We start from the raw sequence: 119,766 nt of genomic DNA, 5'->3' as shown, positions 1-119,766 counted from the left end.
AAGGTCTACAACTTACTAACCACACTCAGCCACACCCTTCTAACTGTCACCAACTGCCAACCTGTATAGCAAGGGGTCTTTTATGAAGAAATCTTATTATTCTTTTGTCTCTTAAATAGAAAAAAAGAGACATTAATAAAAAACTTTTTTTAACATATCTCCCTCCTGAGATCTGTTTGGAGACCCATCTCCCCAGTGGCTCTTTCAAATAAAACTATTCTGTACTCTATATTATAAACAATGAGAAGTAAAGAAAGTAAAAAAGCAAAACAATTTTTGCAATATGCAACTCTCAGATAATATACAATTCCAAATATTTACAGCTACAGAAATTATAATCACAAAATTCATACTGTACTCTACATAAATAAAAACTATTCTTATTATACTTTACAGAAATAAGAACCTAAAGATATTAATTCAAATAGACCTTATAATTACTACACACACAAAAATAAGCAAGAATCTTATATACATATTATATACCTGCAATATCTATACATCTAATATATCCCCCTGAATCATAACTGAGTCAACAGTTATAACACTTTACCATTTACTTATCATTTAGTGAATTTTAACTTTTTCTATAAAAGTATATATCTATAACTTTTTAATTCTATAAAAGTATTATTATAATTATTTCTACTCAGAACTAATAAATCCTATAACATAATATATAATAAATAACATAATAAAACATCATAATATAAATTATGCTTTCCCATTACATTCCATTTCAAACCTTTATGTACAAGAAACCTTTATTTACCCACAAAATTCAGTATCCTTAAAATAATGTTCATTTGTAGTGTTCTTGTAAATATTGTCCAATTGTCCATTTGTAGTCTTCTTCTTGTATTTCAATGTCCTTAAAAACAGTGTCCATTTGTAGCTATAGTCTTGTCCAATGTATGCAGCTAATAATTTTCGATGGCAGATACCTTTTTCACATATGAACAATGTATCCATGCTGCTTTTTTTCTCCTATCTTGATGGTTGTTGGTGTTGTCAAAAGTATCTGAAATGGGCCTTCCCAGGCTGGTTGAGTTGATCCTGTTTGTTGAAAATTCTTTATATAAACAGTATCTCTGGGATTCAAATCATGTAATAAAAAGTCTATAGGTGCAGCTTGTAGTATTGCTCCTAATTCTTGTAATTCCTTGATCTTAATCTGCAAATTCCTAATATATTCTGCAATTGTCATGTCACCAGCTAACACTGAGGCATAACAGGGCTAAATGCCTTTGCTTGCATGGGCGGATGTCCAAATAGTGTTTTGAATGGTGGTATGTGCAAATATCCTCTTGGTCTAGTTCTGATGTAAAATAAAGCTAATGGCAAGATATCAGATCATTTTAAGTGTGTTTCTGTATGTAATTTACCAATCATTGCTTTTAGTTCTTTATTCATTCTCTCCATTTGTCCTGAACTCTGTGGGTGGTACAGTACATTAAATTTAGGTTAAACACCTAGGGATGAATATATTTGTTGTAACATTGAATCTTCAAAGTGTTCCTCTATATGAATCTATTCTTGATGGTAATCCAAATCTGGGAAATCTCTCTCTCAATAATAGCTACAAATTTTGCTGTGTTCTTATTTGATGGGAATGCTTTAGTCACCTTGTTAATTGGCCCACTATTACCAAACAGAATTTGTATTGTCCAAGCTTTTGGCATAAATATGAGATCTATTTGTAAATGTTCAAATGGAGTGCAAGTCAATGGTCTTCTGCCAAATGCCTTCCCTATAAAAACAAGTTGGTTGTAGGCTTGGCATGTCGCACAAGATTCACATTTAGATTATATATTTGTAATTCCAGGGGCAATCCAGATTTTCTTTCAGAATCAACTATGCTTTGTGTACCAAAATGACCATTCTTATATATTGCTTGACATATTTGATTGTAAAATGTTTTTGACAATATTGGTTTTCCTTTTGATGCTATCCACCCTCCATTTAGTAATTTGGCTTTAAAATTCTGCTTCTATTTCTTTATTTCTTTCTCATTACAAGCAAGTGACAAATCTACTTCATTTATAATTGTCAAAATTTAAAATTAATGGCAGTGAGTTTTGCAGCAACATGGGCCTGGTGGTTTCCCTTTGAAACAAAGTCTATTCCACTGGTGTGGGCAGAACAATGTACAACTGCCAGGGATTCAGGTAGTTGTAAAGCTGAAAAACTTCAATTATGATTTTTGCATTGGCAATAGTTTTGCCAGATGATGTTAAGAATCCCCTTTGAAACTAAAGAATACCCAACACATGATATATACCAAAGGCATATTTGGAATCAGTATAGATAGTTGCTTTTTTATTCCTTGATATTAGACAGGCTTGCTTTAATGCTAAATTCTGCTGCTTGTGTACTTAGATTGAATTGGAGTGATGTGGACCATATCGTTTCAAACTCTGTTACTACTGCTTGCTCCCATATACCTTATTTCATCTCTCATAAATGATGACCCATCATAAATAAAACAATATTGGAATTTTCTAAAGGTGTATCTACTAAATCTTTCCTCAGTTTCTCTGACATTGAAACTAAGGATTCACAATTATGTAGTGGTTTACCATTGGTTGGCAAATCAGGTAGCAGAATGGCAGGATTAAGTGTTGTACAGCATTTCAGTGTTACATTTTCATTTTCCAGCAAAAGAATCTCGTATCTAGCAAGCCTTTGATATGAGAATGCCTGTGTTCTGTGTCTTAAAATCAAAGCTTCCACCTCATGTGGGCATATAATAGTGAGCATCCCAACATCAGCAGTCTTTGTAACTAGCAGAGCTGTTGCAGTGACACCTCTCAGATATGAAGGTGCATGTGCAGCTATGGGGTCTAATTGTGCTGAGTAATATGCAATAGGATGCCGGACTGGACCTAATGCTTGTGGTAGAACTCCAGAAGCTACAACTTTTCTTTCATGCACATGTAATGTAAAAGGTTTGTTATATTCAGGCATGCCTAAAGTTGTAGCTGACAATATTGCTTGCTTTAACTTATTTAGAGCTGCCAAATGCTCTGCACTTAGTTTCAGTGGTTCCATGACTATATTTTTTGTTAATTCTGTGAGGAGCTTTGTAATCTTTTCATAACATGGAATCCACTGTCTATAAAACCCAGTTGTTCCCAATACCGATTTAAGTTGTTTCTTAGTTTTAGGGGCACTCAGTTTTTGGATGTCTACAATTCGTTTCTGAGATGTAACGTGAACCTTCAGCCAACACAAATCCTAGATACTCCATTTTTATGAGAAACCACTGTACTTTAGATTTAGAAATCTTATGTCCTCTCTTGCATAATTCTAGGAGAAGATTCTATCTTCCTGACATGTTTCAGCAGTGGGCAATGCTAAAAGCAAGTTATCTATAACATGGATTAATCTGCTCTCCTTAAATTCAATATTTGCCAAATCTTGGGTCAAAATTTGGGAAAATAACATAGGACTTTCTACATAACCCTGAGGCAGACAGCACTATGTATATTAAGTCCCTTTCCATGTGAAAGTAAAATTCTTTTGGGAATCTTTGTGTATGAGAGTTGAAAAAAAATGCAGACCAGAGATCAACCAGTGTGAAATGCTTTGCATTGCTTGGGATAGAGGAAATTATAGTAGAGGGATTCAGCACTATGGAATGTCTTTCAATTATTTATTTATTTATTTGATTATTGCTTATGTCAATTGCTCTCAAATCTTGGACAAAATGATATACTGGCTTTCCATTTTTATCTAATTTTGGTTTCTTGATTGGCAAGGGATAATTATCTATGGTTTTAGCAACTGAGGTAATTCCTTCTATGGCTTCTTTTGACAATGAATATTGTTGTATTGACGGAGCAGGACCACCTCTGGTTGTAATCTGGACAGTGACTGCTGATTTTAGGAAGTCCACATAAGTGGAAGATGTTGCCCACAGAGCTTCTGGTATATCTGTAGGAATTTTGGAGTTTTTTCCATTTCTTGATTTTCTAAAAATAATACTGGGAACAGATTCAATGATTCTCCAGGCAATTCCATATAAATATCACCCTCCTGAGTACATAATATTGTGGCTCTTAATTTACATAATAGATCTCTCCCCAATAAGTTCATTGAGGAATTAGGCATTAGTAGGAATGAAATGTTCCATGGATAAAGGTCCAACAGGCACCATTCATGGTGAAAGCTTTTGGACTTCCAAAGGTGTTCCAGACATACCCACAACACTAATAGAGCCAATAGTATTATAATTTGAATCAGGTTTACTAATTAGCAGAGGTCTTGATGCCCCAGTATCGAGAAGACAATCATATAATGTATTCCCTACTGTCAATGTTACATGCAGTTCATTGCTATCTAGGGAAGAATGGGCTAGGGTAAATGGTGAAATTATATCTGGGTCTGGAAAATCAAATGTTTCACTATTTGATTCCAGAGTCCTTTCTCCCCTGGAAAACCTTCATAAAGGACCATGTGCACTTCTCTGAGATTCCTCTCAATGAGTAGTTACATTTTGGTTATTATATGGATGTGCCCCATTATGGTTATATTGTAACAAGTTAATTTGCCTTTTTGTTTACTGTTTCTACCATTCCCATAATTTCCAAAATTGCCATTTCAGAAATTGTTTGTTATTGTTATTTCTAGAATAGTTATTGTTTCTAAAATAGTTATTCCTAAAGTTCCCACCATTATTTCTAAGATTGCTGAATATTTCATTCCAGCATCTTATCATCACGTGTCCACTTTTTTTGCACAAGTAGCACATTGGCCTCAGGTTTATATATTCTTTTTGGGTTGTATATTCTCACACAGGAGCAATAGCTCCCAATATTAGTATCACCTTTTTTAAGCCTTTCAATTTTCCCCATTAGTGCTTTTATATCCTTAATGCATCCTCTAAACCACTATCATCAGCATCTTTCATTTCATGCCCATTATAAACATAAACTGCCACTCTCCTTAATTCATCAAGGTCCATATTAATCCACTTAGGGCAACTGGTTTTGAAATTGTCCTTAACTACTTTGCAACAGTTTTTTACAAACTGTCTTCTCAATTGGCTACTGTCTCTTTCTTTTGTTAAATCAGCATCTATTTATCTTGCTCCCAGTTTTATACATTTGTCCACGAACTGTGAAGGATTTTCTCCTATCTCTTGTTTTAAATTTTCAAATTTGTCCAAGTACCAGGTCTATCTGAACATCCTCTTCTTAGCTTGGCACAATCTTCCATAGTTTGTTTCATCATTAACATCCCAATGAGGGTCATTCTCAGGCTAGTGAACTGTACCTTCCTCATTGGTAAGCTTGGCAACTTTATCCTTTTCCCTTTTAGTTAGTAACTCATCTAGAAGATATACAAAATCAATCCAGGTTGAATCAAATTTCTGGCATATTTACTCTAGCTTTTTATTACAGCTATTGGTTCCTCTTCAAAAGAAGGAATGGTGCACTTAAATCCCTCCATATCCGGAGTTGTAAATGGTTTGTGGTGCCTAATAGTTACTAACTTGTTCTTCTTTGGGTTAAGGGTGGTACTTCTCAAAGGGAATAGGCTAGGGTTAGTATCTTCTTTCTTTTGGCTTTTCATTTCAGGTGCCTTGGTGGGAGAATTAGAAACAGTAGGAGAGGCAGGTTTAGTAAACTGAGCAAAAATTTCATTATTTGGAGATAGTTACACTGTGATGCATTATAATTTTAGTTATCTGAGAGATATTATCTTCAAGTTGAGCAACTTTAGAGATAGTTTCATTTTGTTGCTTTACAGGTTCAGTCATTTGAGAGATACTATCTTCAGCTTTGGAGATAGTTTCAATTTAGTGGACAATAGTTTGTCAATTGCGAGACACAATCCTCAAGATATACAACTCTAGTCATCATCAATCTCTCTTTCAGTTCTTTCCTTTTCTTAGTAAGGATTAAACTAAATACTTGATACAGTTGGTATCTTAGAAACAATCCAAACAGAACACATACTCCCATAAGCAGTATTAACTGGAGACAATCCAAAACTATGAGATGCAAAATCTCAGTGAATGTCCCAGGCATTGGGAACTGTCTGAGGTAAAAAGGCACTACCTCCTTCACTATTCATGCCATGATATCAAGCAACATGGTTACACTCTCCTTTTCCTAATATTGTAAAGAACAAAACATCAATAGATTAATCAAATTCCTACTTGGCTTGCCAGGCTGTGAAATGTTAAATTTTTGGGGTAGGAGTTTAAACAAAAGTCAGGAGAGCAGTTTTGTAAACACAAAACACTTAGTTTATTATTAGGAAAATATGGATAGGAAATAGGAAGGAGGAAAGTGAAAGTAATCTTATAATAGCTTATAACTAAGCCTCAGATCCCAATCCTAACTAAATTTCTCTAAAAAACCCTATGTCTATCTGCCTCAGAGGGCAGTATCTTCTGCTAGGCTGAAGCCCTTGCCTACTCTCACTATCTAATCATATAACCACTATCTACCTAAGTTGTTAATAATCAATAAGGCTTTTAAGGACCTAATTCCATTCTCCATCTCCAATCAGAGAGAGTGCTAGCAGCATAACCTCTCCCCAGGAGACTCAGAGACTAAAAGCCCTTTCCAAAGCTCTACAACTTACTAACCACATTCAGACACACCCTTCTGACACCATCTGCCTTCTTATTACTCCTTTGCTTCTTAAATAGAAAAAAGGAGAAATTAATAAAAATACTCCAAACACTATTCAACTCTAGGGTCCTTGAGAACAAGATATCTTTTTTTTTGAGGGGGAGGAGCAAAGGTCTTTCTTTGAATCTCCAGTGCTTAGAACAGTGCCTGGCACATGCTAGGCCTTGAATAAATATTTGTTGACTTAACATGGGAACAATAGTGCAATTTAGATTTGAAGGTTCATTCAAGGTCAAGAATGTGTTAGGATGAAGTTAAGGAATACTAAATTTGTGATTTACTTTATTTACAAGGTTAAGGTTTGAGAAGCAGGAAGGTTCAGGGATTAGAATAATAAGTTAAATTTACAGAGTACTTTAAGATTTAAAAAGCCGAATTTAGCATTTTACAGACTAGGAAACTAAGAGTTTAAATACTTGGCTAAATTAGTGTCAGAGCCAGAACTCAAAATCAAATGTTCTGACTCCAAGATTTATGGTCTGGTTAGGTAAAGGGAGAGTTAAGAGAGACAGTTTAGCCTTGGAAGGATGAGGGGAGAAGTAACAGGAAATATGGGCAAGGCAAATATTTTTCTTAAAAGACAATTAAAAAGCTGATAAAATATAAAAGATATAAGGAATTTCAGGTCATCCAAAGGACTTAATTAGTGAAAATTTAATAGGAGTAACAGAAGTTCATAGTTTCACATACCATCCACTTTTTTTGTTCTTTGAACATTGACACATTTGTGTTGGTTGATAATTAAGTTCATAATTAAAAAAAAAAAAAAGGAAAAATAAGTCAAGAAAGCAATGCTTATTCTTTCATGAACATCCATTCTCTGTTCCTTTTCAGTCTCCTTTTTCAGTCCCAACCACTAATTCTGGGATTACCCTAAAGCTCTGTCCTTGACCCTCAAATCTTTCCCCTCTGTGCTATCTTGATTAGTGAATTAGCTCCCAGAGTTAATTTTCACTTATATACAATTATATACTCATATAATCCCCATAGCATTATGCCTGGCTCTATTCTCTTCCTTAGCTCATCCCATATCATCAGATTTGGACATCTCAAACTGGATGTCCCATTGGCATCTCTAACTTGGTGTGCCCCAAATAGAAATTATCTTTTCCCCACAAACTTTCTGTTTCCCATTTTTGAGGGCATCATTTTACTAGACACCCAGTCTCACAACCAGTGTCATCCTCAATTCTTCAGTCATACTCACCCCACATTTCCAATTTGTTGTCAGATTTTGTCATTTTTACCTTCATGACTCTTATACTTCCCCTTCTATTTCTACTGACACTTTTGTGTAAGTCCTCATTACCTCTGGCCTAAGCAATTGCAACAGTCACCTTTCCCATCTCTCTTCTCCCCTTCCACCCTATCTGAATATTGGTTCCAAGGCAGAAGAATGGTAAAGGCTAGGCAATTATGGCTGTGACTGGCACAGGGTCACACAGCTAGGAAGTCTCTGAGGTCAGATTTGAGCCCAGGACTCTCCATCTACAGATCCAACTCTATCCTCAGAGCCACCTACTTGCCTCACAATAGTTTTCTAATTTGTCTTCCTGTCAAGTTCCTTCCAATTCATATTTTACTCAGTTTCCAGTGATTTTCCCAAGAAGTAGGCCTGACCTTGTCACTAATTCTAATGGTTTTATATTAGCCCCAGGATGAAATATAAACCTTTGTAGTCTTATACTCCATTTTTCTCCACTGGCTATAATCCAGTGACATTGGACTACTTATTGTTCCTTATACAGAACACTGAAGTTGTCATTTGTTATCCTTTATATAGTATGTGTGTGTGTGTGTGTGTGATCCTTTGCTCTTTCCATTGGCTGCCCCCTCTGCCTGGAACATTCTTCCTCTTACTTATAATTTCTATTTTCTTTGATATTTTTTTCAACTTGGCTCCAATCCAAACCCTTTCCATCTAAGTTTACTTTCCATTTACACTGTCTTATCTTATATCTCTTATTTGAATGTTGCCTCCCTATTTGAATCTGAGTTACTTGAGAGGAAGGCCCATGTTTTTGTCCTTTTTGTATTTCCCCAAACTGGCACAGTGCCTGGCACATAGCAAACAATTATTTGATGATTGAAGAACTATTTCAAGGCTTCTACCATGGACATTCTGTAAGAATTGGCTTAATCAATGTCTCTAGATTGTGGGCTACAGTACAATATTTTCCAATGGAAAAGTCCTACATCTCTTGCCCGTGCAGATATCTCTGCAATGCGAACTCTCTTTGTAGGGAGAGATTCTGCAAAAGAAAATGAGGAATATTATAGGGAAAGATAATTCTTGTGAGGAGTGTGGGAGAATGATGGGAGATAAGACAAAGAGGGGAGGGATGAGAAATATTGGAAATGATTTTCAAATGAGTCAAACTAATACATACTAAAGAAATATGATTCTGACAGAGGTAGGCACCAAACCAATAGGCAATGAATTTTAAAAGTGAAAATCTTTTAATTGAAATAAGTTGCATAAAGCAATTTTTAAAAGTTACAGTTCACATTTGTATAGTACTTTGAGGTTTATGAAATACTTTGCTCAATAAAAATCTGTGGATAGGATTATTATCCATATTTCACTGGTGAGGAAATTGAGGCTTGAATTTTTAAGTCACTTGCTTTAAGGCACACAGTTTGTAAATGCTGACATTTTTGCCAAAGTCTGCCTTAACTAAGATATGAAATCATGGGTTCTGATTAGAACCTAGAGTTCTTTCTATCTTCCTACCTTTGCAAACTGCCTTTAATTTTAAATCTTAGCTCATGTCACTAGAATGTGCATCATCTCCCTAAAATGAGTAATTTATTCAGTTAATTTCCCATCTATACTAAATCACTATTCCCTATCTTTTTAAAAATTTATTTATTTTTAAGTATTTTTCCATGGTTACATGATTCATGTTCTTTCCTTCCCCTTTCCCCTCCAGAGCCAACAAGCAATTCCACTGTATTAGATTATTAGTACTCCCTATATTCTCAGATAACATTTTTACTTCTGAGAACCATAAAAATGAAAGTTACTTTCCTCATTATGTCGTCACTAGATTCCTCCTGATACTTACTGCTTATCCTATATTGACCCTTTTTACTACCTTTATCTTAACTCAGTTTCTGCTTGATTTAGAATAGGTATCGGGCTCAAGGCAACTAGGTGGCAAGATGGATACATTGCCTGGCCTAAAATCAGCAAGACTCATCTTTCTGAGTTTCTTTGGCCCCAGGCACTTAGTTTTGGGTCCCTGGGCAAGTCACTTAACCCTGTCTCAATTTCCTCATCTATAAAAGGAGCTGGAGAATGAAATTCTCTGTTATCTCTGCTAAGAAATGGGGTCACGAACAGTACTGAAAATGCCTGAGCATCATCATCAGCGAGTTCAAGCTTGTATTACAGAAAGAAAAGGGAGTGAGGAAGCCAAGATGAACTTCCAGTTAAGATGTCAATATAAGTGGCCTGAGAGGCTAGCTAAGACTATTAAAGATACAACTGATTCTTCATTATTGAGATATGACAATTTCTGAATAGAAGGAATATCAGTGGCAGTCTAGTCCAAACTATATCAAAAAACATTTTTTTATCTAACACATACCTCATACAAGTGATCCACCAGCTTTCCCTAAAGACCTCAAGTCATGGACAGTCACTTTAGGAAAGCTGTAATTGTCAAAACTTTTCCCTCCGACCTAAATTTGGCACTTATACTGATTTCTTCAGGATCAGCCCTCTCTGTCTAAGAGTCTAATCCCTTTTCTTTAAAAAAACAAAAACAAGACACACACACACACACAAAAAACTTCCTAAAAAACCTCTTTCCTTCCATCTTCCAAGGCAGGAGCATTAAAAGCTAGACAATTGGGGTTAAGCTTGAAGAGCTTGAGAGCTTTTGTTTCCTTTCTAAAGTTATTGTTTATCAGTTCTATGCTGTGTCCTCTTTTCCTTTAAACAATAATAAAATGCCCTCAAGTCTCCTCATCATCCAGGTGGCTCTTCTCTGGCTGTACTTCAGTTTATCAATGACCATCCGGAAATGCAATGCCCCAAAATGCACATGCCATAGTTGGTCTCAGGACATTCAGCTTATTCATGAAGCCTCTGCCTCTTTATCATGCATGCAGCTATTGACTTCTTTGGGTTGCCAAGTCAGACTGCTAACTCTTTCTGAGCTGGTTGCTCAGTATCCAATGGATATTTCTAGGCTTTCAGCTTCTATCCTGGTCATTTATTTGTACTTCTTAGAAGTAGAGATGAGAGTAGGGAAGAGTTGAAGAATGCTGTTTTGTGTTTCATTAGAATTTCTGACATCATAAAGAAGTTGGATATTATGACTAAAGTAATTTTTCATATTCTCCCTGCCTGCCCTGATTATCAGCGTAATTTCCCTCTTCATGGATGAGAACTAGCAGTCATTCTGAAGTTGTGACAATCAGAAAGTTGTTCTCTTTAACAGACAAATCTATGGGGAAAAGCCAATTAGCCTGGAACAATACTGACCCCCTAAACACCATACACACTTTGTATATTTTATTACTGTAGCTAAAAAGTACAGAGGCAATACAAGAGTCAAACTTGATGCCAGGTTGACATGGGTTCAAGACTTGCCTCTGTCACTAACTATGACTGTAACACTTAACATCTCAGTGTTCTAGTCAACTTAAATGCAACTTAAATATTATTTGATATTTTAAAAGAAAAGCAAACAGTATATAATAGATTTGCAGTTAACATGTAAAATCTTTTCTCTGATCTGTTATGTATAAAGAAATGCTTACTTTATTTGGTATTTGTAAAATTCAGAATTAAAAAAGGATTAGTTTCAGAGAAGGTACAAAGTCAGCTTACATTGGCAAGTTTCCTAACTGGGAGTTCTCTGTATCAAGAAAATCACAGTCCCTATGCCCAGTTCCTGTTTATAAAAGCAATTAAATTTATTTTTCCCATCTAATATAGATAGAAAAGCAAGTTTAAATTGTATATATTAATGTAAAACTTTACAGTGATGGCAATGAAGAATATGGACGCAAATAGCCTTATATGGGACAAAGAATGAGCTGGTTATAGTATTTAGCACAGTACCTGGCATACAGTAAATGATTAATAAATGCTTGCTGTCCTGTTGGCTTAATGTAATCATTTAGAAATCTCTAAGAGGATAATGAGCTAGTCTAAATTTAGACTAAGGCTTTTGTAAAGTGCATCTCTACTGAGTACAGATGACTCACTTGGAAGATTCTAATTGACTGTTGTCTCCTTTGTGATATCAAGATAAACTTCAAGTTCCATTTTTGAGTATATGGCTATTTTTTGTTGCAGACAAAATTTGACTAAGATCAAATGGGAAATACCAAACAGCCCAGTTGAAACTGAGGTCTCACATTGGTAAATTATGCACAATTTTGTCCTTTGTGATAAATAGACTAAGTTATGTTTACTTTAAATAATATAATTCTAATACATAAATTAAAATATTAGGAAGCTTGATATATTAATGATAGTTAGCAAGTTTGATAGTGTAAAATTATCAGTCTCTATCAAAAGAAATGTTGCAAATATATTTGGTACTACATGTTCCATATGGTCCTGTGGCCCAAACATCAAGTTAGATCTTGGAGACCTTAAAACTTGAGGCTGAAAGATATTTCCAGGTTTGCCTCATCCAGGTCTGGAGTCAGGGAAAAATAGGTACGAATAGAATCTGATTGTGTATTACTCTTGAGTTTTATGTTTTCTTCTCATTTTCTGGCTTCAAAAAATGAAAATGTAACTCTTAAAATTTGTAGGTAAGTTCTATGCTTTTGGGGTCAGACAAAATCCTTGACAGGATCTTCTCTGGAATGATACCAAAGCATTTGCTTTTCAATCTGTATAAAAATTGATTTACTTTACCATTTATCTTCTTTATCTATCTTAATGCTGAAATCAAATGTTAGGCCATAACATTCAGGTTCAAGGAATCACACCTTAGAAAATGCTTCATGGAAGAAGGGAATGTGCTTGGGCTAGTTTCAAACAAGATGTGGATTCAAGTGACTAATAACAAAACAGGGAGGGAGAGATGTCGCTAGAGACTTAACATGGGAAATACTCCAGTATTTACATTGTATTTGTTATATTATTCTGTCAGGAAGCATCAAAGGATAAAAAAAAAACAAGCCCCCCAAAACAAAGATGTGGTTGTCCTGTTGCAAAGCCCAACCAAGTCACTCCTGACCGCCTGTTAATTTGTGGAAGAGATCTTCATCAAGTGTTTCATTTTGGTCTTTTGAGCGAGTAGATAAGAAGATATAGCCACCAATATATTCATGTACGATCTTGCAATCTGCACTTAGGCAGGTGAAAGCAATAGACACATTTTGGTCAAACTCTATGGTAACCTGGAAAAAAAAATTCAGAGCACAATTAAGAAAAAAATTTATGTACACAGATAGGCAATCATATATTACAATTCAACATGGTCTTAATGATATAGAGACTCTAGTTTCTTGTGAAGTAGTCTACAATTCAAAAACTAATTTAGTTTTTAAAAAAGGGACAAAGAAATTGCTTATTTGGTGCCCTCTTGTGGCAGCAACTTTTATAGAAATATATCCTGAAAGTTAGCTGAAATAGAATAATTCTAAAGTTGACTTTTAATCAACATTTGCTGATTAAATGATACTAGCTGTAATATTACAGGGCAACCCATGAATGAAGGACCATCTCTTCACAGGGGAGAAATTTATTTCATAATAAAAAAGAGCAAGAGATATTTTCAAAATTTTAACAATGATAGAGGAGGATATTTAAGAGACTATTTAGTATAAGTTTATTGTTTCTGTAGCTATTTTTATGGAGATCTGGAGAAATTATGTGGCTTGCCTGACACATAAGTGCTTAATAAATATTTTTTGATTGAACTGTCCAAGGTTACATAGCAACATAATGGGGATTCAGTTCTCCTATCAAATCAGGCTCACAGATTTCTGTTGGAAGAATGAAATGGTTTTTTAACAAAGTTATTCAAGGACACAGGTAGATCAGAATATGAAATCTTGGTCAGTTATGGTATTTAAAAAAAATCACTATCACCAATCAAAGGCAAAGGCTTGAAAAGAAAAAAACAACAACAATGTCTATTTGAAAGGTGGAGAGCTGTTAAGAAGAAGTTGTTGGGGGGCAGTTAGGTGGCTCAGAGGACTGAGAGCTAGGCCTAGAGATAGGAAGTCCTGTGACCTCAGACACTTCCTGCCTGTAGGACCTTGGGTAATTTACTTAACCCACATTGCCTAGCCCTTATTGCATTTCTACCTTGGAACCAATACAGATGATTGATTATAAGACAGAAAGTAAGGTTTTAAAATAAAAAAAAAGAAGATGGTGTCATGAGAATGGAATTTGGATTTCTAGATTCAAGTTTTAAATATTGTAATGATAAACTGTCAATGAATAGAACGAATGTATTTCTATGTATTGTCTTCAAACTATAATATTCATTGCTCTGAAGAACAAATCCCAGAATGCTTATGTGTGTGTTGAAATTAATGTATTATTCTCAATGTATTAGTTAATATAGCAATAAAAGCAGAACAATATCCCTGGAAATTTTCCCCTATAGGGGAAACTAGGAGCCCTTCAAGAAAGAAATTGAGGGTCTGGCATGGAGCCATGGAGGACCTTTTGGCTAAAATGGGAAAAAGACTATCCATTCCAATGGAGCATTAGTTTACAGCTTAGCTCTCTCCCCCTTTTTAGTAACATTAATATCCTCAAATGAAGTACCTTTATAAGTCTAGTAATGAGAAAAGGTAGATCCCCTTGGAAGGGGAATAATGATTCCTCTAAATAAGGGGAAGAGAGACCCTCTTTCAAAGTGCTTAGAAATAAACCCCTGTAGTTTTGAAGTCTGAACTATTCACCCATGGATAGATACGATCTCATTTTAAGTAGCCTGCTAGCCTTCCCCTTTTCCCCTCCTTCAACTGCACCTCTTGAAATAAAAATACTTTTCCCCCTCTTTTTTGTCACTAATTACAAGCTTTAGTTTGGCTGAAAATGCCTCAACTGCCACCCCCTCTTTTTGGAGACATGACCCTGATTCTTCTTGAGTAAAGAATAATTCCCTATCTCCTTTATCTGACTGATACCAGAACATGTCACAAATTGTCCTGGATTGAAGTACTTTGTAGAAGAAATGTTCGGACCCTGAACTTTAACTGTTCCTAAATTGTTAAGTTAAAGGATGTTCCCCAGGAAGCCAGGATGTGAGGCAGGATGATTGTCTCAAAGTAAGAGTAAACATTTTGTAATGATGTTATATGTACTGTATTGGCTCTTCCCTACAAATTGGAATAGATTCTCTCTGAGAAGTGCCATAGCTTGTTCTTCTTTTCCCTTCCTCTGCACCTCTTACACCTTTTCTCCTTGTTGCCTCTCCAATAAAGGCAGCAATTCTGTCTGCATCCTATCATGACTCCTGTCTGCTCATTAGAGTGATTCTGGGGGCTCATATCCCCAAGAGCTCACTCCACACATTAGTCAGTTTTCAAAACTTGATTATATAATTAATTAAAAGGACTTTAAGTTAAGGAAGGGAGTAGGAGAAAAGTGATTGATGTATATCTGCTGTCCTGGATATCATTTTGCTATGCTATGGAAGTAAAAATAGTAGCTGAGATGCCCAGAAAAAAGAAAATTTAACAAAAAATAAATAATAAAGCCCATGGCTTCAAATATCTATATCTTAAATAGATCTATCTATCTATCTATCTATCTATCTATCTATCTATCTATCTACATAGATGCAAAAATCTAGATATCAAACAGATATGAGCTATAGTGATTAATGTAAAGAGACACATATGAACTCTCAAGCATGAGTAGTGAGACACATGATAGAATAAGGCTTTGAAGAGGTATACCTTAATTGTAAGGAACAGGACAGGTAGCACTATATATTATACATATGTGTTTCTAAAAGGAAATCAATGATCAAAAAGATCCTTAGTGAAAAAGAGTTGGAGAAACAGCCACTGGGGTAAAATTAGAACTAATGTTGTCACATGCCATGGACAATCTGAAAAGAAAAGGGAAATAATAGAGAAGTATTTGGAAAGTGAGACACAAGTCTGGTCCAGCCACATGACACAGATGTAAAAGGAAATTCAAAGTATTTGTTCTGTTGCTCAAGCTCTGTCAAAATTACAAACAGCTAATAACAGATAAGAATTATAGTGCTTAGAATTCTAAAGGGGAGAGTTAGCCTGAGAGGGCTAAGAAGTTCTCAAACTTAGCCAAGATGGTGGCTTAGTAGCAGTGAAAGCTGGAACCACTCTAAGAATCCTCTCAAACCAACCATAAAATAGTACCTCAAAATGACTGAAATCACAGAACCAATAAGGAGTAGAGTAAGGTGATTCTCCTGCTGAAAACAACTTAAAAGGTTGGCAGAAAGAGCCCATTTTCATGGGATAATGAGGAGCTAGAAATAAAACTACAGAGGAATTCAGGCCACCCAGGTTTTAAATCTCAACACAAGACAACTTTGAGACCCCAGGACCCTGCCTAAGCTAATAGCTGAGCACCCTACACACCCATCCAAAGTCCTAAGCCCTGGCACCAGCAAGGCCCCTAAGTCCCCTAAAGCTTGGTCATTTCAAGTATGTGATGGAGCCTCTAGTCCTATAGCAAAATGGTGCACAGTGCTCTAAGTCCTGCAAGTCATCAGCAGAGAATATTGAATCAGCAATTTTCAGAACTTCTAGCTCACAGGTAAAAAAAAAAAAGGCTAGGAAAATAAGCAAACAGAAAAATAACCATTGAAAATGTCTATGAAGACAAAGACACAGACTCAGGAGGAAACAGTGAAAGGAAAGCAACCACATACAAAACTTCAAAGAAAAATGGTAATTGGTCTCTGGCTTTGGAAGAGCTGAAAAAGGAATTCAAAAATCAAGTTAAGAGATATGGAAGAAAAATGAGAAAAAGAAATGAAATGAAAGTAATGTAAAAAGAAAATAATAGCATAAAAATGAAAAATTCATCATGTAGAAAAAGAGGCATAGAAATACAATAAAAAAGAATTACTTTAAAAACAGAATTGATCTATTAGAAAAAGAGGTAAAAAAATTCCAATGAAGAAAAGAGTTTCATGAAAAGTAGAATGACCAAGTGGAAAAGGAGGATCAAAAGGTCACAGAAAAAGATGATAATTTAAAAATTAGAATTGACCAAATAGAAGCTAATGACTTTATGAGACATCAAGAAACAATAAAACAAAAGCAAAAGAATGAAAAAATAGAAGAAAATATGAGATCGGTCATTGAAAAAAAAAAAACAAAAGACCTGGAAAATAGATGCAGGAGAGATAATCTAAGAATTATCGGACTACTTGAAAATCATGATAAGAAAGGCTAGACAGCATATTACAAGAAATTATCAAGTAAAACTTCTCTGATATCCAAAAACAGAAGGTAAAATAGAAATTGAAAGAATCCACAGATCACCTCCTACAATAAATCCCCAAATGACAACTCCCAGGAATATTATAGCCAAGTTTAAGAGCTCCTAGGCCACAGAGAAAATACATTGAGTTCCAGTTCGGATTACATAGCATCTATCAGCTTCTAAACTGAAGGATGGGAAGTATTGAAATATGATATTCTGGAAGGCAAGGGAACTAGCTTTACAATCAAGAATCACCTACTCATGAAAACTGACTATATTCTTTCAGAGGGAAAAAATGGTCATTTAATAAAATAGATGATTTCCAAGCATTCCTGAAAAAAAAGACCAGACCAAAGCAGGAAATTTGATGTCTAAATACAAAATGCAAGAGAAGCATAAAAAAGGTGAAAAATAACGTGAAAAAATTTTAGACAGAAGATATGGTAGTAAGCTGTTTAGGATGATATGCAAAAAAAAATAATCAAGGGGTGAAAAAGAAGTTTGCATGGAAAGGAAAGGAAAGAGAGAGATAAAATAGGTAAAGTACATTAAATAAAGATGAGCAGGGAAAAGAGAACTATTACAGAGGAGGGAAGGATAAGGATGGTGATGGGTAATACTTATACCTTATCGTATAGAATTCTATCTTACTCTATATGGAAGTAGAAGGGGAATAAGAAAGAGGGTGGTGGTGAGGGGAGTAATTATAAGGGAGGGGCATGGGGGAACTGATTAAAAGCAAAACACTTGTCTGGAGGAACAGAGTAAAAGGAGAAAGGGCAGGATTAAAGGGGAAAATAAGATAGAGGGGAATACGTGGAAGGTAATAAAAACTGAATGTAAATGGGATAAACTACAGCATAGTGGATTAAAAACCAGAATTCTACAATTTGTTGTTTGTAAGAAACATTTAAGGTAAGGAGGCACACAAAGTAAAGGTAAGGGGATAAAGTGGAATCTTTGGGCTTCAACTGAGATAAAAAAAAAGCAGGAGAAGCAATCATGATCTCAGACAAAGCTAAAGCAAAAACAGATCTGATAAGAGATAAGGGAGGCAATTACATCTTGATAAAAAGTAATATAGACAATGAAGTAATATCAGTACTTAACATATATGCAACCAAGTGGTATAATCTCCAAACTTTAAAGGAGAAACTAAAGGAGCTTAAGGACAGTAAAACTATAGTCATGGGGGACTTCAACCTTCCCTTATCAGAACTAGGTAAACCTAATAAAAAAATAAACAATAAGTAAGGGTAGTAAATGAAATTTTAGAAAAGTTGGATTTAATAAATATCCAGAAAAAAATTAAATGAGGATAAAAAGGAATATACCTTCTTTTCAGTAACACATAGTACATATAGAAAAATGGACCATGTACTAGGGCATAAAAACTTCACATCCAAATGCAGAAAAGCAGAAATAATAAATGCAACCTTTTCAGGTCATAATGCAATAAAATTTAAAATCAATAATGGTTCTTGGAAAGGTAAATTAAAAATTAATTGGATACTAAATAATCTATTCTTCAAAAGGAGTAGGAAAAAGAACAATTATAGAAACAATCATTGATTTCATTAAAGAGAATGTCAATGAAGAGACGTTTCAAAATTTATGGGATACAATCAAAGTAGCACTGAGGGAAAAATTTACATCTCTGAATACTTATATCAATAAAATGGAGAAAAAGCAGAGCAATGAATTAGGCATGAAACTAAACTAGAAAAAGAACAAATTTAAAACCCCTAATTAAAGACTAAATTGAAAGTCCTAAAAATCAAAAGGTGAAATTAATCAAATTGAAAGTAAAAGAACTTTTGAACTAATAAATAAGATGAGTTGGTTCTATGAAAAAACAAGAGTATTGGTTAATTTGATTAAAAAAAAGGGAAGAAAAGAATCAAACTACTAGTATTAATAAAGTAAAGGGTGAAGTCACCTCCAATGAAGAGGAAATTAAAATAATCATTAGGAGCTATTCTGTCCTATTATATGATGATAAATCTGACAATTTAGGTGAAATAGATGACTATTTAACAAAAATATGATTTCCCCAGGTTAACAAAAGAGGAAATAGAGTACTTAAATAATCCCATCTAAGAAAAATAAATTGATCAAACCATCAATGAACTCTCCAGGAAAAAATCCCCAGGGCCAGATGGATTCACAAGTGAATTATATCAAACATTAAAAACAAAACAAAACAAAACAAAACAAAAAAACCCTTAAGGAGAAATTATTCTGAAAGGGAGGAAAAAAAGGGATCAGAGTTATAAAGTAGAAATGGAATGTGGAAGTCCAGGAAACTCCATTAATTAACTTAAAATTTTTAAAAAAGACATACAGAAAATGGAAACAGGGAGACACAGGAAGTCCACCTTTTCACTGTTATTTAAAGTACATGAGAAAGGTTAAGTTAAAAATGCATTCCCTTCTGGGGCATCTGGGTAGCTAAGTGGATTGAGAGCCATGTCTGGAGACAGGAGGTTCTAGTTTCAAATCTGGATCAGACATTTCCTAGCTGTGTGACCTTGGGCAAGTCACTTAATTCCTATTGCCTAGCCCTTACTGCTCTTCTGCCTTACAACCATCATCCAAGTATTGATTCTAAGGTGGAAGGTAAGGATTTTAAAAAATGCATTCCCTTAAATTGAATACTTCTTTTCATGCTCGTACCCAAGAATAGATAATGTGAAATACCATTACCCTCAAATCTCTAAATAAACACTCATATTAAGGTAAGCTAGATGGTGTAATGGATAAAATGCCTGACTTGGGAATCATGATGAGTCGAGTATGAATTTTGCCTCAGATACATACTAGTTGTGTGACCCTGGGAAAGTAAAGTCTTTCCTCATCTGTAAAATGAGAATAATAGCACCTGCCTCACAGGTGCTTGTGTGGAATGAATGAGATAATAAATGTAAAGACTGAAAATATTGTAGAGCTATATACATACATAGAGCTAAAGGAAAGATGGGCAGTGGAAACTTAAGTTCATAGCAAGAAGAAATTACATTAAGTGAATCTGAAGCCTAGGCTTTTCCCTATGTTATATACCAAAAGGTTTTTTATTTTTAAAATCTCATGTTTTTGCATACTAAAATTTCTAGGATATTGACTGCATCACCAGGAAGAATACAAAGGTGTTGCATTATGCTATAAAGTGATATAAAAAAAGAGCTAAGACTAGCAAAGAAAGCAAAAGACAACAAAGATTTTTGTTTTTTTTTTTTTAGTTAGTTGGTGAAAAAAGGAAAATAAAGAAAAGGAATAACCAAGATTATTCTGGGTAGAGGAGATGGTGACAATTTATAAAAAAGAGAAGGCTGAATTCCTCATTTTTTCTATTTTCTTGACCAAGAAGAATGTTTTTAAAAACTGAACAAAAATGGCCCCAGAGGGCATAACCAGGAATAATGGGTGGAGAATGTAAAGATGATTTAAGGCTTGATGACAGAGATAAATCCTAACAAATTGCATTATTCTAACTGTATTGGGTAGACTCTAGAGCTAGTGGGGTTTCTCTGCTTGTAGATCTTCAAGAAGAGGTTGGAAGGTCATTTATCTGGTAAGTTACAGTGGGGTTTTCTCAGGGTATGGATTGGTCTAGATGACTGTTTAGGGCCTTTCCAACTAAAATCCTTTGATTCTTTAAATGTAACCCAACATACTTAGGGAGCTGCCCTTAATGAATTCAGTGAATGAAAAAGCATTTATTAAGCACTTTACTATATGCCAAACACTGTGCTAAGTGTTAAAGATTCAAGTCACCAAGTCCAGAAGAACTGGGATATGGAAGGAACTGGAGAATATCATTCTAAGCAACTGTTATTGATCTATGAAAGACTAAGGGTAATGACAAAGTACCATAGTGATTTTTTTTCTCTGCCAAGGAGAATAATTTTTGAACTGAAAAATACTGAACAAAAATGTCCCCAGTGTATAGAATCAGGAATAATAGAAAAACTAATATTCCAATTTTCAAAGAAAGAAAAGAGTCTTTGATGTGTACCCTATTAAAGGAGTAATTCGTAGTTCGTGCCATCAAGAGAGGGAAGCAGTAATCCCAGAGGAAGAATAACTTCAAAAAGATGTCATTCTGAACTAATTTCCTTTTTTTTTTAATCATAGGTAAACAGTGATAGGTCACGTGAATGCTGTAGGTATACTTTACCTAGGCTTTAGCAATGTCTTTGACAAAGTCTTTCACACTATTCTCATGAAAAAGGAGAGAATTAGGATATATGATGGTGGATTTAGAACTGGCTAAATAGTTAGACTCAGAGAGTAATGATTTAATGAAAAGAGACAGTGAAGCACTCTAGTGATTTGTGATTGATTCTATTTAACATTTTATCACTGACTTGGATAAAAGTACAATAAAGATATGCTTTAAGGAAATGTTTGTAGGTGATAGAAATCTGGGAAATAGAGCTAACACACTGGATGACAGAGCCAGGATTCAAAAAAATCTTGATGGGATAGTAAGTTGTTCTAAATCTGGGATAAATTTAAATTTAATTAATAACATAAAATTTTATTCTTGGTTTCAAAAAATCTAATTCACAAGTATAAATAGGGGAATTATATCTAGAGAAAAGTTCATTTGAATAAGATTTGGGGATTTTAGAGGACTGCATGCTCAATATGAGTCAATAATGTGACATGGTATCCAATAAAGCTATTTTGAACTTTAGAATACACTAAAAAGGCAAGGTGTTCAGGAATATGGAGGTGAGAGTCCCAATATCTTCTTCCCTGATCACACCATATTTGGAGTATTCTGTTTAATTCTAGGCTCCACATTTGATTAAAAGGATATTGATAAGCCAGAAAGTATCTCGGAGGAAGGCAAACAAGATGGTGAAGAATTTCCAAGTTTATATTACATGGGGATTGTAGTATGTAGTAGATTGTAGTATGGAGAAGAGTATGGAGAAGTATGGAGAAGAGAAGACTCAGGAGGAATGTAATAACTGCAATCAGATATCTAATGGTTATCATGGGCACAGCAGATTTTTTCTGCTTTGCTCTGAAGGGAGAACAAGAAGTGGAAGCCAGAGAGAGAGGCAAATTTAGGTGTAAAGAATAGAAATAAAGCTTTGCCTAACATTTAAAGTTGCTTCAAAGTAATAGGTCTTCAGAAGTAGTAAGTTTCCCTGTACTGGAGGTCTCCATATGATGGATGGATGACCACTTGAATGTGTTGTAAATAGATTCATGGTCTCCCTTCCAATTGTCAGATTTTGTAATTCCTTTCTGAAACATGCTAATTTTGTATTAAGGCCTAAAGATTATGGGTTCTTACTATCAACAGGCTATCTTTTCCATTCTGTGCAAATGAGTGTTTTAACTGATTCTTTTATAAGTAAAATTATTTTAAAGTAGGCAAGTTAGGTTTAAGGCTGAAGACAAAATAGTCTATTTTAGACAGCTAATTCATGAATGTGTGCTCTAAGGTTCATTTCTATATCAGTTACCCACATTATTATGATGAAACTAAACTTTCTCATAATATTATTTCAAATAAATTAAAACTAAATAAAATATCATGTAAAGCTCAGTAATTTTAGAAAGCTGGAGATTCTATATGTTCAAAATATGAATTAAACAATTTTTGCCATGTTGGTTTATTTATTTTTTAGTCTTTATCTAAAAATTGTCCAGAATTAAATGTAATTATATACACTTGCAAAACCTTTGTTGTTTTGTTAGCTTTCAAGTCAAAAGTTCCTCCTTTTAGAATTAGAACCACCTATGGTTCTCTGGAATGACACACTCATTGGACCTACACCTGTTTATGAGAAGACAAAAAATGGATTTTTACCTTTCGGATTTCCCAGTTTACATTCCACTGTTTCATATTTGCAAATCTCCATGTTGTAATTGGATCCCCTGTTGCCATATCTATCCTAATTAATCTATTATATGAGACTCCAAGAAGATCATCTTTCTTGCTTCCTTTAAACCTGGAAAATAATGATTGTAATCATTAAGAGAGCAAGGTCCAGTTGGAAACCATTTTATAACAGGGCACTTAAAATAAATAGTTCTTACTCAAGCTTCTTTTCTTTGTAAGAGTCAAATGAGATACACACATTTCTAAACCATTCCACTGGGATTACAAAAGGCTGAGAGACAGTCAGCTCATCTACAAGTCCCGGTGAAGTATGCCTTTTTTTTATGGCATAATCAATATTAGAAAGAATGACACTGAATTAAAAATTTACTCCTTGATGGCACCCAAGAACAGATGTTATACTTTTACCTCCAAATCTCTAAATAAAAGAGAAAAGATGAGAGGTGGAAATTCAAGTGCAGATAAGAAAACATAGTAATCTGTAAACTTAACTCCACTTCTTATGCTATATGCCACAATATTTCTTCAGTTTCACCCTTTTGTACCTCTCCTTTTCAAGGACATACACAGTTTCACTCTCCTAAGCTTCTACTTTCCTTTTGTTGTTATATAGGGTGGACTTCTCATTTGCTCATCTTTAGGTCTGCATGGCCTTCTTGTGTCTGAATACCATGGTGTGTGTAAGCATGAGAAAGCCCCTGGTTCACATATTTTGGGAAGCTTAATAATTATAAACCCTTAAGAGTCTTGTGTGGATTCATTATTATGAATCACCAAAACAGGAGCAGATAAAATGTAGAAGGAAAAAGGGTAATATATGGGCAAGAAAGGCAAACAAAAAAAAAAGAGGGAAACAGTTTAGTGAGAAGAGATTAACTGGGGAAACAGAAAATCATGGGAAACTTTCTTTGGGCTAGTAGGATACTCTGTCTCAGGAGGATTAGCTCTAAAGGAACATGGACAGAATAACACAGAACAGCTGTAGGCTTACTGGTACTTTATTGGGCTGAGTCAAGAATGGATTATTTCTTTCCAACTGTAACTTGCAGGGTGGTATAAGGGAAAAGAAGATAAGAAGTAAATATTAGATCAGTCTTTCAGGAAACAGGACAGGTATTGATTCCCTCCATACCTAGGAGGAGTTGTAACAAATAAAGCAAAGGATACAGTCAAGTTGCTGAGAAGAGCCACAAATATGTGGGCAGCAAGGTGGCACAGTGGATAGAACACTGGGCTTGGAATCAGGAATATTCATCTTCCTGAGTTTAGATCCTGCCTCAGACACTTCCTAGTTGTGTGATTCCCAGGTAAATTGTTTAACTGTTTTAAGTTGTTGATCTGCAAAATGAACTAGAAAAGGAAACTACTCTGGTATCTCTGCCAAGAAAACCCCAAATGCAGTCACAAAAAGTAGGATACAACTGGAATAAGAACAACTAACCAAACATGTTAAGACTATGCTTCATGTGAAATGAAGATCTTTATGTCCAGATTTATTAATAAATAATAGGATTTTGGACCCGAAGTGGACATTATTGACAATCTAGCCAAATTTATGTAAGAAAAACTCAATTGTAAAAAGATAGACTGATTTCCTCAAGATGACATAAAAAGTTAGTGGTAAGAGACACTAGATGGCTCATTGAATAGAGAGTGGGTCTGGAGATGAGATGTCCCTACTTTAAATCTGGCTCCAGACACTTCCTAGCTGTGTGACTGTGGGCAAGTCACTTCATCCTCATTGCCTAGCCCTTACTGCTCTTCAAAATACATAGTATAGATTCTAAGACAGTGAGGGTTTAAAAAAAGCTAATGTTAGAGTAAGGACTAGAATCTAGGTTCTCCTAAATTCCAATCTAGTGCTTTTTCTACTAAATGACATAAAAGATAAATGATAGGACAACTACTTGCTTATAGTAGTAATCATAAGCTTTCTTTAAATTTAGGATTCAAGTTTCAAAAGGTTTTATTACCACATACCTTTTCAGCAACATAAAATTAGGTATTACTACAGGATCTAGTTGTTTTTTTCCACCCCTCAAACTTAAGGAGATGATATTAGTGAAATGCAAAGAATAGTAAACTGGAAGTTGAGATTTAGGTTCTGTTTTAATCTCACTTATGCTACTATTTGTGTGACTTTTGCCAAATAATTTAGTAACTCCGGGCTTTAATTCTATCTTTTAGAGAAGAGGACTGGATGCATTTGGAACCAGGGTGAAAAAGATGTAAGCCTGAGAAGGTTAGGGGTTGGGGAAGCTAAGATTATCTCTTATCTTATCTAAGAATGTATGCTTAGAAGAGAGGACATCTGGACATGATTTGACATAAAGCTTACATTATGTCAAAGCAAAATTTAGAGTTCAGAGGAAGTCTAGTATCCCATGGACAAAATTATACAGAGGAAGTCAGCCCAACATAGATGGAAGACTTGAGAATAAAATTCTGATGATGCCAAAACAAACAATTCCAATGAGGAGGAAACATAGGAGACCAGTTTTTTTAAAACCCTAACTTTCTGCCCTCTAATACAGAAGGGCAATGGATAAGCAAATAGGGTTAGATGATTTGCTGAGTCATACAACTAGGAAGTGTCTGAGGTCAAATTTGAATCCAGATTCTCCTGACTCTACACTTGTCCTCTATCCACTGTGCCACCTGGCTGTCCCCCAAATTAGTTTTAAAATAAGGAAAAGGACAGAAGATGGAAGTAGGTTCATTTAATAGAGGGTCAGTATAAGAAACACAGTGTGCTGAAGCTATAAAGTCATTGTTAGAGAAAAAGGAGGATCAAAGATGGGAAAAGACTTTTGCTGGGGGCAGGGTCAGATGATAATAACTGGCAAAAGAGAGAAGGCAGAATTGTTTTACTTTCATTTTACTATTATCTCTGCCAAGGAGAATGACTTTTTCATTGGAAATGAGAGGACAACAATGGCTAGCAGGAAGTTGATAAACAAGATAAGTAATGAGTTAGGAAGAGAACACATAGTTCTTAATGAATATAAGTTGCTCTGGCTCAAATGTACTAAGTCATCCTTGAAGAACTGGCAGATATGACTGTTGAAATTCTGTTGGGAAAAACTGAAAGATGAGGGAAAATGGGAAAAGTACCATTAGATTCAAAATGAGCATGTGTTGTTATTTTCAAACTAGGGAAGAGAACAAAGTCTGCCATATATACAGTCCAGTAAGTTCAACTTCAATGTCTTGAAACATTCTAGAATAGATCATGAAAGAGATGGTCTGTGAATATCTAGAAAAGGAAGCAATGATTACAAGGAGTCAGTATGGCTTCATGAAGAACAGTTCACACCAGATTAACCTTACTTCCTTTTTTGACAGGGTTATCAGACTGGTGGATGAAGGGAATGCTACAGATATAATTTATTTGGATTTTAGAAAACATTTCACAAAGTACTATATACTATTTTTTTGAAAAAGATAAAAAGTATGGACTAAGTGATTATATAATTTGATAGATGGCTAGATGACCGAACCTGATGAGGAGGTATTAAGTAGTACCCTAAAAGATCTGAGTGAGGTTCTATGCTGGTTATGATTTTTATTGATCAATTGAATAATGACATAGATGGCTTTCTCATCAAACTTGCTGGTGATAAAATCCTAAAAGATTTTTGACAGGTTATATAGAATCCAATAAACCAAAATTAAATAGTCTTAAATGTAAAGTCTTACAAAAACTGACTTTACAAGTACAGGATGGAAGGTATCATTAGACAGCAGTTCATTTGAAAACAACAAACAATATTTTAGTGAATTGCTAGTTCAATGTGCTAGTTCAATGTGAGTTGGTAGTGTAATGTGGCCAACAAAAACAAGACAAACAAAAAAAATCTAATAAAATTCTGAGCTACTAAGAGAAGTATAGCTTCAAGAAATAAGGTGATCAATCCTACTGTACTGTGCCTTCATTAGATCTCATGTCTCTTCAATTCAAGGTATCAGTTAAGAAGGACAATCAATTTAAGATAGTGTCCACAGTAGTCAACTAGAGTGGTGAAGGGTTTAGAATCCATAGAATATGAAGACCCATTAAAGGAACTGGGACCATTTAGTTTTTAAAAGATTGGGGAAGGGCAGATTAAAACTCATTTTCAAAATATTTTAAGGGCAGTCATATGGAAGATGGATTAAGCTTGTTCTATTTGGTACAAAAAGTCAGAAATAAGAGCAAAAGGTGGAAATTGCAAAATGGCAAGTTTAGACAATGTCTGGAAAAACTTCCTAACAATTAGAGCTGTCCAACAGTATAATAAATTTCCTCGAAAGCTAGTGGTTTCTTCCTCTTTGGAGTTCTATCAAGCAGAGGGTGGAAAGAATCTTTGCTTAAGTTCTAGTGGGAGTTCCTTATAAGTATGGATTAGGAGGTCTTTATTTTTTGTGTCATAGACCCTTTTAAGTGAAAGTCTACAGACTCCTCAGAATAATGATTTTAGAAGCATAAAATAAAATACATAGGATTGCAAAGGAATCAATTATATTGAAATACAATGACCAAAATATTAACCATCTCCCCCCAACATTTCATGGATCCCAGATTAAGAAATGTTGGTCTAGTTCCCCCGGGGCCCCTTTCAACTTTCAAATTCTGTTACTCTGTAATTACATAATCCCTTTAGGCTCCAAAGCTCATTCCTAATAAGCATTATATTGTTCTGTCTGGCTTTAAAAAAGTAATACTGTGACCTCTTGACTATATGTTACAAGGAAGGACTTTTCTTTGGAGGGAGAAGGTAAGTTCATGGATAATGATGAATTAGACAAAAAAAAAGCATCAATAGAACATTTTTAAAGGCAGAGAAAAAACAAAAGTAGTACTTAATTCAATGATTTTGTTACTTAAAAAAAACCCCCTTATCTTCCATCTATAGGTGTTTCCCTAGGCTCTGTCCTAGTTCCTTTTCTCTCTTTTCTCTATACTATTTCACTTAGTAATCTCATATGTTTACATGGATTCAATTATTATTATTATTAATTTTTAAAGCCTGACCTTCTATCTTAGAAACAGTGCTATGTATTGATTCTAAGGCAGAAGAGTGGTAAGGAATAGGCAAGTTCTTCGCCCTTGGCTTGCCCAGGGTCACACAAGTAGGTAGTAAGTGTCTGAGGCTAAATTTGAAACCAGGACTTCCCATCTCTAAGTCTGGCTCTCTAGCCACCGAGACATCTATTTGTCCCATTTTGTTACTATCATGTTAAATAATACACAGGCAAGTTTCTTAAAAAGCAAATCACATAAAATAGTTTAGTCACAACTGATGCTTTTTGTACATTGAAATTTTCAATGATTGATAAGCTTACAATAAAAAATATTCAAAAAGCATTTTTTTTTACTGATACTCTACATGGCCACAATGTAAATAAAATTCCTAGAATACTATATATAAAATCATATCATGAAATATGGATTCCCTGTATAGATAATGTGTTCTCTGACACTGTGAGCATCCAGTTCAATTCCACAAGCAATTAGTCAGATACTGAAGAGCTACCATTTGCTTTTAGGAAACTAAAGGGTTAGATTCTCTTTTTACATTGAAGCTTATTTTTTATATTGAGTTTCCTTAAAAAAATTAGACCATTTCTAACTTTTAACTGTATCTCAAGGTTCTCATACTTAGGGTGCATTATTTTATCACACAAAAGCATTCTGTGAATTGCCAAAATGTTTTGACTCAGCGAAATGGTAGAATGGAAATTTAGTACAATGGATAATAAACCGAGTTCCCATTAAGTCATTTAAAATTAAAGTGCATAAGGAAGAAAGAAAATACACAATATCATTACCTTACAATGTAGTATGTGAGCCCAAATTCTGGTAAGGATTGCCATGCTTGGATAAAACGGAGCTTAGCTTCAACTAGAGACATTTGTGCCACATTCTGGTGGGCTTCCAGAATTCGAGCTGCCAACTAGGAACAATAAGAATGGTTTGACAAGTCTTTTAAGAAAAAATTAATAGAATTTATTTCCAGGTATCTTAGCTCCTCACTCCCCTTTCCACACCATGGAAGGCATCATCCAGCATCTGACAAGTCTTGAAGGATAATCAACTGTTGCTATTATCATCACTAGTTCTAGGATACTCTTCAAAGAAGATTACAAGAATTCCAGGAATGAACCTAAAATAATGTGTTCATTTTTTATTATTTTAAGACATAGCACTGCTGCATTTGTACCCCAAAGAGATTTTAAGGAAAAAAGACTTGTACAAGAATATTTATAGCCACATTATTTGTGGTGGCCAAAAATTGGAAAATGAGGGGATGCCCTCCAATTGGGGAATGGCTGAACAAATTGTGGTATCTGTTGGTGACTGAATACTATTGTGCTCAAAGGAATAATAACCTACAGGAATTCCATGTGAACTGAACAACCTCTAGGAATTGGTGCAGAGTGAAAGGAGTAGAACCAGGAGAACATTGTACACAGACTGATACACTGTGGTACAATCAAAGGTAATGGACTTCTCTATTAGCAGCAATGCAATGATCCAGGACAATTCCGAGGGACTTATGAGAAAGAACACTATCCACATTCAGAGGAAGAACTGTGGGAATAGAAACACTGAAGAAAAACAACTGCTCGATCACATGTGTCAATGGGGATATGATTGGGGATGTAGACTCTAAATGATCACCCTAGTGCAAATATCAATAATATGGAAATAGGTCTTGATGAAAGACACATGTAAAACCCAGTGGAATTGTGAATTGGATATGGGAGGAGGTTGAGGGGAGGGGAGGGAAAGAACTTGATTTTTATAATCCTGGAAAAATGCTCTAAATTAATCAACTAAATAAAATAAAAAAAAAGACATTCAAATCAGAGGACAAATTGAAGTTCTCAGTTGACACAAATATTATCAGATAGGGTCTAGTGACCATATAGGTAGGCTCCTCATGATATCTCACTATGGGTTTTCAATGCCTATTCCTTTCCTTTCCTTTGTAGAGCTGCTGATCTGCTTGGATGAAATGGCTGTTTGAAAAGCCATTTATTTAGCCACATTCTCTTGTGCATTCTGGAAGAGTTCTGTGGTATACTGAAAAGAGCCTTGGACTTGGGAGTTGGAATTATTTGGGTTCTAGTCTTAAGCATGCAATCTGCTAGTTGCATAGGGATATGATTCTGGGATTTGGAGTTCACAGAACAGATGTGATCTACCAGCTGGAGCAAAGAAACACACCTTGGACGGCAGCCAGAAGTCCTTGAAAGGATTTTAAAATATTGAAAGTATAGAAAGGATTGTGGAAATTGCTATCTTTTCCCAATCTTGAAAATATTTCATGTAGTTTGTGGATTAGAAGATAAATTCCTTGAGGGTCCTTCATTTTCGAGGTATTTCATTTTTGTTTTTGAATCCCCAACGTCTTGCATGCAGCAGGTGCTTCAATAAATACTTGCTAGATTGAGTTACTAATTATGTGACCTTTGCCAAGTAAGCCAGGTGCACCACAATATCCTCTCTGCCATACAAGGATACTTGTCCTGCTTACCTTATAAGAGTTGTTTTGAGGCTGAAATGTATGTGAAAGTGTTTTGAAAACTGTAAATTCCTACAGAAATATCACTTATTTTTCTCGTGCCAAGAATGTAGAGGTTGCATATGGAAAGATAATTTCCTGTGAAACATCAAGAGTTTTACCAAGAGGTCTAATCAGTAACACACAATTCAATAACTAGCACTCAACATCTGACCTCAAAGGAATGAGAATTCAATAGTGAAAAACTGAAGGAGAGTCTGGAGCAGTTGAGGAAAAGCATTCCAGACAAGCAGGCACAAGCAAGAAGACAGAAAAGGGAAGGATAAATTTGGAGAATGGAGAATATTCTTATTGGCAGTCACATAACATGTGACAGTGTTGTGAAGTAAGAAAAACATGATATGCTGGGGTCAGGCTTTGGAATATTAGGCTGATGAGTTTGGACTTTGTCCAGAAGTGATATAATTCAGAAGAAATATAATATAAAACAATAACAAATACTTCAAATCAAATAAGGGGCAAGGGTAGAATGACTGATAAGAAGGGAATCTTTGGAATCTATTTCTTAATAAAAATCTATTTCTTAATAGAAAGATCTCTAGAAGTTAATCAAAGACTTGTTTACTAATTGGTGGGGGTGATCTGAGTCTTTTGTTTCCATTTAGGGGCCTTCGCTCATTTTATTTACAATGCTTGTAATTAAGTTTCTTCATTTAAGGTCTGACTCAGGCACTAATTTTCCATAAGGCTTTCCCTGATCTTATCCTCTCCTTTTCCCATTCCATCTCCTTTCTCCAGGGGCTCATAACCTTTTATTTAGATCATGGACTCCTTTGGCAGCCTGTCAATCCCTTCTCAGAATGTTTCTAAGTGCATAAAATAAAAAAAAAAAAACAGAGACTGCAAAGATATCCAAGTTTGTGGATCCAGGTTAAGAACTCCTGACTTACACACTCTAAGTGATCTCTCTGTCCTTAGATCTCTCTCAGGCTTCTGGAGGCTGATGAGTTTGGACTTTATTCAGAAGTAATATAAAATGTGCAAGTTTGGGCTCCAAGTGAAATAGGAGCAAGGGTGGAATTAAAATAAGAGTATCTAACGTAGGTATTTCTATATAGTAGGCCTTTACAAATATATTTTAAACATTGAATCTAAGAATATCAAAGTAGCCTGTGGTTACTGGATATGCCAAGACTGTTTTTCAGAAGGCTACAGACTTTGTTTCCTGATGCTACTTCCCCAGACTTTTCAGGTCCAACAAAAAAGGATGCTGACAAAAATGAAATAGACTTTGTCCTCAAAAAGCTTACATCCTACATCATGTGGGCCAAGGAGGAAGATCTGACATGCAAACAGATAAGTTAAAAAAAAAAAAGCAGGATTTCAAGAGGAGAGAACTAACAGCTGATGAAATCATGGACAACTTCATACAAAAGAGGGCCTCAGAGCTTTGCTTTGAATATTTGCTCCAATTCTTCTTCTAGCCAATGTCAACTTACTATTTTGGTTCCCTGTACATCACATTTTATTTGGTATTTGCTTTGTTTTAGTAAGTGAAACTTAAATATTTAAACTGTGCATATTCAGTCTATGTAGTCAAGGATGGTAGATGACACAGTGGATACAGCACTGAAACTAGAATCAGGGAAACCTGAGTTCAAATTCTAGCCACTGCAGCTCTTCTGCTTTGGAATCAATTCACAGTATTGATTCTAAGATGGAAGGTAAGGGTTAAAAAAAAATTTATACTAAGACAGAAGAAAAGGGTTTTAAAAAGCTTTTAGTTTTCTCAGTTGTAAAATAGGGATAATAACATTTACCTGTTATTGTGGTATGAGGATAAAATGAGATATTTACGAAATGCTTTGTAAACCTTAAAGCACTATATAGATACTAGTTATTATTATTGCTATTGTTTTTATTGTTATCATCAGCATATATCTTTTTCATTTCTATTGTCTAGAACGGTAGGGCTTATAAAAGCAGTTGCTCAGTAAGTTTTCATTATTAATTATCTTAATTTGTAATTATAAATTCCCTCCTTTTCTTTTTTGATTCCATATCTTGGTTTAAGAATTAGTATGAACCATGATAATCATCAGAACCATAACTCATTACTTCAATACCACTATCCACTGTTGCGAGCAAGTAACCGGATAAAAAAAGTGCAAAAGAGGACTTCAAACAAACTTTGTAATTCAAAATATGTAAATGATATTATAATTAAGACAAATTCATTTTTATGGGGAATAAAATAAGTTACTATGGTGGCTTAGGAGATTGGATTTCAGAGCTGAAAGGTACCTGGGAGGTCATATAGTCTAACCTACAGGGTTTGAAGTCCCATGCCTCTCAGCAAAGGAGTTACACTCACTTGGGGGAAAGGTGTTACTGCTTATGGAAAGAGGTCAAGAGAGAAGCTGGTTTTCCTGGAATAAAAAAAAGGGAAAGGGAAGTCCTAGGGAGTGGTATATCAGAGGGGAAAACTTCTTCAAGGATGTGGGGAGAAAAAGAGGAAGTGAATAGCCTCTTCATTTGACCACAAATTCCTTTTATTCTTCTTGGCCAATATCTGAGTTCAAGTTCCTTCACTTCTTTTTTCCTTTCAGAAAGCAGTTGTTAAATTCTGGACTCCTCTTTTTCTGGGGTGAAGCTCTGCCAACCAAATTATACTAATGCAAATGTTATATTTACCTGTTTAGGCTTGTGTTTTTTGGCACACCGAGGTGATACAAAACATTCTGGTTTCATATCCATGCATTCAGGGTCAGAAGGTGCCTGTGAACTTGTATTTCTGTTTTTCATCTTCAGAAATGAAAGAATGTTGTTCACTTCAGGCCAGTAGGAGCTATCTGCCATAGTTTTGCCCTTTGAGGCTAAAATACAGGCAGCCATCCATCTGGCATACTGATTCTCCTGTAATACAAACATGAAAAGACCTTAAAATACTATGATATTTTAAAACCTTCTTTTTTTGCCATTGTGTTCATTTTATCCAAACAGTATCTCCTCATCAGTGATTCTACTTTCTACATATCATAAAGTTATACCAGTACTGCCTATACTTTGGCTCCTACTGTAGGTAATCATTACCTTGACACAACAAAAAGATGATAAAAGTAGGTTATAAGAGATTATTATTAAAAAGTGCCAGTCAGTCCTGGAGTCAACAAGACCTGGGATTGATAATATATTGCCTCTGACACCTAGTGACTATGTGACAGAGAAGTCACTTAACTTCTTGGTGATCCAGGCAACTTTGTAAGACGGCAAGATGTAGAGCAGATACTCACCTGTAGTGGCAGAGATTGTTTCCTCTTTAGAATCTCCCTACATATCAACAAAATCATGGATGGGATTTCCCCTCTACCCCCACCAAATTGAGCTATATTATTTATATATATATTATTTATATTTATTTATAGTTCATATATTATATATAAATAATATTATTTATATTTCATATATTTACATATATCTTATATGTTTAAAGCCACTTATGTGTAATAATTTCCTTATCAATCATTATATATACTATATATAAATATCTAATCACTTCCTTAGGTTACTAACCATTAAATTACCACTAAAATTCTATAATGCCTACAGAATTTTAAAATTGATAAGTTGCTAGGGCACAAATAGCTTTGCAATATTCTCTGTTACCTAGTTTCATATTTTGGATATTGCTGGCGCTAAAACAAATTAAGGTCTGAGTATGGATACGGAAAAATAACAGATGTTTGAATGTATCACTCAATATGTTTCCTTCTCTTTCCTTATCCTGCTTGTTCCTTTAAGGAAAAAATAAGTAAAACTGATTTTGATATTTATTTTGATATTTGTTTCCTTCTAATTGGGGCAGGAAGGTGGTGCAGTGGATCAAGTGACAGGAGTTAAGTCAAGAAGACTCAGCTTCTTGATTCAAATTTGACCTCAGATAACTTACTAGCTGTGTGTCTCTGAATAAGTCACTTCATCCTGTTTGCTTCAGTTCCTCATCTAAAAAATGAGCAGGAGGAGAAAATAGCAAACCTACTCCAGTATCTTTGCCAAGAAAACACCAAATGGTTTGCAAAGAGTCAGACACAACTGAAATGACTGGACAACAAAAAAACTCTAGCTCCACAGTCTACTCTCTTTCCTGGAACTTACCATAGGGGTAGGCAATCAATGGCATAGGGATAGTGAAAAAGAAATCATTGGTGGACTCTACTGCTTCTCTATTTTCTCTCTGACCTATGCTTTGAAGGGGCAGGGATGAGAGAAGTGGTGATTAAAGGGCCAGAGAGACCTAAACCAAGAATCTCTCAAAACTTTAGCATTATATAGGTGAGAAAATTCCTTATTTGCTATGACACACTGGTCCTTATGTTAGACAACTAAGCATTCATTCAATTTCCCCTTTTTTTACTCACATTGTCACACCTCAAATATACTTCATTCATACCATCAGCAACAGGAATTAGCAACTTGATTCCAAACTTTCTCCCTGATACGTTTACATCTGGTACAACTTCACAGCCTAATGAGAAAGGGTAGGGAAAGCAATTTATTTCTAAGGATTTGCTTTTATACATTGAGAAAAGGGCATGGATCATTAATTTTGAAGTTGTTCATCAGCTTAGTCATGCCTTAGAACCTAATGTCACCCGAAATTTACTTTACCTCATAAATCCTCTGTGACTGTAATCTATTGGTCTTGAAATCACCCTACCCTTTTACTTCTCCCATACCTGCTGTTTTCCAACATGGTGAACTCTCTTGGAAGAAATCATGAAATGCTGACTAAGCTAACTACAATTTTTATTTAATTTTGACTGGGCCCTCACTGTACTTTAGTTCATTCACCAATTCTTTGTCTCTTTCCCAATAATATCAGGTCCAACAAATCCCTAAATTGTTCTCCTGGCAAGTGACCCCCATTAAACTGCCATGACATCAATGATTTGTTCTCAAGTCCACTCTAAATATGTGTTCTCACTCATGGTCTCCTCCATCTATTATACCTCAGAGGAAATGATGGCCTTTTTCCTCCCTTAAGCTTTGTGAACTATAAAATATTTGGAAATGCAAATTATCATTATTATGATAATCTTTGATGTCTTCTTTTTTCTCCATTGACTCCTTTTCTTCAACAAATGTATCTAGGTCTCTTTAAATAAATTAATACATTTCCCTGATCTTTCTACTTGATCCAACATGTTTTTCCTCTTCCTATTCATTGCCAGACTTACTGTAAAAAGAGAAGCCTATGTGCACTATCTCTATTTCCTCCTCATCTCCTTTCAACCTGGCTTTCATCGACATCATCCTACTGAAATGAATTTCTTTGAGAGCATGAATGAATATTAAATATAATTCCCCTTCTCTGATTCAATGCCTTTATCTTCCCTGATATTCTATAGCAGTTGATACTATGGATGATCTTTTTTCTTGGTACTCTCTCCTCCCTTGGCTCCCATGACACTGTACTCTCATGGCTAACTTACTTCTCTGATCATTCTCTTTAGGATCCTTGACCCTCTCCTCCTTCTTAACCTCTGACTTCATGCACTCCTTGGGCTTCATTTATTCTCTCCATTCCAAATTTAAATTGGCTCTTTCCTATTCTCAATTGCTCTAGTTTGATATCTTCCTGCTGAAATAACTCCAATTGGATATACCACTAACATGTCAAAATAAGTCCAAATAGAGCTTATCACTGTTTCCTTAAAATCTGTTACTTATTATTCTATTTATGTGGTGGTTATCCTCCCAATTACTCAGGCTTATAATCTTGAATTTTTCTTTACCTTTTTTCTTTCCCTTATCCCACAAATCCAATTAGTTGCTAGGTCCCATTGATTTTAATTCTGTGATATTCCTTGTACCTCTCCACTCACATTCTAGTTGCCTTAAGTTTAAGTTCCCATCTTTACTCACCTAGACTTTATAAATAGCCTCCAATCCATTCTGCCTTTCTTTAGTTTAATTCCTCTCTAGTCTACACCTAATACTTCTGCTGGAATAATCTGCCCTATTTACCACTCTGATCAGATCATCCTTTATTAAAAAACCAGCACTAGCTCTCTATTTCCTTCTCATTAAAACATAAAACATTTCTGATTCTGACCTTCAAGATCAGTCAATAAACTAAATTAAGCGCCTACTCTGCACACCAAGCACTGTTATAAGCACCAAAAACACAAAAAGTGGCAAAAGACAGGTCCTCCACAATCTTACTCCAACTTAAGTGTTTATTCTTAGATCATGACTTATTTCAGCCAAATTGTATTATTTATTCTCTATTCTTGACTTTCCCTTTGCTCCTGCTGTTTTTCTCTATGCTAAGAATGGATTTCCCCATCTCTTTTAAAATCCTTCCTTTCCTTCAAGGATCAAATCAAGTGACACCTCCTTCCTGAATCTCTCTCTCTGACCCCTTCATAACTTGTATCTGAACTCTACCTTATAAATTTCTCTTGATGCCATAACTTTTTATTTTCCTCATTTAGAATCAATTATTTTACTTTTAGAAAAATCCTCTAATTATATTAAGCTTTTAAAGATAAGGGCTTGCATTTCAGTTATTTTTATATCCATAATAACTAGGCACAGTATTTGGCACATAGGAAGTACTTAGTGTTTGTTGAAATAAAATATCAAATATTTCCTCAGGTTTTTCTCTTGAAACAAAGAACAGAGAAAACAGATTTTTAAAGCTTTGATCAGGAATCAGTAGCTAAGACTGACAAAGCAAAACTATGTATTGCCCCCCCCACCATCTTTTACTTCAGATATAATAATAATTTTTAGTTGGAAATTGTTGACCTTAAATTACAAACACTATTAAAAATACAAACTCTAAAATAAATTGAGCATAATTTACTTACAAAGGCATGGCAAGGAAATGGAGTCTTATGGTTTGGTTCCCAATTATTATTCATTCATTCATTCAACATTTATTAAGAATTTAATGCCTATAGAGTATGAGGAAAGTATAATATATGCCATACATGAATTACTCATTTTCAAAAAGATTTGCAATAGAGTCAAAACAATGCTAAAGCTATCCTGAATTAAATATAATCTAAATGTACTTAGAAGCTACTTCAGCATCATTGTTAGGAACACTGATTATTTTTCTCTGGATGTACAGAAATAATGACTAATAAGAGTGCTTTTAAAATAAAGTATATGCTAGATTACAGAGTTTATAGTACCATAATACAGGCGTATTCTACATATAGGATGGGAACTTGAAGCAGATTATAATGGAGGTAGGAGTCAGGTTTGTGGGGAGGAACAAATTCCTCCAACTTATGCAAAATGATGCTATCATTGAACTAAATCACCTAGTTTTCCAAGACCCTTTTACCTTTAACTTGTTAAATTAATCACAATAATCCAATTCACCATTGGGCATTCTTACCTCTAAGATGTAGTCTTTCAACTGGTTCCCCTTGTTCGAGGTCCTTATTTTTAAAGTAGGCTATTGAAGTGTCTTTAAAGACAAACCAATATAGTTTGAAAGTTTTTAATGTTAATTTTTTGGCCCTGAAAATGAAAGAATAATATCTTAATGGTTCTAAGAAAAACAAAGGCACATATAATTTTAACAGGTTACTAAAAAAAGTTACTTTCCTCTAGTGCCCATTTCTTACAAATTGATAATGTATTAAATTATTTTAAAATTTGAGGCTTATAAAATTAAAGGAAGGAGACCAGTTAGTCTAACATCATCATTTTTATGGATGATGACATTGAGGGCTAGAGAGGTTACATGACTTGCTCAAAGTCACATAGGCAGCTAATATAAGGCCTGGGACTGAGGATTTGAATTAAAATCCTCTGATTCTGGATGTAGTTCTTTTTCAACTAATTCTACCTGCCTACTAATTTAATTTTTAATACATTTTTAATAAATGAGTTGAAATGACTATAGGCCTCACACTCTAGCCACTGCTCCACTTAGCAGTCCCTCCAATTAATTTATTTCTAAAAGCTTGAAATTAGGGTTTTATATGAAAATACACATTCCTGGTTGCTTCTAGAACAGTTCTTAGAAACTAATATTCATACGAACAGTACAAAACTTTGACAATCATCACAAAAATGAGGGATTCTGCTGGTTTCTGCTGGACATATTTGAGAGAAACTATCAAAAGCTTTTTGGTCAACATCAAAAATTACATTAGCTTTTCAATTAGTAATTTATTTTTAGAAGGTAGCATTATCCAAGATTTTAAAACTTTAATAAAATAAATATTTATTTTGAAAAGTCATTAAGCAAAGTCCAGTAGCTCTCTGATCCCTGAGGATCACCAATCAATGCCAGTAGGTGCCATTAGCTGGAGAAAAAGAAAGAAATAGATGAACAAAAGAAAACTGGAAAAGAAGTTGTAGAAAAGAAAAATGTGAAAAAGATAATATGAACTGTATGTATACAATGTCATATATTAGAATACTACTGATGGTTGCCATAGGGGTCTTTCATTGTATTGGAGAAGGAAAATGTTCCAATTTTCCAAAAGATTTTATGAGAATAGAATCATTCAAGTATGGGTCAGTTACCTGGATATTTTGCTCCTAGAAAAATCCTAAAATATATTTTTAGAGAGATATTTAATGAATATTTAGAAAAGGCTATGGTGGTGATCATGAAGAGGTAGCATTGCTTTATTATGTTGGTCAAACCAAATTTTATTTATTATACTGTAAGGGAAATGTTGTGGATGGCAACATAGTACAGTGGAAAATGGGTTATATTTGGAGTCAGAGGTCCCGAGTTAAAATCTTAGTTCTGCCACTTATCAGCTATATGACCTCAGGCTAGTCCAAGGGTAACCTCTCTAGGCATTAACTTGTCAAATTAAAGGTTTAGCCTCACTGTTCCTTCAAGTTCTAAATCTGTGATCGTGAGATAGCATTTGAAAAAGTCTTTTATTTTTGTGGAGGATATGGAGAGAAATAGGACTGATGATTGTATGGCTGGAGCCAAAGGATAGTCATTAATGATTCAATGTATATTTGGGATGAAGTCTCCAGCAGAGTATCCTAGGGATCTGTGTCTGATCCTGTACTGTGTAATATGTTTACTAATGACTTGGATAAAGGCATAATTGACATCTAATCAAATATGCAGATAACATAAGGCTAGAAAGAACCATTAAACCATAGATTAACAGAGTCAAGATTCAAAAGGAGCTTGACAAGGTAGAATGTTTTGAATCTAAAAAGATTAAGTTTCTCTAATAATGGTATGATATATGTTATATAGGAAACTAAAAACAAATATATAAGAACAAGAGCATTCCCCAAAAGATAATTGTCATTATGTTCAGACAGTTCACAAGATAAGAAAGACAAGCTAATAACTGTATGAAAAAAAGTCACTACCAATAATATGTATGTAGAATACGTAGAATAAAATAACCCTAAGGTTTACACCAGAGACGTCATCAGATTGGCAAAGATGACAAAAATGGAAAATGTCAATTTTTGGTGGAGTTATGATAGGATAAGTTCTTTTGGTGGATTTGTAAATTGAGCCAACCTTCCAAAAAAACAATTTAGTATTCTAGCTGAAAAGATCTCTTAAGAGTCTACAGCTGCTGACCTATCAGTATTATTATTAAATTTAAAACACCAAGAGGGAAATAACAATGTAAATATTACTGTATACACATTTATAATATGCATATATTGTGTATCCATGTACACAAAAGAATTTATAATAGAAATTTCCGTTATAGTCAAAAGACAATGCATGTATACATACAAGATGACAACTATAAATAAAGTGGGTATTCATAATTACCCACTTTAATAAATAAATAAATATATATAAATGATAAATAAATAAATAAAAATAATAAATAAATAAATAAATAAATTTCATCATTGGGAAATGATTGAACATGGCATATGTTATTAACAAAATATTTTTTAAAGAAAAGAATATTTAGAGAAACCTGAGAAAACTTTTATGTATTGCTGTGGAATCAAATGAGCAGAAAAAGAACAATTTATACAATGACTACAATATTATAAAAGAAAACAACCATACAAGACTTAAAATTGTGTTCAATGCAATGACTATTCATGACTAGACAACATTGATGATGCTCTGTACATCTTGCCACACAGATGGACCCATTTCCCATTAGCATCAGAGGATCATAGATTTAGAAGAAGGATTAGACTTATTCTGCATAGCACTAAAGGGCAGAAGGACCAGTCTGGTAGACCTGGAGTCAGACTCAAATTCATGAGTTTAAATCTAGCCTCAAACTCTTGCTAGCTGTGTGACTCTGGGCAAGGCACTTAACCCTGCTTATCTCAGTTTCCTCATTTGTAAAAAGAGTTAGAGAAGAAAATGGCAAACCATTCCAGTACCTCTGTTAAGAAAACCCCAAATGGGGTCACAGAGTTAGACATGACAGAAAAACGACTGAAAAACAATATAGTGTTCTGCCAATAGAATCTGAACTCTCTGAGGGCAGGAATGATTTGTGTGTGTGCGTGCACCTAGCAAAGAACTGTATATGAAGTAGGTGCTTAATAAATATTTGTTAAATTGAAGTTAAAATGAAGCAAATTTAGATTTATCGTAAGGAGAAACTTCCCAATAGTTCCAACCAAAAAGGTTTTGAGAGTTAAATAGTCCCACCTTCACTGGAAGTCTTCAAGAAAATACAGAATGGATGTTCCTGGGAAGATTCTTGGTCAAGTATGGGACAGACTTCTGGCTTATAAGACTATTTTGAAATTTTTTGATATTAATTTTTCTTTTTTAAGTGTGGACACATGATTTTCTCAATATAGGAAACTTAGGCTTAGAAATTTTTCTTTACTGACATAGATCAGCACCTGCCTTCTCTAATTGGTCCTCCTCTGGAGCCTAACTCTAACTTTGAAACATTATCTAATAATTCTGTAATTATCTATAAAATAATAGACAAACATTTTGGTTTATGACAATCTAAACATGCAATATGGTATAGCAAATTAATTTTTAGAGAACTGAACTTCCAATAACTTTTGTTTTTCAGCATATTCATGAAAAAAGGGCAAATTTAGGACTATACTTACATAAATCTATGGCAAGAACCCCAAAACATTGTCTCTAAATGATTCAGAATCAGGAATATAATCTAAAAAAAAGTCCTTTGAACACTTATGATACATTTATATGTTATCATTCATTGAACATTTCTCAAAAGTCTTTCCTTTGCCCTTTGACTTGGTTATAAACAAACATGCCAGAGTGGTGATTTTTTTTTGAAGTTAAGCGCTCTAAATCTGTTTGCTGAGAAAAATCAACAAATCATTTTATGGTGTAAGTAACTGATAGAACTTCAAAGAAGCCTTGTTTCTTTCATCTTAACACACCTTTAGTGCTATCACAACTTTGAAAATCTTTTTTTTTTAACAGGAAAAACTCCCTTAAAACAAATCTTAGGGTTATAATAAACTCTATCTGAATTCAGAGACAGATAAACTCTCTGGAGTTCAACAGTCAACCCCTTCCAATGGAGCTTTTGTTTGTCAAAATTTGACCATTTAATCACTATAGTAGGACTATGATTATTAAATATTACTTTGATTGTGTCAAGGTAACAAATACCTAAAAGAATAACATGAAAGCTCAAAGCACTACAGTGTTTTGATCTTCAAATTGTGGTATATAACCCCTACTTTCCATTGAGGGTCTTGAATGGTGTTCAGGGGAAGATAGGGATGATGATTCACCTTTGTTAAATACATGGCTGGGTTTAGAGATTAAATATCAAAGAATTATTTATTCATAAGCTTTGATGATCAGTGATTTCTTGGGTCTTCTCTGTAACCTTTTTAGTTACTCACCTAAATAATCTGAGATAATCTGCAAGCTTCGGTATGTCTGTAATGTCCTCCTATGGAGAAGAGTACAGCTTTTTACCAACAGTAATTTAAGTGCCAGAATTTTTCACATTAATTAAATTAATTAAAAAGTAAATTCTAGAAATATTTTTTTAAATGACTCAATAATTGCTGAAACATCATCTGGAAAAACAATCTGATTGCCTATAGTAGCTATTTTTAAAATTCTGTTTTTAAATGATCTTTACATTATACAGGAAATTAAAATCAATGGTTCAGATAAAGATCTCAGAACAAAATTTCACAATACAGGTTAATACATCCTTAAAACTCAAAAGTCTATTGTTTAAATTCATAGAAAAACATCCAAAGGCAAGTTACTCAAAAAGCACTACCATCTCATATTATCCTTCTAATGAAGGCAATATGTGGAAAGTCAATGCTAGTCATGGGACCATAGATTCAAAATTTTAGGGTCAAACATGAAGTTTTTCTGACATTAAAAGTTTTCCTTAGCTTTCTCCTTTCTACCTTTGCAGTATTCTTAAACATTACTATCTTCCACACACTTATGGTCCAGTTAGCTGCAAAGGCTTACTTAATCTTCTTTATACATGATGCTCAATCTCCCATTTCTGTGACTTTTCATTGGTATCCCCCATGCATGAAATATACTCTCTCTTCACTTCCATCTCTTGGAATCCCTGATTTCCTTCAAGTCTCAAATCAGGAAGACACTTTATATATCAGTTATTAACTTATTTTATTTTGCTTTTTCAAATAGCATTGATTTTGTGGTTATTTTAAAAAATGTAATGATAGTATATGTCATACACAAAAAAGGTTATTATACATGTACAAGAAGCAGAATCCCAAATTCAATCCCACTTCTTCCCTGTGTGGCCATGGTCAATTCACTTAACCTTCCTGATCCTTAGTTTCCTCATTTGTAAAATGAGAGGGTTGAACTAGATAGTTCCTGTGGCTTCTTTTAAGTCTACATCTATGATCTATGATAAATGTTTCATAGAATGTGAGCTCCTTAAGGGTGGTTTGTTTCACTTGTATTTTTCGAATCCATAGCACCTAGTATAATTAAACACATTATAAATTAATTGATTGAAGGGGAAATTGGATTATGTTGTAGCGCAATCTCTTCATTTCATAAGACATTTGAGGCCAAGGGGTGAAGGTGGGGAGGAAGGTTCTGGTGACTTGTCAAGGTCACATAGGTAGTAAATATTGGAGGGCAGGATTTAAACCCAGGTCCTCTGATTGAAAAACTAATCCTCCTTCTTCCTTAGCATGTAGTATGATTTAAGTTGAATATAGAATGCCATACTATTTCATGGGCATCATTTATTTCAAATAAAATAAAATCCCATTTACCTATTCAATGTGGCATTAGTGTCAATCTCTTTGTATTCAATTCTTTTTTAAATTAAAAAAAATTTATATTTGACAGCTACCACCATCAAAAAAAAAAAAAGCTAAACACTTATATAAAAATTTATGTGCAGGGGGCAGCTGGGTAGCTCAGTGGATCGAGAGTCAGGCTTAGAGACAGGAGGTCCTAGGTTCAAATCTGGCCTCAGATACTTCCCAGCTGTGTGACCCTGGGCAAGTCACTTGACCCCCATTGCCTAGCCCTAGGTTTGAACTTCTATTTCTTTTAGTTTATTTTCTTTCTACTTCAAATGAATAGTAATAAATAATAAAATTATTTTTATTAAAAAATAAATTAAAAAAGTAATAAAACTTTATAAAACTATAATACTTGAAGTGATTGGATATTAATTTAAATTTTACAGTGGTAAGTAATATAACTTCCCTTAGCCCATTTCCTCATTGTAAAATGGTGTAACAGTCCTTAACTTTTGAAGTTCTTTTGAAGATTCTTTTGAAGTTCAAGTGATATATAATGTGTGTAAAAAGGTGCTTTGCAAACTTTAAAACAGTTACAAAAATGCCAGTTATTACTCTCATTTGTTTTGCAGATAGTAGCTACTTAATAAATGCTTGTTGAACTGAAATCCCCATGAAAATTTTTTGATTAAGAAAGCACACACACTAAATGTAGAAATCTATATTACTTTAAAATCGTGAGTTTTTTCTTTTTCCTTCTCACTAGGCTCACTTCCTCATTGTATATCAATACCATGAAGGTCATAATTATTTCTAAGATAAAGAAGGCAAATAAAGGACTGAATCAAATAGGAGTGGCGATTCCATTGTTGGCTTCAGTATGGCTACATTTCTCCATAGATGAACCATCCATTAAAAAACAAAAACAACCCACCACCAAATGGAATGAAGTTCTGCTAGAGATTTTTTTGTTTGTTCTATATGTTTTGAACTTTGACTTTTTCCATTTCAAAATGGGTTTGAAACATTTTGTAATACTCCAATCCATTATTTCACTTAATCCTTATTGCAAGTCATTGCAAATGTTACCACATTAGGTAAAGTCCACAAACATAATTAGTTACAAAGCCACATGTCCTGACTCCAGGTCCAATGCTCTTCCTATTCACCATGTTAATTTGTCCTTAGAGGCAGGTGGCACAGTGGATAGAGTACTAGACCTGGAGGCAGGAGTTCACATCCTCTCTCAGGTAGTATCTGTGTGGCCCTGTGCAAGTCACTTAACATCTGTCTGCCTCCATTTCCTTGTCTGTAAAATGGGGGTAAATAGTAACTACTTCATAGTTTTGTTGTGAAAATCAAATGACACAATATTTATAAAGATTGAGCACAATGCCTGGCATATAGTGGGAGCTTAAAAAGGCTTTACTTTTACTTTGAGAATTCTGCAACAAATAGTGGCTAGAGCGCCAGACATGGACTTGAGAGGACCAGGGTTCAAACCCAGCTTCAGTTATTTCCTAGCTGCGAGTTCCTGGGAGAGTTACTTAACCCTGTTTGCCTAGCGCTTGCCCTTCTGTCTTAGAGTTGTTACTAGGGCAGAGCGTATGGGTTTAAAAAAAATTATTTGCTAAGTTGTTATCAATTCTATCTCCACAGCATCTCTCATCCCTACCACTGTCTAGTTCTAGGTCCAAGGCTCTAATTCAGGCCCTTATTACATCTCCCTTAGATTACTGATAGCCTAATAATTTGGTCTTCCTGTTCCATGTCTCTTTTCTCCAATCAATTCCCATTAAGCTGTCAAAATGTTCTTCCAAATGGACATATCTAAGCATATCTCTCTCTTGTTCAAGACTTCCAAGGTTTTCCTATCGCCTCTAGGAAAAGATATAAAGTCTTCCGACTGGCATTTAAGGCCTTCCAAATCTGATTACCTTTAAAAACAGTAATTCAAATTGACAGAGTAATTTCATGTTGACAGAGAGTTATTCTGACAACCAAGCACCCTATGAAGTACATGAGGGAAAGGCCGTGAACTGTATTTGGCAGATAAAGAAATGGAGGCTGTGAGAAGTTAAGCCACTTGCTCTTTTCATATAACTCCTAAGTTTGAGGCAAGATTTGTATTCAGGTTCCCAGATTCCAACTCTGGCACTTTTTGAATTACCCGATGCTGCTTTTTTATTATGTCCCTTCTGAACTGTAAGATCAAGCCACCCTAAACTATCGAGTGATCCCCTGATACAATATTCTCCTCGCATGTGTGTCTTTGAACAAGTTATTATCTTATCCCTTGAATCCACTCTTTGCCTAGTATAATCCTTTTAGGTTCTGCTCAAATGCTACTTCTTTCATGAAAACTTCTTCTGAGCCCCTCTGTCCCTCTTCAAATTAACTTAGATTTATCTCTGCATATGTTGTATTCTTCCCCCAATTCCCAGCTCTTTCACAGTAGAGAAACTTCTGGAGATTTCATTTTTTGGTCTTTTTATCCCCAGTGCTAGAAATTCTTCCTTGCACATAGTTTAGGGTCTGTTGTTGCTACTCATTCTCTAAAAGTATATAGCTAATGCCTAAAAAGGTTCATTTATGTCTTAGGGATAGGTTTATACTTAAAATTGAGAACTTTTTTCTTTTGAGAAATTAGATTAAGTGCCCTAAAATAAAATGGAAAAATTGATTTCTTTTTACAGGTATAAAAACCTTTTCATTGTTTTGAGATAATTTCACATGAGGGTAACTCATACCAAAATATTGTCTGTTTTTCCACCTTCTAATGTGACTTCCAGATTGGACAGGGCAGCTTCAACTTCATCAACTTCAGATTCATTTGTGAAATCCAGAGTTTCTGCTGACAATGACAATTTGCTTATATGGTACTAAAAAAGAAAGTAGTAAATTCCATAAACAAAAAATTATTTTAGCATCCAATATTTTATTGCTAATTCCTGCCTCATCTCCATATCAAAAGGTCACCAACAGCAAACATTCTTTGAAATATGCTGGGAGCTTAACATAATCCTTTTATTTAGGACATTTTGAAGTTATTTGGAAGTTAGTACATAAAAGCTATTATCATAACTGGCCTCCCTAATTGATTTTCCTATTGTCATGAGGAAAATTTCTTTTGATTCTAGAATAGAAAGAATAATGCACCATATACATATGATAATACTTCATCCCTATTCTGATATTTCATCATGATAAGCAGGTGACCATGGGTTCTGAAAAGGCTTAAAACAAGCTCTTTTAGGCTCTACCAAATTACAATAATTTCGTCAATGGGCCCATTGATGAACCATATGTTCATTTTCTAAAAGACAATCTTAGCTTATTTTGGAGAGACTCACCGACTATTAATACATTTTTTAGTCAGAACAATTTTTGAAGACTGTTTATAAAGTTGTAATCTTCATAAATGAAAGGAATACCCACAGACGCTTGAAATATATATGTATGTGTGTATAGGTATGTATATACATATAGTATTTTTTATTATACATACACTTGTATATACATGTATTAGTTTTTGTATTATGTTTATCATTAAAATTTTTTTAAACTATCCTTTCTATATATTCTTACTCAAGAGGGAAAAAAAAAACCTCCCAAGACTCAGAACTGTAAGTAGGATGGAATGATAATAGATTTTCCACTAGATTCTCATTTTGGCCCCTCCTTGCTCACTTCCTAAAAAGGATGCTCAGAACTTGATACGTGCCTGTAAAGCAGCAAAAATCAGCATCTCCTCCTCAGTGCAGTCAATTTCTTCTAAGAGAATGGACCACCTGGCTTGTTCATAAAGTTGATTTATTCTAATGGCATCATACTGTGGTTAAAAGGGGAAAGAGTTTGGAGAGAAAGGATTATGTTTCTTAACTCGGAAATCATAAATTTAATCCATTCATTCATTAATTCAAACATTTATTAAGAGTAACTACATTGTTAGCCAATCTGTACAATACACATATGTCAGCTATTGTCAGATATCTCTGCTAATTTGGGAGAGAGCTAGTACAAAGACACAGAAACTATGATCCTTGTACTTTCATCTCATTTTAGCCCTTAAGTTGGATCTCATTCCCTTGAAAAAGTTTTCTGGGGCCACTGATAAGAAGCCAAATTATTTATCTATAATCTCTTTCTTTACTCTCTTAAATTTCTGGCAAACATATTAATGAATAGGGAAAATGGTAGAAAGTAGGCAGGGGAAAGAAAAAGGAATAGAAAATAAGGGGCTTAGACAATTCCAAAATGGGATATCACTAAGCTGACAATATCACACAAGAGAAAAAATACTTTTTTCTGCTTGTTCTGATATGGGAGAAGTAAAAAACAATGGGTAGAAATTATAGGAAGGTAAATTAGTTCAATGTAAAGAAAAACTTCTTAACAATTAGTGCTGTCCAAAGATGAAATGGATTGCCTCTGAGTCTAGTGAGTTCTCAGTCTCTGGAAGTTTTTAATCAAAGGCTAGATGACTATTTATCTGGGATACTATTGGTGGGATCCATGTTTTAGATAGGGGTTATATTAAATAACCTTTGAGGTCCTTTCCAACTGTAAAGGTCTATGTGATTCTAACATCTGTGTTTTTTCTTTCATTTACATATAATCATGGTTTCTCAGAGAAAAGATTATGAACATGAAATAAACACTTTAGTTATGCCAAAATCAGCAATTCACAGTGCCTGATAAGAAGGCAATGTGAAAAATTGTTCAGACATGTCTCACACTGGTGATGTGAAGAGATAAAAGTAAAATTAGATACAGAGTTTTTAGTAAGTCAGAGGATAGCTGGAGAACCATTATTGTTATGAGAATATCTGAGGAAATATAACACAATTCTTAAAAACAATCTCAAAATAAAATCTTTTTAAACACAAACTCAGAGTTGGATGGGATCGCTAATGCCATCTAATACAATCTGTATGTGAACAAGAATTCCACCTCTCAGAAACGTGTACTTTTATTCCTAGCAATCATTTTTTCTCTTAGAAAAACATTAAGTAGTTACAAAAATTTTAGTCACCACCATTTTTTTTTGGTCAATTGTTCAACACAAACAATTTTAAAAAACAATCAGAGCTGCCCAAAAATGTCATGGTCTGCCCCTGGTAAGTGGCACATGGTGCCACCTGGGTTATTTGACTCTTCCAATAAGGCTCTGCCACTGAAGAGGTCAGTTGAGATTCTGCACTAAGTATTTAGCAATTGCTTACTTGGTAGAACATATGCTCTCTATATGCCTCTATTACTTTCAGAAATTCTGCAGATACTTTGCAATGGATACTAACAAAAAAGGTAAAGAGTATGGGAATTCTGGGGACCAAAGATGAAGGCTTCTTCCTAATTATGAGGTTGTGTCAAGGGCTTAGATCACTGATTAAATTACTCAAATAAATTTGGTGAATACCTGCTATGACTTAGCATGGTGGAGAGTATAGAAAAAAGTACAGTCACTATGTAGGATTTGTAAAAGTATATAGTCTATTTAGCAGGAGAGAAACCAGAACGATAAACAAATGAGAGTCCTAAAAAATATTGTATTTACTAGAAGCACTTCTTTTGTTTAGAATAACTCTTTCACCTTTTACTAGAAGTAGAAGAGCATATCAAAAGTGAGAGTGCTCAAAGTGGACTAGACAAATCAGAGAAGGTGCCCATGGAAAGAGTTGGGCTTTAAAAGAAAGATTTACACCTACAATCTCGGGGTCCCTGAATGGGAGTACAATGTACTTCTCTCACATTCAATTCAACAAACATGTATTCAGTGCTAGATAAAAATAATAAATAGAAGGAGAGAAAATGAAAATAAAAGGGATAAAAGAAACTGTAGACCAGGTAAGCACAATAAATACAGTCAAAGCCTAAATGTGAAATTTGCTTGAGACAATGAACAAGTTGGCCTAGAGTAGTAACATATAAGACTGGATAGGTAGGGTAGAGCCAGATCAGAAAGGGCTTTGGAAATCTTTCTTATATTTAGAGGGATACAGGTTGTAACCTGTGCATCCCTGGCACTGGATATATGTTTGTTAAATTGAATTTGGAAGAAGCATACTGAGTCCTTATTCAGGGACTCTTAGATCACAGGTGGAAGTCTTTCTTTCCTTCTCCAATTATTTCTGAGGTGTTTTCATGTTTTCATGCATTCTCTAATCTTGGTCCTTCAAGTCGGATGGATTTGATCCTATAACACTATTACTCTCTACACATGATTTATATTTACAGTGAAATGCGTGAGCATAAGAACCATACCCAACCTTAAGTATGATAGTCTTATAGTTCAAAGGCTAAACTATTTCCTAGTGAGAATGGAGGCTCTTTGATGGCAGGGACTGCTTAATTTCTTATTTTTGTACTCCCTAGTGCTTAGAAAATAAATGTTGGTCAATTGAATTTGAACTATATGCTGAAGTTAGAGCTTAGCCTTTCTTTGTCTTAGCTAAAAAGTTCAAACTTTGGGACTGATTTTTCTTTGGAAAATGCATATGTCTTCTATTAAATTCTAGCCAAGAGCTAGTTCTCATAGTCAAACAAAGTACAATGTAGAAATGTAAAATACTAAACACATTTATCATTGTAAAATTAATATTCCTAAATAGTTATCAGACTGTCAGTCTCTTCTGATGATAGTTTTTTAATGCTTGGAATTTACATTTTGACATTTGAACGTGACAAAAAAATAGGAGCTTACTTTTGGATTCAAGTCAAAGAATGTGTAGTATTTAAAGCGTAATAATAGTTTCTCATCTTCCTGAATGCCTTGTTCCATAAGGGATCGGGATGAGTCTAGCCAACTGAAAAAAGAATTGAGTTATAAGGAAATTAATTTCAATGATCATAAACAGAGCTAGAAAGGGCTTCAGGAGGACATCTACCCCACTTTCCTACCCTTCATTGTCCAGATGAGGAAACTGAGGGCCAGAGATGTAAGCGATTTGCCCAAGGAAATATAGGTGGTTGACAGCAGAGGCTAAATTTGCCAAGATCTTGGACTTCCAAATCCAGTCCTCTTGCTGCCATACTATGGCTGCTTCTCATGCTTGGATCCTTGAAATAAAGTCACTGGGCGAGAATGATTGTATCAAACAAGTAACAGATGAGGAAGGCTACTTAATAGTAATAGTTTAAGAGTTGTATCATGTTTTATGGTTTTCAAAAGATTTTTATGTAAATTAGTTCAATGATCTTCACAACAATCCTAGGAGGCAAGCTGGGCAGAAATTTTCATTTTCATTTGATGGCTAAGGAAATTGCAGTTTTGAGAGGTAAAGTGATAAATGACTTTCTCAAGATCCTAGGTCAATAAGTTGTGAAACTGGGTCTAGAATCAGAACTCTAACTCTTAAATTCTTAACTTCTTCCTCTCCTGCTTAACTCATAACTTGTACCTTAAAGCAAAACAACAAACCCTAAAGAATACAAGAAAGCACTCTAAGCTCCTAGAAATAGTAGAATGCTATTATATAATCAGTAGAGCCAGATAGGTGGTGCAGTAGGTAGAATATTAGGTTTGAGTCTAGAAGACCAGAGTTTAAAGTCTGCCTCAGATACTTAGTTGTGACCATGGACAAGTCACTTCATCTCTGTCTGCTTTAGTTTTCTCCTCTGTAAAATGGGGATCATGATGGCACCTATCTCCCAGAGTGGTTGTGACGATAAAATTAAATATCATTTGTAAAGCACCTTGCAAATGTTAAAATGTCATATAAGTGGTGTTGCTGTTAAAATGGGTATTTATGATCCCTCTGATTTGGATATCCCTTCCAATGATGGAACAGCCATGCCTGGTTGTCTTGTATAATCCTTGTCCACCTTCACCTGTAAGCTCACCACATAGGGTCCTTCCTCACTTTTACTTGACTTCTTGAGGATATCAGTGAAGCTTTTGAGCTGCCTAGCTATTATTCCTTGTTCTGGCCATAGTACAAACAAGCCCATTTTTTTTTGTTGTTGTTGTTCAAATATATCCCTGATGACAGCCGGTACTTCCAGATTCCTAATTTGTTTACATGCTGCTCATATCCACTTAACCCACAAATCAGTGCAAAAAAACATGTAGATAGATCTATTTATGAGGTTCTTCCTGTAATCTGTTCATTCTGTCTCTCCATAAAGAAATGGCTTGGGAGATAGCCTTTCAAGAACAATTTGAATTTAAAAGTCCTTCCACTGCAGATATACAGTAGAAAGCAAAATATAAGCTTAATATATCAAGTTCATTAAAAATTTAAACTTATAATTTATAGTGAAATGAGTAGAACCAAGAGAACATTATATACAGCTACATATTTAACATTTGAAGAATAACTTGTGAATGTTTGCCTCCAGAGAATGAACTAAAAAATGGAAACATGAATGACATAATCTATATATAAATATCTGTTTGCTAGATAATGCCTTCTATGGTGTGGGAAGGGAAGGAAATAAATTAATAAAAATAAATAAAAAATTTTTTAATTATTTAAATTTCCAAATCCTAAGAATCATTTCAAAATCAACACTGCTTAAAAAAAATGACACTTACTTTTCATCTTAGAATCAATGCTTTGTATTGGTTCTAAGGCAGAAGAGCTGTAACGACTAGGCAATGGGGATTAAGTACTTGCCCAGGGTCACACAACCGGAAAGTGTCCGAGGTCAGATTTGATTCCATGACCTCCTGTCCCTGGACCTGGCTCTCAATCCACTGAGCCATCTAGCTGCTTTCTATTTTTTTTTCTTTCAAAAAGAGCAGCACAGCATCCCAAGATAAACCTTTACCTTGTTATGCCAATACCAGCTTACAATGACGCGATGAGAAAAGGTACCCTTACCCTGCATTGAGTTTGGCTTTATCGATTAGAGACCGAGGCTGGAACATTTCAGCAAGTGTTTCTGGTGAACAGCTGGGCTGGCTGAAAGCAAGGATATTACAGTTCTGTCCTGTCAGAGGACTATCACTGAACCACGTAATGGTAGAAGAAACGGGTGTTCCATTGACAGGATCATATATAGGAGTCACTGTTTTACTGTATAAGCCAGGGCTTGCTGTAAGGCGAAAAGAAACACAAAATGTAACATGGGGCTTAGAGATAACAACACTCTAAGGATACACCTCATGAAAAATAAGAGCAAATCACTAAAGCTCCAGTTTGGAGGGAAGCTAGACCCGTATCGTTATTGTTGTAAGAAATTCCCAATGAGAAAATTCTTTCTACTTCTGCATATCTGCAACTTCTTTGCAACTGCTAGTCTTGGGGCACCGAGAAGTTCAAGGTTAGACAGTCAGTATGCTTCAGAGGCTGGGCTAGAAGCCAAATCTTTCTGACTCTGAGACCAACCCTCTATTGTGCCACTTTATTTCACTGAAACACATTTCAGGCTGAAAAGATTTCAAGTTAACTAACCCATATTTCACAGTAGGGGGAATACTCCCTACCTACTAATTTTAAAAGGTAAATCTATGATGTGAGTAAAGACTTTCCAGTCTCTCTTCCAGCTACATATCATAATCATTCCAGCTAAATCCTTTAAATTAAACACTCCCTTCCTGAAGATTAGTACTCAGCTTGTGTTAATAACTCACCTGGCTTTGGTTTGCGAAGGGGAGCTACAAATTTCATTCCCTCTTATTCTATGAGTGGATACTGCCCAAGAAGCTAGCCTTTGTATTGTAAGGCAAACAGAAGTTTGTTCATTTTATGATCACTAAACAGTAAACAATACCTTTCTGAAATTTTTTGTTGGTGACTATATTTTATAGCTATTCCACTGGATTTATTTGTAGATTGTTAGCAAAACAATGGCATTAAAAATTGTCAAAGAATCCTTTATAAAAGAGATAATTAGGGGGCGGTTGGGTGGCTCAGTGGATTGAGAGTCATGTCTAGAGATGGGAGGTCCTACATTCAAATCTGACCTCAGACACTTCCCAGCTGTGTGACCCTGGGCAAGTCACTTGACCCCCATTGCCTAGCCCTTACCAGTCTTCTGCCTTGGAGCCAATACACAGTATTGACTCCAAGATGGAAGGAAAGGGTTTAAAAAAAAATAAAAAAGAGATAATTAAAATTAGCTTATTTTGAAGATACTGGGATATCATTTTCTAATTAAAACAATTTTTTTTAGTGTAGGAAGGAATAAGAATCTTTTTTTCCTATTGGTTTTAAGAAATGTTGTAAATACAACCCAGCCGTTTTGTAGTCTTACCTGGAGAACCTGAACTGGTTATAGAGTTGTCTAAATTTAGAATGTCTTCGATTAAAGGTTCTCTATTATTCTTTTCCTTTTTCTTTTTCTTTTTAAAATAATCATCTGATGGTTTTAACAAAGAGAGCTCTTCTGATCTTCTAATGTCTTAAAAAGAAAGAAAAAATCAATTTAATTCAGGACTTTAAGGCACTGCTAAATGTGAAACTTTAATATTTTCATATTAACCTAATTTCATAGTAAAAGTTCCCCCCAAATATCTAAACAAACCGAACTTTTACCATCTAATACTGAATTTTCTTATCATCATGCTTTTTGTTTATATTGCTTCCTACCTCCTCTATGTTAGTTAACTCCTTTCTAATTACTATCTAGTCCAAGTCAATTGTCTGCCTTTCCATGCCTCACACAGTAAATAGTGATCTTTTTCTTCTCAACTTCATACACTGGCATGAATACTTCTCTACTGAAGTTACCATGCATTATTTTATATTAGTTATTTGTACCCATGCCACCTCCTACTAGACTGCAAAATAAAAGTATAAGGGCAGGGACATTTTTTAAAAAATGGCAATAATCATAAGAGCCTGAATTTATACAGCCTTTTATTTGTTGTAGTACCCAGGATATACTGTGTTCTGCATATGTCCAAGTTGTATACGTGCCCTGTGTTTGATAGATTCTAATAATAAATGGTTTTCTAATTAAATTGTTAATTTAGTATTAAATACACTTTTTAGAGATAGTAAATTACATTAAAATATACCAGCCAAGTTCTGGTTTGTGTCCAGAATAAATGGGGCTAGGCTGAATATAATTTGGACTTACTCCATGAAGCTTTATATATATTTTCCAAATATTTCCAAATCTAAAAAGAGATATCCACTAAAGGAAAAAACATTTCCCTAGGGCATATTAGCATCACTGTTTTATTTAATGAAATCATATCCAATCACTCATCACTACTGATATGGTAGTATATTTTTATTGTGTTTGATGTGTGGTAATATCACAATTGCTTCATCAACTCACTTGGCTCCAGTAAGTAGCTCTGTCCACTGAAGTTATTTGTGGAATTTTTATTAATCATCCCAAAGGGCTTTGAGGCAGATGAATTTTAAATTATAAATTCATATCTTTGTCTTGTTGACTGATGCTAGAGTTAACAACCAATTATTAAGTACTTATTATGTGCCAGGTATTTTCTAAGCACAAAGGATACAATTAAAAAAAAAAAGGTAAAACCAGAGTCTCTTCAAGAGGTATAGTTTATACAAATGCTCTTTCATTACAAAGGGATCCACAAAAGATGGGTGATCATCCTCTCCAATAGATTTTATATATAATTATATTTTATAGTTAACAAAAAATGTGGGAGACTGAGTAAAGAATAGTTTTTATATTTTAAAATACAATAAAATTTTAAAGTTTTTATGATTTTTTACTTGGGGCTATACAATTCTTTCCTGGGGCTATAAAAAAATAAATGTTGGGTTTGACCCACAGGTTTTAGTTTCCTGATCTCTTGTATATAGGGATAAGAGAAAAGAACTGAGGACAGAGTCTCAGAGAACACCCACAATTACTGGGCATAAACCTGGACAAAGATCCAACAAAGTCAACTGAGAGGGAGTTGTGAGTTAGGCAGGAGAATCAGGAGAAAGCAGTGTCACAAAAACCTACAGAGCAAATATCCAGGGAAAAATTGTTATAGGATGTTACAGGACATGTCAAAGACTAAAAAAGAAATGTAGAAGGATGAGGAATAAGGAAAAAGCTATTAGATTTGGCAATAAAGATCTTTAGAGACTGGAGTTTCAGTTGAATGATGAGGTCAAAAAAGGCCAGAACTGAGTGAGAGAAGAGGAACGGGACACTCTAATTGTAGATGGCTCTCTCAAGGAGTTTGTCGAAAATTGGAAAAGAGTTATAGGATGACAGCTAATGGGGATGGTCAGATAAAGTGAGAGTTTAAGGATGGTGGTGAAATGTACATTTTGAAGGCACTAGAGAAGCAAAATGAAGAATCAGCAAGGGAGAAAGAATGTAGAAGATCTAAGATAGAGCTTTTGAAAAACTTATATTTAAGGAATGGGAGGATAAGGAGTCATCAAAGAAAGCAGAAAAGGTACAGAATGGGGTGGAAGAGAACTCTAAGTATCCTGGACTATAAAGCCAGAGGAGAAGAAGGTATCTAAAAAGAAATGCCTACAGAATCAAATGCCAGAGAAGTCAAAGGCAAAGACAAGAGGGAAAAAAAGCCATTAGGTTTAGTGTTAAGGCTGTCATTAATGTTCTCAGTGAGAGTTGTTTCAGTAGAGTGATGTGGACAGAAATTGGAAAGTGGTGGAAGGTAACTAATAAAGGAGTAGAGGCAATGAGTTTGGAGTACTCTTTCTAGGAGTTTGACAATAGAGTTGAAGAAGAAAACAAGATGGTAGAGTGAGTCAGAAGAGTCAAGAGAAGAAGTGGAAAGTAAGACAGAGACTTGCTTTTGACACCAGTATCCTACCAGTGAATGCATTCCCCTCATGTTGTTTATGAAAATTACAGAGCAGATAAGTTGATTCTTGCTCTCCTTCAGTATAGATTTTCAAAGGGTTAGATTCACTCCAAACTTACTTAGGGTTTTGCAGATATCACCAACAGCCTTAAAGACAACAGATGAGAAGCTGACTTTTAGCCTCACGGTTTTCATGTTTGGCAAACGAAGGCGTAACATTTTATGCTGAGGTGTGAAAAGCAGCCTTGCATCTGCCTGGACACCATATTTATCCAGAGTCCAGTGTGTTTTTAGAAGCCAGCAATGTTTCTGTTCCCACCAAAGAGCATAATCTGACCAATCTTGAGCTATATCTGCAAGGAAAAAAAAAAAAGCATGGTCAAACAAAATGGCGGTAACCTCAGAATAGGGTAAGTTCAAAATCAATTTTGTTACATAAGAAAGTCAAGAGAGAATTTCAAACTTTGAGTTATATATGTTTTTGTCACAAAAATAACAAGACTGATGCTTTCTTTGGCTGTTTCTATTAGAAATGATGAATTTTTTCCAAACCATTCACAGACAGTTTCTCATCAGGCCCTAATGGAATATATGGTATAACATGGGTATTATAGATCTCACAGTGAAAAGGATCTTAGAGGCCATCAAATCCAATCCTCTTATTTTACAGTTAAGGAACCTGAGACCCAAAGAGGATGATTTTCCCAAGGTCATTGCTCTCATTATGCAAACAAGGAATATGGAATGGTTAGAGTTAAGGGCAATCTTGGTTGGGAAAGTAATGAAGATAATCAGCCCACAAAGGCTTCCAAGATTCATGACTTTGGTCTCATTAGCATTGTTCTCCAACCAACTAATCTACTAAGTTACTGATTATTTAACTTAATTAGTTAAACAAAAATTCACATATGCAGACATTCTGACAGAAGTAGTAATTTTTTATAAAATAGTATTTTAGTCAAAAGTACATAGGTAATTATGGAATTTTTAAGTAAAAGATACTGAAACATTCTTTTTATGCATTAATTTTCTGTTGCAAAGCAAACTTAAAGAAGTTTTATGAAGCAAACAAGGTAAATTCACCTTGAAAACTCTTCCATGTGGAAAATCATATTGCTCTTTACTTCAATGATTAAAGGATTAAAGTGATTCCAGTAACTGTAGGAATTAAAGATTCTTAACAGTTCTTTTACACTTCCATAGTCTCAGTGAGTTGCTGTGACTGAAGGCTCCTTCTACTTGGCTAGGATTATCCTTGGATGACAAACACAAATTACTAGGCTCAAACTCAAATTTTTCAGCTTGGTAGAACTTTCCAGGCTTTGTATCCCAACCTGTTAGCTCCTTTAAGGACCCTACTTCCAAAGCACTAAAAGGAATCACATTAGAGATTCTCTTTATAGTTTAGATTTTATAGGGTTCCCCCTTTTCCCCCAGCTCATCATTAATCATAATCTGATATTTTCCATTTTTCAGGCCAAAAGAGTAGAAACAAGTGGGAAAAATGTGGTTTCAGGGCCTTATTTTTTGTAACCATTTTCTTTAGTATGCAGGTGGAGTAGACAAAGAAGTTATTTTTTTCCTTAAATTTGATTTCCCTTCTAGCTCTGTTACTGGGAAAAAATTCCAGGATAGGAGTCAAGAGCACCAAGATTCACTTTTAACTCTCTTCCTAACTAGATGAGTGTTCTTTAGGCAAGGCTTTAATTTCCTGTCCCTTAGTTTATCTTTTCACTGAATAGGAAAAAGAACAGCTTCTTAATCACCGAGTTACTGAGAATCTAAAAAGCCATAGAGATAAAGCTGCTTTGAAAAAATGCAAAAGAAAAAATATCTTTCATTTGCAGAAGATATGTAGTCTTAGCACTCCTACTCCTATCTTCCCCACCTCCAAAATGCAATTGTTTAGCAATTTCTTTTATCAATGAACATTTGCAATGCATTGAGAGAGACTAAAATTGACTTCTGTACCCCACAGAATTTAAAATGTCTAAAATGTCAGAGGTTGAGTAGTATGGGAAAATGAACCAAAGACCATTTCATAGTTTACTCTCATGTAAAACATTGAACACTGAGATCTGGTCCCACGCAAGTCAGATGGATTTTCTTTAAATATTTACTTAGCTACTTAAATTCTTACAAATTGACACTTTGAGAATTCTGATCTATGACCCTGAAGCTGCCTACAGTATTAAGTAGAGATGAGATTAAAGAGCAAAGACAGACAGATGTTGAGGGAACAGGAAAACAAAATGAATTTTATGAATTTTTCTTCTTTCTCAGTAGCTACTGTTGAGGAACTCCTCAATCTCCTTTTATAGCTTAGGGTACAAGAGGATATGGCTTCTCACCAAAGTCTCTTATTGAAAAAATTCTTACCAAAAAGAAAAAAGAATTAACAGTGGTTGAACTCTTCTTCTGCATTCAACCACCTTAAAAAGTAAATGCTCAAATAATCTTGATTCATGATGCAATGCTAAATCTCTCCTCACAGATAACTCTGGTTCTGTTCTGGAGTGGCAGAGTGGATTTTGAATCTAAGTTTGGCCAACATTATTTATTTCTCAGAAATGTGCTCTTGAAATATTGAGAAACAAGATGCTACTAACCATCCCCAATGAAAATACAAACAAGTAGCCAGTAACACTGTTACATGACTTTAGCTTTCCATAATAGTGCACACTACCACTATCTTATTTCAGTTGAGTAATATCATTCTTGTCTTAAAACCTTAAAGTTAATTTTGATTCTTTCCTCTCACCCTCTGATTTCTATTCCTTGTAAATGGTTTTCCTATTTGCCCCTTCCTCTTCATTCACCCTGCCTACTCCATCAATTAAATTTTTATGATCCTACATCTGGATTACTGGGAAGAATGATCTGTCCTCTGACTCTGGTCTCTCCTACCTCTTATCTGTCCCACACACAATTACAAACTGTTCTCATTGTGCTATCCCTTTACTCAGAAACCTATGAGACCTGTTCAGTTAGTTGTCACTCCTCTGCCCAGCTTCCACAGACCAAGAGGCTTCATAACCTATCACTGTCTCTTTCTTCCACTTCATTCCTTTCCTTCTGTTGTTCAGTTGTGTATCTCTTCATGACCCTGAGTTTTCTTAGCAAAGATACTGGAATGGTTTGCCAAGGAAACTGAGACCAATAGGCTTGAGTGACTTGTCCAGGGTTACACAACTAGATGAATATTTCAGACTCCAGACCAGGCATTCTATCCACTGCACCATTTAACTGTTCCATTCTTTTATGACTAGTACTTAGCATTTTTCCTCCAGAGTAAGAATGGTTTCATTGTCTACTGTATGCAATGCATTCAGTCCTGATTTTCTAAGTCTTTGTTATGCTGTTCCATTCTTACCTGAAATAGCTTTTCTCCCTTCATATATTCAAATACTTCAAGGCCTAATAAAGGAGGAAGTTGATGCCAGCCGTGTCAGTACAATATGATGCATACCTGTAATTGCTGCTACTGGGAAGGCTTAGATTGGTGGATCCTGAGCTTGGAATTCTAAGCTGCCATAGAGGTAAAATAAGTCAGCTGTCCTCCCTAAATCCAGCACCAATATCATAAGCTTTTGGGGTTAGGTGAATTGGTCCAAAACAGAAATGGAGCAGGTTAAAACTTCTGTGTGATCAGTAGTGGAACTGAGTTTGTGAGTGGCTACAGTACTACTAGCTTGGGAGAGAAGAGGAGAGAAAGGAAATAGGGGAAGAAATAAGAGAAAAGAAAGGAAGAAAAGAGAAAAAGAGAAAGAAGAGAAGAAGGAAAGGAAAGAAAAGAAAGAAAGGCGATAAGAGCAATACAAATAGAGTAAAAAAGAAACTAAAACAAGAAAGCAGAAACTCAAGAAGGAAAAAAAAATTGGTACAAAACATTCCTCCACTGCTATTGTTTAGACACCAGGTGTGATCATGGAAAGAAGCCCCGGATCTGGGGATAAAAAGATGAGTTTGAATCTTGGTTCTAACTGTGATGAACAAATCATTTAATTTCTCTTGGCCTCATTTTCTTCACCTATAATAGGAAAGAATGATATTAAATGGTTTTTAAGCTTTAAATTCCACAGTCCTCATTTCTTTAACAAATTTTTTGATGGGTTAAACCCATTGTGATCTCTTCCCTTTTGCAGAAGTTTAGAACAAAACATAAAGTTTTAGAAAGCTATTTGAATTTCCTTTTTGAAAAAGGAAATAGATCTAGAGAAATTAAATGACTTAATTGAGGTCACAAAGCTATATATATACTGGCAAAATTCTAATTAGGGTTGTCTGACACCTCAATCATCTTCTTGACTATAATATCATCTTAACACCTTTAGATTTTAGAAATAGTCCTTAAACCTCACCCCATCCCTACCCCCATCTTACCTTCCCTATTACAGTGGAAGGCAACACCATCCTTTCAGTTCCTCATATTTAGAACCTAGGTGCCATATTGTTCTTTTCACTACCTCTCATATCCCATATCCAATTTGTTGCCAAGGCTCATCAATTTAACTTTTGTAGCATCTCTCTAAAATGCCCCCATCTCTTCTCTGGCACTGTCATCACCACTCTAAGGCAGGTCCACATTTTGATTTCTGCAATAGGATACTGGTGGGTTTGTCTGTGTGCCTCCAGTCTTTCCCTGTACTTCTAATTCATCCTCTAGTCAGTCACTAATGTGATTTTCTAAAATTCAGTTCTAATCACATTACCCTCCTCTTCAGTAAACTTCCAGGAACAAATTCAAAATACTATCTTTGGCATTCAAAGCCCTCTATAAACTGGTCCCCTCCTATCCATCCAATATCTTTATGCCTTACTCCCCACATGTACTTTTTAATCCAGTGACACTGACCTCCTGCCCCATGAACAAGATACTCCATATCTCAGAGCTAGGATTTTCTTTGGCTCTTTGCCAGAGCTGAAATACTCTCCCTCCTCTGCTTTTACTGACTTTCCTGGCTTTCTCTAAGTCCCAACTAAAATCCTAGCTTTTACTGGGAGCCTTCTCCAATCCCTCTTGAGTCTAGTGCCAATCATAAGTGAATTATTTTCCATTTGTTCTGTAGAGTTTACGTTGTATATATTTGTTTACATGCTGATTTCTCATTAGATTGTAAGTTCCTTGAGGGCACAGACTGTCTTTTGCCCATTTTTGGGTCCCCAGTCCTCAGCGTAAACTTTTTCATTTATGGTTTAAAACAGAAGTTCTTAATCTTTTAGTGTCATGGATCCCCTTGGAAGCTTGGTGCAGTCTCTGAACTTCTTTTCTTTCTGAATTATGTTTTTAAATGTACAAAATGAAATACATAGGATAAAAGCATTTAAGAAATAAACAAGTTCACAGGCCAAGAATCCAGAAACTTTAAAAGTAAAAGAGTAGGGGAAAATAGATTTAGAAAAAAATTTTAATGGCATAGCAGTATATTTTCCAGGGGTTACTGGAAATTTTGGCCAAAGTTTAGTATATACTTAAGCAGCTTCTGAACTGACTTTATTTTAGATTTACTACTAATTTTGTTACAGTCACAGAATTTTCCTTCCTTCCAAATCTAAACTTCTGGTTAATTTGATTTGTATTTTAAATGTGATAAAAGAATTCCAAGTAACAATCTACTTTATGAGAAAATATACATTTATGGATATGGTATTTTCTGAATTAGGCTTGAACTAGGGTGGTGTCTATGTGAGTAATGAGAACTATATGGGAGATGTTGGAAAGGCACCATATATATATGTGTGTATATATATATATATATATATATGAAAATCATTTTTTTAGCAATGGCCTGGATATGTGGGGTAAGTTGAGTGAGGTTTCAAAGATCACACTTAATATGGGAACCAGTATCAACCTTCCTGTCATGTAACCATTCATAATTAAGCTGGAAAATGTAGTCTACTTGTAGACATGGGCAGACTGCAGATTCCAGGGTAGCTAAAGAATAAACCTTTTTCACTAGGGACACATCAGTCCCTAAATGCCGGTCTCTTATTAAACCTAGAGTGGTTTGCTGAGACCTGAACTACCAGGGATAAAGGAGCAGTATTTGTTTTAAACATTTATCACAGCAATGAGTTCAGTGACAGTTCTTCCTAGTGCTACTCGGTATCTTGCTCAAGCTTGATTTTTATTTGATCCTGTTTTAGTTCCTGCTTCCCTGAACAAGACTGCAAACAAAGTATGTCTGTGAATAAAACTTGTCTTGATTCTGGCCTCCTTCACAAAGTCTTTGGGATTGGGTTTTAGATAGTGATTTTGGCGTGCAGAGCAAAATATACTAGGGTCAAATAACAAAAATGTCTCCAACTTTCAAAGGAAAATTCAGTTGTGGGGGAGGTCAGAAACCTTATGAGAGGAGGTACAAGGACATCTTAAAGGTCACTGGTTCTGATTATTCTTGTTAATTATCTCTGGTAACTAGGTGCTAAGCTCATTTGTTCTTATAAAGCAAAAGGGGTCAAAGCGTTAGTTCAATTTTAGTGATTTCTGCAAAAGGTCAGGTCCTCCTATTTAGGATTCTTCTGGCTGAAGCTAATGAACAATCTTAACTAGTTATCCCTGCTTCTGGCTGTTGGTCCTGGGTTAGGATTGTACTTAACTAATGACTGAAGTCATTCTTGTCCCACCCAAGACAGAATAGGTAACTTGGGAGGAAATTAGGAGCAGAATAATTATGCTTGAATTCTTCCTTCGACATGTCTCACATTCAGTTCTTTCTTTTCCATTCTCACTGCCAGCATGTTAGTGTGAACTTTCATCACCTCATGATTAGATCATTGTAGCAACAACCTCAAAACTAAAAACCCTGTATCCAACCTCATCTACAATTTGATTGATCTTACATGCTTTTACTAGATTTTGATAAAATACCTCGATTTCATGTTACTCATTGTTGCTGCTTAAGAATTTCCTGTGCCTATAGGATAAAATAAAAGGTAAACTCTTTGAAGCTATCTGTATTTTGTCTCCTCCCTACAAATTAAAATTTATCTTCTACTGCACAACCTGAATACCATAACTTAAATTAGGCGAGGCATCCAGTGGGAAGTTTTAAAAAGAACAGTCCTTCATTCATGAATTGCTGGTGGAGTTGTGAATTGATCCAACCATTCTGGTTGGCAATTTGGAACTATGCCCAAAGGGTACTAAAAGACTGTCTGCCCTTTGATCCAGCCATAGCACTGCTGGGTTTGTACCCAAAAGAGATCATAAAGAAAAAGACTTGTTCAAAAATATCTATAGCTACATTCTTTGTGGTGGCAAAAAATTGGAAAACAAGGGGATGCCTTTCAATTGGGGAATGGCTGAACAAATTGTGGTATCTGTTGGAGATGGAATACTATTGTGCTCAAAGGAATAATGAACTGAAGGAATTCCTTGGGAACTGAACAACCTCCAGGAATTAATGCAGAATGAAAGGAGCAGAACCAGGAGAACATTATACACAGAGACCAATACACTGTGGTACAATTGAATGTAATGGACTTCTCTATTAGTAGTGATGCAATGACTCAGGACAATTCTGAGGGATCTACAAGAAAGAACACTATCCACATCCAGAGAAAGAACTGTGGGAGTAGAAACACAGAAGAAAAACAACTGCTTGATCTCATGATTTGATGGAGATATGTTTGGGGTTGTAGACTCTAAACCCTAGTACAAATATCAATAATGTGGAATTATGCATCAGCTATGGGAGGGGGTTGGGGGAAGGAGAGGGAAAGAACATGCATCTTGTAACCATGGAAAAATATTCTAAATTAATTAAATAAAACTTTGCAAAAAAAAAAAAAGAGGAACAGTCCCTGAACAAGATGTCTTGACTACTGATTGCAAGTTTGCTCCTCCTGATTTCCCTTTATGTAAAAAGACCTCCTAGAGCCTCTATTCCTATCCAGACCCTACCTTCCCTTCAAGGATATCCTTCAAGTTCCACCTTCTCTATGAGGCCTTCCTGAATCATTCTAACACATCTAGATTTTTCCCATCTCATATATCCCACCCCTCATTCTGGCTCTAAATCACATGCTTCCTTGTATTGTTACTTATCTATTTAACAGATGTCAAGTTCCCAACTGAACTGTTTAGAGATCAGTGATTAGGTGTTAAGAATTTTCTGTTTTCCCTCCCAGGGTTTGAGTTAAGAGCTATAAACATAAAAAGACAATAGAGGCTATCCATTGTGTGTTCCCTTATCTGGCATCAATAGCTCCAATTTCTACAAAATGTTCCATTTCCCTTTAATTGTTTAGCTGCAGAGCAAGTGGTAACTCTTCTCCTGGCTAATTTCAACTCATTTACTTCTGTCCTTAATCCCATCATCCTTCCAGGTTTTCCCTTTTTCTCAGAAGAGTGCCTGACTTAGTGTTAAGAAGATGCATCTTTATGAGTTCAAATCTGGACTCAGACACTTATTAGTTTTTGTGACCCTGAGCAAGTCACTTAACCCAGTTTGCCTCAATTTCTTCAGGTGTAAAATATGCTGGAAAAAGAAATGGCAAACCACTCTAGTATCTCTGCCAAGAAAACCCCCAAATGAAGTCACAGTGTTCAATCCACTGAAATATCCTTCTGTATTCTTGTCTCACCACAGACTTCCCTGTGTCTACAAAAACATACACATCTTCCCCAGACTTAAAAGTCTTCCAATTGACCCTCAAATAATAATCCTCTTTCTCTTTTCCCTTTCACAACCAAACTCCTTGAAAAAAGCTTTCATTTCAGCACTCTTCTACCTCTTTTGATCTGTCTTCTGACTCAACTACTAAACTGAAACTGCTCATTCCAGTGTTACAGCAATCTCTTAACAGACAAATTAATTAGACTTTTCTCAGTCTTTAACTTTCTTTATCTTCTTTCAGCACCTGGCATTCCTTCCCCTGGATGGGTTCTCTTCCCTTCCAACTGCCCCATTTCCAGTCTCTTTTGTTGAACCATCATTTAAGCCTTACTCTGCATGCATGTGTTGCTCAGGATGCTCTTCTCTTCTCTTTCTACATTCTTGATTTCAACAGCTTCTATTGGTTCAGTAATCACCTCAATATAGATAAATCATAACACATATCTATCCCTTACCTTTCTCCAGAGTTCTAGTCTTGTAACAGCATTAACTGCTTGCTAACTTTTCACCTTAATGCTCCATTGGCATCTAAAACTCAACATGTGGAAAATGGAATACTTTTTGCCCTTAAAACTACCACTCTTCCTAACCTTCCTCTTTCTGCGGAGTACACCACATTTGTTCTAGTCATCTTGATTCCTATCTTTAGGCTGATTTATTCCTCCACATCCAAAGAATTGACAGGCTTTGGTGATTCTCTCAACAAAATCTCTTGTATCAGTTATATTTTCTCTACCCACAATCAGCCTGGTCTGTGCCCTCATCATTTTCTTCCCGAGTTATTCTAGTAGATTTTTAACTGATCTCTCTTACTCCACTCTCCAATCCATCCTCCTAGAGCACAGATCTGACCCCCCCCCCATTCAAGAAGCTCCTTAGTCTCTCCAGGATTGCAAACTCGTATTAGTGGTATTTAAAGACTTTCACAATTAAGGGTTATGGTAACTAGATATTAAGAATTATTCATAAGTGGAAAGGGTTAAACTAATCTAAATAAAAAAGGCCAGTGGATCCAATTGAATAAAAGTAGAAAAGGATCTACTTCAAGAGAAGAAAGAAATTAACATGCTCAAATATTACATGGTTAATAAGAACAAGCAGGCCCTAGTTCTAGAGCTATTTAGTAAGTAGGACATCATTATTTCTTTGTCAATAATCTTGGATGTTGTCTGGAAAAGCAACATCATTATGCTAGTTTAAATTTTTTCTTTCTATATTTTGCTTTTACATCACTTTCATTTCCAAAATTTTCCCTTTCCACTCCCTTCCCCAGAGAGCAAGCTTCTGGAACAGAGAACTTAAAATGAAAAGTTAGTTTAGCAACACTAAAAAAATCCACTATATCTTATAATACATTCAATTTAATGCAAATTAAAAAAAACTTCAATTAGTTATATTCTTCATTAACCTGGAATTCAAGGCCTGCTATGTATATATACCACAGTTCGGTCAGAATGGACTACTCCACATTCCTTAAAACACACCCACTACTTCTTCTTCCTTGCCTTATCATCTCAGTGTATTGTATATCTGGAAAGATTTTCCCTTATTCCCTGCTCTATATCTTGACAATCTTATCCATCATCCCATGTCCACCTCCCTTAGGAAATCTAAGATTTAGATGAATTTAGTACTGTGTTCCAGAATCGTAATTCATTTATTAAACACCTACTTTGTATAAAACATTGTCCTGGACAGTAGGAAAAATGCAAATATTAATAAAACAATGTCCTAGTCCTTATAGACTTTACAGTTTAGCAAGAAGTCACAATAGACACAACTCTAAATAAATAAATGAACTGTTGTTCTGGAACACAGTAATCTATTTATTGAACTTAAGATATTGCAGTGAAAAAGCACATTAGTTTTGCCAATTCATTCTATGTCTTTCATTTCAAACTCAAGTTGGTATTATAGTAATCTAGGGAAGGGGTCAGAAAAGTAATTATTTTGGAGTATAGTCAGTGGAGCTAAACAGACACCCCATTAGACTGTGAGCTCCTTGAAGACAGGTACTGTCTTTTGCTTCTTTTTGCATTCTCAGTGCTTAGCAGAGTACCTGGATTATAGCAGGCATTTAATAAATGTACATTGATTAGCTGTTGGTGCCATTGAAGAATGCAGACACAGGTAGAGAGAAGAAAGAGAGATGAATATGGCAGGGAATGGAGTCAGTGCAACCAACAATTGCCAAGGATCCCATATATATATATATGTATATATACTCAGTACTAAAAACCAAGCAACATGGCCTAATGTTTGGAGGCCATCCAACTCTCTTTATCTAAATCCACTACATAGGTCGCAACAGTATCAGCCTCATCATCTCTAGAAGCAAAAGCAGATAAAAAGCTACTATTATAGTATCATTTTAAACTTTCTATAAATCTCCAATTTTAGACTACTTGCCCACTTTGTAAACGAATAAGCCAATATTTTTCTAACATTTTCTTAAAATAGTTTTGTAACTGCATGATCAGATTTTCTATGAAATCAATCATGCTCTCCTTTGAATCAAATAACATTAGTGGCTTTAAAGCTTGTTTGATAATGGACTGTCCTGAAACTATTTTTAAAGGACATGCACTGTTGCTAACATAGAACATCCCAGAAGGGAGAAAAGCAAAGCAAAAAGGACTTTGTAATCCTTTATTTTCTTTTAAAACTGGTTTGTTCACTAGAAATTAAAATAAATGAGTCGTTCCCATCATTATGTTTCACAAGTTGAGTGTTCAACTATCACTTATAAGTTTTGTTTCTTTTTCTTTGCGCTGCATTTCCTGTATGACCATTAAAAAAATGCTAGAATTACTTGGCAGATAACAAAGGATAGAACACACTTCACGTAGTGTTTAGATTTCCTGGCTTTATTTCATTCCCAAATTTCTGCATTTTGGCTTACTTACAAAATCTATGATAAAATCACTGGCAGTAGAAACAATATATTTGCTGCTCTCCCACATACCTGTGGCCCAATTTTCTTCCTTGTGTGCATGTGAGCAACTCCTATTAAACTTCAACAGGCACAGACGAGTGAGTTGAGGTACTGCTGATTACACAAGTAGCTGAGGCAGCCCAGAGCTGATGTTCTACTTGAACAGAAATCTTTCTGAATGTTGGCAAAACCACAGGTCGCCATGAATCAAATCAGACATCAGCTGGCTGTCAGACCTTATCACTGTGTGATTAATACAAGTGATATTACTAACACTGTCTGGAGCTAACCAGGATGTGATAAATATGCTGTTTGAAAATCCAGTAGAAATTGATATTAAAGGTTTAAGGACATAGTTGGGTTTCAATAATTTGCCACTGACCAGTCTATAACATCAATGAGTCTGTTAAAGTACTGAGCATGTGATGACAAATACAATCTAGTCTAATCAGTTGTCTGGTCACATCTATGTTGAAATAAAATCACATAATCATGTGAGAAATAAAAAGCATACTTTGTTTACTAAAAACCTCTAATCTGTGCATTTGGAGAAAGAAAGAACATTTTAAGTAGAGAAAACATTAAAGTTAACTTACTTATTTGCTCTACTAGCTTGAGCATGACTCCCCCAATATGTAAGTCTCCAGATACTCGAAGGGTGAATACTTTTTGTTCTTTTTCATTTTGGTGATCAAGACGGATAATAAGCTCCCAGGAGGTGGTTCCAAAATCACTAGAAGAAAACATCTTTGCCATACAAAACACCTATCAAAAGAAAAAAAGAAGATAATGTATTTTAAAAGTGGAAATAAGAGAATCTAGGCTACCTTCTGATGATCAAATTTTCAAATTCAACCCATCAAGCTTGTTACCCCCCTCATCAATTTTTCCAGTGTTCTTAATTCCTTAGAATATTCAATTTGGAATTTTAATTTAAAGTCATTTCTTATTATTCCACTCTTTCTCTTCCCCCAAATAAGTGCTGGCTTTCCATCTGCATTAATTCTGATGGACCTCCATACTTCCTCCTGCCATTTTCAACTTAGTCAAATCTTGACACATCCTCTCCCCTCATCCCTATCATCCCCAAATAAGTATGTATCTTGAGAGCAAGGATCATATGTTAAGACTGGCTTAATCAACAACTGTTAGTTAACTACTTGATTTCCAGGGATGAATGTCTAAATGAATTAGAAGGGGACTGAGAAGGTTTGCTCTAGTACAGTGAGTTCATTCCAAGTCTTAAGGATCCCAGAGTATGATGAGACTAGGTTTCCATATAGCATAGCCCTAAAAGGTATAGATCAACTACATTCCTTCCCTCTAAATATCTCTTGTTATACTAAAACTTACAGTCTAAGTTAAATGTGAGATAAATAATCTCTAACTTTTAAAATCCATTATTGTCCATTATTATAGCTTATTTAAGAATTGGAGATAGCCTTTTCTTCTTACCTCCTAACTTGCCTTCTAATTGAGATCCCTTTCTATTTACTCTTTATTTTGTTAAGTATATAATTATGTTCATGTTGTCTTCTTTATTTAGACTACATGTTCCTTGAGGCCAGTTAATGTTTTTTCCCTTTTCTTTTTATCCATAGCTTAGCAGTGTCTTGTATATAGTAAACTCTTAATAAATGTTTGCTGATGGATAACCAGACTTGTACATAGTCACTTGGATTGTATGTCTGTCTTTTTTATATTTAACTGTAAGACCTTATCCCTTCTCCATATATAGTCATTTTCTCAGGCTATAATTTAGGACATTGTAGGTTCACATCATAGGTACTAGTAGACTCATAGAAACAAACAAAAAACAAATGAGAAAATAAATGATTGTGTAAATTCAAGGAACAATGACTAATTTATAAATGGAAAACCTGTTTCTACCCATAAATACAAAGTACACAAAGATGGCCAACTTCAGTTACACATGCCTTAAAAAAATAAAGTCTTCTCAAATGAGGACATTATATTTAACTAATTTTTGAAAAAGAGAACATTCTTTTAAAAAATTTTTCCAAGTTACTAATTTTTCTTCACGCATTTTGGATGGAACCTTCCAAAATATGAAAGTTCAAGCATAATATAAGAGATCCAAAGCCACTTCTGGTCTGGTATTATTGGTATGCAATTAGTGATGACAATGAATACTTTATATTTTGAGCGTTATGGATACTATTTTATGTCACTAAAAATTGGTACCCTTAAGTTGTGAGCCACTTTCTAGCAAAATGTTGTTTTTTGAAGAACTATTTTTTTGTGAGTTGTGAGGTGAATAGGGAATTAGCCCTATAATATGTCGAGAGGAGTGATGAAGAAAAACTATATATTTTTCTGCATTGAGAGAGCTATGTGTTTGTTATTTAAAATCAGTTATTTCAAAACGACACGAGGATTTTTGAAGAGATTTAATTATGTCTAGACTAGCATATAGAGTAGATTTTATTAATTCAAATCACTGAATTCCTTTACATTCAGGTCTCATGGTCCCAGGAACCCACATGAATGGTTTGTAAATTTAAAATAAGTTACCACACAATAAATGATTTGTATAATAGTGTTCTGGGTAGTCTGTAAAGCAGTTTTACATAGGATCTCATTTAATTTTTGAGAGGTTTCACAGAAGTGTTATCTGGAGATGACTGAAGATTAAGACCATGAGCACATAGCTAGAAAGAAGGGCAAATTCAAGTCTACTTCCCTTCTTTGTTCTAAGTTCAACACTCTTTCCCTATAAACAAGGGGGGGGGGGGGGAAACCCTCTTTATATCTATCAATCAAATGTGCCAGGCACTGTTCTAAGAACTGAGGATACAAAAGAAGTAAAAGACAATTCTTGCCCTTAAGGAGCTTTCAATTTAGATACGTCACATATTTAAATACATTTGATTTTTAAACCAAAAAGGCATTTTCCACAAGCCTTTCCCTTTATGAAGTTAATTCAAAAGAACAAAAGCATTGGCTTCACTTGCATATGAATTTGTTAAGCATCTAGTATGAGCAAGACCTTAGGGATAGAGGATACAAAACCAGATAGTTCTGGTCCTCTGCTAGGAGATAAAGCATAAAGTCTGATAAATAAATACAAAACATAGACAAAGTAATACAAAGTATTATCAGGTCATTTCAAGGGAGGGCCCTAACCACTGGGTTGGGAGGAAAGAACAGGAAGAGAGGGTGGAGTTAAGAAAGACCTCTTGAAGGAGATCACCCCTGACCTATGCTTTGAAGGAAGCTAAGATTTTAGTGAAGAAAAAATTTTTTTTTCTGCTTTAAGACATGTAGTTCTGAGAAAACACCTCAAAGTATCCAGTCATAAAATGAAAAATCATAAGGAAAACTCTATTCTTTAGAACCACCACCTTAATCCTACCATGAAATCAAGACGATTTTTCAAAAAAAATTGAGCTGTAGTCATACTAGCTCACAAATGCAAATATGCACAAAGGAAATATAATGAAATTCATCTATTTAGAGCAGATTAAAAAAAATTATTTCCTAGAATCTAAGTAGCTTATGCAACTCTTTAGGTGAAGTATTATCACCTCAGAGAAAGCACTAATAGGTAAACTGTAGTTATATACATAAAATTAAAACTTAATACATTGAATGCTATGGATTGAACCACATTTTATTGGTAGAGGAAAATATCATGAAAAAGATGTTCCACTTCAGGCCCCATTTTGTCAGGGCTGATTAAATCTTTACATAGTGAAAGATGCCACCAATAATCCAAGAATTGAACTAATGTTTATACTGTCCTTTTTTGTCAGCATAAATGCTTCTCTAACTCAATCCTGGATGTTATTTCTCCAAATTGGGCATCTAAAGAAACACTCAGTCAAATTAAATTCAGAAAAGTGGTTTGGGGACCTTTTAATTTATCCCAAGGGAAACAAGACTTAACTTTCCCCTCTGACCTTCTTTACCCAGTCTAGGGGAGAAACCATGCTTGATTTATGCAGGGGATGATTATTTTATTGAAATAAAATTTCAATCTAAAATGAGAAAATCTGGTTTCTCTGCATTCCTCTCCTAGCCTTTCCTCTCATGCCTTCAATTTTTGAGTGAACTTTGAACACAATTTCTCCCGAGCAAGCTGTTTCTTGTTATGGCAAACAAATTTGAAATCACTGACCTGAGGACTGCTGGGACTGAAAATAAACAAAGTTAGGAGGTGGTGGCATGTGAGAAGAGTGCAGTATGTGGAATTAGAGGACCTGGGTTCAAATTTTGACTCTTCTTGCTACTTTTGTGACCATGAGAAAATCACTTGCCCTTCGTCTCCCTTTCCTTATCTATAAAAGAAAGGGGCTCGTTCAAATCACCTCTAGATATAGCTCTTCAAAGAGTCTATCACCTTCGTCCACCTGTGCTCAGTGGAAAAGTCAGAAAAAAAAAACGGACCTGCAAAACTCCCAGGTATTACTTTTTATTCTTCTCTTGGGGAGAAACCAGAAAGCACTGATGTTTTTGGAGGAAAGCTCGGTGGAATTTGCAAGCTGCATTCGCTGGGGCTTTCTTGGGAAGGGTAGAAAGGAAGAGGGCAAGGAGGGAGAAGATCTCAGCCTTTTATTCTCTTCAGACATGAGATGATAGTTAATTTACTTACGGGGCAAGGGAAGAAGAGAGCATACTCTGGCACCCAAACTAATAAAAGACAGGAAAAGTCAAGAAAGAGTCATAAAATCATGGCTAGAGCTGGATGAGACCACCAAGTCGACCAAACCGCCATTTAACAAATGAGAATACCGAGGCTTTTAAAAGGAGAAGAGACCGCCCAAGGTCACACAGGTAGTAAGGGGCACAGAGGTGGGGAGGATCCAGATTTCCTTCTGCTTGAGCACGCTTGCAGTCCCGGGAAAGAGGCATCCCTTCCCTTCACCCCAGCCCCGCTGAAGCCTCCTGACCTCAAAGGAGTCTCCTCTCCCCTTCAGCGCTCACCTCCTTTCCTGTGGGCTTGTTCTCTCTTGCCTCCCAGCCCTCAGCTGCAGCAACAGGAGAGCGGACAGGAAGATAGTTTCCCAAGTTTAGCTCAGTCCCCTGGGGGATCGGGAGGAGGCTGGGAGAGTGGGAACAAGCAGAGCTCGGCAGGGCCGAGCCCTAGCCCCGTGTCTCCGCCCCCGGGTCCTAGGGAGGCTGAGTCAGTGGTCCCGAGAGCGCGTCAGTCTCGAGTACCCCGACCCGGGCGTGAAGTAGAAGCTACAGAGCAGCTGCTCTCCAGGGGAGCTAAGCCCGCCCAGTCTGGTGGAACCCGGGAGGGTAGTCCCAAATCGTTTTTCTACAGGTAAAAACAGGTCAACTTGGAGAGCGCACTACCGCCCCTCGGGACCGCCCTCCACGTAAAGTCCCGCCCTAACGCAGCCTGGCGGCCGCCTTCTCCTCCAGCCAGTCGTTTCAACAAAAAGTTAGCCTGCAGGGTTTGGGGAGCCTTGGGGTGGGTCCAGAGAGAACCCGCCCGGCCCAACCCTGTCCGGGACGTGCCAAGTCTCATTCTTCTGAAGGAGGAGATGCCACCCCCGACTCTTCTCTGGGCAAAGAGTGGGCAAACAAGAACCCGATTTCCAACTAGTTCCAGGTCCCACCTACCTTGTAACAGCCCTCTCCGCTTGGCTTCTCCAGTATTTCCCTCAGACCTTACGGAGGAGGGGTTGGGCTTCTGAAATCCTGCCAAGATGCGCCCAGGTGATTCAAGCAACTCTGCTCACCCTCCAGGCACAGGTTCTAGAGGGCTCAAAATTTTTCTGCTTTTTTTTTTTTTGGACGGTCGGCTTCACTCTCGTTCAGACAACAGTTTTCTTTCCCAAGTCCAAAACGGGTTGAAAGGGCAAATGACCAAATGATCTAGGAGGCTGGTCAGGGGAGTTAAAAAAAAAAAAGTCAAGATGCATCTGATTAACAAAATGACGTAAATCACCCTTCTCCCTCCCCAAACCCCAAAGGTGGAGTACGTAGTCCTTTTCAGACAGGAGGGGAACAACAAAGGAGGGAAATATGCCGCTACTCTGTCAACCCATCCTCTTATCTTTCTGCTCCCTTAAAAATCCAAAGAAGTAATGACTCCGGATTTCCTGTGATGATGGCTCATCCAAGGGAATTTGTAAAGTCTGGATATCCTTGTTCTCTCTTTGTCATTAACCACACCTATCTACCCTTCTTCAGGGTTACTTGGTCATGGCTTTCTGATTTAGTTTAGTTTAGTTTTTTAAAATACTACCTTATGTCTTATTAGCATCAATGCCTCGCATTAAGGGACAGGCAGTGGGGGGGAAAGGGGGTTGTGTGACTTGCCTGGAGTTACACAGCTAGGAAGTATGTGAGGCCAGATTTGAATTTAGGATTTCCCATCTTTAGGCCTGGCTCTCAATCCACTTTGCTGTCCCCCAATCTAGTTTTAAGTAGAGTTTACTCTCAGTTTGGGGTGTGAGTTAGGGCTAGTAAGTGAATCCAATTTGCTAGATCATTTTTCATGCTGGGTCCTCTGTTCCACCAGTATTATAAAGTGTTTTCACTCACCCATGAGGTCGTCCTAGAGGAAGATCCAAGAGCAGTATGAGGTCCCAAGCCTGAGCTCATTCAAAGCCAAGTTCCAATGCCAAAGACTTCTCACAGGAAGTTTTTCCCACTTTTAAAGACCATTCCTTTGGTCACTTCCTGTGCCTTCCTTCCATTTTGCAGCTTTAGCTTTGCTTAGGACTGCCCAGGGGCAGTCAGTTGTTTTTGATTTGTCACCCACCATAGCACACATGGGTCACAGACCTCCCCATACTTAAGGATAAGTGGGGTGTATAAGCTTCTAGTGATTAAATCTAAAAGGGGTTGAGGGGAGAGTTAATCACATTTTCACACTACTTAATCTTCACTGTGCACTTGTCTATTACTAGCTCTTAATAAAATAAGTTGCTGTGTGCCATATTACCAAACTTATTTTCTTTTTGAGCTTTAGCAAAATAAAAGAAGACTACTTCAGATGGAAATATGGTCAGAGTAAGGAAGAGTCATATTATTACATCAGAGTAAGAATAAATGTGGGTGTAGTAACTTTAAAATGGGACAAACTATCTGAATGGTTGAATCTACAGAACCAAATATAAAGCATGTAGGCGAAATAAAAGAAAAGAAAAGGCTAAATCACTTCAGCTTGTGGTTTGCAAATAGCTACAAGAAATACCAGTGTTATAGCAATAGTCAATAGTCAATGAAAATAAACAGGTACTAAATGCCTACTATGTGCTAAGTTTTTTGAATAAAAAGACAATTTTGGAGAGCAATCTGAAACTTGGCAAATAAAATGACTATGACTAAAATTTCTAGTTCCTTTGAACCAGAGAATCTATTATTGGGCTTATATTCCAAAGAAGCTATCTAAAGGAAGTTAAGTCTCCATAAACACTAAAATATTTAGAGCAGCACTTTTTTTTTTGGTGATAACAAAGAATGAGAAACTGAATAGATACTCATTAAATGGGTTAAACAAGTTGTGATAGAATATTATTGGGCTGTAAGAAATTATGAATATAATGATTATAGAGAAGCATGAAAAGATCTATATGAACTGATACAGAATGGAGTGAAGAGTCAACCAAAGAAAATACACAACCATAAAAATGTAAATGGAAAGAACAATTCTTCACTAAAAGATCAAAAGAAAATGTAACAAAATTATAAAGATCAACCATTATTCAAAGAGATATAAGAAGGCATTCTCTATCTACCCTTTCTTGGTGGTTGAGGCCAACTTCACTTGTTTTCAGACTTGTTCAATGTATTAAAAAATATTGAACTGAATATTTTTTTCTCTTTGAAAAATACTACTTGTTAAATGGGATGGCTTTTATGCTAATAGAAGAATTAGAAGAAATGGGTAAAAAATTATTTTTAAAAAAGGAAAGGTAGAAGACAATCCTTACTCTCAATGAGCTCACAATCTAATGTGGGGAGACAACATTCAAACAACTATGGACAAACAAGCTATATGGGAAATAATCAACAGAGGGAAGGCATTAGAATTGAGAAAGATCTGGGAAGTATTCTTGTAGAAGTTGGAATTTTTGGTGGAGACTTGAAGAAAGCCAGGAGACAGAGACAAAGAAGAAAAGTATTCCTTGCATGAGGGACAAACAGTAAAAATTCTTTGAGTAAGGAGATGGAATGTTTTATTGGAAGAACACTGAAGAGACCAGTGTTATTAGATTAAAGAGTATTTGGGTAAATGGAGTGTAAAGTGTAAAAAGATTGAAAAGGTGGGAGGGGGAAGGACTTTGAATGCCAGAGAATTATATTTGAAGGGGATAAGAATCTACTAGAATTGATTGAAGAGAGTGTTGAATGGTGACCTGGTCAGACCTATGCTTTAAGAATATTATTTTGGCAGTTAAAAACTAGCGTGGGAATAGTTTTATGGCAGACAGACCAATCAGCAGGCTATTTCAATAGTTCAGGCATGATTTGATAAGAATCTGGACCAAGGTGATGTCAGGTATATGCCAGTGATATCAAGAAGGTAATATCTAGAGGCCTTGGCAATGGATTGGATATGGGAGGTTAGAGATAGTAAGGAAGCAGTGAGCCTGGTGAACTGAGAAGATGTCAGTGCCCTTGGGCAAGCCACTTAAGCTCTGTTTTAATTCACCAGAGAAGGAAATAGCAAATCACTACAGTATCTTTGGCAAGAAAACTCCATAGATGATAGGTTCCAAGGGGTCACAAAGAGTTGAACATGACCGAACAACAATAAATCCTTGTTATTGATTTTATTTAACAGAACATTTTTTCTTCCCATGCTTTTAAATTAGTCTGCTCACGGCGGAGTGAGGCGGCGGCGACGGGCCCCGGCGAGGCAGCTCCTGCCCCTCCTCCTCCCCTCACGCAGCTTAACAGTTTATAGATTATGGATCCAAGCTTATTAAAAGAGCGGGAGCTGTTCAAGAAACGAGCCCTCTCCAATCCGTCTGTAGAAAAACGTCCAACACTTTCTGAGTCAACATCATCATCAAAGAAGAAGAAAGCTAAGCTTGAGCAGGGAGGGTCATCAGGCTCAAAACAAAATTCAGATTGCAGGCTTTTATGCTTTCAAAAAACAAAGAAGTACCAGAGCTCAATGATGCAGAATGGAAATGGCACCTCGCCTTTCTGACAGATGTAACAGCTACTCAACAGTTTCAATGTGCAACTTCAAGGAAAAGGGAAGCTCATCTGTGATATGCAATCACATGTGAAAGCATTTGAAGTAAAATTAGGCCTCCTTATCAAACAAACAAAAAAGAGGACAATTTTTACCATCTCCCCTTAACTCAAAATCTGTTAAGAGAAAAACCCTTGATTGCATTCCCAAAAGAAACATGTGTGGATTCACTGGAAGAGTTGCAAAAGGAGTTCCAATTCAGATTTAAAGAGCTTCATCTCCATGAACAGGACATACAGCTTTCCTGTAACCCATTTTCTATTGACATTGAAAATGTGGATACAATTTAACAAATGGAACTGGCTGAACTACAGAATTGTGACTGTCTGAAGGATGCATTCAAGTCAAGCAGCTTGCCTAATTTCTATGCATCTCTCCCCACGGAGACATATCCTAATCTCAGGAAACTTGCACTCAAAATGGCAACCATCTTTGGCAACACTTATGTCTGTGAACAGACTTTTTCCAGAATGAAACATCTGAAATCTCCAACCAGATCTAGATAACTGATGCACACTTGCATCACTTGTTACAGCTAGCCAGTGACAAATTTGGAACCCCGGACATTGACCATCTCATTAGTCTAAAGCAGGCCCTTGGTTCTCATTGAAATACTGGTCAGTCTGTTGATTTAAATTTCCTTGTTCTTTATTTTAAATATTGTATTGTTCTTTATTTTAAATATTGTATTTGTTCACATTTTTATTTTTTTACTTTAAAATAAGATACCTCACTAATATAAATAAGATTTCTCACTAATTCTTAACTTTTCATTATCCACTCATTCTTGGCTTTAGCTTGGAATCAAAAACTCTCAGCAGTTTTTCCTTAGATGTCTTCCCAATGAGAGAAAAACACTTAGAAACAAAAACAGAATTGGAAGGGATCTTAAAGAATATTTCTTCCTTTTTCTCCTGGTTCCTATGTGATTTGGGGCAACTCTTTTCTCTCTTGGTTTTAGTTTCTTCATGTAAAAATGAAGAAATTGGACTAAATAATCTAGACTTTTTCCACTGTCCTAAATTGTCTCCCTATTTCACAGCCACCTTTTATTTGGCATAGGGTTGGAGAGGGAGATTTATTTATCCTGTATAGGTTATTGGTTTGTCTTTTCAGAATCCAATATTTTTGCTTCCTTTTCACATGAATTATTTTAAAAGAAAAAAGAAAGCAGTTTGTTAATAGTGGCACAATGCTATTAGAAGTTTAATATCCTCAATACAAGTTTCTCCCTGGTGAGTAGATTATTGTTTGGCAGTTTACATGTCTTTTCCCCTACTATTCTGATATCTTCAAGAAATAGCAAGGATCACAGAGTACAATGTTGGGGAGAACAAGGTGTCAAAAGATTTGATAGGAGGAGGTCAGGTTATAAAGGGCTTTAAATGTTAAACAGATGATTCTTCATTTGATCCTGGAGGTGGATAGGGAGCCACTGGAGTTTATTAAACAATAGAGTGTGATGTGGCCAGGAAATTCACTTTGACAGTTTGAACTAGAGGATGGGCTTGAGTGAGGAGAAACTTGAGGCAGGAGGATGAATTAGAAGTCTATTGTAATGGTTTAGATGTGAAATAGAGCCCCTGCACCAAGATGGTGTTAGTATCAAAGAAGAAAATGGCACATGTGAAAAATGTCATGAAATTAGAATCGATGGGACTGGCCATTTTACAGAAGTAATTCCCATAAAAATTTGTTTTCTTTTTCTTTATCTCTGTTGGATATTTTCAGTATAGAACTCAATTCAACAAGCATTTCACTGTTTGTCTTTTGTGTGCAACACAATTAAGCACTGAAGAATGTACAAATATAGGAACATCAGCTTAAAGACTTAAGAGCTGGAAGAGACAACATCCTCATTTTATAGATGAGGAAAATGAGATTAAGTGATGTGTCCTCAAATGCATTGGGGAGAAGCCCTATTCACTTAATGATAATTCTTTGTTCTTGAAGTAGGAACTTCTAAGCAATAAGTATCAGGGGAAGGATTTGAATTCATGCTCTTTGATTTCAAAGTATCAGTGCTCTTTCTATTCTACCTTCCCAACAGCAAGACATTTATAATATATATATATATATTATTATATATTACTATTATACTATTACATGTTATATGTAATAGATGCTATTATGTAGAATTATATATTACTACTTATATTATTTACATATTACCATAAATATACTGTATATATACATATATGGACATTTGATTTATATGGACATTATATGTGTACAGTACTAGAAATATACTATATATATACCCAGATATTTAATATGATTATAGTTTAGTAAAGATATAGAAAATGTGTTATGAGAGTTCAGAGGAGAGTAAAATCATCTCTAACAAGAATCAAAGAAAATTTCATGGATTTAGATCCAATGTCAGGTATTCAAGATTGGGAATAGATAGGGAAAGAGTACATTTTCTCATGTATGAGAAAAAATTTGGAAAAGAAGATTGGTACCAACTTGTAGGGAGTGAAGCCTTAAATGAAAATTTTTTACTTGAGGAAAAAACAGTTGAAGGTGTGGTATGCAAAGGAATTTGACTAGAAGTAGGTGTTTGGAACCCAGACAGATTGAAACAAAGTAAAGGTACCTTGGGGATAATAGGGAAATGGGATAGAGAACCATGAAATAATGCTTCCTCACATGCACATGGGCCACTTATTGCTAGTTTTTTGTCTGTACTTGAAGTAAGATTTTGAAGGTTTTCAAATAGAATAGTAGCATGATAGGAGGTGTACCATAGGATGATTAGTCTGTTAAAGTTGTGTAGGGTAGACAGGAGTTAAGGTAAGTCTGGTCTCAAGGTTATTATGATAGTTTAGATAAAACAAATCTAGTACCAGTACTACAGTAGGGTCAGTAAAAATGGAAGATCTCGGTGTCTTTATCTCATTTTGTCAGTAGGTACTACTATCCAAAATATAAGGTAATCAATTCTGAAAGTCATTTATATTTGAACTTTCAGGTTATATGACAATTTTCTATGTCAGAAATATTTAATTTGTTACCCGTTGCATATTGAGTTTATAAAATATAAATTCCAGCAGATGTAATCTCCTGGAAGAAAAGAATTCTTTTTTTTCTTTCTTGTATTTTCAGTGACTAGCACAGTGCCTTGCCCCTATGGAAGGCAGTTAATAAATGTTTGTTAAATTGAACTATTTGAGTAAAAAGTCCTTGTCAAGGTGATGCCTTAATAAAGGTATTGAAAATATCTGAAAATCAAATATAAAAGAAATGTGTTTATTAGAAGTAAATGTAGGATTTAATTTTAACCAAGAGCTTTGAAATAGTATTTCTTAAGTGGATAGAGTTTGATAATTTCAGGGTAGTGGCAGAGAAGAATAAGAACACTTGCAAATCTCACCCAACCTTTTTAACATACCTAACACCACCCTAATAAACTATCCTGCAAAAAGAGAAAGCCTGTGAGCAAGTTTTTTGCAATTTGGATTCATGGTTTGTTAAGAACAGACTGAATTCCAGATGTTGTTTGTAGTTAGAGAAATGTCAATATCTCTGTTCCTCAAAGTCTATACTTTCACATTTTGGTTGAGAAGACACATATTAAGCTACAGATTTAATTTATTTTATATTTTGATTCTCAGAATTGTTGTTTTAATCATTTTTCATTCTTTCCAACTCTTCAAGACCTGTTTTGGGGTTTTCTTGACAAAGACACTGGAATGTTTGCCATTTCCTTTTCTAGCTAATTTTATAGGTGAGGAAACTGAGTATAAGACTGAATTTAAACTCGGTTCCTCCTGATTCCAGGCCTATTCTATTTACTTTACCACCTAGCTACCCTTTGTCTCAGGATAATTTTTGGCTTTATTATCAATTAATCATTTCTCATCACCCTCATTTCATCAGCTTTCATAGGATAATAGGACTCAGTGTAGTAAAGAACTTTAGAGAAAATTTAATCCCTTTTCCTCATTTTATAGAAGATTAAAATGGGGTGCAGAAGGGTTAAGTAAACAAGTATTTAAAATAAATAATAGGCTGAACAAAACACAGACTTTTAAATTACTATAATTCATATGTAGCTATACATCAGGTAGATGAGTTTAGTTCACTGGCAAATTTTGGAGTCAGAAGATTTCAATTTGAATCCCAGATTTGCTACTTAGTATGTGGGTCACTTTGGGCAAATCACTTAACTTCTCAATGTTCCAGATGTTTTTCTCTGACTATAAGTTTCAGAGAAGGTGCTGACAGTTTCCTTAGCTAAGAATTCTCTAAAGTAATACCAAGAAAATCGCAGGCTAAGATCATGTCAAATGATCCTAAATGCACTGAGTATGGCAGACCCTCAATATCAAAGAATGAAGTTGTCCCCTAATCTCAAGGAACCCCTAAATAAAAATGTAAAAATGAATATAATTGGTTATATATAACTTTACAAACTGACCTATGAATGAGTACTTGTGATATGGGCTAAAATGACCTACAAATCCTGCAAAGTAACTGTAAATACTCAAAAGGACATGGAAACAACTATTTATTCATATGGGACCACCCAGACATATGGATTACTTTGTACAGTTAGAAATTCTTGAACCCCCAAAATACAAAAAGACTACATTTCCCAAAATTCCCTATAATTTCTCCTGTATATCCACATTTGCATGATTAGATGATTGTATTTAACTTTGCTGTGACTCCTCCCATGACCTCTTTGACCTGCGACACTACACTGAGTTCAGGCAGTTCTTTTGCTTTCATTATTATTAATAAAACATTTAAAATATAATAGTTATTGATTTTTTAATTTTAATCTTTACAGCTTAGATATACAATGAGAAAACTCCTTCTGCCAATATTTAGACATAGCCTAGTTCCTTGGTTGGTTTCTGAGCAGGAAGTATAGGTGGTTCAAGTGGTTCAAATTCCCAGTTACCCAGGAACAAGTTCAAGCAATGATCAGTTTCTATAATCACTACCTTCCTTAGAGTCTGAGTAGTGTAAAGGATCATTTTAGTGTTGTGACCTAAAGGATAGAGGCTCTAGGAAGATAAGGTTTTGGAGAATAAGGAAGGAAGGAATCAGCCTGAACTCCAAGAAGACTCAGCCAAGATGCATGAACCTGAATTAGCTCAAGGGAAAATTCACCGCCCAAACCCAGACAAATAGCTGCTACCATGCCAAGATGTCGGAACACTTAGCACACTGCCAGCCAGAGCCTCCTCTCCAGGGAAAGAGATAGATGAAAGGAAGCCCTGCGGAAAAAAAAAATAGATGATTCTACCTCCCTTTCCTGTGTCTCCTCTGCACCAATCATAGCCTAAACTTGACTTAGGACAGCTCAGGGGTCTGTCAGCTATTTCTGATTTGTCAATTTCTCTATCAAAGGCCATCCTCCTAAATACTCAATCTTCAAGCATGGTTACAGACATTCCTGATTTTGTTAGGCTAAGCATCTTCATTGTTACAAATCAGGAGATAGCTAAATCCAATCTTCACACTCCCCCCTGATGATCATAAGGAGACTAGTTTCCCCATTGATCATTTAACATAATCATCTTGTAGTCCTAAAGCACTTCTAAGTACAGATGTATACAATATTCAATTTCTAAGGGAAAATTATAAGTTACAATAATTATATAAAGAGGGAAATAGAAGAAAGACAGACAGCAAACCAATGTTTGCTCAGCGCATTGACAAAAACCAATTAGGGGGAAGTCCCCTTTTGGCATAGGGGTATACATTCAAATAAATGTTCAATCAACCACAACCAAAGTTCATTCTTGATCTTCTTGATGTAGTGTAGGTTTTCTGGCATCTTTCTGCAATAGTTCGTTCTCTGGATTTAGGAGTTAGCAAGCTTCTTCCTTGAAGATCTTTCTTGAACAAAAATTTCAAATAAAAATTTTATGAAAATACAATCCCCCCTGAAGAAGGTATTGAAAAGAACCCCAGTTCAGCTCAGAATGCAAGGTTTAGTTATCAGGGTGTGTGAGTCAATTTTAAAAACCCACAAAACCAAAACCAAAACCAAAACCCAAAACAAAAGACAAAAGGAAAAAAATTGAAGAAAAATTAAACCCTTTTATATATATATATATATATATACATATTTTTTAAAAAAGAAGAATTCAAAATCAGTATCAAAATATCAAAAATCTATATTGTGAGATTTAAAATGGTTGAGGTCTTAAACTGTAGTGATTAAAATAGTGGGAGATATAAATTGTGATAGATATAAGAGAGGGTGAGTAAATTTGACTGCAGAAATATGTTTCACTACAGTGTCTTGGGTTTTAAAATCAAATATAAGGTGGTTGCCAGGGAAATATTCCCAATTATTCAAATACCCAAGTCAATTGGGTTTTATAGAAATTTTAATTAACAATACAATGAGTAATCAAAGAAAGAGAGAGAGAGTAAGAAAGGAATAAGTATGAAGGCCCTCAAGCCAATATGGCCTAGACCTGAGTCTTAAAAGGGAAATCAGTCAGTTTTTTAACACTCACCACAAGGTCTGACTAAACAAGGATACTAGTGACACCCGGCCAGCGTCCTTCCTCAAAGAGTCTTCCAGCCAGAGATTATTTCAAAGGGCCTCTCTCTCAAGAGCCTCCAGCACTCCTACCCCAGAGGGACAGAGCCCCTCAGAGGAGCTCCTCAAGGAGCTCTCCTCCAGAATGAGAATCAGAAATCAAGATCCCTGAATGAGATCCAAGATCTTATTTTTAAGGGCAAAAATCTCCTCTGTCACCTCCCCTAAGTCCCTACATCTACCAATCACTGTAGATGTTTCCAAAGGACCGCCCATTTTGAATTCACAACTGAGCAGTTTTAATCTCTTTAGTAAGTCAGAAAAAAATGCTGCTGTGTCAACAAATTGCATTAAGAAAAAACCTCTGAATAAGTTATCACTCTTTTAGGTTTAAGTAGTTTACAAGTTCCCCCACCTATATGGGTACCTAGCATCCCATTGTATCAATTTTAAAAACAGGCATGACTCAAAGAACTTCCTGTCCTTTCCATAAGCATGGGTCAAAGCACTTTCATTGTTCTCAAGGAGCTCTCTGTCCTAAAGCAGTCCTAAGTAGGGTGGAGTAGGGATATTCCCAAGGCAAGGAGCCCTCACATTCAAGTAGAATTCTCACTGTCTGCTAGGGAATTTTTTAAAGTAGAAGATTCCCCAATGGGGAAATTTCCAACATTCATAAGTCTGAGAAATTTTAAGGTTTACAATATATACAAAATTTTGAGTAAGCAAGAATAAATTTCTAACAGGCCCTTGTATTAGGGTCCAATTAAAGTAATTTCTAATCCCACAAGTCTGTAGGACAGAATGCAGTAATATTTCACTTACCCATTTGCAGCCAAGGCTACATGAGGTTGCCATACTATAGGAGAGAAAAAAGAACCAGATTTTTATTTTGATAGGGAAGTGCCATTCAGTGGTCTGATTTTACCTTGATTCTCAGGGGTAGAGGGAGAAGGGTGATAGCCAAACTTTGGTACTTGTCTGTAAGTATTTTCACAAAGAGTGTGGATACAAGGAAGGCCTATATCTTAATGTATGTCAAGCATCTCAATCTCGAGTCTCACTCTAGGTTCAAGACCTTTGTATTGGCTTAGAAGTGCATCAATCCTACCTGGATTGATTTCTTCTTCTTTTTTGACCTGTGTTTTTTTTTTTTTTGCACTATTCAGGTTAAGTCTGTGCTCCTTTTTTGATCCCGTTTTCTAGAACCAGACACAAACATTAATCACAGTCCCATAACAATTATCAATAAATGGCAGGTTCCCACAATCTAAAGCTGTTTGGGTATGCATTAATATTATAGCAAGTATATATACATTTAAACTTATATTATTGTAGAATAAAAATTAATATTGATTGTACCTTAAGTACAAGAAATGAGAAAAGGGAAAAATCAAACATTCTAATCAAAATAAAAGAAAAGCAACGATAAAATAAGGAAAAAGATAAAAGAAAAAAATCAATAATTCATTGTGTTAAAAAACAGCATCCACTCATCCATCAATGGATTATTATCTCCAATGCATGTATAGGATACAATTAATTTCAATTTCAATAGGAAATGCTCTCTTTACATGTGAGCAATGAATTCAAGGGTCCTTCTCTCCAATCTTTATAGATGTTGGACTAGTTAACAATATTTGGAATGGCCCTTCCCAGGAAGGCTGAGTTGCTCTATTATGCTGGAAATTCTTAATATACACCTTGTCCCCTGGGTTCAGGTCATGAAGAGAAAAATCTAGTGGTCTATTTTGTACTGCAGCTCCGGATTCATGAATTTCATGCAGTTTGTGCTGTAATTACTGTATATAGAAAGCAACAGTAGTATCTCCCCCTAATAGTGATGTATATGCAGGGGAGAAAGGCTTAGCTTGAATAGGTGGATGTCCAAAAAGCATCTCAAATGGTGAGATGTGTAAGTCTCCTCCAGGTCTACTTCTAAGATAAAATAAGGCCAGAAGAAGAATTTCTTCTGTGCTATAAGGGATTTAGTAATTTCCCCATAGCGAGGAATCCATTGTCTACAAAACCCTGTTGCTCCTAAAATTGCTCTCAACTGTTTCTTAGTGGTAGGAGCTCTTAAATTTTGAATATTTTCAATTTGTTTTGAAGAAAGAGAATGTACATCCCCAGTCAGGATGAACCCCAAATATTCTACTTTAGGGAGACACCACTGAATCTTATCCTTCGAGATTTTATGTGCTCTTTGGTGCAATTCCAAAAGAAGGTGTTTGCTATCTTCCTGACATGCTTCTGCATCTGTTGAAGCCAAGAGCAGATCATCTACATATTTGATTAATTTACTATTTTCAAATGTTATAGTATCTCTGTCTTGACTCAAAATTTGTGCAAATAAACTCAGACTTTCCATGTAACCCTGGGGCAGACAACTCCATGTATATTGAGCCCTTCCAGGTGAAAGCAAAGATATGCCTGGAGTTCTCATGTATGGGTATGGAAAAAAAGGCTGAGCACAAGTCCGCTACTATAAAGTATGTAGCTGTGCCAGGAATAGAGGAAATAATAGTATTTATGTTGGAAACTATGGAGTGTCTCTTTATAACATGATTGTTCACAGCCCTCAGATCCTGTACAAATCTATAGAGGTGCTTGCCATCAGGCTCCCTTTTTGTTTTTATAACAGGCAGGATGGGTGTGTTGTATTCAGATTTACAAGGGATTATTATTCCTTGTGCAATTAATGACTTTATTACTGGGGTAATACCCTCTATTGCCTCTTTTGAGAAAGGATACTGAGGAATGGAAGGAGGTGGGCTAGATTTAGTTTTAATCTGCACAGGAATAGCTGATTTAAGTAGCCCTACATCAGAAGATGATGTGGCCCAAATAGACTCCAGTATATCTGTAGGTATTACCAAGGTGGGATGCTCCTTTCCCTCCTGTCTCTCTGAGAGAATTACAGGGAGTAAATTTAAAGATTCCTCAGGTATTTCCAATGATAAGGAACCATCTGGGGAGCAAGTTATTGTGGCTCTGAGTTTGCATAGAAGGTCCCTCCCCAGCAAATTTAAAGGGGAGTCAGGCATCAAAAGGAAGGAGTGTTGTACCTCTAGGGGTCCTACAGACACCATTCTAGGGGAAATTTTTTTTAACCCTTTGGGGTATTCCTGACATTCTCATTACATTCTCTGAGCCAATAGAATAACAATGTAAATCAGGTGTACTCTTTAATACAGACCTGGAAGCTCTAGTGTCTAAAAGACAATCATAATACTTTAAGGTAACATGGGGTTCATTAGCATGGGGGGGCAGTGGATAGGGACAACAGGATCTAGGACATCAGGGTCTGGAAAATCAAAGGTTGTATCCTCTGATTCCTGTGCCCCAGCCCCCCCCCCCAGGACAACTTCATAGTATTTGGGAAGTTCCTTGGGCACCCCCTGAAGGGCACCCCCCCAAGGGGCATTAGCACCCTGAGTATTTTTTGGATGAGCACCACTTAAGTTATATTGTTGTGGAGTCACTTGGTTTGAGTTATCATTTTCCCAATATCTATTCCTATGGTTATCATTCCTAAAGTTGTGGTTTCCATTATCATTATTATAGTTATTTCTTTAATTATCACTTCTGTAGTTGTTATTAAACTGCGTATTCCTTCTGATAACCTTGAATAAAGTTCTACACTCTATCATTTTGTGGCCCTTCTCATAGAATTAGCAAGTAATGGATCGATAATTAGATTCCTGGAGAGGGGCAAGTGTCATTGGTTGAGAATCATGTCTACTTTCCATTTTAGCCATCTTATCTTTTAAACATATCAATTCTTTATTTCCTCCATGAGATCATTATTTTCTTCTTCCTTTTCTTTGTTTCCCTTTGAAACACATAGAGCTATTTTCTGCGATTCTTCAAGGTCCATCTCTGGCCATCTTGGGCAATGTGTTCTAAAATAATCCCTAATCACTTTGCAAGAGTTATTGACAAAGTACTTTCTAACTTGTCTTATTCAATTTTCTTTAAATAGGTTAAAATCCAGGTATCTACCCCCAAACTCAATTATTCTGTCCATGAATCTGGAGGGTGTCTCTTCCTCATTTTGCTTAATTTTTTCAAATTCTGTCCACTTATCTGTACTGTCTGCACACTCTCTCATTGCTCTTAAGATGGCCTCTCTACAATGGTATAGTTGTAGAAAATCCTCAGAGTCGTTATAGTCCCATTCAGGATCCTGAGATGGCCAATGTGCTGCATTGCGCCCCCAGGTTTTGTTGACATGATCAATTATTTTATTTTTCTCACGTTCAGTTAAAAAAGCCTGTAGCAAGTTTTCAACGTCCTTGTAAGACAGATTATACTGAAAAAATATGTCTGTCATCTTTTTTTGTTACTAGAAAGGGATCTTGTTCATATGTGGGGATATTTTGTATAAATTCTTTTATTTCTTGAGGAGTAAATGGTATATTGTGCCTTAAATTCACCACATTCCTGTTCCATCCTATTTTAGGTACTTCTCTTAAAGGAAACAGGCCTCTAATTGAATTTGGTACTTGTGGGTCAGTTTGACTAAGATGGGTTTTTTTAGAAGGAAGAGATTTCCTTTGGGATGGAATTGGTTTTTGTGTAGGAGAAGGAACATGAGAAACTGGGATTTCAGGAGAAAGGCCTTGGGGATTAAGTTCAGCCAAGTCTTTGCAGACCATGAGAGAACAAGTCTGTATTTCAGCGAAGGAAATTTCCTCATTTAGAGGTTCAGAAACAGGTCAGTCAGGTTCAGACCTGTTTCTGGTGGGGTGAATGTTTGCCAGTTGATCCTGTAAGAAACATTTTCAATTATCTAATTGGATTTGTATGTTCTCCTGCATTTTAGCCTCAAATGTTTTTATATTTTCCTGTGTTTTATCTGTTTTTTATAATTTTCTGTGTTTTAGCTTCACATTCTTGCATAATTTCTTGTATTTTAGCTTCAAAATTTTGCGTGTTTTTTTGAATTTCAGCTTCAAATAATTTTATGTTAGCATCTCTAAACATAGTACTGAGGAGTACAAAAATGACATTACCTAATAATATAAAAAATTGAGGTATGCTGAATTCTTCAATGTCCCTAATTATTCAACTGCCATATAAAAGTGGAAGAATGTAGTATTCATTATATATATATATATATATATATATATATATATATATATATATATATATATGTACAGGCTTCACAAAACACGTGGGGAGCAGGGCAAGGCCAAAACTCTCTTTAGGTCCCCTTCACTCCTAATTAAGTGTAATATAGGCAGTTGTTCCCTGAGGGAAAGGGGATCTGTAGCTAAACATCTTTCCCAGTCCTGCCACTTTGGATTTAAAAAAAAAGAAAAACAACTGTATTCTATCTAATTTAAGGAGAGAAGGGAAAAAAATCCAAATTTACTTACCTCTATAGCTGATCGAAATAAGCTATTAAAAGCTGAACTTAGGGATAGTCATAGTAGAGAAAAATTTAGGAAATTGAAGAAGATTGAGGGTATTTTGTCACAACCAATGTGGTCAGCCAAAACTGTCAAGGATAATTTTAGCCTTGTAACCTAAACTATATTAATTATTGATCGCCATGGATATCACAAATAAAAAAATACCCAAGTCAGCTAGAAATTTATGGTAATTTAATTAATATAGTGGAAAGAAATTAAGAAGAAGGGAGAAGGAAAGGGTGTAGGATTTCTCCCGCCTGGCTTATGCCGAGGGAAGATTAGTGGCTTTAGGAAGATAAGGTTTTGGAGATTAAAGGAGGAAGGAATCAGCCTGAACTCCAAGAAGGCTCAGCCAAGATGCCTGAACCTGAATTAGCTCAAGGGCAAACTCGCCACCAAAACCCAAACAAATAGCTGCCACCATGCCAAGATGTTGGAACGCTTTGCATGCTGCCAGCCAGAGCTGCCTCTCTGGGGAAAGAGACAGACAAGAGGAAGCCCTGCAAAACCCCCCCAAAACCTAGACAATTCTACCCCCCTTTCCTGCGTCTCCTCTGCACCAATCATAGCCTAGGACTTAGGACAGCTCAGGGGTCTGTCAGCTGTTTCTGATTTGTCAATTTCTCTATCAAGGCCATTCTCCTAAATACTCAATCTGCAAGCATGGTTATAGACATTCCCGATTTTGTTAGGCTAAGCATCTTTATTGTTACAAATCAGGAGATAGCTAAATCAAATCTTCACAGTAGAAAAGAGCAAAATTTGACCTAAAGTTTCCCTGGGGGTGTTATTTAACATATCATTAGCATCTCATTTACATTGCAGTTTGTCCCCTCTCCCCCACGCAGTGGGCAAACAGAGTGAAGCATGAATCATGAGTAAAGCCATACTTACCACAGTAGACTATGGGTGAAGTGTCATCAGTTCCTTGGAATTGACAGGGAAACAACCACCCAAGCAAATGACCCCCTTCTTTAGTAAATAATCAAGATAAAAAAATGTTCCTGAAAACCCCTACTTTGCTTATGTTACTTACCTACTCTCTCTTAATCTCTCAGTAAAGCTCATTCTAGTGCTGTGATGATGAACCCATGACATGTGTGTCAGCACTGACATGTAGTCATTTTCAATGACACAAGGCCGCAGGCAGGCTTAGCATACCTCTGGGCCTGAGAGCCGCTCAGGGTGCCATGTGCCTAGAACCGTGGTCGTGGCCATGCCTCCACCTGGCCTGGAGTGGGGAGGGGAGGGCTGCTCTACTCACTACCCACAGGGGTGGGGGGTGAGCTGCAGGCAGCTTGTGCCAGGTGGCTGGGGCACATGGGGCTCCCTCAAGGTTAGGGAGGAGGATCGTGTGTGTGTGTGTGTGTGTGTGTGTGTGTGTGTGTGTGTGTAAGGAGCACCCACGGGCAGGCAGGCTGGTTGACCAGCAGCAGCCACTTCTCTCACAGCACCCCCAGGCCAGCCAACTGGGGAGGGGCAGGATGGAGTGGGGCCGGGCCAGCATAAGACCGATTGGGGCTCTGGCCCACATTCAATGGAGGAGTACCTGGAACCAATTATCAGACACTTTTAGCACCCTGAAAAATATAGCAATGGCTTTACTTACAATTTTCCCCTCTACATGCTTTTGTGAGTCCTTATTCTCAGCATTTAATAATATCAAAACCAACAAGAGAAACAGAATGACAGATAAAGTTAGTCGCGCTTGCAGTGTACAAAATACCAACCTTCAATTGAAGATTTAGCTAATGAAATTCAGTAACAAAAAAGTCACTAATAGGCAGGATAGTTAAAGAATTCCCCCTCCCTCTCACTTATCTTAGTTCATGGTGTAAAATTTAAAATTATATCTTAATAATAAAAATAATACATTTTAAGGGATTTAATAAATATCATTAGAAAGGATACAAAATAGAAACCACGTGCCCATGGCTGATTAGCCATTTCAAAATCTCCACCTGACCAACATCACCACTGATTCCTACATCATGCCAAAGAGGGTTTGGGAGGAGTCACAGCCAGTTAAATACCAATAACGTGATCTCTTCAACTTGGAGATGCAGGAGAGATTATAGGGAATTTTGGGAAATACTAAGGACTTCTGGGGACTGAAGTCAAAAGTTCAAAATCTCTATTTATACAATGGCATCCCACACAAGTTTAAATAATGTCAAGACCAACAAAAGAAACTGACTGACAGATGAACAAAGAAGTCACTAAGGAGGTTAAGTTAAATAATTAGTTTTTGGTTTATTAAATATAGTCATATATTACAATTATACATTTTTTGTTATTTAAACTATAAATATCATGAAATTATGGTTTTTATTCTTGAAGTGACATACCACCCGAGTTATGTTTGTTTTTTTGGCAAATTTTGACACAAGCTCAAAAGGTTGCCCATCACTGTTCTAGTGCTGAAGTATTCAGTCTGAACTGTCAGTCAATTCTTTGGATGAGACCCTAATAGCATCATCTACATTACTTGCAGGGAGGTAAAGTCCTTCTGGAGAATCTATGGGATAAGATATGGGTATGCTAGAATAAAATTATTAATCCATTAACTTGTATCTCTCTCCCTACCCTTACTTAAAATTAATGAATCTAACTCCTAAGCCTCAAATAAATGAGTATTGTGGCTATAAGTGTCTTAGTCAATTTAGCTGCCAGCAACATACTTCCTGTTGATTGGGTAGATGAATGTATAGCAGAGCTTTTGAAAAGGCAAAATTCTGTTTGAGATTTTGTTTAGTTGGGATAAATTCTTAGGATATTAATTAAAAATAATTAAAATCTGCTCAGCAAATATGATATAACATATATAAAGATATTTTGCAAACCTTAAAGCAATCTATTTGTATATATACAGACACATGGGCACATAAGTATGTGTGCATATGCATATATATTTGCTAGTTATTGTTATCTTTAGTTATTGTTATCATAAAATACTGTAAACTAAGGACAGAAGAAATAGAAATACTTTCTGAGCCCTTGGGAATTACTAAATAGGAGAAACTTCCCTAAGAATAATAGTATAGTAGTGGACAGTATACTAGTTATTAGAGAACCTGTGGCACCTTTAGTTCTAGGTGTAATACTAGAGAGCAAGTGCTTTTTGGCTGGGGAGAGCCCACTGTTAAATTTTTAGTGTAAGCATTTACACCTCATAAGTCATCAATTGGTTACAAATCAGAGCTTAATTTACTGTTTTGTTGATTGTCTTAAGAATGTTAATAATGCAGATTAAATTGAAAAGTGTGTGCTTACATTTCCTCCCTCTTCCCAGCCCAGTTGTTAAACATTTAACCTGCATACTGTGTATTGCTCTAGCTCAGCAGGAATGCAGTAGAAGGCTTAGGGAATGAACAGTACTGGAGGGATGGTAATTGGAGGCTAATAAGAATAATGATGATGATGATGATAATGACAATCATAATAATAACTCAATTATTTAATGCTTTAAGCTTGTCAACTGAGAAAAAAACACAGAAATATTAAATAGTCACAAAAGCCACTCTTTAATTAAGGAACGGGATACAGTGCTGAATTGGGCCTCCACACAGAGTCCAAGGATTGAACTCTGGTTGTTCTGGTCACTGACCCCTGGGAATGCCAAGCATGCTAGATTGAACAATTCCAAGGAACAAAAGAACTTGGGGAACTTATATACCTTTTGGGAAGCCAGGGACAGGGAAATATGATTATTACCATAGCTTCAAGGAAATGGGAAAGTTCAAACTATACTGACAGAATACAATCAAGTTTGGGAAAGGAATCACAGCTAGAGACTAGGATGGAAGGGAAGGAGCTACTTACAATGGATACTAAAGGATAGTCCCTGCCCAGGTGTGGGTCTTCTTGGGAAAGGGTCTCTGATATAATGGAGAGGACTACCTAAGACAAAAGGAGTACTTAGCATCTGCTTTGCCCCACCTAAGTGGGACTGTCTTTTACCTTAGGGTCCATTATTTAGTCTGAAACTGCTAACCTGAGATTCCCTTCAGGTGTATTTTCAGGAGAACTGGTAATAAGTACAAGCTTTGGGGTCTCCAATTTACAAGCTAGTCCTAAAACTTGGGGTTGATCAGACTTTAAAATGCTTTATATTCATTATCTTATTTAGGTCTCACAACATCCCCTGTGCATAACAATATAAGTAGCTAATTCTGAATCCAGTGGGGTTGGGACATTATTAGCTCCCTTTCTTTCCAATAAGAGGTCCCTCTCCACTTTTTGCTTAGTCCTTTAGTCTAGTTTCCATCATGGGGGGAGAGTGGCACCTAAGATTGGAGAATGGGAATCAAACTCTTTTATTTGTATACCCTGGTTTTTATGTTCAGACAACCAAGACCTGGGAAAAAGATCTTAAAGCTTAAATTTTGTTCAGTCTAAGGGTCTCCCCTTAAAGGTGGAGTAAACAGTGCCAGTCTTTATTTCATGCATACAAAAATAAAATGCTTAACATAAAGAGACTCACAAATGAGCATTAAAAAAGACTGAATAACAAATAATTCCTAACCATTGTTATACTCTTCTGTTAAGTTGATACTGTGAAAATAATTAAAAAATAATAGCGAGTTACACAAAATATAGATAGAAAAACTGTTCAAAACTGTTTGGATACTTTGGATAGATGTAATCAAAAGTATCCTCCATGATGAAGTGAAGCTCAAATGTGAACTTCCTTTCAGGGCCAGGCACAAGGACGCTAAAGAGACTCTTATTATAAAAATAGAATGTTTATTGAAATATATAAGGATAAGCAAAGGATTTCTAATTCTAAGGGATTCTAAATCCACCCAAATAAACTCCCAGGTTCCACAAGGAACTGTTTCTCCTGTGTTTCACAGGAGACACTAATCCTCCCTGATCGGATTAACCCAAATTTATACTATCTAAATAAAAACTACTGCTATTATCCTTATAAATCTTAGCTTCACTTTTCAAATTATAAAATGGCAAAGGCTAGCTGGTTGAGTCTCAACAAGAATCAAATTAGGACTCTCTCTCTCTCTCTCTCTCTTTTTTTAAACCCTTACCTTCCATCTTGGAATTAATACTATGTATTGGTTCCAAGGCAGAAGAGTGGTAAGGGCTAAGCAATGGGCGTTAAGTGACTTGCACAGGGTCACACAGCTGGGAAGTATCTGAGGCTAGATTTGAACCCAGGACCTCCTGTCTCTAGGCCAGGCTTTCAATCCACTGAGCTACCTAGCTGCCTCCAGGACTCTGAGTCTTAATAGACTCATTAGTCTATTAAGTCTATAAGTCTAATAGAGTCTATTAAGACTCAGAGTCCAAACCAAAGAACAGGTTTTTCTTTGGTCTTTTCAGAGTTAAACAATCTATAAAACCACAATAGATAGTCAATAGTGTTTTCCAAGTTGGGAAAGGAAAACACTGAGCTCCTTTAGATCTTTCCCTCAGACAGAGAGAGAGGCAAAGATGTTACCTCCTCCAGCCCTGAGTCTCTGAGAGTGTGTCTATGCCAACTGCCAGAGAGCAACTCCCAACTGCCAGAGTAAAAATGGTTATAACTTTCAGCAGTTGAAATTAACATGTTCTCTCAGCTCTGCTTCAAACTCCAGTTCTTTCTCAAGCCAGTCACTTTACTTCTTATCCCTAAACTAATAAAACAGTACTTATTTTCTAATATCATCCTTACAATACCTAAAAGACATCAAAACCTAAACCAGCTTTTCGTAGGATTGCTGAATCAGTATTCCACCTGCATTTGGACTCTGCTCTGTCCAAAGAAATTCTTCCAGGTCTAAATTTACTGATAAAGTAAGTCATGGGTTTATTTTTTTCTCCTGCCTGTGGTTATCATCTGTAAGAAGCACTGGGTACTTTACAGGGGCACCCATTGAAGTTCAACTGGCATTAACAGAGGCTCCGAAGGTGCCAAACTCTTGAAACTACTGAGGTTTCCTCCAAAGCTGGAAATAATAATAACAAGGTCTCTTCTTAGACCTCTATTCAGGAAAGAAATATAAAACCAAAGAGGCAGCTCAGGCTTTGAAATCCAATCTAAGGCTTATTTAGATAGGGTTTGGCACACAGTAGGCACTTATCAAATGCTGATTGACTAGGTCAACAGTTTACCATTAGCCATCATGTATTTGAAACCATCACAGCACTAGGGTGGAGAAAGGGCAGTCCTTCTACCTATAATGAGAGGCTCAGAGTCTCTCATGTTGGCAAATGGGATAAGAGAGCTAGAGGACAAGTTTCCAAACCTATCCAAACTCACTTTAGGATGTTAGAACTTATCTTCCTATTACTCAGAATAATTGTGAAGAAAGAACTTTGCAACATGTAAAATATTAATAATAGCAGGGACTATATAAATCTCTCCCTCCCTAGTACTTAGGTAGTAGTAGGAGAGGGTATGGCTCTTTCTCTCTTTTTTTTAAAGATGCACCAAGAAGCAGCTTTGGGGTATATTAATAAAGGAAGGATAATAAGAGAGAACTGAGGAGGGAAAGGGATATTTTCTCTGAATCTTTAGATAAAGAGTTCTTAACCTGGGTTTTTTGAACTTAAATTTTTCATTATAGATAACTGCGTTTCAATAGAATTGTAAATTGTTAACCTATATTCTTTGCTTTAGGCACTTAAAAATATTAACTTGGGAAGGGTTCTATAGACTTTACAAGATTACCTAAAGGGTCCATGAAACAAACAAAAAGATTAAGAATCTTTCAAGACACAAAGTGAGTTACAGAAATAAGTAGGAGACTGACCACTGTAAGGGTGGGTCCAAGTCATGCATTTGACTCTGGTGATTAGGTAAAAATATTTCTTTTGTTTAAGGTAACAATAAGAACTGAGTGTGAACTGAACTGGTACACCTTGGAATAATTCAAAATCATAATGTGAGAGACTGAGTCAGCCTTAAACATTTAATTGTTTTTAAGCAAAGAGATTTTTCCCCTTTTATTTCAGTTTCAAATTTTCTCCTACTCTTCAACTCAAAGAGAAGACAAGAAAAACAAAACTTATTAAAGATATATGTAGTTATGCAAAATAAATTTCTGTAATAGCCATGTTTAAAAAAGAAGAGAATTAAAGTAAAAATATATATTTCAATCTGTACTCTGAGTTCATCAGTTGTTTTTTTTTATCTGAAGGTGGATAGCATATTTCATGATGCCTCCTTTGGAATTGTGGTGGCTCTTTGTGTTGTTCAGAGTTACAAAATCTTTCAAGGTTGATTACATTTATAATATTGCTATTGGTGTGTAGATTATTCCTGTAGTTCTGCTCACTTCAATTTGTATAAGTTAATATTAGTCTTCTCATGTTTTTCTGAAACCATCCCCTTCATCACTTCTTACAGTACAATAGCATTACATCACATTAATAGAAAACAATTTATTCAGCCATTTTCCAACTGGTGGACATACTCTCATTTTTAATTCTTTGCCACCACAAAAAGAACAGTCATAAATATTTTTATACATATTGATCTTTTTTTCTTGGATCTTCTTGAGGGATAGTCCTAAGAACAATGTTAAAAGGATAAGCACAATTAAATTCTGGGAATAGTTCCAAACTGCTTTCCAGAACAATTAGATTCATTCTTAGCTCCACCAACAACAGTGCATTAGCATACCTGTTTTTCTACATCCTTCCCTCCTCCCAGCATTCATAATTTTAGCCATTCTGGTGAGTGTGACATGGCACCTTAAGAGTTGTTTTGATGTGCAATTCTTTAATTACTAGTGATTTAGAGAATTTTTCATGTGGCTAGTTATTGCTTCGATTTCTTCCTCTGAAAAATGTCTATTCCTATCCTTTGACTGTTTATTAGTTGGAGAATAACTCTTGTTCTTATAAGCCCAAAGAATTTTGGATTAAAAAGAGAGATACTAGCTCAGAATTTGATAAACATCTCACAATTTGGGCAGTTCAGAGTCTAAACTGCAAGTTAGTGTGTGAGGCTAGATTGTAGATAGGTAGTAGAATATAAGAAGATTGGAAAGGTAGGAAGGGGTCATGTTGTAAAGAGCTTAAAATGCCAAACAAAAGAAAAAAATATATGTATATGAACCTGGATGTAATCATGAAGCAATGAAGTTCATTTATTTTTTAGTTTTTTTAATTAATAGAATTATCCACAATTGTCCCCCTCCCAACTCCTCCCACTGCATATCATAGAATGCATCATCTGGGAAACAGGTGTTCATATAAATTATTTCTTTCATGTTTCTACCTTTCAGTTCTCTCTCTGGAGGTAATATTCCCAATTTATTCTTCCAGTATTAAATCTGTAGCTGTGCATGATGTTCTCTTGGTTCTACTTATTTTGTTGCTCATTATTCTGAGTAGTTCTTTCCAAGTTTAAAAAAAAATTAATCTGGTCATTTTTTATGGCACAGTAGTATTCCATCACAGTCATATACCACAATTTGTTTAACCATTCCCCAATTGATGGTCATCCTCTCAATTTCCAGTTCTTTGCCAGAACAAAAAAAAGTTACTATAAATGTTTTAGACCATATAGGTTCTTTTTCTTTCTCCCTAATCTCCTTGGGAAAAAGGGCCAGCAATGGTATTGCTGAGTCTAAATACACACAGTTTTATAACAATCTGAGTATAATTCCAAATTGTTCTCCAAAATGGCTGGCTCAGTTCACAGCTTCAACAACAGTATATTGTAACATTTAAATTAGTTTCTCTACTAAAAGTATTATATTTTTAGAGGTTTATTAAAGATTATTAGAATTAAGAAATAAAGAAAATACAAAATAAGAAAGCATGTATCTAGGGCACATAACCTATTCACAGTGACTCACATCTTGCCCGCCTGTCCTTAGAAGCAGAAGCAGAGAGAGCAAGTAGGCGGTACAGTCAATTTAAATACAAATTGTGTTCTCAGCCCAGGTGAGCACTCAGGTGAGATTTTAGGGAATTCTGGGAACTACCAAGGACTTCTGGGAATTGAAGTCTGGGGTTCAAATCTCCATTTTTACATACCCTCATTTGATCCTATTGGGAAAAGTTTCCCTAAAAGGATCATGAAAACATAATCAACTTAAAGATTACAATAATTTGAGGATAAGAGAAAAAAGAAAAAAAAGAACAAAACCAATAATTGCTAGATGCATTGACAAAAAACCAGTTAGGGGGAAGTCCCCCTTGGCATGAAAGTGTACATACAAATAAATGTTCAATCAACCACACTCAAAGTTCATTCTTGATCTTTTCATGCAGCTTGTAGTCTGGAGGCATCTTCATAGTATCTTCTCCAAACAATTCAGTTTCTGGATTCAGGGAGGTAGCATGTTTCTTAACCTAAAATTCTTCCCAAAAGGAATTTAAACTTTGCAATTAAAAATAATAATATTTTTACATTCCCCTGTGAAGAGGGTGATTGAAAAACACAGGGATCATTTAGGGATGCATGGCTGAGTTATGAGGTATATGAATCAATTGGCAAGAGAAATTAAAAAGACATCAGAAAAATCCAAATAAAAAAGATAATTTCTGGATGAAAATATAGACTATCAAAGTCTTATGTGTAAAAATTCTAAGTAAAGGAAAAATAAATCTATAACAGGTCCTTGAATCAGGGCCCAAATAAATGATATAAGCAAGTAAGCATTTACCCAATCAGTAGCCAGGACTACAGAAAGTTTGCCACACTATGAAAGACAGAAAAGGGACTAGATTATAGAAGCCAAGTAGGAGCCAAGTTAGTGATACTTGTCTGTAAGTATTTTCACAAAGAGTGAGTGTGGATACAAGGAAGGCCTACGTCTTAATGTATGTTAAGTGTTACAACCTTGAGTCTTCACACTAGGTTCAAGTCCTTTGTATTGGCTTAGAAGTGCATCAATCCTTCCTGGATTGGTTTATTAGTTGACCTGTGTGCTCTTTTGGCACAATTCAGGTTTAGCTTTGTGCTTCTTTGGCCCTTTGAAATGGCTCTTTTGTATATCTTGCCCTGGAATCAGACAGAATCATTAAGCAAAGTCCCATAATTTTGTTTAAACAATTAGTGGCATCATTTTTATAGTCTCAAGCTTTGGGGGCATGCATTAGCAAATGTATGTTAAACATATTACTGCAAAATCAAAAAGTTAAAGAAATTCTTAATACTGGTGATGTGCTTCAAATATAAAAAGGAGAGAAAAAACTGAAATAGTATTTTGCACATGCAAGAAAATTATAATAATAAAAGTGTTTTAAAAATATAGCTTATAATCATTGGCACGCTGTGTCAGCTAAGGAAATATAGAATACAAAGCTTTCTCACCAAAAATGAGATCCATTTCTTCTTTGTATCTGGCCATGATCCACTGTGAGTACAAGCAAATGAATTTTACAAGATAACAGTTTTTTTTAATAAAGAACAGTAGTACAAATATGTAGGTATCAATATCCCCCAAATTCTCAATAATTCAGTAATTACAATAACAAACAAACCCACTATCATATTTCACATAAGTTGCTATGCGGCATTTTAAAAAGCCTATGAACTGACGGATATTTGTCACAATTTTTTCAGACATAGCAAATCTTTCAACCTTGGTAAACATATTTTTAAACAAAGTAAAACTTATTTGGGTCTAGAACATCATCAAGAAATCAAGAAATGATATCTATCATTATAAAATGTGGCAGAGGAGTCTAGGAAAAACTCAGACCTCTGTAAAGTGAGTTGAAGAGTTATAAATGAGAGATGCTCTGCTTTTGGGAGTCTTCTAGGGGTACAATGCCCTGGGATTAACTTCCCAGCTTCCATTCACATTTTTATAAATGTGGGAGTTGGGAATTATAATTGTATTTCACTTCAGCTACTAAAATGGACCTTACCTCCTGTTAGGGGCAGGCAAAATGATCAGAGATTGTTAATTCTAAAAATCATGTCTAAAGAACCCTTAAAATCAATTGAAGATATTTAGCTCATTAAATTTTCCAAAGGTTGTTATACAATTGTAACCAGTTCTGATGGAGTCCATCTATCCTCTATGTGATAATTTACAAAGTCAAAAATAGAAAAGCTATTTTTATATGGGCTTACTCAATAATGTTTATTCAGTATAGCTATAGGGGAAAAGCAACAGAATATAGCAGTAGTTAAAACCCAGTACATTAAAATGATTCAGTATAGCAGAATAGTATTGAATGCACTAATATATGAACTTAAACCCAACAGATTAAATCTTAAACAAAACAATCAGTAAAATGCAATAGTATACAGAGATTTTTATAAAACATTGGAGTTTGAAATGCCTTAAAAATATAACCTCCAATCTCTTTAAAGTTCCTTGGGTTTTTGTTTTTTTAAATTATCCATTTAGACACCTATTGTCAGAAGGCAGAAAATTGGTAAGGGGTAGGCAATGGTGGTTAAATGATCTGCCCAGGGCCACACTGCCAGGAAGTGTCTGAGGCCAGATTTTAACCCAGGACCTCTCATCTCTAGGCCGGGCTCTCAATTCACTGAGCCACTGAGCTGCTTCCTCATAGTGAGGGTGGGTTTTAAAAATCTCAATTTGGGCCAAAGAATTGCAGGGAGTTGAAATTCTCTCCTGACTCCCAGGTGAGCTAAGTGAAAGTATCAGTACACTCAAAAGATATTCTCTTAAAACAGTCATGCTTGTTAGTTCCTGTTTGGAAAAGTCTTTTCCTTCTCCTCTTTCTCCTGCTGCTGTTCCCCCTGCCTCTTGCCACGTGGAGGCTAACTGTAGCCTAAGAAAAATCACCCCCATTTTTTACCAGCTGGTTTTTGATCCTGAAGAAATTGGGTCTGCTACCAGCAGCCTGGGTCCTGGAGTTGGGCCTGGGGCGATGAGCCATCTGGGTCGGAGGCCAGGGTGGCTGGGGCCCGGCCAGGCTGGCCCAGGTGAATGAGAGCACAGGTCCAGATTGCTGGAGCATAGAAGAATGTAGGCAGCAGAAGCCGGGCTGAGCCGGCCGAGCCAAGCCGGGCCGGGCCAGGTGGGAAGGGCTGGGACCAGGTGAGCAATATTGAATCAAGAAAGTCCGAAGCGGATGGCTGCAGGCAGGAGCTGATCAAGATGGTTTTCTAAAAAAGCATCTTGGAGAAATGTGGCTTAGAAATCATTATCTAGGCTAAAAATGTTGAGAAATTCTCATCCAATCTAGTGGTCACCATAAACTGTAACATTTAAATTAGTTTTTCTACTAACAGTATTATATTTTTAGAGGTTTATTAAAGATTATTAGAATTAAGAAGTAAAGAAAATACAAAATAAGAAAGCACATGTCTAGGGCCCATTCACAGCCACTCACATCTTGCCTGCCTGTCCTTAGAGAGAGCAAGTAGGCAGTACAGTCAATTTAAATACAAATTGCGTTCTCAGCCCAGGTAAGCCCTCAGGTGAGATTTTAGGGAATTCTGGGAACTACCAAGGACTTCTGGGAATTGAAGTCTGGGGTTCAAATCTCCATTTTTACAGTCACCATAATGCCACCATTTTTCCAAATCCCCTTCAACATTTGTCATTTTGCTCTTCTGTCATTTTAGCCAATCCGATGCATATGAGATGTTATCTCAGAATTGTTTTGGTTTGTGTTGCTCTAATCCATATTGATTTAGAGCACTTTTTCATATACCTATATATGGCTTTGATTTCTTCATCTGAAAATTATATGTTCATATCTTTTACACATTTATCAATTGGGTGATGGCCTTTATTCTTATAAATTTGACAAAATTCTCTATATATTTTACATAGGAGAACTCTTATTAGAGAGACTGTGTATAAAAATTTCCCCTAATTTTCTGCTTTCCTTTTAATCTGGCAACATTTTTTTATTTATAGAAAACATCCTAAATTCAATACTTTTAAAATTTCACAATATTCTCCATCTCTTGTTGACTCATAAATTCCTCTTGTGTCCATAAATATGACAGGCAATATTTTACCTGTTCTAATTTACTCTGTTTATGTCTAAATCATGTATCCATTTTGATCTTATCTTAGCGAATAGTATAAGATATGTCTATACCTAGTTCCTGCCAGACTACTTTCCAGTTGTCCCAACAATTTTAACAAATAGTGATTTCTTATCTCCCAAACATGGATCTATGCTTTTGTCAAATATAAAGTTGCTATAATATTTTACGATTGTTTGTTGTATGTCTTATTTTACTGATCTACTTTTCTATTTATTAGCCACTATGAAATAGTTTTGATAATTATTGCTTTATAACATAAATGATTTAATATAATAGGTACTGCTAGATCTCCTTCCTTTATATTTTTGCATTAATTCTTTTGATATTCTTGATCTTTTGCTCTTTTCTTGTTACTCTTTTCAAAATATTTTTCTAAATATATATACTGTAAAAGAATTTTTTGGTAATTTAATTGGGATGACATTGATTAAGTAGATTAGTTAGGTAGGATTGTCATTTGAATTATATTGGCTCTGCCCATCCATGAAGAATTAACTTATGGAGTTGGAATGACCTCCATGAATTGATGCAGAGTGAAAGGAGCAGAACCAGGAGAACATTATACATAGAGACTGATACACTGTGGAACAATCTAATGTAATGGACTTCTCTACTAGCAGCAATGCAATGATCCAGATAATTCTGAGAGACTTATAAGAAAGAACACTATCCACATTCAGAGGAAGAACTGTGGGAATAGAAACACAGAAGAAAAACAATTGCTTGATCACATGGGTTGATGGGGACATGATTGGGGATGTATACTTTAAGCGATCACCCTAGTGCAGTTATCAATAATATGGAAAAAGGTCTTGATCAATGACACATGTAAAACCCAGTGGAATTTCATGTTGGCTATGGGGGGGCAGCAGTGGTGGTGGGGAGGTTAAGGAAAGAACCTAAATCTTGTAACCATGGAAAAATATTCTAACTTAATTAATTGAATAAAAATGCTCAAAACTGGGAGAAAAAATAAAAAAATAAAAGAATTAACCAATGGAGTCCACTAAGCAGGTGTATGACATGGTTAGACCCATGCTTTAGGAAAATCACATTGGCAGCTCTGTAGTGGATGTATATTAGAATCAGGAGAATTTGAAAAAAAAGATCAATTAGAAGGTTGTCGCTGTATTCCTTATGATGAGAAGACCAAGATTAGGTGATAAGTGTTATGAATGAGGTGGAGGGGGCTGTAGGACAGATATTATAAAGAAAGAAATTACCATATTTCCCAATGGGCTAGAAATCTAGGATGAGTGAAAATGAGGAGTTGGGGATGATGCTGAAGTTTCAAGGCTAGGTGGTTGGAAGAATGGTGGTACTACTATTTAGTAGGAGAATCCAAGAGAACAGTCATAAAAACCTAGAGAAGATTCTATCCAGGAGGAAAATATGGTCAATAGTGATAAATGCTGCAGAGAGTGGCAAGAAGAGTAGGACCAAAAATAATTGCAGGAAAATGACACAGAAACATGCCTCATGTTACAAACTCATTTTGTGGTTCTCTTAAAAATTTAATAGCATGATTATTTATCTTGGCTAGTCTTATTGTATAAGTAATGCAAAATTTTATTAGTGAGACTTCCATACTAAAGTATTCAGATAGTACATTTTTGTTTTTTTTTTTTTAATTTAATTTTTTAAATAATTTCCAAGATGTTCTTTCAATGGTGCTGACTCTAGTGGAAAAGACTGATTTATGACAAGTAAACATAGAATTTCAGAATTGGAAGAGACCTTTCCACACTTTTTTTTATCAACTCTTACATTTTTAATTTTTATCTCTGAACAGATGACTCATAGATCTATATTATGCAGTCTCAGTCTTTCTCCTGATCTTCAGTTTCATATCACAACTGGATGTTTTAGGGACAACTGGAACCCATATGTCCAAGGCAAATTTTATTATCTCTAATTCAGCCAAACTACCTTCTTTGTTCCATATCCATGATATTCCATCTCCCGCCTTGGCAAATTTGCACTTCTCGTGGAAAGCATTCCCTTCTCAAATTTGCTACATAGCATCTCCCTTTTCTTTCAAGGTTCAGCCCAAGTACTGCTTTATGATCCATCCAAGTGCTAGTTTCCTTAACTACTTTGTTGAACTAAATTGTATTTATTTTTATTTATTCTCTATTTGTTTATTCTGCATATACAGTTGATGCTTAATAGCCATACATTTAACTTTAAGCAGTCATGTGATTTTATTAATTAACCTCATTTTCACTCTTATTTTGGCAACCTTGCACACTTGTGGCTATGTCCCAGAGAAGTGTTATGTGTGCAAGTTTGTAGAGAGGCAGGTATCCTATTAAGTATTTCACTGATCTTGTTCACACAGCCATTGTAAAGAACTCCCTGTGCATTTGTTGCATATTTTCATTGTTAGTTTTTAAAACCCAATTTTGTGCTACAATTATGCAAAATTATACAATTATACAAAATATAATGCAAATCCTTGTGGTTCCAAAGTCAATCTTACAAAATCACTGATTATGACTTAGTAAGAAATTTAGTGTTTGATAAACTTTCTGCTGGAATGTCTTCAGTTGCTGTTGACTTAATAGACTAACTGGCTAGATACATGAGGCTGCTGATCCCATCATTGATTGCAGCCTCTAGGTTAAAATGTCAACTCACCTCTGCTACACTCTTATTTCTGAGACCCTTAAATGTTGTGGGGTTCTAAAATTGAACTGCTGGGATTCGGGAAAGGATACCTTTTGCAAGAATGCAAGACTCTGAAACTTAGCTTAAAAAGAAAGAGAAATCTATTAATTTAGAACGTAATGTTGAGAATGGCCAGGAGGATAAAATAGGTGGAACAGCAAGACGGGGAGTCATTCCATGGGAGGACAGCATGGATGGAAAAGCTGTCCCCCAGACAACATCAATTTTGGGGATTTTATACCCTTTACAACAGTGTAAATGTAATACTTGTCATGGTGACTCTAGAGTGGTAAACACTCAGGCATTCAGTGGTGGTGGTGGGGTTTGGTCATCTGACCAGAGACTGCCTGAAGACCCTCATAGTTTAGGGGACAGATGGATGTCTAAGATACAGTCTGATGGTTTAGGGGTATAGCCTGGAGGTGCATCTCTGTGTCCATCTCAAATCTAAAGGATGGTCCAAGGAGGATAATTCTCTCAGGGTCTTAAAGAAGTTATCAGATGTTATTGCGTTAGGAGTCACAAGGACCGAAGGGAGAAAAGGAATTTCCCTGCTTACAGTTTGCCTGAGTTTGGGCATATGAGGCCCATGCCATAAGGATTTCAAACAGTGCACTAAGAAGATGACAATAATAGATTGTTTCAAGCTGGTCTATTCTTCATGATCTCCAATGCCAATCACCAACTATTAAGGATAGAGGGATTGAGATGATATCAAGATCTTTCCAGTCTTGCCATCTTCCAACAGCAGCAACTAAAGTCCTAGAATCCTCTCTTCATTTTCAGAGGGTGGTCAAGGTTTACAGCAATCTAGTATATAGTAAGACACCCTCACACTTTTATCTAACAGTGGAAGGTAATATTCAGGTTAAAAAATGTTTTAGTTTTAAGAATTTTATTTGCTGATTGAGACATCCATCCCCTGTGGAGTTATGAACTGTTCTAACCATTCTGGAGAGCAATTTGGAGCTATGCCTAAAGGGCTACAAAACTGTGCATACCCTTTGATTCAACTAGTTCAGAATCTCAAAGAGATTTTACAAAAGGGAAATGGACCTATTTATATACAAACATTTATAGCAGCTCTTTTTGTGGTGGTAAAGACTTTGAAATTGAGGGCTTGTCTATCATTTGGGAATGGCTAAGCAAATCATGATGGAATATTATCGCACTATAAGAAATGATCAGTGGGATGATTTCAGAAGAAACTGGAGAGGCTTACATGAACTGAGGCAGAATGAAGTAAGAACTAGGAGAACATTGTACACAGCAACAACAATATTATCTGATACTCAACTCAGAAAGACTTAGATATTCTTAGCAATAGAATGATCTAAGACAATTCTGCAGGACTTATGACAAAGAATGCCATCCACCTCCAGAGAAAGAACTGATGTAGTCTGAATGCAGATTGAGGCATACTTTTTCTCATTATTTTTTTGAATTTTTGTATTTTGAAGTTTTGGTTTTATATGTGTATTTTCACATAATAAGACCAATATGGGAATATGTTTTGCATGATCATACATGTATAATCCAGCTCAAATTGCTTACCATCTCTGAGGGGGGAAAGGAGAGAGAGAGGGAAACAATTTGGATCTTATAATTTTGAAAACATGTTAAAATTGTTACATGTAATTGGGAAAATAAAATATTAAAAAAGAATTTTATTTGTTGTATAGTATTTGAGGTACTGTATATGTCATGGATAATGAAAAGTCAATATCTGGGTAAAAAAATTGAAAAATTACCATAAATGATCACAGAATTCTAGGGAATTACTGGAGTATTGAGGAAAAAGTTTTTCATGTTACTGATTTTATTTAGTATACTGCATTTTTTGAGTTATTTCATGGTTACGGTATTAGAAAAGATGCATATTATCAGAATTACTTTTTTAAAATAAAAAATTGTTCATGGAAAAGTATATTTTCAGCAACTTCTGGTGACAGATTAGTTTTTGGTAGTCATGGAAACTATTTCCCACTGGCTTAATGTATCAATATTTGTATTTTTGACTTCTGCACTATTTTCTAGGAATATTACCCTCCCTGAAAATTGAGGATTGATTATATATACACACACATGTAAATTCTTGAGACTCGGACAATTTCTTTCTTTTGTATTTTCAACCCCCAGTACCAGACACATTGAATGGCAATTGTAGGTGCTTAACAAAAAAATGTTTTGATTGATTGACCTTAGTGACCATCTCCCAAATTAAATCCTTCATTGACAAAGCCTTAAAGCATTTATTAAGCCTTTTGATTGAAGACCTGCAAGGAGAGGAAATTCACTACCTCCTGAGGCAGCTCATTATTACATTTTTGGGTAGCTCTAATTGTTAGAAAGTTTTTCTTTAGATCAAGCCTAAATCTGCCTTTTTGTAAATTCTACCCACTCCTTTTAGTTCTACCATCTGGATCTAATCAGATCTAGTTTTGAATATGCCAGCTCTCCAAATACTTGAAGACAATCATTACCCTATTCTCAAAATCTCCCATTCCTCATGTGGCATGGATTTGAGGTCCTTTGCCATCCTGGTTACCCTCCAACTCATCAGTCATTCTCTTTCTACATTGCATACCCCTGAAGATTGTTTTTTAAAAATTTGTGACCTCATGACCATGCTCTCAGTTTGCAGTTAGTCTGTATCTATGATTTTCATTCATAGGCACAAAAGACAGAGGAAAACGTCTGTGCCAGAATATGAATTTAATCCTTTCTGAGGGAATTGAACAAGAAGGGATAGATCAGGCTGTTCCCAGAGGCAACTGTGGGATAACTTGGTTTTTTAACTATGTGAGTTGAGTTAGGGGTGGGGAGAAGGCAGTTTTTAAGCAATCATGCCAAGGCAGTGATTTGTAAATTGAACATTTATGACTAGAGGAGTATTTGTGTAATGGATATGTGTTCTTATAAGACTTTTGGGTAGAGCTGTGTTCACAGAAAGAGAGTCTCAGGAGGCAATGCAAAAGGTGAGCACAGAAAGAACACCTGGGAGTGATAGGTGAGGGGAGTGTTAAAGAGGAAATTATATAGCATCTGAAGTAGTTCATCCACATATGATTGTCAGAAACTATCATGGTAATAATGTGAAAATAGTAATGCCTGGGAACAGTATGAATAACTGTAGGGAACAGTCAAGATTTTCATCATTATCTGCTGTATTTGTTTCAAATTCTGCTACATTAAAGTTTCCTACTACCTCCTATCCCTGGAGATTTCAGCATGAGAAATGCCACTTGTCCTAGGCATTGAGATCTTATCATTTGCCCATTACACAAATCCTTATTCTCTTTTTGGTATTTTGATAGCAATTTGAAGCTAAGAGAAGCAGGGATATGTGAACTCATACACCTTTCCTTCTCCTGGAAACCATAGTACATAAGGAAGTTATACTTTGGGAAATAGATACTAAAGGAGTCCATGATTTCAGTTTTATTGCTTATTGGCTTACTCTGCTTTTTTACTTTACATAGATTATCCATTTTTTGCCAATAATATGCCATGTCTTATTATCAATTGTAAAAACTTAGTCTTTAAGGAAAGAATTCAGAAGAATGATAATTCATGAGCTTTAATTTTAGTAGATCAAGCTTGAACCAGGTTTTAAAAGCTTGTGAGTAGTTTGGAGTGCTACCCTTGTATTGTGGTGATTATGGTATTCTGTCCTTTTTTTAACTTTCCACATTCTTTTGCAATTATTTTGGTTGCCTCATGCTACTCCTAACTGCTTATGACTGACCTTTTGTCAGATTGTATTCCATTATCTAGCTGCAGATTAGAATTGGAAAGGGTCGTAGAAGTTATACTTATAAAGACATCTGAAAGTGACTCAGAAGTCACTTAGTTTAGTACCTATCCAAATGCCAGATCCTACATCTGATATCTCTAATAAGTGGCCATTTAGAATCTACTTGGAGACATGCGCCACTGGGGAAATCACTACTCCTAAAGGAACCTCATTGTACATCAGTGATGGGCAGCCTTCTGAGTTTGGTGTGTCAAAATTTGCCAAAAAAACTGGGTCACTTCAAGAAAAAACCCAGAATTTCACATCATTTATAGTTTAAATAACAAAAATGTATAATTATAATATATAACTGTATTTAACAAACCAAAAACTAATTATTTAACTTACCTGCTTAGTGACTTCTTTGTTCATTTGTCAGTCATTTTCTTTTGTTGGTCTTGATATTATTTAACTTGATAGTATTTAAGATAAGTGAGAGGGAGGGACAATTCTTTAACTATCCTGCCTATTAGTGACTTTTTTGTTGCTGAATTTCATTGGCTAAATCTTCAATTGAAGGTTGTTATTTTGTATACTTCAAGCTCAAGCAAGCGCTACTAACTTCATCTGTCATTCTGTTTCCTTTGTTGGTTTTGATATTATTTAATGGTGAGAATAAGGTCTCACAAAAGTATGTAGAGGGAAAAATTGTGAGTAAAGCCATTGCTACATTTTTCAGGGTGCTAAAAGTGTCTGGTAATCAGTTACAGGCACTCCTCCCTTGCATGTGGGCTGGAGCCCCACCCAGTCTTCTGCTGGCCAGGCCCTGCCCTTCCCCACCCTGTCCCTCCCTAGTTGGCTGGCCCCAGGGCTCTGTAAGAGCAGGAGAGCAGTAGCTGCTGCCCACCAGCCAGCCTGCCTGCCCATGTGCGCTCCTTCCTTGCATGAGCTTCTCCTCTCTGCTCTTACATGAGTCACATGTGCCCCAGCCATATGGCACGCACTGCCTGATGCTCGCCTCCCACCCCCAGGGTCAGTGAGCCAGTACATGGGTACTGTGAAGATAGGATTTAGTTATCTCCTGATTGTAGCAATGAAGGTACCTAGCTCTTCCTTTATTGTGAAGATTAAATTGTAATCCCCTGTCTATTTATAGATTTTAATTCCCCAAAAGTGTTAACTCAGTACTTAAAGTAGATCTACCCATTTTAACTACAAAAGGTGTTAACTAACCAAAAAATTTTGTTAACTAACCACAAAAAGTGTTAATTAACTACAAAAGGTGTTAACTAACTACAAAAGGTGTGAACACCCATTTCATACATTGAGTGAGCAGTTCTGAAGAGGAGCATCTGCTATGATTGGTAGACATTGTGGAAGAGGCATGAAGAGAGAGAGGACTTACAAGACAAGCATGCAAGAAACAAAGCTAGGGACCTGATCTGCAAAATCAAGGTGAAGATTCCAAAAGGAATGTTCCCAGGAGGAGGCAGTTGAAGCTGGCCAAAGGGAGGAATGGATCTTCTCTCTCTCTGTGGGTTGACTGACCAAGAAAGGAGAGAGAAACCTTGTCTCTGGGTTTTTTCTGACCAAGGGAGGCAAGCCTGGCTGGAAGGGGGAAGAAGCTGAACTGATCCTATTAGCTTCTGTCCCAGGCTGAAGGACCCTTGAGGAGGGACTTCTGCAATTAGGCTTAGAGACCTTGGTGGTTTTGTGAATTGAAATTAATTTTCATGGCTGTCCTTCAAACTTTGACCCAACTGAAGAAAATATTTAGATTTGTGGTTCTCCTTAAGGCAGAGAAGATTATGGCTGTTGATACCAACCTGGAAGGCATGGTTAAGGCTGTGTTTGAACAATTGATTAAGGAAAAAGGACTAGATCTAGTTATGGGCAAGGACAATGGGCAAAAAGAGAATGTACATCAGGAAACTGAAAGTGACAATGAAAACAAGGCTGCTAGTGAACCTGAGAAAATCTGTTCTCAGAAGGAGGTCACTAAGTTAACTAGTAATGCTGGTGTGATACACTCCAAAGCCCATAGACAATTCACTCCTCAGGAACTTGAATCCGTAAAGTGCCATTTCCCTAAATTTGTGGAAAATCCCTTCAAATCACAGAAGGAGCTTAAATGGACTTTCAGAACACACCCAATTTGAAAATATTTTTCCAAAAACTATTTCCCTAAATATGACTCAGTTTCTCCAATTGAATTGAGAGACACTGCCAGTTACTTATTTGAAAATAATTCAGAACAGGACAAACAAGTCCAAGACCTGAAGGAGAAGTTAGAGAGGACTGAAAATGATCTTAAACAAAAAGAAATTGATGAAATAAAGAATCTGAACACAATTAGGACTTACACAAAATCTAGTTGCCAGAAACCTATTTCCAAGGGAAGACCAGTGCAGAAAGAGACTAGGGAATATTTCTTTTGTCACAGGAAAGGTCACTTGATCAGAAATTGTTTTTTAAAGAAGAAACATGAGATTAATAACAAAGACAAACAAAATGCACAAACTAGGTACAAGAAGTCCACTTGTTCACATTGCAAGTTAAAATCGTCACAGCAAGCTCTGGACTTGAATGAAATGCAACTGGCCATAAAAACTGGAGCTAAGCCTAAATACTCTGATATGGTCAGAAAAGAGTTATGAAGCCAGGCCTATAAGTTATATAGTGTGACACTTGGAGATAGAAGAAGAAATAGTGAGAAAGAGGCTGCAGTTGAAAATAGTAGAAAAAACTTGGGAAATAGTGGAAATTCAGTGCAAGGTGACTCTGTGAATGATAGCCATTGCAATAAAGCAAGAGAAAGGCTGATACACATTAAAGAAATTGAGGCAGAAATTAAGGAAATAACATCTCAAGTAGTAAATGAGATGAAAGACTTTGAATTGAGTTGTACAGTAACTAAACAGAAAAAGTCTGTAAAGGAAATCAGATCTTTCTTAGAGAACTTTTTCCAGTGTAGAGTAGATAATGGAATTGAATTATGCACAAGAAAAAGAAAGAATAAGTCACAAGAACTCAAACAAAAGTTTGTGACAGATACAGAGAGACATAATTTCAATTCCCTAAAGGTTACTATTGCTAAAGAAGGAGAAAATATAAAGGCTTTAAAACCATTCACAGATGACATCCCACCAAACTCAGTTAAATCTGTAAATAGCTTTATGGCAAAGGTACCCTTAGAAATAACATCTAATTTGAATCCAGAAGCTGAAACTTTCTATCCAGCAATGAGTGATATAGTTAAGGAAAAATTAACTGAAAATGAAGCTGAAATTGCTTTTGAATACAATAATCATATTCAAAGTAGTGGAGGTCACATTTCAGTTAAATTTGAATATGGGGGTGGAATGGAATTCTTGCTAACTGGAAAAACTACCATGGATTCAAAAGGCAGGCATGAATCCAACATTCTAAGGGGCACAGGGGAATCTAGCCAAAGCAACACCTGTGATTTAGGTTCATGTTCTATAGGGATTGAATCAAATATAAAAGAATTAATTGAGTTACATATGCAACTGGCAAAGAGTAGCAAAGGCATGGACACTGTGTCGGTGGTTATGAACACCTTAGCTACAGAGCCAGAAACAGACATAAGTTGTATTGGGGGACAACATGAAAGAATACATCCTAATGATGGCACAGGGGGACATGCCAACTTATTCCCAGAAGAAAGTAATAAAATAGAGGGAAAGATTCCTATCTCTACACTGTCAAATGAGAATGAAAATGACCATAAACCTTAGACTAGTGATAGAGTAGTGCATGACCTGAATCCAGGAGATAAAGTGTATATTAAGAATTTCAAGCGTTCTGGAGCAACTCAGCTTTCGTGGGAAGGACCATTCCAAATATTGTTAACTACTCCAACATCCATAAAGATTGGAGAAAAGGACTCTTGGATTCACTGCTCACATGTGAAGAAAGCATCTTCTGCTAAGACTGATTGACTGAAACCTATTGCATGCATTGGAGATAATAATCCTTAGACAAGTTGGATGCTGTTTTTTTTTTTTCGAGAACACATTGAATTACTGATTTTTTCCTTATTTTTATTATTTCTTTTCTTTATTTTGATTAGAATATTTGATTTTTTCTCATTTTTGTACTGAAGGTACACATAATTAATATTAATATTTTTTTTCCTGCAGTAATAGAAGTTAATATGTATTCTTACTATAATATCAATATATACCTAAAAGCTTTAAACTATGGGAACCTGCTATTTATTGATAAAATATTATAGGACTGTGATTAATGTTTATGTATGATTCCAGAAAATGGGAAAAAAAATAAGGAGCACAGACTTAACCTGAATAGTGCCAAAAAGAGCACATAGGAAATACTAATGTGAGACTCGAGGTTGTGATGCTTGACATATGTTAAGTCGTAGGACTTCCTTGTATCTACACTCTTTACGAAGTATTCAAACAAGTACAAAGCTTGACTATCATGCTGGCTCCCTATATCCCTGAGAATGACAAAAAAAAATCAGACGAGGGAATGACATTTCCCCATCAAAATAGAATTCTAATTCTTTTCTTCTTATATTATGGCAACTTCCTGTAGTCTTGGCTGCAAATGACTAAGTGAAATATTACTGCATTCTGTCCTACATACTTGTGGGATAGAAATTACATTAAACTGGACCTATACAAGGCCTATTTTGAATTTTTCTTATGTTTTTGATTGTTTTTCTATTCTTTTGATAATTGACTCATACACCCCTGTAACTGAACATTGCATTCTGAGCTAAACTTGATGTTTTTTAACACCTACTTCAGGGGGGGGGGGATTGTATTTTAATTTAAAATCTAAGAATTTTTGAATTTTGAATTTTTTGTTTGAGATTGTATTTTTATAAAAATCCAAGAATTTTGATTTTTTGTTTAAGATTGTACTTTTATAAAAATTCAAGATTTTGATTTTGTTTGAGAAAAGATCTTCAAGAAAGAAGCTTGAAACTTTTATATCCAGAGAATGAACTGTTGCAGAAAGATGCTGGAAAACCTACACTTCATCAAGTAGATCAAGAATGAACTTTGGATATGATTGATTGAACTGAACTTTGATTGAACATTTATTGTAAATGTACACATTTATGCCAAAAGGGACTGCCCCTAATTTGACTTTCTGTCAATGTGCCTAGCAAAACATTGGTTTTGCTTTCTTTTCTTTACTATTCCTCTCTCACTATTCTAATTCCTCTTAGAAATTTGAATATCATGTATATCTATAGTTAGAAGTGCATTTAGGATTACAAATTGATTATGTTAAATGATCAATGGGGAGACTAGTCTCCCAATGATCGTCAGGGGGGATTGTAAACCTGAAATTTCTCAGACTTGTGAATGTTAAAAATTTCCCCATTGGGGAATTCTTAATTGGAACAAATTCCCTACTGAGAAACATTCCCCATTTTGATGTGAGAACTCGCCAGGATCAGAAATGGGAGGAACTCTACTCCAACCGTACTTAAGACTGCTTTAGGGGAGAAAACTCCTTGCTATGGGAGGACCCCTACTCTACCCATACTTAAGACTGCTTCAGGAGAGAAAACTCCTTGCTAAACAATGAAAGTACTTGGACCCATGCTTATAATAAGGCAAGGAGTTCTTTGAGCCAGGCCTGTTTTTAGAATTGATACAATGGGATGCTAGGTACCTAAAAGGGTCGGGCAAGTTTTCTCTTGATAAGATTAGTTGACTCAGCTGTGTTTTCTCTCATTCAGACTTACTGAGGAGATTGTTTGACACAGCAGCATTTTTTTCTGATTCAGACTTACTGAGGAGATTGGTTGACTTAGCAGGAATTTAGATGGGCAGTCTTTGGAAAGCGTCTACAGTGATTGGTAGATGTAGGGACTTAGGGGAGGTTACATGGGAGAAAAACCCCTATATAAGAGAAAGCAGAATCTCTTGAGGATATATCCTTTTGGAGACATCCTTTTGGAGGATCTCTGATGAGGATCGCTTGGGAAGAATCTCTTGAGAGAGGCTCTGGAGAAGGGAAGCTCTTGGAGGACAATCTCTAAGGAGGTCTCACTGGAGCTCTCTCTGGTGAAGTCAGCTGAGATGGAGCTGGCCTGGTGTCACTAGAATCCTTGTTTAGACAGACCTTGTGGTGAGTGTTAAAAAACTGACTGATTTCTCTCTTAAGACTTAGGTCTAGGCCATATTGGCTTGAGGCCCTTCGTACTTATTCCTTTCTTTCACTCTCTTTCTTTGATTACTCATTGTATTGTTAATTAGAATCTCTATAAAACCCAATTGACTTGGGTATTTGAATAATTGGGAATATTTCCCTGGTGACCGCCTTATATTTGATTTAAAAACCAAGACACTCTAGTGAAACATATTTTCTGCGGTCAAATTTACTCACCCTCCCTTATATCTATCACAATTTATATCTTCCACCATTTTAACTCACTACAGTTTAAGACCTCAACCATTTTAAATCTAACAGTTTGATCTATGATTGTTAACTGTATAGAAGATCTGCAAGAAGAAGCTAACCCCATACCATCTAGTTTACCAATTCTAAATGAAATTCTAAAGCTTAGTAATGAAAGACAACTTGAAACTGATTTGAGAAACACAGAAGCTGGTGACTTAGGCTTGGATCACAATGCAAAGCCAGAGTTACCAACATCTGACAAAAGTTTACATGGTATTGTGCAAAATCCAAAGAACATAGTGATGGGATTCAGTGACATTCAGACACTGAATCTGAAGGGATACCAGAAGGCATGATAATAATGAATGAAGATGATGTAGAACAAATGCCTTATCAGTTTTATAAGCTTTATGAAGAGGTAGATGAAGAAGGGGATGTGTGGGACACTAGTGAGAAGATAAGAATACCTGGAACCAGTGCAAATAAACTCTTACCAATACAATGATGAGGAATTATTCTTTGGGCACAGAACAAGTTGCATACCATTAGAAGAAATTTATGCAAGCTTAGGGGTTGATAATGAAGATGATTTTATAGAGAAGTTGAATTACATGGCTTATGCAGATACAGATTATGAATGGGAAGAATATCAAGAAACATATTAAGAACTTGAGGAGGAGAGATAGATGCACAATTTCATTTCTATTCTCTAACTTCATAAAAACACGACAAGCACCATTCATGCTGTAACAGTGTAACCAAGATTTGTTGGAGTTCCATAGGGTAACATACTACACAAAACCTTATGTGAATGAAGACTAATCTTGGGGTAGCATAGGGAATTAGTTATTCCAGCAAGAGAAGAACAAGTAATTCGACAACAAGAACACTCCTAAACTTGTAGCAAAATTCCAACTTCATAACTAGGACAGACAAACATCTGAAATGCTAGAGAAGCATGGATTCACATTGGTTGAATCTGTTATAAAAAGATTTTAACATCAAGTTGTAGTTGAGACCTGAAAGAAGAAGGTTATCCATATCTCTCAACCTTCATCCTAAAACAGTCTCTACTGGGGAAGGAAGAGAGAGGGGGTATACCATGAAGATGTTACTTCAGAGTTTCAGTAACCTCTCTAGGCACAACAATGTGATTGTGTCATCAGTAAAGATATATACATATGACATATAAAAAAAGTGCTAGTCATGTATAGCCCAAGAAGAAGAAAAAAAGTCTTGTGAATGAAAGCCTAGTGAGGATATTGAAAGGAACATATGAATACTTGCCACCAGCCTACTGATAAGAGAGCACTGCATATGTTAAATGATAAAAGAATAGCACCTCTGAAATAAATAGTATGGTTCCAATAAGAAATACAGCCAGTAAAACAAAAGGAAAAATGCATTTGAAAGTTTAGCAGCCATATAGAAGTCTCTATATAATTTTTATACATAGCCTCTGCCTGTCACACACAGTAACAAAACATAAATGAACAATGTTTTTATAAATGAATACATACTTTTAATATTTATATAAATTCTATATTCTATCTCCAGGACATGATTACAGTAAATATTCAATAAATCTTTTAGTGAAAGGTGAAACAACAAGAATTAGCAAACTTGAAATCACCATTCTTATGCATAATGCTCGCACCCATCCATGAAAAACACCTGTACACCTTACTTGAATTCACAAAGATAAACATATCAAACCTTACCCCCGGGAATGAAGAAAACACATGTAATCTTACGTGCAGACATGAAGAATGATTGATAAATTCTGGCATTCATGAAGATTCCATCTTACTTCCATGCAAAAGTAATTTTCACTCTTACTTGCACACACATGTAAAAATCTCACTTGCATACATTGTTCATGTGTTCCTGGTTCCTGATTGATTTTACTAGTGGATCCTGATTTGAAGAACACGTCTTCGATCAAGATTAGAAGATGAAGAGTGGCATGCTGATCAGAGAGGAAGACAGAGTTTCTGCAAGCAACATGAATGGACATGGAAGGACTTTGGAACTTTGGAATTTTGGAACTTGTGATCATGAGGATATGTAAGAATGCATTGTACATGTGAACATCACACATAGTAGTAATCTCTCGGTAACCGAGGATGACGATTGTCTTTGTGCGTTTTCATCTATGATAGATGAGTGTGCACAAAGACACTTGTGCATGAAGGAGATTTAAGTGGAAAAGTTGATGCACAGAGACAGTCCCACTCTCTCGGCATTGGAAGCCTGGGTCCAGTGGCACAAAAAATCGTTACACCTGGAGACTTCCTCAGTTGCAATGTATGGCCGTGTTGTCCTTTGTGCTCCAACATGCCCTAAGCACTCCACAGTGCTTTGCTGCATCACCATCTCAGCCATTGAACCTTCTTATTGGTTTCTTCCGCCTGTTCAGCCGAAGCAGTCTTCACATGCTGGGTAAGCAAAGCCCTGGTTCACCAGGGGTTGATGACCCAATGGCTACCCTCACAAGGTTTAGCCGGCCTGTCGAAGCTGTTGCCTAGGGTGTGGCTGCTGCCACATGCTAGCAGCTACTGGGAGCCACAAGTGAGAGCTGGGTGTCAGGTGGGGGTCAGAGGCTAGAGAGCTGCCCTAGGAGGGCACGACAAGCCCTCCATACCAGAGATACTCCTCCTCTCTGAGCACCCATTGGGTAAGTATACAACATGCATAGTTACATGACAACAAGACACACTGATGAAAATTTCTGTGGGAAATTCAAACAGCTGAAGATATTTCTTTTCTGCATGAGTTTGCACAGAAATCTAGAATGATGTACATATGTAAAGAGGTATAGATCCTATGTACACATGTACTTACTAAGTTACTAACAAGCTAACTCTATTAGAATAATTTTTAATATATTATAACTACTAACAATAGTGAAAGTCTGATGAATTTGTTTGTCTTAAGAAAGTAGAGACTTAGAATTTCTGTAGTATAGAAGTTAGATTGCATTATGCTTATAGATTAGCATTTGTTAGTATTAGAAGATTTTACTTAATGAATTTATAGACATTAGGAAATAGGACATTTGAATATTCTTGATGTAAGTGGAATTGTTGAGATGATTTGAATATTGTTACATGATTTGTTTTGAAAACTATGTTCATGTGAATCCCTTCCTAAACCATTTTTTATCCCACTCTTAGCTTAGCATTAGGTAGTCAGAATAGCTAAGATTAGTTTAGGATTTTGTTATTTTGGGGGCATAAGATGATATTTTGAATGGTGCAGGGTTGAGAATATGTAGATAGAATTATCATAAAGGTAAGTATCATTGAAAAATGCAAGTTGCATTTTTTGTCAAATAAAAGGGGGGAGTGTGGAAGAGGCATGAAGAGAGAGAGGACTTACAAGACAAGCATGCAAGAAACAAAGCTAGGGGCCTGATCTGCAAAATCAAGGTGAAGATTCCAAATGGAATGTTCCCAGGAGGAGGCAGTTGAAGCTGGCCAAAGGGAGGAACGGATCTTTTCTCTCTCTGGGGGTTGACTGACCAAGAAAGGAGAGAGAAACCTCGTCTCTGGGTTTTTTTCTGACCAAGGGAGGCAAGCCTGGCTGGAAGGGGGAAGAAGCTGAACTGATCCTATTAGCTTCTGTCCCAGGCTGAAGGACCCCTGAGGAGGGGCTTCTGAAATTAGGCTGAGAGACCTTGGTGGTTTTGTGAATTGAAAGAAGAAAAGAACACTTAACAGTTATCCTCAACCTCTCTGACTGTCCCCCTATTACAGCTGTGATAAGCTGTGACTTCCCAAACCCTCATAATCTTCATTTTAGATTAGGGAAACCCTCATCCCTCTCACCTCAGTTTCCTTGTCCTGTTATCACAATAAACCCCTTACCTGAGAAAAGAAAGGAAGATGTTTTTCCTCATAAATATCATAGTCCACACAGGGGGGAGGGGTGAAGCCACAAGCTTCAAAAGAAACTGGGGACTTCCGGGTAAACATGGCTGCAATCTAGACGCCACACGCTTCCTCTCCCCGGCACTGAATGAAATAGACTACATCAAAAGAGCATAAAAATCACCTTTGGAGGAACAGAAGGACTCCCCAGTGCCCCACAGAGGCAAAGGTGCGTGGGGTTTGAACATTTCCACACTATAATAAGAAGGAGGAAAAGCTTGCACAGAAATGTGAACTGAGCCTCCCTCCCCCCCCCCCCACCTCCACCACCAAACCAGAGTGAGCTACCAGAGCACTCACTGGGACAGCGAGTGAGTGGGGAACGTCTCTGTCTGGGGGGGCACTCTAGGGTCCTTGGGATCTGGGGACTGCCAGGAAACAACATCTCAGGGTGGTTTCACAGGAGAATCCTGCACTGAGCACAGGGGGCCCACGGAGCTGTACTCGGGGCGGTTGCGCTGAGCATCTGGGCAGAGCTAAAAACCAGGGGCGGACCACACCCTGATTATCTGGGCAGAGCTGAACACCTGGGCGGTGGGGCTGTGATCAGGGGCCCCTTGCTCTAAGAAACTTTGGAGGCTGGGAAGAACTATTCTGAGGCAACCTAAATTCACAGGAAACCCGCCCATATCACCCAGACCACAGACCAAAAAGGAAAGGGGAATAAAACCACCAAAGGGATGGCTCACATGGCCCAAAATCAAGCCTCCAGGAAGAAAGGGAAAAAGGTGACTATTGAAAAGTTTTATGGTGTGAGTACCCAAGGAAAAGAAGAGAATGAGGATGAAATCCCCCCCCCCCCAAATCAGAACATGCCTCCCAAAATGGAAACTATCAACAAGCTCTGGAAGATCTCAAACTGGAGCTTACCCAAAATATGGAAGCCTTCTGGAAAGAAAAATAGGAGAAAGAGATCAGCAGTCTGATAGATAAGACTGCTCAATTGGAGAAAGAGCTGGAAACATCCAGTAGAAGGGCAGACAAAGCTGAAAAGCAAAACCAGTCCCTAACGATCAGAATTAAGCAACTTGAAGAAAGTGAGAT

The 119,766-nt window shown here is 35.9% G+C and overlaps 1 protein-coding gene across 3 annotated transcripts; it reads right to left on the bottom strand.

The window, feature by feature from the left end:
• Positions 1-9,084: 9,084 nt before the first annotated feature.
• FERMT1 (FERM domain containing kindlin 1) lies at positions 9,085-73,711 on the bottom strand. 3 transcript variants are annotated; one of them, XM_007476710.3, is made up of 15 exons: positions 73,511-73,711; positions 68,515-68,683; positions 56,479-56,712; positions 53,857-54,003; positions 52,482-52,695; positions 50,360-50,462; positions 47,381-47,488; positions 46,407-46,538; positions 42,295-42,344; positions 37,859-37,983; positions 34,863-34,969; positions 33,139-33,360; positions 28,745-28,869; positions 22,901-23,042; positions 9,085-13,022 (listed from the first exon to the last, which is right to left on the bottom strand). In XM_007476710.3, the coding sequence occupies exons 2-15, from the start codon at positions 68,672-68,674 to the stop codon at positions 12,849-12,851; spliced, it is 2,043 nt and encodes a 680-aa protein (XP_007476772.1). In that variant the 5' UTR covers positions 68,675-68,683; positions 73,511-73,711; the 3' UTR covers positions 9,085-12,848. The 3 variants fall into 3 exon arrangements, with proteins under 3 accessions (XP_007476772.1, XP_001382131.2, XP_007476773.1); XM_001382094.5 differs by lacking the exon at positions 73,511-73,711 and adding an exon at positions 72,866-73,268; XM_007476711.3 differs by lacking the exon at positions 73,511-73,711 and adding an exon at positions 72,832-73,237.
• Between the last annotated feature and the right edge of the window lie 46,055 nt (positions 73,712-119,766).

Source organism: Monodelphis domestica, chromosome 1 (genome assembly GCF_027887165.1).
Source record: "Monodelphis domestica isolate mMonDom1 chromosome 1, mMonDom1.pri, whole genome shotgun sequence".
Lineage (NCBI taxonomy): Eukaryota > Metazoa > Chordata > Mammalia > Didelphimorphia > Didelphidae > Monodelphis > Monodelphis domestica.
Note: the sequence above shows the minus strand (reverse complement) of the source record. Positions and strands in the feature narration are given on the sequence as shown.

What these genes read in the sequence shown, in the direction of transcription:
- FERMT1 (XM_007476710.3), bottom strand. Translation starts at nt 68,674, where the DNA reads ATGGCAAAGATGTTTTCTTCTAGTGATTTTGGAACCACCTCCTGGGAG. An exon ending in CAAGCTAGTAGAGCAAATAA is followed by an intron (nt 56,713 to 68,514) that starts GTAAGTTAACTT and finishes TTTTCCTTGCAG; the next exon opens with ATATAGCTCAAGATTGGTCA. An exon ending in TGATTTTTGCTGCTTTACAG is followed by an intron (nt 46,539 to 47,380) that starts GCACGTATCAAG and finishes TTTCTTTTTTAG; the next exon opens with TACCATATAAGCAAATTGTC.